The sequence below is a fragment of the Pipistrellus hanaki genome, assembly GCF_964339955.1.
Source record: "Pipistrellus hanaki genome assembly, chromosome: 3".
Lineage (NCBI taxonomy): Eukaryota > Metazoa > Chordata > Mammalia > Chiroptera > Vespertilionidae > Pipistrellus > Pipistrellus hanaki.
The window spans coordinates 10,482,611-10,610,878 of NC_140505.1; the positions used below are offsets into that span (position 1 = coordinate 10,482,611).

The 128,268-nt window shown below is 42.4% G+C and overlaps 3 protein-coding genes across 4 annotated transcripts; 1 reads left to right on the forward strand and 2 right to left on the reverse strand.

The window, feature by feature from the left end:
- Nucleotides 1-2,260: 2,260 nt before the first annotated feature.
- On the reverse strand, nucleotides 2,261-31,881 carry VPS37A (VPS37A subunit of ESCRT-I). The gene is made up of 12 exons (XM_084879245.1): nucleotides 31,431-31,881; nucleotides 19,517-19,591; nucleotides 17,962-18,076; nucleotides 17,277-17,377; nucleotides 11,448-11,664; nucleotides 9,528-9,598; nucleotides 8,381-8,508; nucleotides 8,243-8,301; nucleotides 8,097-8,165; nucleotides 6,170-6,313; nucleotides 4,725-4,802; nucleotides 2,261-2,850 (listed from the first exon to the last, which is right to left on the reverse strand). Exons 1-11 carry the CDS (start codon nucleotides 31,553-31,555, stop codon nucleotides 4,725-4,727), a joined length of 1,182 nt encoding a protein of 393 aa, XP_084735371.1. The 5' UTR covers nucleotides 31,556-31,881; the 3' UTR covers nucleotides 2,261-2,850.
- Nucleotides 31,882-31,899: 18 nt separating this feature from the next.
- On the forward strand, nucleotides 31,900-48,357 carry CNOT7 (CCR4-NOT transcription complex subunit 7). The gene is made up of 7 exons (XM_084879249.1): nucleotides 31,900-32,100; nucleotides 33,548-33,758; nucleotides 36,030-36,223; nucleotides 39,300-39,461; nucleotides 42,545-42,689; nucleotides 45,031-45,141; nucleotides 46,736-48,357. The coding sequence occupies exons 2-7, from the start codon at nucleotides 33,642-33,644 to the stop codon at nucleotides 46,862-46,864; spliced, it is 858 nt and encodes a 285-aa protein (XP_084735375.1). The 5' UTR covers nucleotides 31,900-32,100; nucleotides 33,548-33,641; the 3' UTR covers nucleotides 46,865-48,357.
- A 5,544-nt stretch (nucleotides 48,358-53,901) lies between these two features.
- On the reverse strand, nucleotides 53,902-109,752 carry ZDHHC2 (zDHHC palmitoyltransferase 2). Of its 2 annotated transcripts, XM_084877779.1 has the most exons (13): nucleotides 109,482-109,752; nucleotides 86,154-86,180; nucleotides 84,671-84,765; nucleotides 77,930-78,050; nucleotides 74,257-74,326; nucleotides 73,438-73,470; nucleotides 71,178-71,298; nucleotides 68,919-69,051; nucleotides 65,672-65,798; nucleotides 65,305-65,397; nucleotides 60,618-60,730; nucleotides 58,409-58,483; nucleotides 53,902-55,988 (listed from the first exon to the last, which is right to left on the reverse strand). In XM_084877779.1, the coding sequence occupies exons 1-12, from the start codon at nucleotides 109,606-109,608 to the stop codon at nucleotides 58,443-58,445; spliced, it is 1,101 nt and encodes a 366-aa protein (XP_084733905.1). In that variant the 5' UTR covers nucleotides 109,609-109,752; the 3' UTR covers nucleotides 53,902-55,988; nucleotides 58,409-58,442. The 2 variants fall into 2 exon arrangements, with proteins under 2 accessions (XP_084733905.1, XP_084733906.1); XM_084877780.1 differs by lacking the exon at nucleotides 60,618-60,730.
- Between the last annotated feature and the right edge of the window lie 18,516 nt (nucleotides 109,753-128,268).

The following is a 128,268-nucleotide window of genomic DNA, read 5'->3' on the forward strand; positions in this document are numbered from 1 at the left end:
TGATGAGATCTCGAGAATCATGAATCAGCTGCCTCCTGCATGCCCCACACTGGGGACCGAGCCTGCAACCCGGGCATGTGCCCTGACTAGGAATCGAACCATGACCTCCTGGTTCATAGACTGACTGACACTCAACCAACCACTGATCCATGCCAGCCGGGCAATATTTCAATGAGGAAAAATCCCAATTAAGAACTAGAGAATTTGGTTATTCCCACCTAACCAATGGTGTAAGTTCTGCCACTTCGGAAACTATGTGGTTAACTTGTTTTAAATTACACTGTTCCACCTCTGACTGCTGGATTAGTTGTGCAAAGCTTGTTTTTACTGAAATGCACATTTGAAGCAGAATCATTCCCCTGACCGTTGAAATGGGACTTTCCTGGGAGACCTAAACTTCTGATCTGAAGAAACAGCTAATAAAAAAAAAAGTTGCCTTGTTGGACAGAGATAAATATAGGAAGAAAATAGTATAGCTATTAAGTTACAAAAAGAGTCACTTAATTCCTACTGCAGTAACAGAAACAAAATTCACAAAGGCATACTCAAATGCAGACTTTTTCCATCCTGGAAGACTTATATAGCCTGTGTCTGTGTTTTAAATGCTGACATGATGGTTAAACTCTTTTGAATAACTGGGTTGTAAGGAGATTATCCAATGCATTAATTTTGGAAGGAGAAACCAAGCTATGTTAACTGGTTTAGAATAAAACTAGAATAGTTTTAAGTTTAAAGAACAAACATATACGACCTAGCTGGTTTGGCTCAGTGGACAGAGTTGGCCTGTGGGCCAAAGGGTCCCGGGTTTGATTCCGGTCAAGGGCACATACCTTGGTTGCAGGCTCCACCCTGGTCAGGGCGTGTGAAGGAGGCAACTAATCAATATTTCTGTCTTTCCCTCTCTCTTCCACTCTTTAAAATATCAATGGAAAATATCCTCAGGTGAGGAATAACAGTAACAAAAGAGAACAAATATATTATGATGAATTACTTATGTGGTTGAAGAGTCTATGTAAAAATTTTTTTGCTTTAGATAAGCACTTAAACCATGTCTTACCTGTTGGCAAAAGACTGGTACCACTATGCCTTTGTTACCAAGACAGTGTGGATCAACCGCCGCAGGGAAAACTGAAGCTCTAGGGGTTGGGACAATAGGAAAGGTTTCTGAATACCTCAAAGACTCCGCCATAATCTCGTTACCTCACTCACCAGTAAATCCACAGTTGTTATACCTTTCTCCTCTGCTCATTTTGAAGATCAATCGGCACACCCTTAGCACAGTGCACGAAAGATAGGCAATTAGTGAAAGGTAATTTCTTTATCCAAAGTCCACGTGAATACTAGCCATAACACAGACCAAATATTAAATATATTTCAAGTCTAAGAACGTAATTTTGTTCTTAAAATTCTATTGCCAAACACATTTCCTGGGTGAACAGAAAAAATGAAGAAAAGACAAACTATACTATATGCTGATGTTTGAAATGATAAGCATACTGGGGATGCATTTTAAACAAAGTATGCATCAGGTTGTTTTGTCATTTAGGTACTATTTACTAAGCCTCGGGTATACAGTTGACAGTTTTCTCATTAGCTTTTACAGCTACCCATTAAATGTGTTCATCCTGTAATATGGAATAGAGGCAAACTGCTGAACATAGTACAAGGAAAATGAAAAATTCAATTAAAGTAACTATAAATTCAACCTCCTAAAATTATTCATTTAATTTATTATTATAGTTTTTCTCTTATGAAAAGCTAACTCATAGTAAACGTCAGAAAATTACACTTTCTAATTAGGTCCAGTTTTACTATTTAACAAAAAATTGTTTTTAACTTTAACATTAGTAATTTAGACAGCCTATTCTTATCCAACCACATCACATACTTCTATTAAAACATTTACATGAGCTGAAACCGGTTTGGCTCAGTGGTAAAGCGTCAGCCTGCAGACTGAAAGGTCCCAAGTTCGATTCCTATCAAGGGAATGTAGTACCTTGGTTGCGGGCACATCCCCAGTAGAAGCTGTGCAGGAGGTAGCTGATCAATGTTTCTCTCTCATCAATGTTTCTAACTCTGTCCCTTTCTCTTCCTCTCTGTGAAAAATCAATAAAACATATTAAAAAAAACTTTGCATGAAAGTTTATGTTGGACCAATTTAAATGAAAGACAATATTCTTCTGTTAGGTGAAATATTTACCTGTATTGCTTCTTAAATGCATCTTTAGTTTTAATAATAAAACAACAATATATAAACAGCTGGTTTATTCTTTTGGTTTATTATACGTATTAAAAGTTACTTTCTTGAGATGGCACATTGGCAGGTTTAATGTTTACTGAAACCTGGAATATTTAAAAGAAATTGTTTTTGAAAGTTTGATTATCCAGAAAAAAAGAGAAAAATAAGTCTTCCTACTGTTGAAAATAGTTATTTTTCATAAAAGGCTGAGAGAGGGAAAAATCGAAACCAACCATTTTTTATAAAGAAATGAGGCATTTCAAATTAGAAATACAAATTTAAAACGAACTAATTTTATAAAATATTGAAACTAGCCAAAATTACATGCATAAGTAATCAATAAGAGAGGAGCAGTGGAACTTAAATATGATAGGATTTATCAATAATAAATAAACATTTTTAGTGCAAATAGCGCAGAAAATTTTCTCCAAGTCAAGATCATAGCTATCATTCTGATGTGTACAAAATCAGTCTGAGTTCTGTATACAATCTATACAGTATATCTGTGAAGTCAGCTGCTGTGATGAAGTGCCAATCTGCAAATCATAAATATAAATGTGCTTAGTTATGTGTCCCATTCCTCTTGCAGCAGTTCATGTATTCAGGAAAATCTAGAAAGAAAAGAAATTTAAAAAAAAACCTAAGAAATTTTCATCCCTTTACATTTTCCTCTCAGTAAGATCCACCTATAAAGATAACTTGACCACGAGGGAAAGGGGGGGGAAAGGATTCTAGCATGTTCATATAAGCAAGCAACTGCTCAGTGCCTGTCTCCTTCTCAAGCTGTGAGAAAGGCAGTAATACGCAACCCTTGCCCTGGCCGGTATGGCTCAGTTGGTTGGGAGTCGTCTAGTGCTGGGGTTGCCAACAGGTGGTCCGTGAGGTCCAAGAGGTTGGCAACCACTGGTCTAGGGCACCAAAAGGCTGCTGGTTCAATTCCTGGTCAGGGCACATGCTGGGGTTGTGGGCTTGGTCCCTGGTATGGAGCCTGCAGGAGGTAGCAGATCAATATTTTGTATCAGCCGAAACCGGTTTGGCTCAATGGATAGAGCGTCAGCTTGAGGACTGAAGGGACCCGGGTTCGATTCCGGTCAAGGGCATGTACCTTGGTTGCGCGCACATCCCCGGTAGGGGGTGTGCAGGAGGCAGCTGATCGATGACTCTCTCTCATTGATGTTTCTAGCTCTCTATCTCTCTCCCCTTCTTCTCTGTACAAAATCAATAAAATATATTTAAAAAAAATATTTTGTATCAATGTTTTTCTCTCTCTCTCTCTCCCCCTCGTCCTGCCTCTCTCTAAAAACCAGCATGGTTTGTAAAATAAGATGTAAAACAATACAATGCTGGCCCTAATCTTAAGCACAACTACCTTGGGAGAAGGGGCAGGTGTCCTAGAGATCAGAAATGCCCATGTTTTCCTCTTTTAGGGGCCCTCCTACACTCCCTTTCTCAAAAGTCCACTCCTTCAGCCCAACTGAGCGGGCAGAGGACACATGACAAACTGCCGAGGCCAGGATGGACACCACCCATCCCAGCCAATCTCTTTCCCAGGGTTTTGCAGTGAAACCCCTGTCAGTGTCCACTGGCTGCCTGAATGCTGATGAAAGGGTGTGAGAAAGAGGAGCTGCTCTGGTTACTGTGGCCTTTAGTCATGTTTTCACTCTCTGGTGACTGAGTTGTAATTTCTTGTACTTAGTTCTACAATGCATCCCAGCATTACCCAAGAAAACAGCTTTTTAATTGTTGGGGTAGGAATTAGTTCTTACAACCAAATCATTCCCTGCCAAGACAGATGGAGAGGAAAAGGAAGGGTGTCCTGAGATCAAGTGAGAGCATGAGCAAAGACAAGGTACAGACAAAAGAACATGACACATGAGATAACATAGGGAAAAGTGGAAAATTAAAATGGATAATCTCATATATGTGGCAGATTACAGAAGGCTTAAAACCAGAGAAAAATTTGGCATGGATACTGTCACTGCTAGGGCCCATTGTAGGTTCTAGCGTAGAGAATTATATCAAGAAATGGTATTTTAGAAAGATGAGTCTGTCAATCCTGTGCAGGAAGGAGAAACCCTGGCTCAGGGGTTGGCCAGAATGTTATTGGAGAAATCCTCGGGTGAGAGGGAAAGGAGACAGACTAGAAGTTCATATGAAAGGAAGCAATGACAAAGGATACTAATGAGGATTTGGTACACTCCCACACCAGCTGAGAGAAAGGAACCAATCATAGCTTACGATGCATCAGTAGTTATCAGATGCCATTTAAGCAGACATCACAGTGAGAAAACATCCAAAAGATTTTTATTGGCTATATGCGTATGTACATAGTATTATGCTTAATATATAATGCAAAACATTCTATATGTTAAATAGCGTAAGAGCTATAATGGTGGTGATATGCTGACAGCTGGCTCAACAGGCAGTGGTAAGACAGAATAGTCAGGCATTAGGCTTGAGACACAAGCTCTGGAATGCAACTTACCTATGAAGCATGAAACTGGCTGTGCATCGCTATCACCTGCTGAAGTTTCTCTTCCTTGGCTCTTCTACAGTGGCAAACCTACAAGATAAATTATTTAAAATACCAGTCACGTCCCCAACCATGTGCCTACTACTTCCTACATTATGACAGAATTCTATGTAGGATTCTTTTAACCTGTTGACATTTACATTTGGATACTTAAGGCAGTTCAGAATTTAAGAATTAAAAATTAATTTTCTTTGGCAGATAACCTTTACCCATAAACTTCCAGAATGTAAAACAACTGATGCTTTCTGTCAGTTCTGATTATATAATATCAATATCTGTTTGTTAAATATGAAAATCCTACTATTGTTAACCAGGAAAGTTAACAAACACACACTTCCAGGTGCAGTTATATAGTACCAACAAAGAACAAATGAAAAAAAATCAATGCCTCACAAATGCTACAGCCATAGTTGTTAATGTCCCTGAATTTCAATTTTCTCTCATGAAAAATGTTCTTATGTAGCACATGTTATACAAAGTTTAGTAACAAAAGGTTATTTTTAAAATGTGGTGTTTCAGAGCAATTAGGTAAATATATAGGACTTTATCAAAGGGCAAGATACTGCTAAGCAGACTTTGATTTTTCTTTAAATACTAGAGGCACAGTCTGCACGAAATCGTGCGCAAGTAGCTCGCTACCGCTTGCCTCAGCTGGCCGGCCTGCCCGCCGCCACGAGAGCTCCCCGCCCCTGCAAGCAGCTCTGTCCCCGCCCGCCCGCCCCGAGAGCCACGGAGGTGGCCTTATATGATAAAGATAATGGAAATGCTAGTAATCATCGAACAAAAGTTATTCCAGAATGTTCTTAATAACGTTTAAAAAATTAATCTATAGTGCACTCTCTTAGAATAACTGTGAAACAAATTATTACAGGAGAATATTACAACTATTAAGCACATACTTAAAGCTAATTTACTAGCTTTACTTCAGAATCACACAACACTATCAGTTCTAAAAGAGACTATTACTTGATTTACCTGTTGTGTACTCACAAGCAGGTTTAAAGTGACAGAAAAGAATGCTATCATTCTCAAAGAGGCACTTTAGTTTTCTTTTTCTTTTTCTTTTTTTTAAAATATATTTTATTGATTTTTCACAGAGAGGATGAGAGGGATAGAGTTAGAAACATCAATGAGAGAGAATCATCGATCAGCTGCCTCTTGCACACCCCCTACTGAGGATGTGCCCCTAACCAAGGTACATGCCTTGACCGGAATCGAACCCAGGACCTTTCAGTCTGTAGGCCAACGCTCTATCCACTGAGCCAAACCGGTCCCGGCCACTTTAGTTTTCTTTCATGGCACTCAAAACCCCAGCTCAGCAATGTGCTAACATTTTTTTACTCACGAATACTTTGATATTACACTGCCACTTATCCTAACTGAAAAGTATTACATACTGTTCTCTTTTCCATGAAGCTACTGAGAAAATCATCGATTTCAGTCTTTCCCTCCAAGAAATCTTCAGCAATATTATCAGACTCTTCCTCAGCTTCGTGTGCAGCGACTTTTAATCTGGCCTGCAGGGCACTCGCACTACAGCTCTGAAAAAAAAAAAAAAAAAAAAAAAAAAAAAAATCAAGTATTATGTTAGTTCATAATAACCAGGAAAACTCCTTAGAAAGAAAACAAGGCAGGGGGAGGGAGAAGCAATCCGTTATATGCCTTACACAAGCGCTTTTTAAGGAACTCTGCTACCACCCAGGCCCTCAATTTGGATACCTAACACAAGAGAGACCAATCCATTGGCTGCAAACTCTTTAATAAAAGAAACTGGGCAAATCATTGTCCTCTCTCAAAGTGGCAGCAATCAATCATTGTGGTAGGCACCCTCTAAGATGATCCCCAATGAACTCCAACTCCTGATTTCCCTGCCCTTGTGTAATCCTCTTTCCCATGGATGTGGGCTGGACCTGGGGACTCACTTCTAAGGAAACATGACAAAAGAGATGGGATTAAATGTAACAAAGAGGTGAAAGACTTGTATCCTGAAAATTACAAAACACTATTGAAAAAAACTGAATATGACATAAAAAAGTGGAAAGACATTCCATATCCATGGATGGGAAGACTTGATTACTGTCAAGAAGACAATGCTACCCAAAATGATCTAGTTTTAATGCAATCCTTATCAAAATTTCCATGTGGTTTTTTTTTTGGTTTTTTTGCAGAAATAGAAAAAGTTCTGCTAAAATTCATGTAATTTCAGAAAACCTCAAATAGCTAAAATCAATCTTGAAAATGAACAAAGTTGGAGGATTCATACTTCCTGATTTCAAAACTTACTACAAAGCTATAGTAATCAAAACGGTGTTATACTGATGAGAGACATATAGATCAATATGCAATAGCAAGCCCAGAAATACACCTTCACATATATGGCCAAGTAATTTCTAAAGGTGTGCCAAGACCATTCAATGGAGAAAGAATAGTCTTTAACTACTGATGCTAAGTAAACTGGAAATCCACATGCAGAATCAATGAACCCTTACCGTACTTCATATAAAATTAACTCAAAATGGAACTAAATGAAGGAACTAAAGCTAGTTAGTAATAATACCTCAGAGGACTGGGGGAACAATGGGCAATACTGGTATATGACAATAGCTTAGTGCAATGTAAAACACATAATGATTGCTCAATGTTAGCTATTTCTTTTACTCTAAAGAATGACCATTTCTGAAATCCATTATACATTTATATTCTCCTTTACCATCTTTTTTGTTGTTGTTGTTGTTTTATTTCTATTTTATGTTTTATTACATTGGCTTTACTTTCCCAGAACTCCCGGTTTTAAAACACCAGAATACTGTTATGATGTTATTACTGACATGAGATATAAAGATTATGAACTCTATTTGCTTTTACTTTTAGAGATTTTTCTGAAAAGAAATGAGTTTATTTTTATAAAATGCTTTTCATTTTTCATATAACCAGATTTCTAGCATAAAATTTATTTGTGGTGAATACTTTATACTTTTATATATTTTTGTATTAGATCACTTTTCATTTAAGGTATCTATACAGAAGTTTAAAAGTGACTCTATAGTTAAAGTTTATTGCAAGAGTTAAACTGGCTTTATAATAACTTTCCCAGAACAGTTATTTATGGATATTTTAATATTTTTCTGTTTTGGAGCCAAATATGCTCTTGCATGAGCACAAATGACTTATAATGACACATAACTGAAGGCTGTTCATCAGTGTATAAAGTCCTTATAAAGTCAGACACCTAATAAATACTTTCTGATAAAATGAAAGTAAGCACGTGGCTGACACACATTAAGATAAAAACTTACAAAAAAAAAAAGTGCTAAACAATCTTACCTCACTAAGTTCATGCTGTCTTTGCATCTTCTTTTCAAAAGTAGATTTCATTTGTGTAAGTAATTCATACTAGAAGAGAAAATAAAAATGCTGTTTTCTTGTACTTGTAAATTACATTAATTTCTTCACAATGAGCACTAACTCACCTTTTCTAAAACAGTTTGCCTTTTGGCTTCCAAGCTGGGCTCCAAAAGCAGATTTTTTCCTGTAAGATAAAATTCTGGTTTATTTCTAGGTAAAGTCACATTTTTCTCAGGAAATGTAACAAGTAAAGGAAGACATACTTGCTAGTTCCTCAATACTTTTCACTAAGTTGTCCTTGTCAGTAATAATTTGTTTTAGTTGAGGCAAAGTAAGAAACTGTTCTAGTAATATCTCCTCTTGTTCATTCATATCTGTAAGTTGTGACACACTAGAAACAGAAAAAGACAATGTGTTAATGACTATCAATAATCTAGTTTTTCTCCATTATGATAAATATTCACGACTTTTCACTGCTATCTAACTGGCAGGGTTCTAAGTAATTTTGAATGCATACACACAGCAAATTGTAACCTTCAAAACAAATAAAACACCAACCACATGGACAAGAAAGTAGTCTAAATGTAGTGTCAAATCACTGTAGGACTATATAAAGAGTAGGCTGTGTGAACAGTCATAACAACCTTCCAATTTTACCCTCAGTGCCTTATTTAGCTAACCAATATGTGGCTATCACAATAAAAAACACATATATGTATGTGTATGTGAGTAGGAGTAGAAGATTTAGCCAAAATAAAAACTCAATATCCAAAGGGTGAAAAAGGCAACTGGATAGGGATGGCACCTAAACCTTTCCCAATGTATCTATTACTTTTGACCAGTGATCCATATAAAAGCGATGCATGATTAAAAATCTAAATTAAATATTAAAGAAAAAGTCTCTTAAAAATTCAAAGCAAACTCTTTTTCTAAGTTATATAATCATCCAGAAAAACATTATTTGAAGAGAAAAAATAGTATTTGGCTGTCGTCTCTGCTATGGTATATCCTGAAGAAAAAAAAGTATAACACACCTCACAAAAATCTTATCCTACATTCAGCATTCATATTAATAATACTGGTATTATTTTAACATTCAGTCAGTATTTATTAAACATATAAATGAAATAATTTTCACATGAACATAAATCACATAAGAGAAAAGACATTATTACCCTGGTAACTATCATTCCCAGCATCTAGAAAAATCCCTGGTACATAGTCATTCAATAAACACAACCTACCAAAACATAACTGATTTATAAAATTTAGCAATTAAGACAACCACAATTTAGAAACAGTGAGGATTTCAATACTTTTATTTAATATGGATATGACAATGATGATCTGCTTTGTATTTACTAATAAAACAGACAACAAACATCAATGTTATTCTCCAAGTCTTCTTACCTTAGTTCGGAGAGTTCTGGAAATTCATCAGGGACATCTGGCATCCTGTAACCAAGACCATTCTGGCTTATCTAAAGAGAGTTTGAAATGGTATTATATTTCAGCCATCTTTTCAACTGTTCTCATTATCACATCTTCGTCTTTGCACTTTCCACTGTCCGTACTCTCTCCACTTTCTTTCCTGTATTCTTTTCAGTTACTCTTTTTGTTTGTTTTTTTGTGGGGGCGAGGGGTGGTCAGGTGAGTACCTTCTTAGCTCTCTTTCATGTGCAAAGTACAGGCTGTAAAATAAATCTCTTAAGTATATCTGTGACAATATGGAGAATTTCATTGAAATGTATGAATAAAGCTACCTTAAATGAAAGGAATTAAGTAAGGGAGGACATTAATAAGCTGAGAAAAGTCTGAATAGTTACATAACTAAGTTCGGTGAGACAGTAGGCAGATAAAGAACAGAGTATGCATCATTTGAATATCGATGACTTTAAAGTTGAAGACTCACGAAAAGTTGTAACTTTGTTTTACCGCTAATTGTGGTTTGTTCATAATATTCATTAATACAATGATGTAAGATTTTGGAAAACAGGAACCAGTTTGGCTTAGTGGACAGAGCGTCGGCCTGCGGACTGAAAGGTCCTGGGTTCCATTCCGGTCAAGGACATGTACCTTGGTTGTGGGCACATCCTCAGTAGGGTGTGTGCAAGAGGCAGCTGATCAATGATTCTCTCTCATCAATGTTTCTAACTCTGTCCCTCTCTCTTCCTCTCTGTAAAAAATCAATAAAATGTATATTTAAAAAAAAAAGATTTTAGAAAACAAAGTCCACTTGGGTCTATATTCTAAATTATTACAAACATTATAACTAGTAAAGCTGGATATAATGTTTTATAACATTTGAGTATTACTATAGGAGATATTCACTAAGGGTTTAAAATGAAGGTTTTAAATCCCTTGATATGTTTTATAAACAAATATTAGTCTCTTATCTCAGTAAACTCCCACATGGCAACAGTTACTAGCTTACTTAAGGAACAGAATTTTCAAACCAGTTGGACACTTGAAGCCCTGAGTATGCTATGGCAGACCCTCCACAATCTGTTCTTCCTCCATGGTCATCTCTGTGCCTTTGCCCAAGTCCTATAGGACAGCCAGGGAGATCTTTTACAGGCAGCTTCACAACTACACATCTGGTAAATGCCTCCATGCCTCTTCAGAGAAAGCTTTATATAACCACTTGTCATCCAGGCACATTCATTACCGTGTATCAAATCTGGCCTCAGGCATAAATTCATTCGCTCATTCATCTGCCTCATTTTAACCGAGCACCTGATATCTGTATTGGGGCTTAAGGCACTTAAGAATAAAGTTATGAAAATATAGATTCACATTTTCCTTCTAAGTTCTATCTTGGTCCCTAGCAGCACTGACCATTCCCTCAATTGTGTCTTCAACATAACTTCAGACTATGTCTTCTACTCTACTGAAAGTTCCTTATTGACAACTGTTTGATTATATGTTGGTGACCTCTATTAATTTGTTAACTAAGTTGAAAATATGATTTAATCTTTTTTCTTTTACACCTTAGTGATTGGCACAAGGAGACATAATTAATTAATTTTTTAAATCTTTTAAAAAATATATATTTTATTGATTTTTTTTTTTACAGAGAGGAAGGGAGAGAGATAGAGAGCTAGAAACATCGATGAGAGAGAAACATCGACCAGCTGCCTCTTGCACACCCCATACCGGGGATGTGCCCGCAACCAATGTACATGCCCTCGACCGGATTCAAAAACCGGGACCTTTCAGTCCGCAGACCAACGCTCTACCACTGAGCCAAACCGGCTTCAGCATAATTAATTTATTTAATGTTCATTAATGTTACAAGGGTACAAAATATCACTAATTGAAGATACCAACCTGCACTGAAGTGTCTGCTGTGGGAACAGGTAATGGCAGATTGGAAAGGACGCCAAAGGAAGGAGCAGCAGGTTTGGCTGTTGTGTAACTTGTCGTTGATGAAGTGTCAGCCACAGATAAACTGACAGTCCTGCTAGCTTCTTGTGGGGGAAATGAAGGAAGAAAGGGAAAGCCCTGAGAAGCATAGGAAGGCATCCCACCCGGGTTACTGTACAGGCTAAAGAGAAAGAGAAACACATGATTAGAAGTTAGGGGTGACTGTAAAATTATTCCTCAATTTTCAGGTAACAACTGTCATATGTTACAAATGGAATCCATTTATGGCAGATGACACTTGTTATTTAACTGAATTAAATAGTATATAATTTGATAAAATATAAACACCCAAAATTTTGGTTTCAATGAAGAAGAAAAATGTTTTAAAAGCCATTCAAGTTCAAATTCTCAACAGAAGCGAATAGACAGGCCATATTTGAATTTTAAGCATTCCACTGGCATCAGCCAACATCTTCATAGAGAGAATCTTATATAATAGAAGGGTAATATGCAAATTGTCCCTATCGACCAGGAACAACTGGTCACTATGACACACACTGACCACCAGGAGGTCAGACGCTCAACACAGGAGCTGCCCCTGGTGGTCAGTGCGCTTCCACAGGGGGAGTGCTGCTCAGCCAGAAGCCAGCTTATGGCTAGCCAGCGCAGTGATGGTGGAGGGAGCCTCTCCCACCTCCACGGTAGGAGATGTCTGACTAATGGCTTAGGCCTGTTCCTCACCAGACATCCCCGAGGGCTTCTGGGCTGCCAGAGGGATGTCTGGCTGCCAGCTTAGGCCATACCCATGGGGAGCAGGCCTAAACCGTCAGTTGGACATCCCGAGGGGTCCCAGACTGTGAGAGGGCGCAGGCTGGGCTGTAAGACCCCCACCCCCACCCCCACCAAGTACACAAATTTTCTTGCACCAGGCCTCTAGTGGTAAATAACATTTAATTCAGAAAATTTATTCAAGTGAGGTTGCTTAGTAACTTTCACTGTATTATAATAGAACAAATATGGTTTAAAGTCAAGACTGATTTTCTAGGGAGGTGAGGGAATGTTCTAGGGGGTGGGAGTGGCCAGGGAAAAGACAATGGGGTTGGGGAAAGAAGACACATGTAATACTTTAAACAATACAGAATTTAAAAAAAAAAAAAAAGACGGATTTTCTAGAAAATTTTAAATAAAAATTAAATGTATAGATGAGTTGCTAAAAATTTTAATATATAAGAGAGGATGAGATAAATCTTGCCATAAGCCACACCCTTGGCAGGATGACCCATAATTGGGGAAAAACTCAAAACCCCAAGTTTCTCCCTAAGGAGCAAAGAGTTTGAGCTCTGCAACTTTAAAAACCAGCCCTATGCAGATGAGCCCTCTAGGCATCTAGCTTTGAAAACCAATGGGACTGGCATCCACCAGCTCCCCAAAGCTAAGCAAACTGAGAAACAGTTCCTGAAGGGCTTACATCTGGTGCACTGGCTTTTTTGTCTGCTGTTCAGGAAATGCCATTGATCACCTGGCTCGGAGGCCAGGGAGCTGGAGTTCCTGGGTGCAATAGGATTGTAATAGTTACAGAGACTACCCCTGGGGCACTGCACAGACAGCAGAAACACCCCCTCACCCAGCCTTCCTATGAAAGTGGCCTATTTGTATGGTAGCAATCATACTTGGGTCAAAACTGCTGTTTGGATTTTAACCTTGCTATCTGACTTTCGATTACTTGCTTAAACAATAGGGTAGTTACAGGAGATTGATTCCCACTAACTCAGTAGCTTTAGGTGTAGAAACTGTAGAAAACCTTTAGAGATAACCTTTAGAGATTAACCGCTGAGTTCTGCTTCTGTTTTATCGGCAAGATAGGGCCACATTCTAATGTTCCCAGCCTTTAGAATTTAGGACAAAGGAAAATTCCGGTAGTTTGAACCTTTAAAAAGGATTGCCTACCCCTGGAATGGTGTGGTCCTGTGGACTCCACCTGTGTGTGGTGCTCTCACGGACATCCTGGCCAGTTTTTTTCAATAAATCCTTGCCTGCTTTTTTAATCAATCATCAGCCTCCAGTGGTCTTATTTTGAACCCAGGGTTCGACCTCACATTTGCTTGTGCAGGAGCTTCGGCAAGAGGGGCAGGTTTCAGGATTGGCTAACAAAGGTGCTGGAACATAGGTGGTAACGCCATCTTGCACTTGCCCTTTGCCTCTCCTCAGCTTGTTGGTATCTCCCAGAAAGGAGATTATACACTTACCTAAGCCAGACTTTTGAGACTCTCTCCAACAGGACACTTCTAAACTGCCTGGATGTTGTGGCCAGTGGGACTTAAGCTTGTGTCCCATAGGACAATACATATTTGCATACTTTAAAAGCTACTGCCACCCAGAGCCTGGGAAGCAGGCAGGAACTGGCACACTTTGAACTACTGATAGCTCTTAAAGATATAACAGACTGCTTGAATAATCACAAAGGTTTGAGAGGCATTCAAAAGACAGGGCAAGAGGTTCATCTCCTAGTCCAATCCTCAAGACTGGGGGAGGTGACTGTTTTATCTCCTGATAGAAACCAACACAGAGTCAAGCAAGTACATGTTCCAAACAAAAGAGCAAAATAAAACCTCAATAATGGAGATAAGTAATATACCTGATAAACAGTTCAAAGTAATGGTTAAGAAGTTGCTCAGAAGAATGGTGGAACACAGGGAGAACTTTAACAAAGAACTAGGAAATACAAGAAAGTACCAAATGGAAGTCATAGAGCTGAAGAATATGATAACTGAAGTGGAAAGTAAACCGGAGGGGTCCAACAACAGGCTGGCTGAAGCAGAAGAAATGATCAGAACTCAAAAGACTGAACAGCTGAACTAAGCCAGTGGTTGCCAAACTCATTCGTCAACAGAGCCAAATATCAATAGTACATCAATTGGCATTTCTTTTGAGAGCCAAGTTTTTTAAACTTAAATTTCTTCTAATGCTACTTGGTCAAAATAGACTCGCTCAGGATGTGGCATTTTGTGGAAGAGCCACACTCAAGGAGCCAAAGAGCCATATGTGGCTTGCGAGCTGCAGTTTGCCGACCATGGAACTAAGTCAATATGAGAAGGAAAAAAAAGCATGAAAAAAAAAAAAAAGCTGTGAATGAAAATGGGGCTCTGGAATAAATTTAACAAGTTCAATGACTAAAAGTAATCACAAGGGTAACCTGATCATAAATTTCTAACTGGGCAAGAAGTAGTAAGTGTTGGTGGAGAAATGGGAATCCTGTGCAGCAACTTTGTATTACCAAAGTATGGAGGTTCCTAAAAAAAAATTAAAAATAGAACTACTAAATTTGTAAGTCATAAGAAAAAATTACAAATTCCATGATATGAAAACACACACACACACACACACACACACAAAAACAAACAAACCTCTACAGAACAAAGTCCATTATAAGAAAAGACAAATAACACATTGGGGGAAATTTTTAAACTCATCATAGACACAGGGATAATTGATCTAATATATAAAGAGTTCCTACAACTGAAATAGCAGAATGGAGAATAGGACAGTTGGTGGGGGGGAGAGGGTGAGGCATATTGTGTGTTGGAGTGATGGTCAATTTGCATATTACTTCTTTATTATATAGGATACGTTATTTAGAAACAATATGACAATATTTGTACTATTCTTGAATGAATCTTAATAATTCTGAACCACTTTGCTTTATTTTTGACCCCTATGATAGATACAACCTATAAAATAATCTAGGAGATGCATCAAACTTGCATTTTAATAATGTGCACTTTAGCATATAGCAGGGGGGGGGGGGGGAGGGGGGGAGGGGGGGAGGAGAGGTTAGAGGGGGTCAATGAGGGATAAAGAGGACTATTGTAATACTTTCAACAATAAAGAATTAATTTAAAATAGAGTATACCAGCTCATATAAAAAAATAATAATGTGCACTTTATCACAGAACTTACATAAAAGGAGAACAAATAAACTTATTGGCTTCTATTTTCATATAAGGTGAATGATGAGTTAACATTTAGCCCTATCCTAACAGAAAACAGGAAATACTGTTTTTAGATAAAGACTATCAGTGAGGCTCATGACTCCAGAACATAGACAAGAGGCAAAGATTAGAGTTGGGGCTGATGTACATAATGAACCTGATAACATAGCTATGCAGATGTTCAGGCACAAGATGTCACTGCCACTTAGCTTGTGAATAAAATAATGTTCTTTAAAATTAAACAGAAGGACTGGGCAATAAATACAATAACTATTCTGAAAAGCAAAAAAAGCAACAAGAAGTTGCACTATCATGCAGTTTCAGAATATCAAAGATATAAAAAATGTTATAAAAATCAGAAATCAAAATGGCATTAGACATCTTAGTATTAATAGCCTATATTTAGACAATAGAGGAATGTTTGCAAAGTGGAAATCACTTTAACTTAGAATTTGAACTGCAACAATTATTACGTGTAAGTGTATATTAAAGACATTTGCAGATTTTAAAAAATGTCTCAAGACTTATCTTTTAAGCATCCACGCCATAATTTACAAAAATGTTCACAGCATTACTTTGGCACAACCAGGCCACTCCACTCTCAAGAAGAAAAGGCGATTTTTCTCCCCTTGCATTTTGTCAAGTTTTTGCAATTACCTCAACAAATCAAACTGAGCAGAAGTGAAGGATTTCAGCAACTAAGTCATAATGGCTTTCTCACAGCCCTCTCTCTCAGGAGGTTCACGCTGGAACACTAGCCATTGTGTTGTGAGGGAGCCAGCACACATAAAGGTAACATTCAGGAATACCAGCTGACTCCCCCAGGTAAGGACTTTGAGGAGAGCCTCCTTACGATGAACAGAGCAGGGAAGAGCTCACTCCGATGAACCCTTTCTGAGTGGAATACTACAAATGTGTTCATTGTTTTAAACCGTAATTTTGTGGCTAATATGCTATTAAGTCTTAATAACCAGAAAATATTTAGCGCCTGGAAGTGGAAGCTGCTATGACCAAAACATGAGAGTGGCTTTGGGACCATCCAGAGTTTGTGAAAGCGAGATATACCCTCAGGAGAGTGTCAAAGGCCGCAGGGCCTCAAGAAGACTGTGAGTGGGAATACTAAAAAGATCTAAGAAACAAAGCCAATGAAAAATTGGAAGTAATTAACTCCAGAAAAAAAGTAAGAAAGTTATAACACAAAAATGTACTTAGGCGACAGGAAATGTGTAGTCAAAGTAATGAAAACACCAAAAATTTATTTAAATAAAATTTATGATATAATTTCACTGAGAGAATGAGAGAAGATTTGTGAAAGATAACTAAAATCCTCATTAATCATAATGGGAACTTAATAGGTAATATATAAAATGATGGGATAAAAATATAGCAGTATATATGTATTATTGACTAAGATGAAGGTAGACCTGGCTGGGCAGCTCAGTGGGTTAGAGCAGTATACCAAGGTTGCAGGCTCTATCTCCAGACAAGACACATACAAGAAACAACAATGAATGCATAAGCACATGAACAACAAATTGATGTTTCTCTATCTTTACACCCCCTTTTCCGCCCCCCTTCCTCTCTCTCTCAAATCAATCAATAATTTTTTTTAAAAAGATGAAAGTAAATATTAGAGAAGCAGCTAAAAGAAGAAAACAGTTGTCTCTGAACAGTATGAATCTATTTTTGTGAAGATGGGGATGTAAAAATAAAGTTCTTTTTAGCATCATCTGAATTTTTTAAGCTATATTTTGATTACTTTGATTAAAACAAATATACAAACATTTGTTACAAATATACTTACTATGGAAATGCTGCTGAAGTAGGAGCTAAAACTGGAGGATTCTTCCAAAACTCATCCAATAGACTCTGAATAATTTTTCCAAGATCTGAGTGCATTGTAAACTGAAAATAACAATAATACAGAATGATTAAAATCACTTTCAGAAAAAGAATATAAGTTTTCATTAGGATAACTTCACTTTTAACTTAAATATTAAAACCTATTTTTACAAGACAAGAATTAAATGGTAAGCAAAGGACATTGTGTCAAATAAAGGTGTCAGCAATCCACAATTTACAATATTTTTTAATAGAATCAATACTATAAATCAAACAAAGGTCTATTTAATCAATGATGCACCTAAAATATTTCCATATTTCACTATTTATAAAGATTGGAAGGGTCAAAGGTAAATACTGAGAGTACATTATTCACGTTAATCAATGTTATACATAGCTTGAGAACTTTAAGGCATATCTGAATTTCATTTCTATTAAAAACTATGGAATAATTACTGTGAACCTCAGCAGGTCCTTGCCACTGAAAAACAGCCTTTGAATCGGTACTATCATAGACAGTGGAAAAGATTTTTGAAAGTTACTGATTCCAAAATGAGATTTCAAGTGCATTTTAGATTTCGAAAGTGTTTAGTAAAAAAGTAATACACCTGTTTTATTACTCTGAAATAAATATACCATAAACATACATTGTTTACTAATGGAGAGGTAACATATATTCCTTGTTTATCCATTAAATGATGTCGTATTGGTGGATAAACACTGATCACTGGTTTTTCCTGAGGAAATTGTGGAGGAAGCAATCTGGTAAAGGTAGAACAGATGAAAAACAAAGACAACAAATGTTACATTCCATAGTAATAATCCTAAAACAAAGTTAGTTTAAAACAAATTACATTTTCATACTTTCATTTGGATTCATTAGTTAGTAATAAATTCTCTTTTATGGTTGTTGAGATGATTGAAAATATACAAAAAGATACAATTTGAAAATAAAATTAAGTAATTCCATACAGCAAGCACGTCAAACTTGGCTACATGAGGCCCACAATGAATATTTTTGTGGCCCAGCCAATGTAACAGTACGTAAGAAACATTTTAATAAAAATTTCGTAACTTAATTTTTACAATATCTTGTTATATATAATTATTAATAACGAACTACAACGTTCGCTAATGACTGATTTCTTTAACCTATTACAAATTTAAGATTAGGGAATGAAATCTTTAAAAATGGGATTTTACTGGATATGAGACTGTTTTCCAAATTTCCTCTAAAACTCAAAAGAATGTGTTCTTTCAAATTGCTTCTCCATTTCCCTGGTGGCTCAGAAAACTCTTTGTTGGCAGCAATGTCAAAAAGAAAACTAGGTCTTTGTTGGCTTCTTCTACTTGGTTGTACATAGGACACTTGGAGAGAAGTAAAACTACTCAATTTATATAGTTGAAGATGTAAAACTAGTTTGGTAAAAAGGCAAGTGGCCTTGGGAGCCTGACTAATCTGGGTTTGTATCCCGACTATGCTCTAATTTGCCCCAATTTGCTACTGTGAGGACTCAAAAGACCACTGTACATCACGACAACACAGCATAATGCTTGAATTCACTCCTTCAGCTAGGATACAGTGACGCCTCCTGTGGGCAGGCACTACGCTGGGCAATGAGGACATGGAGATGAATAAGGCCTGGCTCCTGTCTTCAAGGTAGGTACCTTCTTAACCCACCCACACACTGCCTCCAGAAGCCAGCCACCTAATGCAATCTGAGGGAAGAACGTCATTTGTCCAACTTTCCTCTTTATAAGACAATAACCTCATGTTTATATAATTAACTTTTTTTCCTTAAAAAATAAACAGATCAAATCAGTCTTGAACTTTCAACTTCTTTAGGATATAAAGGTGAATATATCTGTAATGGTTTTCCACACATGATCTCTCTGATTGCTTGTTATTATCATTCTCCTCTTTCAACCTACTTCCAGCTAAGACTTTAGTGCAAATCAATGAAACTGAATACAGTATTCATGATTTTTGTGTCTTTTTATTGTATTTCCTCTTTTATAATTTTCTTACGGCAATATACATTAAGTAATTTCTTTACAAAATATTTATTCACAAAATTGTGCAACTTTGATAAATTATAGTTACTGGAAAGGGAATATTTAAAATAAGTTCACTTTAAACAATTTACTTCTAATAATAAATAGTCATATTACAGAGAAACATAGGATACAATTTCTACTCACATATTAATGTTAATTGTCAGGTTGTTTACGCTGAATGGCAACCTGTATTCCACATCTTTCTGTATTTCAGCTATACTGTAGGAGAAAATTTGAGAAAAAAATTGTACCTAAAGTTATAAAACCATTAATATTAAAGACAAATGTTAAATGTTTTTAGAGCCTACTAAAATTAGTTTTAGTTTTAATCACAGAATCTAGATGGCCACTATAACTTGTAGCTTAAAGGGAAAGTGATCATAGAAAAGGCTTATCAAAAAAGAGGCAATAATATTCTGAAATATTCAAGTGTGTGAGAGTATGTGTGGGTGGGGGGTAGACGTTGAGGTAAAGAGGAAAGAATAACTTATAATAATGCTAGATTGACTTACTATCACTTTATCTGTTAGTAAAAGCGATTGTGAGCATTCTTGTTAATACAGATCGGCAAGACATCTATCTGGGTTCTAACGACAACTGTGCCACTAACCAGCTGTATTTAAACCTCACTGCTGGCTGTTTTCAAAAACAAACAAATACGCCCCCCTCTTCCTAAGAGAAGCCTAATTTTATTCTGAAATAGCAATGTTCTAGTCTTTCTTACAGCTGGTTGTTGCTATAGACTTAAGTGCTAGCAATAAGATACAGAAAAATTGAAACTGGGGGGTAGAGTTTCCAGGAAAGCATTTTATAGGGAATAAAAAACCTGGCATGAGCGTTTATGCCCTTTCTCCCTGGACCCGAGAGCTGGACTTCAATCAGAATTGGACTATGAGTGGCGGAGAATGGAAGGTTAGGCAGAGCTCAGCAGGTAGAAAGAAGTAGTGCGGGTTCTTGCTGACTACAGAAATGCTGCACAATTTCTTTTTATGTGAGAGAAAAAACAAACTTTTCTTTTGTGTCACTATTTTGGGAGTCTTTATTCCTAGCAGCTGAACATAATTCCCAACTATTCTAAGTCCCTTATATTTTAACATTCTACATTCAGAATTCTTTTTTATTGTTAGTTTGCAGGCATACACTATTACAATTTTAATTTGCCAACCAAATTTTGGGGGGCTCATGTGGAATTCTAACTAACATTCATATTTCCAAAGAGAAAAAAATATTAAGTTGTATTAGTAAGTTATGATTGAGAGAAAATTTAATATTTAAATATACTAACTTCTTAAAGCATGAATACCTTTGAAAGAGGTTTGGCCTTTGCATAATTTTGTTTTGGTTACTTTAATAGCTTTAGAAAACCTTGTATTTTTCTCATTTTTTGGTACTACATTTTTTGGTCTTTTGACTTAAAAATTTTATGAATGTTTCTCTTTGGGGAACAGGTTTGAACTAGGATACTGACAGCCTCCTCAGTTGTATGAACACCATGTAATCAATAAAGTTTTATTAATTTTTTTATTTCTCTACATTATCTTGGGACCCATGTCACTGCTTCGAGGGAATACTGGTCACAAAGGCATCCACCAGTTCAAAGCCAAGGAGAGCATCTTATTGACTGAGAGCATGACCTCTTCAGTTAGGCTTCTTGGACACAAATTCTCTGCCATTAACTTGTGTGGTCTTGGGCAAGTTACTTAACCTGTCTAAGCCTTATCTCTCAAATGGGAAATGGGAATATTACAAGCATCAATCTACCTAAAAGAGTTGTTAGCTTAAGTGAAGTAATGCATGGAAACCCTCCACATAATACATAAAAATTAGCTATTATTAAATAGGCATTTAGAATTCGCATCGAAGTTGAAATCTGCCTAAATTTGTAGTATTAAAATTTTAACTGTTTTTAGGCATTGTATTTGGTCAGAATGTCCAATTCACTGTCACCACAATTAATGACGGCATAATATTCTAGTATATTGTTTAACCTATTCTCTTTTTTTTAGATATTTAAATTGTTTTCAGTTTTCACTACTGTGAACCATGCTCTGATAAACGTTCTTAAAACCACAACTTTATGCTGACAGGCATACCACTCAGATGTAAATAAAAATGATATTTTAAAGCAATACTATAATCACACCACAAGAGAAAATTTAAACAATGCCCCATTAATTTATTTCCTAGATTTTCCGAGACAAGTGAAGTAGTGTGGTTTTACCTCAGTGGCTCTGAATCTGGGACTAAAGAAAACTGAAACAACAGATAACTGCTAGAATGTCTGACTAACTGGAATCTTCATTTTTTTAATAGTCCCTAAAGCTGTAAACAAATGTATCCTGAAATGCAAGAGGCACTCACTAATTATGGTTAAAAGATTCCTTTTGTAGAACATTCATTTACCTCCTACTTTATATTTTCTGTAAACTTGGATTTAATAGGCAAAACTTGGTTCAACTGCAACAGCTATCATTTTTGCAGCATCGTGCAAGAAAATACAAATAGAGAGGAATATAGCTGGTGTGGGCTCGGAAGGGACACAGGGGACTCAGGAGATAGATAGTCCAGTAACTGAAGAGATCAAGGTACTGATCCCATTCATTTCCCAAGGGTGACTCAAGGACTATTTATATGTGAATAAAGGCAGGATTCACATGTAAATAAAGATATAGAATAGACACCTTCCCCATCTTATCTAAATCTCCAGGAAATATCAAAACAGACTTTAAAAGCAAATCTATAGCATTGCTACAAGGCAAGTAGTGCCATAAGCAGAAAAGCAGCTTGGGAGAGTCCCTGAAAGATTAAAAAAAGTGGGATTAAATTTAAGGAAAAAGGAAAAGATAGTAAATACAGAACCTAGTGACAATCCAAAGCATAACACCAATGCAAAGTGGAGCAGTGTGCGGGTCCTCCCAGCTCAAGTCAATGCAAACCAGGCGTGTGGCGGGCAGAGCAGGAGCACCTTTCAGGGTAAGGAAAGGGAGGCCTGTGACAGCACTGAATGCAAAGCACCCTCTCCCCAGGATTGTGCAGCACAGTGAGAGAGCCTCTGAGAGGCAGTGCCTCAGGAAGCCTCCCTCTGACAACTCAGCTGGTCCCACACTGGAGTAAGTCCTTTTCACTCACCACCAGAGGCAGCTATGGTAAACAGTAAGCATCCTCAAACAAGTCAACAAGGAACCCCAAATACAGAAACAGACACATCTGAAAGGTTTCAACAAAACCAGACCATGCAAGGCATGCACCAAGCTCAGCAAGCCCAAAACACAGAAACTTAAAGGAAACAGAAGCAATTGAGCAAAGACTACAAATTAAAACAAAATAAATAGCACTTGCTTATACTTATGCATGCGCACACACACAAACGACATAAAATTGACCCTTCTCCTGGAGAATACTAATGCACTTAGGCCTATGAAAGGCTTTGAGAAATTCTAAAGTGCTTGATTTTGTTTTCTAATATATTTAACACGAACTTATTTCTCAATACCTTTTGAACAGTGCTCTGTAGAACCACAAGCTACTAATGACAGGTGTGTAAAGAGCTACAGGGACACAGAAAAAAACATCTAACCAAACGGGGGGTTGGGAGGGAGTTTGTGGTGAGACAGCATAGGGACCTGGCCACAGATATGAAAAATAATTGGCTGGCTGCAATCCCCTCCACTTCCTAGTCAAAAGTACAGAAGCAACTTTCTCAACTGCCTGTTTAAACTACTAACCCCAAGGTGTGACCGCGAAACAGCCATCTGAGGGTGGCAAAATGAGCAATTAGCCAGCTTGCCCCCACAGCCCAGGAGCCAACAGTTACTAAGCAGAGCAGCTGGGAAAGGAAGAATCTATTGATACAATGGAAAACTCTTCAAGCCCGCCTTTTTTTAAAAAAGCCCACCTTTCGGTGCAAGCTTATGTCCCAGCTTAGGAGAGCAGCCACGCAGGGCCAGCTGCCCCTGAGCCAGTTCAGAGGACCTGCCTTTCCTCGGCGCTGCTTCTCTTGTGCTCGGCATACGCTTAGTAAAACCGGGGGATTTCTCTGGGCTTCCTCTCAATTACTCTCTCGGGGAACTAAGAAGCGCAACATTGGTGGCAGCGAGGTCTTCTAGGAAAACAAATCACATCTGAGCTACACACAGAAGTTCATTCGAGCTAACAGGAAAGGGAACGCGGGGGAATGAAGTGGGCATTCCAGGCAGAGAATTTCCTAAGGAAAGCTTCCGAAAGGAGCACCCGTCTCTAAAAGGAGCACCCGTCTCTAAAAGGAGCACCCGTCTCTAAAAGGAGCACCCGTCTCTAAAAGGAGCACCCGTCTCTAAAAGGCTCCCTATCTTTAGCCACTAAAGAAACTTCACAGCCCCTTTGTTGACACCTTTCCCTCCGTTACATAACCATTTTCTATGAAAAGCAGACATCAAGCTAAGGAGGCTGTACTTAGGGGTCTACCAGTTAATAATTCGGACTTTTTTCAACGGATGGAGTTACACATATGTTGATATATATGCAATTTAATATGTATGCTAAATTGTTAACAAGCTTCAAAACTTCCTAAGTTAAATTTGCTGAAGGTGTTAACATCATAGATATTTTTACACTTAAAAATGTTGAATTTCGTGCCAAAAAAAAAAAAAAAAAAAAAAAGAGCATTTGCGGGAAGTTATAATTCATTATTTATTTTAAAGAAAAGTGCTCCTGAATACTTCGGGAAGATTATGGGAAACGTGCTCCATCTCACTATACTCGCGAACGCTGCTTTAAACGCTTCAAAAGTGACGATTTCGATGTGAAAGACAAAGAACGTCCAGGTCAACCGAAAAAGTTTGGAGACCAACAGCTAGAAGCATTATTGGATGAAGATGCGTGTCAAACTTAAAAACAACTTGCAGAAAGATTATTCACTGCTCAGCAAACCATTTCTGATTGCTTACTAGTACAAGCAATGGGAAAGATTTTAAAGGAAGGGAAATGGGTGCCACATCAACTGAATGAAAGACAAATGGAAAACCGGAAAGTTGTCAGTAAAATGTAGCTTCAACAGCACAAAAGTCTTTTTTGCATTGATTTGTGACTGGTGATAAAAAGTGGATTTATTCTGAAACTCCCAAAGGCACAAAATCATGGGTTGACCCAGGTCAACCAACAGTATCTACTACAAGGCCAAATCGCTTCAGAAAGAAGACAATGCTCTGCGTTTGGTGGGCTCAGGAAGGTGTGGTGTGTTTTGAGCTTCTAAAACCATGTGAAACCATTAATACTGATCACTACCAACAACAAATAATCAATGTGAACCACGCTTTGATCATGAAATGACCAGAATGGGCCAGAAAACATGGCAAAGTAATTTTGCTTCATGATAACGCACCATCACACAGTTCAAAAGCCAGTTAAAGACACGTTAAAAGATCTTGCCTGGGAAGTATGAACCCACCCGCTGTATTCACCAGACCGTGCTTCTTCAGATTACAATTTGTTCCATCAATGGCACACACTTCAAAACACACGAAGAGGTGAAAAATTGGGTCTCTGACTGGTTTGCCTCAAAACAAGAAAAGTTCTATTGGGACGGTATCTATGATGGACATTATTTAGAATAAAGCACTTGTGATGTTTCTCTTGAAATTATTGTATTTTCTTTGATTACAAAATCCGCTATCATTAACTAGTACACCTAGTACTGAAAGGAATAACACAGCCATGCTTGAATTTTAGAAAGATGACACTGGCAGCCACGTGGAAGAAACAAATTAAGGGAAGGCAATTGGAGGCAGAGTGGGGATTTAGAACCCAGCAGTAGCACGGAAGGAAGACAGAGCGGAACCAGGATGACCAGGGTTTGGCTCAGGAGAGCAGGGAGTAGAGACAGCTTAGGAGTTCCTGGGTAGGAGGGGAGAGGTAGATGTGGCTGGATTTAATAATGAAGAGAGAAATGACTGCCTGGTACTGACTGATACTACTAACGGGAAATTAACTCGAGATAGCACCTGAGCTGTTAAGATTCTACTAGAGGCCTGGGGAACAAAATTGTGTGGCCTAGCATGTGATCAGGGCCATTTCACCACCACCTTCCCTGGTTCCCCATCCGCAATCAGAGCCTGCTGGCCAGGGAAAGGAACCAAGAAGTGATCAGTGCACCTTATAGTGACTGGTCAAGTGGTCATTCTGCCGTTATGGTTGATGGCTGGGCTTTTATTATATAGTATTTAGAAAACTTTTTTTAAATGACAACCTACTATATTATATCATATACTTCACAATTATAACTTTCAATCACTGGTTATAAACAGACTATAAGATCTAATGTATCAAATTAAAATTCACTTAATTATGGGACTGTTTGATATACCTAATTTTTAAAGTGTACTATGAGCTCAACACCCAGTTACAGAGTCAAAATGTTGACATTTTGTAGATTCTCTAGCTTCAATAGGCTAATGCATAGCAGATTTTTGGATTTTTTTTTTATTGCAACATTGGATGCCCAGTGTACAAAATTCAGCACAGGTAGGGTCCCTAGGCTTGGCCAGCAATCAGGGCTGATCAGGGCCTTCTGGCTGCTGGCCGGGGCCTTCCTTCCCTGGCTGCCAGCTGGGGTCTTCCTTTGTTCCGTGCCAACCCTGGGTGGTCAGCAAACATCATAGCAAGAGATCAAACTTCTGGTTGAACTCCCACGGGGACAATTTATGCATCAGCCTTTTATATATACAGATTATTTTCTTCCATAAAAAAGCTTTAATCTCAAATACCTATAATTATTAAATAATGCACATGAGTGAAGGCAGCTGCTTTTAGTACAATAGGGAGGGACTGCAAACTGGTAAAATGGACAAGAGGCAGACCAGTAAAGGAACAGCTACTCTTCAGCTCAAAGCTAATATTGCTATGTGGAGACAGTTGCCCAATCTTCACAGATCTTCCTATGTTAACAGACCAGTTGGAAGGGGCAAGGACCATATAGGAAATCTCTGTACCTGCTGCTCAGTTTTGTGGTGAACCTAAAATTGCTTATATATATATATATATTTTTTAAATATATTTTATTGATTTTGAACAGAGAGGAAGGGAGAGAGATAGAGAATTAGAAACATGGATGAGAGAGAGTCATCGATCAGCTGCCTCTTGCACACCCCCTACTGGCGATATGCCCGCAACCAAGGTACATGCCCTTGACCGGAATCGAACCCGGGACCCTTCAGTCCCCAAGCCGACGCTCTATCCATTGAGCCAAACCGGTCTTGGCAAATTGCTTATATTAATAAAGTCTATTTTTTTTATTGGAAATTTGAAAAATTTAATGAAAAAAAATTTCAAATTATAAATGTTGGCAATGGTACTCAGGGGCTGGCAACAATAGGAAATTTCAAATAGCTTAAGAATATGAAGATTGGTTCTAGTATTTTTTAAATAAAAATAACTGCCATTTATAAAATACCTACTGTGTGCCAAAGAATATTCTAGTTTCTTTACATGTTCTAGAATATTCTAGTTTCTTTACTATATCTAAAACCTTTCAACATACATGCATTGCTTTTGTGTGGAAACTCTCTGGAAGGGACTTACTTTCTGAATGGGAAGTCAGTAGTCCTGCCAGAGGTAGACGAGCTTTAGGTAGGCTGGCGAGGGATTCATAAACAGTAAGCTAGGGCTAAGAGGCAATAAGCACGTAGGTTAAGAGCAATAATAGCTCCAGGCACACTAATTACATGCAGTGGAAAAGGGGAAGCAATTTTTTATATGCTTACTGTGAGCCAGAGACAACAATGAATGATTATAAATATTAAATATCAACAATCCTGCACAAAAGGAATCACAATTCCTAATTTTACAGATGGAAGCTCAGAGAAATTGAGTAACTTGCAAATAGGTCTTATTATTAGTATATAGTATATAGTTATCCTAACAATATGTTAGAGCCAGAATTGGAATCCATGACTGTTTGATTACAAAGCTTTCATTCACCTAAAGTCAAGCTGCTTTTACTAAGGTCAGTAATTTCTGCTTTCTTCATTTATGTTGCTCAAATTCATTTTGTCTTTTATCTCTAACATAATGCTCACATCAGTAACCCTAGGAAACTGCAGACTTCCCAGTAGGCAGTAAGAATTCGGTAGTTAGTCGGTCCTCTCACTCCCGTAGCCCTAGGACTATTAAGGTTATGTGAACACCCAAGGTTGCACTGCCAGCTAATGACACGTCAGGATCTCCTGACTTCTGGTACAGAGCTTCTTTCATTAAGGTTATTAGTCATCCCAGAGTAAAAGAGATAGCAATTCTGATAAACATAATTCCCAAATTGGATTTTCTCACTGAAGACAAAAATAACACCAGAATTACCGTCTACTTTATTAAAATGATGCAGAAATCCTTTACTTTAGACAGCTGATCTCCCTAAGCAAAAAGTTATGAAGGATTACTATTTTATAACTTTGAATTTACATAGTTAATTGCAGATAATCGTTACCATTTACAACACTGTTGTGCTTTCAGAACTAAGGAAATAAAGCAAGCTGACTTAAATATTGAGAGAGAGAAACCAGATTAATTAGGATGGTAACTGCTAAGACCATCAGTTTTCAATATTGTCTGATTGCAGGGACAATGCACGGAAATACTTCACAGCTTCACTTCTGAGGACTCTCTCAATTTTGGGATTAGTGGGCATCACCTGGGACATTTCAACTACAACTAATTGAAAATCCAGGCTGAAGGTGGATTAAACAGTAAGGGGTTATTAATCTTATGCAGCAAGAGGTCCAGAGGCAGGAAGTTTCCCCCAATGGTTAGTCCGGCATCACAGCATTATCACGGATATTCCAGCTTTCATTCTGGAGTCAGCCTGTATTCCTTCCCTGACCCCAGCAGTTCCACATGTCCGTGTAGCGCAACAATATCCGAAACATTTCCTTCAGACATCTTTATAATTGAGAAAATGTTTGGAACAGCTCCCCCCCTGACTTCTCCAACTCCAACTGACCAAGAGCAGGCTCTGAGTCCTGCTCTCACGGGAACTAGCAGGAGGAACTGAGGCTTAGTTACTAAGCCATGGTCATTGGCGTAAACCATCATTAAGCACTTGCAGGGGTTGAAAAAGCACAGCTTCCAATAAGTAGGTGGCTCTGCAGATAACCAGATAACAACAGGTGTTCTTCCTAGAACTTGGATTTGGGTGGCAAACAAAACAGTGTGGTTTAGAGCAAACTTCTTTAGGAAGTAGAACAAATTACAGAATGAGTCCAATTCCTATCCAGAAAGTCCAGAATTATGGCGATACCTGTTATTCAGAAGGTGGAATATGTCACTTGAGCCTAGTCAACATGACTTTGTTTCCATTTTCATGGCAGACAAATATATTATAATGCTCTGGTTAAACACTCTTTTGTTGTTACCTATGAGTTTCCCATTTGCCCTGCCTTGTAAGACTTAGATGAGGAAATACACATAAAATTCACCTAGCCTTTAGGCAAGGCATGAGGAAGATAAGGAAGAAATTTCTCAAGGTTAACAAAAAAAAAAAAAAAAAAAAGGAGTCTACATTCATAGAGAAAGGGAATAAACAACACGATCTTTTCTAAAATGAAATGTTTGAATTATGAGTTAAAAGAACATTAAGAATTGGAAATTAAATGAGAGAACTGAGGGGCAGGGGTGCAGGGGAGACAGGAATCTGGAGGGAAGAAAAAATAAATCATGTACTTTCACTGTCAGGAAGAGCTGTTGACCTTATATTTGGAGAAGGGACAGATATGAAAAATGAGGGAGGTGGGCAGCACAAACAGGATATTGATATTCACATTTTAGGAAGTTTTATGTCGTTCATTAAAATATCATTCAAATCATTTCAACTTTTGTACAGTGCACCTTCAGAATAACCAATCAGTGTCCTTCTGCCCAAAAATCTAAGTATAAGTTGTAGTATACTGAAACCATTTTTTACTAGTTACTTTAAAATGTATGTCATGAGTTAAAAAGGCATATTTAACAAAAATAGGTGGATATCATTTTTTCTGGAATCATACCATTCCTGGAATGTACTTAATTGTCTCCTAATTATCCAAGTTTAGTTTATAAATGTGTAATATTTCAACAATAACAACAAAACCTTCAAGTATTTTTATTAAAAAAAAACTTACAGAAATAAAGAGTACTTAAAGTTAAATTTTTATAACATTACAAAATATGTGGATAATGTCACATGACCAATTATACATCCATTATCTCTGGTTCATAAAATAAAATGGATCCTTTCTGCATTTGTTCAGAGCATTTACAGATCCTCTTAAACCAACTTCAGAACTCCAGATTAATAATTGCTGCTTTAGAATCTCACCTTATTTGGGAAGCCAAAAAAAATAAACACATTTCAGATCAATCACTTCCCATATTTTACCAGCCTTAGCAGCAAAGGACTTTGGAATATTTGAAAAATTCAACTCCAACCTCAAAGAATATAATTTTGTCAGCAATGAGAATCCTTAACAGAATATACTAAAGGCTTAAAGCAATTAATTCCAAAGGTATGGTTCTATAAAAGTATTTTAGCCATAGTAGTACTAGTTTAGTACATAGTCATCCAAGTGACAGTTTCTGAGGAGACAAACTTTTGTTTGTTTCAATCTTAAAAATGAGTCATTTTCATAAGCATATCTTGTAAGAGTTGCTCTTACAGGTTAGTACACAACTCTATTTAGAAAAAGACTCTGTGAACTTAATTTTAAAAAAAAAAAAAAAACACACAAAACCACCACTAGACCAAAGAGCATGCTACTCTTTCCAGTTAAAAACCACAAATGTTTACCTTTTTAAAGTTCTGAACAAGCAGAACAATTGAGACAAAAGAACCAAGAAATAGCTGAAGTTCAATCAGCAATAGGCCTCATTTTAGCCAAATTGAGTGAAATTTTTAAGAATCTATCTAATTTAAAATTATTCTACACCATAACTTACTTGCTTGGGGAAAGTTAGTAGTTACAAATAAAATTGCCTCTACTCGTTTGTTCAACAGGACTTATCAATTTTATTCTCTTAAAACCCATATCTTTACAATGGGTGAAAAGTTTATTTTAAAAAGGTTAGGGCTGAACGACGTTAACGTCTTTGCATCAAAATACATGCCGTGACACTATTAAGTAAATATGCTTGCCTAATTCACACCATAATATAAAGAGGAGGTGGTACTAAGTTTTGAAAACCATTAGAGGCCACCGATATTTGCAATACAAAACGAGGGGCAAACCAGGTGACAGTAAAAACAGCTGAAACCACTGGAACTGCATAAACAGTTCTAATCTGACCCGGCTGAAAATGAAAAACTCCTAGGAAGACAACACAACAATCATGGTGAATAGGACCACGCCTGTGTGTGGGAACAAGAGTAACCGTGAGACCGGTACAGAGACTGGTCGCTGTCAGACAGGAGAAGGCAGCTGGAACTGGGTGAATCTTAAATTAGAGACTTAAGAGGATTGAGTGTGTCACTCCCAGAGGAGAACTCCGATAAAAACTTCAGGCTTCCCTTCCCTTCCCTCTGAGGTTGCAACAGATCCTCTATACCTCCCCCCCCCCCCCCCCCCACTATTTGTGAAATCTTGGAAATGACGCTTCACAAAGCTTTTGGGCCAAATAAAAAATATTTTAACACTTTATCAGGTGGCCAGAGGGAAAGGGCAGAGCGGGGGATATTGGAAACAGCCTATGAGCCAGATTACCGTCAGCAGCCATGTGTCAGGGGGGATGAGCAAGTCAGAATTAGAAGAGCTGAGTGGTGGTGGGGCAAAGGGGGGTGGAGGTTGGGGGGGGGGGAGGGAAAGGGGGTGGAAGTTGGGGGGGGGGAGGGGGGGTGGAGGTTGGGGGTCGGGGAGGGTCCGGAGGAAACATCCTGATCTGGGATCCGAGAGGCCAGAGCCAGCGTGCACACCGCCGGGGCGAAGGGAGGTGTATCAACAAGAGGCAGCAGGCGCGGGGTCGGCCTGGGGACCCCGAGATTGGGATCCGTCCCAGCCCGCCCGCCCGCCCGCCCGCCCGCCCTTCTCCTCGGGTCCGGGTCCGAGACGGAGCGCCCAGTCACCTGGAGTGGGAGCTCCGCAGGGACTCGATCAGCCGCTGCTTCTGCTGCTGGAGGCTGGTGAGGCCGCCGGGGGACCCCGCCGCGGAGGAGGCGGCGCTCTTGGTCAGCGGGAAGAGCCAGCTCATCCTCCCCGGGTCCCCGGGCCCGAGGGAGGCCCTGGTCGCTCCGGTCTGCCTCTCCCAGCGGCTCAGGCCGGCGGTGCTTCAACCACGGAGGAGCAGGAGGACAGACGGACGGACGGACGCCCGGGACCCGAGCGCCCCCTCTAGGCCGGCCCGCCGGGGGGTCCCCGCGTCCTTGGGGGCATGCTCTGCCCGCGGGTCCCGGACGGAAGGAACTCCCCGGGACCCGCCCCCCTACCTCCGAGGCCCGGCGCCAAACCAGCCCCACAGCCCTCCTCGCCGCCCAGCCTTCACTGCCCCCACTTCCGCCCTGCGTGCCCCGCCCCCTCTGCGTGTCGCGTCATCAGCCGGCGCCGGCGCCAGGACGTACGCGACGCAACGCGACGCGACGGCGCAGCTCGGGGCGGCGCAGCTCCGGCTCCCCTTCCCCCCTCGCTGGGCGAGAGGCGTCTATGGGGCATCCGCCGCCGCCGCCGCTGCCGCCACCGCCGCCGGGTGCTGTCTCTATGGCGAGGAGGAGGAGGAGAAGCGCGAGCTCAGCGACACAAGTAGATCTGGCGGCTTTGCAGCCGGCGGCGGGGGGGAAGCGGAAAGGGGGTGGGGACGGTGGGCCCCGCGGGGGACGGTGCGCGATGGCGCCCGCTGGAGCGGGGCTGGCGGGGGACGGAGGAGCGGGGTGGCGGGCCGAGCGAGGAGAGCACCGGAGGCCGGGGGTTTGGCCGCGGGCTGGCGCCGAGTGATGACGCAGAGGCTTTGTGCCTGGGGCTCCGCGGCGGGGGGATGGAAATTGGGGGGTGGCGGGCGGTGGCGGGCGGTGGCGGGCGGTGGCCTCGATCCCCCCCAGCTCAATCTGGCTCCAGTGAAAGGTTATCTGCACCTCCGCCCCGGGCGGCCGCTCTGCCAGGGGAGAGTTATCTGTGGCCGGGATGCTCGTGCACGGCCCTCGCCCTTCTTGGGGAGCCTCCTGCAGCTCCGAGATGCTGCCCAGGGAATGGGGTCTGTGGCTCCCCTTCGCCTCCGGAGCCGCCGTGGAGGGCCGTGGGGAAAAGCGCTGTGAGAGCTGCAGGGTCTCCCCGCAGCGTGTGTGGCAGAGCGGGCAGGCTTAGCAAGCACGGATCCCCCTAGATCACAGGGGTCGGCAAACTCATTAGTCCACAGAGCCAACTATCAGCATTACAACGATGGGAATTTCTTTGGAGAGCCACATTTTTTAAACTTAAACTTCTTCTAACGCCACTTCTTCAACAGACTCGCCCAGGGCCCTGGTATTTTGGTGCCGCATGTGGCTCCAGAGCCGCAGGCCGACCTCGACCTAGGTCTTTGGTTTTCTGTTCTTAAAGCACTCGGTTACACTTGTGACTGCACAGTTTGGGTGGGGGGATGGCTCATAATTCCTTTGAAAAGTCTTTGCTATGATTTTTTTTTTTCAAACTGTGAAAAATAAAGGCGCCTTTTCCTGTTCAAGAACCAAAATGTGGTCTGTTATCATGTACCATGAAACCAGTGTATACAGCCCAGAAACATGAAGTGTGTTTGGTAACCAGGGGGAAATGCTATGATTTTTAGGAAATTAGAAAGAAACAATTTGAAATGCCTTTCTTTTTTCCCACCTGCAGTTATGGGCTTTCAGACAAAGCACTGTCTGTTACTTATTGTTCAGAAACAACTTTTATTATTAAAGTAGATTTAATTTTGTCCCCTCCAATCTGGCTGGAATACATGCCAATCAAGAAGATTTTGTAATCAAATCCGATTTTGAATGTTCTGTTAACTACGGTAGGAATAAAAGCAGACATTACTGCTGCCCTAGTGACATGTGATCTTCTCACATGTGTATCAGTATTTCAGTTTTCATTTTTGTCTGAAAGTGATTATCAATTTTTATTCAGTGAGTTGAATTCAGAGCAGTCTTTAATTAGTGGGAAATGCACATGAAACACTATTTGTATATAAAAACCGATGTTAGAACCAGGAAACCTGTGTTTATTTTGACAGGTACACAAATAAAGGATAAAGTATTTTATGAAACAGATCTTCAATCAAGTATAACATTTTGATGCTTGGCAGCTAGATTCCTTGTGCCCTCACTATGCCAGCAGCAACGGTAGATCATAGCCAAAGAATTTGTGAAGTTTGGGCTTGCAACCTGGATGAGGAGTTGAAGAAAATTCGTCAAGTTATTAGAAAATACAATTATGTTGCTATGGTATGCCTGTGATTAAATATCCTTAAAATGCTTTTTATAAAAGGGGAAGAGGAATTTTAAAAGTCTTGAATTCAACCCTTTGGGTTGATATTTTTTTTAAGGGACTAATTTAATTATGCAAAGAAAATTAATGAGACAGGTTGGGTTTATTTCTTATAGGAGTGAGGGAAAATGCATACCATTGGAGGAAACTTGTGGTCAGGCAGTTATAGGTAGAGATTAAAGAAGCAAGGCTTGGTGGGAAGCTGGGGTAACTTAATAAATAAACTTTTTCTTTTAATTTTAGAGAACGGAAAGGAGAGGGAACGAGAGTGAGGATTTGTTATTCCATTTATTTATGTATTCATTTGTTGTTTGTATGGAGTCTGGTGAGATCAAACCTGCAATCTTAGTGTGTAGGGTCAGTATTAACCCACTGAGCCACCCAGCCAGGGCAGCGTGTTTTAACTGGAGTGAAAGAAGACTAAGTCACAGGCTATAAAGAAGCAGCAGTCAGTCAGTCACCGAGATAGAAGGGTGTTCGGTCATTTTCGTGGTTGGACAGCGTTTGCGTTTTAATCCATGTTTAGTCACGATGACAGTGGCCTTGTCTGATGTTGAAGTGTGAAATGGTGTATTTCTACAGAAGAACATTAGCTACAAGTGCCAAGTCAGCCCCTAGCAATACTAAGACCTAACAGATCAGCTCCCATAAGCTAGGGAACTCCTGATTGCGGTGGGTGCCTCTCCTTTTTCCGCGTCCCTCACCGAAAGGGAGAAGGTCAGGTTCCTGAGTGGAGGAGCTGGGGACTAAGAAATAAAAGAAAGAAAGAGACAAGAGGCAGAAGTAGATCCAAAAGCTGGGTGCCGGGTGGAGGCTGTCACTCTGATGGAGGGACAGTCACACCCACCACAGACCACACAGCGCATTTATTGATTTCCAGAGGAGGTTTAAGGTCAAAGGAGTTTTGGGTCCTATTCATTGCCTTATTCCCGGGATTTAGCAAGTCAAGGTCCTATTCGTTCTTCATTCCAAGCACACGGATAAAGATAAGAAATCGGTACTGATAACAGTCTCTTACCTTTTGGGAGGCTGTTTCCTGATGGCCATGCCAGTCACCTGGGACTCAGCTGACAAAAGGTCATCCATGTGCATTCCCAAGGGCCCTCTACACCTGATGTCTTTCTCAAACAAACAAAAAAGATCTCTCAGTGAAACATTGTTGATCTGCAGTTTTTGTTGTTTGGTTTTTAATTTTTAAAAAAAGTTATCAGTGGAGTTCCATGAACATAATGCTATTACTAAGCATCTCATCTGTACATCTGTTATAGCTACTCTACTGTTTTCTAGATAATTAGCTTTGTGAAGCAAGGGGTTAGTATCTTAATATTCTTTAGTTCTTCTAACATCTAGCATAACACAATGCTTCCCATAAAGTGGTTTTTGAGTAGGACAGATTTAGTAGAGAAGTTTTAATTTCTTTACTGTTTATAGTGACTTGGTATTTAGATTTTGTTGTTAGCTTCCTAATTTGAATTTTAATACTAAACTGATGTGTCATTTTCTCAGTATTTTTAATACAAATAAATATACTTCTATGGGGAGGGAAAAGTTGATTGGTTAAAATATGAATATTTGAATGTACATAAATAATGTTCTATTTAATAAAGGTGTACATCCGCACAGAATTAAATTTTCTTATTCAATAGAAATTGTTATCAGTCACTTATTTTTCAGATGATAAGTAGTGACAACATTAGAAACCTGATAACATTCTACAGGAGTGTGAATGGCATCCAGTTTTTGATGACGTGCTTTCTCTGGAGTATAAAGAGAATACTGTTTTAGCTCAAGAAATTAGAAGGGTTTGATGTTTATATAATCCTTGTCTGAAAAAGTGATTGGAAAGTATGCATTTTCCATTCTTTTTGACCAGTTCCGTATTGGTTTTAACAGAATAACAGTTTCACATACCTCTTGAGAAACATCAACTTATGATTTTTTCCCCTCTTCCTTGGGAATAGAGTACTTAGTTGCATTTATCATACTATATTAAGTAATTTTTTTTACTGATATAATATTTAAGTAAGGAAAATTCATTAAGGTTGTAGAGTTTCATTTTATGGTTCCAAAAAAATAATGCTCTTTTCTGTTAAAAGGTACTTTGTAATGGAATGTGAGTGTATAGAATATCATCTATAACAGGATTCTTTAATTTGTACCAAAAATGGCTTGCTTATTCTGTGGACTGTGGTTTTTAGTAAATAATGAATTTTAAAACTGTTTTACAGGACACCGAGTTTCCAGGTGTGGTTGCAAGACCTATTGGAGAATTCAGGAGCAATGCTGACTATCAGTACCAACTATTACGGTGTAATGTAGACTTGTTAAAGATAATTCAGCTAGGACTGACATTTATGAATGAGCAAGGAGAATACCCTCCAGGAACTTCAACTTGGCAGTTTAATTTTAAATTTAATTTGACGTAAGTGGGAAATAAATAAATATTTTTTTTAGTTTAAACTTTGAAGTTGATTTTCCCTCAAGTATAGTGAATGAAATTCTAACTGAATATGACATAGTTATCCTGGAAATACTTAAAACCTAAAATTTCATAGGTTAGATTGCTATTATGTATTATAGGTCCACATGAATAAAGAAGAGTCTTCGATTCATGTACTTTGAATTTAGGAATGTTATATGAAAAGTATTACTGCCACTTTTTTTTGAAATTTGGAAAATTTTGAGTATTGGAAATAATTCATAAATAATAGTTTCACTTTCAAACTTGTGTACAGTTTGAAATACACCTTTGTTGTAATAGTTTTGCTTCTTAAGAGGTTTTTATTACAGTCATACTTCAGTTTATGAGTAGATTATATGTCAAAGCTGGTAAGATATTTCTTGGAAACTTGTGTGCTTGATGTTATATAAATGATTATATTCCCAGGTCAGGCCACTAAATCTCTTACACTGACACTAGAGGCCTGACGCACGAAATTTGTGCAAGAGGAGGCCTTCCTTTCCCTGGTGCTGGCACCCGGGACCCGGGCCTCCCTCCCAGCCCTGGCTTGGTCTGGTCTAATTAGCATATTACGCTTTTATTATTATAGATAGATACGGGAGAAGTAGTAGTGTCCTGTAACCTGGTGCTTCTTTCGGAAACACTTCAGAATCTGGCAGGTTGTCTTCCGGAGTCTGAATCCTAACTCAAGCCCAGGGTGGAAACCCAGTTTCCTTACTTGTAATTCTTATCTTTTTTTTTTTTTTTTTTTTTTTTAATATATTTTTATTGATTTTTTACAGAGAGGAAGGGAGAGAGATAGAGAGCTAGAAAGCTAGAAACTTCGTCGATGAGAGAGAAACATCGACGAGCTGCCTCTTGCACACCCCCTACCGGGGATGTGCCCGCAACCAATGTACATGCCTTTGACCGGAATTGAACCTGGGATCTTTCAGTCCGCAGACCGACCCTCTATCCACTGAGCCAAACCGGTTTTGGCTCTTGTCTATCTTGATAGCTTATAGGAGTAATCTTGATAGCTTAGACTCTAAGCCTTAGAAATGTAGATTATTTGGGCCAAAGGCAGATTGTTAATAAACTTACTATAAGTTAGAGAAATGTTTTAATACATTCAAAGTATGTTACAATACAGGATTGCAGTGTCCTGTTTGACAGCCTGTACTTGTGTAATGTAATGTAACATCTGATTTGAAAAATAGTAAAAGAAAGTGGTAGTGCCAGTGTATGAACCTCCCATTCTCTGTAGAATAATTCAGTATAGGAGATTTAAGGAAAAGCAGCGTTGACTATTTTAAAGGATAGTGTTAGTGTTTCAGTAACATGGCTTATACTTTCATTGTGTTTAGCATGACGCCGTTTTTGGATTTTAAAATGTACTCTTCAGAACCTTGTAAAAGGTAAAAAAAAAAAAAAAATACTTGTCTCTATTCAAATTGATAACCTTTCATAAATACTGTAGTTCTGAAACACAGAAAATGGCTTTTTAGCCTTTTCCCAAAAGACTGCTTTTTAAAATTATTTACATTTCATTTGTTCTATGTTACTTTTTTCCTAAACTGGTCATTATTAGGACACTAGAGGCCTAATGCACGAAAATCGTACACTTGGGCAGGGGTCCCTCAGCCCGGCCTGTGCCCTCTCGCAGTCTGGGAGCCCTCGGCAGATATCTGACTGATGGCGTAGGCCCACTCCCTGCCGAAGCCAGCAGTTGGACGTCCTTAGCGCTGCCATGGAGGCAGGAGACTCACCAGCTGAGTCTAGCTTCTGGCTGAGCGGTGCTCCCCCTATGGGAGCACACTGACCACCAGGGGGCAGCTCCTGCATTGAGTGTCTGCCCCCTGATGGTCAGTGTACATCATAGCGACTGGTTCCATTGTTCAGTTGATTTGCATATTAGCCTCTTATTATATAGGATTCTATAAGATTAACTTATATTAGTTTTAACTAAGATACTGTTGTTTATTCAGATATCCTTTCTGAGGAGTTTTCCAGGGGAAAATTTGACAGTGATGGTTGTGGTTTTCCCATTTTTAAATATTTCAATGGCTAGTTTTATGTTTTAGAGACATTTGGAAGTAGATTGATTTCCAGAGACTAGATCATAAGAATACATTTCAGCTCTAAGTGTGATTTTTCTTTTGGTATAGTTAGTTTTGTTAAATTGTTTAATAGGATTGTCTTTGCTAAATGATGGAAAGTGATATTTTTACAATTTAAAATGTAAACAGAAAAGTCTAATGGGGCAATGCACAAAATGCTTTTCATTCTCAGAAACATACCTTCATTTTTTTCACTTACTTACTTTAATATTTTAATACCTGTGTGTACTTAAAATGAGATGGCTTTCTTTTTGGCTTAAGTAGTCTTGAATGATTGGTTTATATTAAGATTTCCTGGCTTGATTTTTGAAAGGCAATCTTGTAGGATTAAGATTATTAGAAGAAGAAATGATTGCTGTTATACCCAAGTCCTTCATCTTAATCAGTTTACTGCTCATTGGGGCCGTTTGCAAGGCTGATTATTTGTGAGAGGAGGCCTCTCCTTTGTTTTAAATACGAATGTCGTTTAACGCAGCCACGTCAGACGTGTTCATGTGTTCCCCTCTCTGGTGCTGCCGAGAGCAGGTAGATGGGCACAGGGCCTCACCCTGTGGCCACAGCGGAATCTGGCAGTGTTAGAGCGGTTGCTGGGTGAAAGAACATGTCTGTTAGTTTGTGGTGCTAGTCCCCAGTGAATAGAAGACGCCTTTTTCAAACCCAGATTTATTTAACTTTCGAAAGGCTAGATCATAGTAAAGATTAAAATCTCACCATTGGACTGTTTTGAATGATGATTTAATGTGTACACAGTTTTCTGAATTCATGACTGTTAACGTTTAAACTGTAATTTCTTTCCACATATGTGAAATGTTGGGACAAGTGAACCCAAGCCAGCCCTCTTTCTTGTTTGTGGCACTGCAGGTGTAGGTCTGAGCTGAGAAAAGGGGTTTGTTTGAAGGGTGGCGCTTTTGAACGTTGTGTTTCTTCTTCTCCTGCAGGGAGGACATGTATGCCCAGGACTCCATAGAGCTGCTCACAACATCCGGTATCCAGTTTAAGAAGCACGAGGAGGAAGGAATTGAGACCCAGTACTTTGCAGAACTCCTTATGACATCGGGAGTGGTCCTCTGTGAAGGGGTCAAATGGTTATCATTTCATAGGTAAAGAGATTGCATTGCAAATGGCATGCGTGTTTTTGCCACAACACTCACACTGCAACAGTTTTGGGTGAAGTGCTTAAATTAAAAAAACAAAAACAGACACAACAAAAAACAACAAAGGAGAAGAGATAAACAGAATAAGAAAATGGCATATGTGTTACCATTTCCTAGCTGCTTCATATTTGGCTTGGTCCATGTTTCACAGGCCTCGGTCTATAAAGAATTAGTTGCCACATTGCAGTCTCCTAACTCTTAAGAGACTAATCTTGGTGTCCGTAAAGATTTTACAACATGGGATACATTGCACCCATGAGAGTTAGCACTCCGTAGGGAAAAGGGTACAGGCTAGAAAAATAGACCTTAGTTTAAGTCCAACAATGCCATTTGGAATCTGTTACCTAGCATTATTTAACATTACCTAGCCTGAGTGCAAAAATTCATTCATTAGAAATGCTTATTATCTACCATAAGTCTTGTACTGTGATAAAATTCTAGGAGTTAAGATACAAACAAAACAGACTGAACTCCTTGTTCTCATAGAGTTTACATTTTGGTGGGAATAGGCACACAGTTTTTCTAAATAATGGAATTTATATGAATTTATATGTTTTTTTTAGATGGTAACAAGTGCTTTGCAGGCAAAAAAGCAAATGCTAGGGGTTGGTGTGGTAGAATTTAATTTTATTTAAATAAAGTGGTCAGATGGCATCATTTAGAGGAACTATCTTGCAGAATTATTTTAAAGTATTGTATTATGCAGGTGTTAATGTTCTTATACTCAATCACTTCATACATTAAAAAAAAAAAAAAAAGACTATTTACATGCTTTACCATTTCCAGCTCCGGCCTGGGGAATACTTACAATAAAAGACTGTTCATGTTTAAACTTTGGCATAGCACTAAGCAGTAATTTTTGAGTTGGAGATACTGAACATACTAATTCTTGCCTGTTATCTTTCTACTCTCCTCCACTTGTTACCTCAGGAAATAAGACTTCAGTCTCTGTTAATTTGAGAAATGTTTTTGAATTCTTTTTTTTACAAAATTTCCTGGTCAGAAGGAAACAAAAGATTGGGAAAGAATTTTTCTGTGCTTGTACTACATATATCCTGGTCTTTCGTTCAAAAGATACTCTGAGCAAATACTTTGACTTGACACTAGGGTATTAAGATGAACAAAAAAGATTCATGTTGTTTTAGAGGTTAGTCTAGGTTAGACTCATATATTTGAATACTTGTCAAGGTATGTTAAGATTTTTATTCTACAAAATGTTATTAAGTTTTTTTTATATTATCTATTTTTAGAAGATAAAGATTAATTTATAAATCCTAAACTCTAATCTTACCTTTACTAGTACTCTGTTTCCCCAAAAATAAGACAGTATCTTATATTAATTTTTGCTCCCAAAGATGCGCTAGGTCTTATTTTCAGGGGATGTCTTATTTTTCCATGAAGAAGAATACGGTACACATTTATTGTTAAATAAAAATAACGGAAATTTAATATCTGTATACGGTACGGTAGTACGGTAGTTGTCAACACAAACCAGACAAACTGTGAATCCTACAGTATCAAGGATTTACTCATTTATTCAATGACAGTCATGTCATCATCTTCTGGAACATCATCATAACAATCCAATTCCTGAATTTCCTGGTGAATTTCTTGTAACTCCATTTCTTTCAGAATCAGTGGACCAAATCTCTCATGTTTAGCAATACCATTCTGAGACAAAGCCTAGGGGGGCCTTATTTTTGGGGGGATGCCTTATATTTCACTCAGAAGGAAACCTGTAAGTAGGTCTTATTTTCGGAGGATGTTTTATTTTCGGGGAAACACGGTAGTAAGCAAAGGCTGTGCTGATTTATAGTTTAGGTAGACACCAGAGTACCTCTTTGCCAACTATCAGAAATTTAAAGGTTTCTGCTGTTTGTTATTTATACCTTGATATTTCTATGTGGTCTTCAGTGGTAAAGCTTTCTTTGCCTTTATACACACACACACACACACACAGCACAGGTGGACGTTTATTGACAGACAAGCACAGACTGCCCTGAGGGGAGGGGGAAGATTCCCCTCTGCCTTTGTCAGATTAGAAGTAAAATTCTAAGTAGTAAATATAAATTTTGTTTTGTACCCTCTCCAAATGATATGTAAATAACATCTCATCAGTTGTCGAATTTCGTACTGAAAAGATGGCTTTTAAATGCAATTCCTGCCCTTTAAACTAATGAGAAACAGTACGTGCATTTTGAAGGAGAGTACAGGAAAACAGCTGTGTAACATCTGTGGGAGCTGGGCTCCAGGGAAGGCATCTGAGAGGTCCTGGAAGGAAAGGTACACAGGGAGAGGGTGTGGTGGCTGGGAGCATAGGGAGTTGTAAACTGGGAAAAGCCAAACAGTAGGCACAGGAGCTGTTGATTGGAGAGGATGGGTTTGTATTTTGTTCTGTAGCTGGTCTCGGCCTTTGCTGCTTCACTTCCATGTGCAGCATTCCCTTGAGTATCTCTTGGGGAGCCATCAGGAGATGGTAACAAATAATTTTGAGGGAAGAGAGCACTTCATAAAATCAGTTAAAAGAAGTGAATGTACTTTGGTAGGGAATTACCTCTTGGATTTTTGAAGTACGTGACTCTTTATAAAAAAGATAGGGAGATTTGCATTATTTTTGCCTTGTGAATGCCAGTACTCTTGCTGCCTGTTTGGCCAACTTTCCATTCATCTTTATTTCTTCATTTCCATAGTCATTTAAATTTTTTAGACATACACTGTGGGCAGTTTGACATTCTCCTTGAAGAGTTCTCTATTCAAGGATCAGCAAAATAGCAGTTTAGTGACTACAAGCTTGGGATGGTAGTAGAGATCTGCATATTGGTATCTGGAGGATGAAGTACCAAGGTCTGTAAGATGACAACATTTTCCCATTCAAACTGTGAACGTGTTATTTTCTGGTTTTGTGCACTCTTTTTTGTCGATTCCTTTTTTGTCTAGAGTGTGACTCATTTAAAGTTTATTATCAAGAAAGGTTTTTCATCTCCATGGTATTAAGGTCCTTCTTCTGTATTCTTTTAACCCTTTTGTAGTGGTTATGACTTTGGCTACTTAATCAAAATCCTGACCAATTCTAACTTGCCTGAAGAAGAACTTGACTTCTTTGAGATCCTTCGGTTGTTTTTTCCTGTTATTTATGATGTGAAGTACCTCATGAAGAGCTGCAAAAATCTCAAAGTAAGGCTTCCAATGGCTTTACCTGTAATCAGCACCTAATTCCCACCAGTGACTGACATGATAGGTTCCCAGACTGGGATGTTGATTCAGACCATGTTTCATAGTTTTATATTAAGTGCAGTTGTATTATCTGGTCATTTGGTTCTTTTTTTTCTTGCATAAGTGCTCTAGGAAATCCTTTTTCAAAGCTTTAATATATATTGGCAGAATAAGTTTTCAGTAAAATTAAAACCAAGTTTCAGATGCTTGTCATTGCTTGCCACATTGAAAATAAACCAGCACAGAAACTGTGAGGCCCTCTCGCACAAAAGTACAGTTCTCACTCTCCAAACATGCACATAATGGACCCACGCGCGATAGGGTCCATTATGTGCATGGCCCACCCAAGGGGCCAGCAGCGTGCAGATGTAGGCAGTGGGGGACAGGAGTTTCTCCTTCAGTTGGGTTTGGCTAGAGATGATTCTGTTGGGTCTGGTCACTAGGTCATGTTCCAGGGATTAAGTTACAAAGCTGAAAGGGTTTTGTTTGCTTTTCCTGCCCCAAAGATTGGCGACTTGTTAGTAGTCAGTGCTGTAGTAAATAAATTTCCTGTCCGGGCAGTACCTTATATCCTGACACTGCTTAACGTGTAGTTGTTACTTTTGAACATTAATTTTTTGAGAAGGAACACTGCTTTAAGGAAGAGCGTTCCTTTAGTTTGAGAATGCATCTGTGAATGCGCAGCCTCCCTAAGGAACACGGTATTTTCTGTTACAGTGAATAAGCTATCAATAAATAAAACCACAAACATGTAGGTAAAGCGGTTCCTTCAGAGAGCCTATATCAGGTTTGATCGAATTTTCTCACCAACTTTTTAGAAGTGCAATTATGTTATACTTTTAGAAAATAGAAAAAAACTATAAGAGCATTACTTTCATGCAGAAAGAAATATTTTAGGAATTAAATAGGAAAATTTGCTTTGAAAGATGAACCAAAATCATAAGAGAAAGAGTCTTTTGGCCAGAGTCAGCTTGCCTCATCATCGGATTTGCCAGATAACCGGGGACGTTTTTAAGGAAGGTTATATCACGTTTGTAACACCTAAGAGCAGCAGATTTCTGTGCAATTTGAAGAGACTTCCAACTGCAATTTAAGTGAACTTGCAGTAGTATATCCTTGTACTCTAGAAACTCAGTCCATACCGGAAAGTATTACATGCTGAGAATCCACGGCCGGAATGTTTTAATGTGGCCTTGGAATGCTCTTTAAAATTGATATTTGTACAGTGACCGTTTCTGGAAACAGAACCAAGTTATTGCTCATGATGTATACATTATTTGAAAATTTCTAAGTATAGCAGATATTCTGAAAATAACCTGAGTGACCTGGTATGTTAAAATTCAGGTTCATGACCACAGTGCTTTCTGACCTCTATATAGTCCACTCCCTGAATGACCTACTCTGCTCCTCTCTAAGCAGCTGCTAATGTTACCTAATCCTTGTGCTAATTTTAGCTCAGAAGCAGCTGCTGTCCAAAGCTCTGTTTCAGGCTATGATAAACAGAAGGTTGGTTTGCTAGCAGGAGCCTTAACCAGTTAGAGAGGAATTTCTTTGTGTTTGTCTTGTTTTTCCTGATCATGCTTTTTTTACTTTCTCTCCTCCAAGTGTACTCCATTATTATTCTGTCCTCCCTTGCTACCATCCCTTCTTCACTTCCTCTTTCTTTTATTCATTCTCTTTCTCTGACTTTCTTTCACTCTCCTCATCTTTCTTTTCTAATCCTAGCATTATTAACATAGGCAGGTTTTTAACAAACCCTTCTAAAAGTTGTATTATAAGAACATACTTTCTTTTTAATCAGCAAAACCATAGTTAAGATTTAAGATTTTATTAGTTATAATAGCTTTGTTTTGTACAAATTATTTAGATGAAATGGTTTAGAAATAGATTACTGAAAGGCTTAAGAAAATTAGAAAGTAGCTACCTACTGTCAGTTTATAATAACTGATCAATGGGTGGACTGACTGTGCATACACTGGATAATGTTACCCTTGATACCTGTTACCTTGTATATGATCTGCTTCCCCCATATCTTTAGAAAAGCTATTTATCTGTTACATGCCTTAAAGCATGCGATAGAGATAAATTTTCCCAATTAAGATCTAATTTTCTATTAAATTATAAACTTTGCCCACATTCAACAGATATTTAGTATTTCACATGCTCTGGTCTTTTCCAGTCTTTATAAGGTCATCTCTACATTCTGAAGTTTTTTATATTTTGGTCATTGTCTAAGTTACATAATTGGTGAATTCAGGCATTGCATTGTTTCTCTTGACAGGCATTTTTTTCTGTCTTCTAGGGTGGTTTACAGGAAGTTGCGGAACAGTTAGAGCTGGAACGGATAGGACCACAACATCAGGCAGGGTCTGATTCATTGCTCACAGGAATGGCCTTTTTCAAAATGAGAGAAGTATGATGACATACGTGCCTTTTTCTCAATTGGTTGCTAGGTTGAGAACATTAAAAATCACATGGCAAAGTTTTGGGGCAATAAGTACTTATTAAATAAAAATAAAATTAGAGGTACCATATAAGTCATTTCTACCACACTTGAATGAAAGAATTTTGAAATAAGTCACCTTGAAATGTAGTTCACAGGAGGAAATGAAAAAATAATTTATTTGGAGACTAAAAAATTTACCTTAGAAAGTATGTAGGACCAACTATATTATTTTTTAGATGAGAAATCTGAGGCCAAAGGCTAGTACCTTTTATCCAAGGTCGTGTAGATTACTAGTTGAGAACTCTAGAGTTTTTGCTATAAACCACACCGTGTTGCTTCTGCCAAGTCCGGAGACTCGCATATCTTTCCTCTGGCATTGTCTTAATCTTAGGCATTAAATTGCTGGTAAAAATAATACTTGCTTATTCCATTCATTACTTTGAGGATTAATAGAGTAGGACTTGTGCTTTTTAGAAGATTGATTCTTACCAGAGGTGTTTGAATTCCAGAGGGTTAAATAAAATCTGAAGTAGGAGTTGAATCAAAAATCATATTGAGCAGAACCTCCTTAAATAGTAAAAGGCAGCGATAAAGAACATAAGTTGAGTGTGAAAGAATGAAATGGAATTAACCTGAGTCTATCCTTAGGTTAAGTGATACGTATAGGTATGCCTCACTGTAGGTACTAAAAGGCAAAGAAAAATTTATTTGTGCAAAAAAAAAAAATAATAAAATGGACTTTTTTGCTTATAAAAAAATCATTTTTGCAAAAAATTTACTATAAAATTCTTTTTTAGTATATCCTCTAAGACATTAAAGAATTGACTAAGTGGTCTTTCGGCAATTCAAAACTTTTTATAGAAATATATTAACAATAGGAAAAAAAGGGAAATATATTAACAATAGGAAACATAATATCTGAAGTAAATACTTCGTTTTGTATGTCATTCCAGTGATGCACTAGAGAATTAAAGCAACCGTTAGGATTTTCATCTTTGCATTTTAAAAATAGTTTAATGGTTGAATTAATGGTGGGTTCTCTACTACTAATTTGTTACCTTTATTTTTCTTGGCTTCTCCAAGTATAGTAACCGAATGTGAATGTTAAAGATTTTACTGTCCAGGATGTGTTTAAGCTTCGTTTTTGGTCAACTTGGCCTTGACCCAGGCTCAAGGCTACTTATGTAAGCTCCCCCCACCCCTCCATTGGCTGTTTTTTTCATTCCTTCTTATTGTTGAGCGCCCTTCAGTTAATGGGGTAAAAAAAAAGGTCTGCCATTTTTCCATGATTGCAGATTCTTCTAAAAATGGTCTAAATGTTGAAAGGAAAGACATACATTTATACGTTTATTTTTGTGGTCTTTTCTTCTGTTTCTTTTGAGCTCTGAACTTGAGGACCTCGGTTTTATCCATTGGTCTATGTTTGTGGCCTCGAAGGAGCACATAGGAAAGCGCTGCATTGTAGTTAGGGAACAGCTACTGACTTTGTGAACTGTACATTACCAGTGCTACCTTTTGGTTAAAATTATCTTTTTTTTTTCTCTCCAAAATTCCCTTTTAGATGTTCTTTGAAGATCATATTGATGATGCCAAATATTGTGGTCATTTGTATGGCCTTGGTTCTGGTTCATCCTATGTACAGAATGGCACAGGGAATGCATATGAAGAGGAAGCCAACAAGCAGTCATGACATGAAATAGTCCTTTTATTTTTTATTTTATTTGAACTACACATGCTTGTATATAGGTTTTATCTCTGGTTGAATCCCTTGAAAAATAGACTACTTTTTTTTTTTTTTCTTTCATCGCCCATATTATTTTTGTCTTTTAGTACTTAATATGACCATTCCTGTCTCAGAGCTTGAATAGAAAAGCATTCAGGTTAAATTTGGCCTTAACTTAATATACTTGCCAGCAGGCGTGTGTGACAGAGAGTGGAAAAGCTGCATCATATAAACTTGACCGATCTGAGCTTGGTTTGTTTCCCCTTTCCTAAATTAACTAGCACTGACTGTAATTTATTTCGTGTCTCATGTCTCCCTTCCATTCTGCAGGAGTTTTAGCTATTTGAGATTGTGGACCATCAATTTTGCACTTTAGAGAGTGATTCTGACTCAGATCCTCTGTTTTATCAGAAAATACGGTTTTTCTTACTCTTAGCTAGAAAAAATGACCATCTGCCAACTTTATAAAGTATTTACTTTTCACTCGTGGAATATTGCACATGTACTATGCAAATGGTTGATTCAGCAAGACTACAAAAGAAAAGACAAAAACTACTGAGGAGCTTAATAACTGCTGTTTCAGTACTGGTGTTTAATCTTCCAGCACATCTAGTGTCTGTCTGTTTCTGATTGGCGTGTGTGTAGGCCACTCTGAAGAACCTTTCAAACCGCTTTACACCCTCCAGGAAAAACCCCTTGCTTGTGATTGGACATTTTGTTGTCTGCCAGGAAACTGGGCTCCAAGATGCTGACGCTGCAATTGTTTTATGATGGCACAATTCCCTTGATCTGCTTTTTATTCCATCACTGTTCACCTTATTTTAATTTTTTTAATTTTATAGCCATACTTTCGAGCTCTTGATTTGTTGATCCCAAAAATCAAATTCAAGTCCAAAGATAATAAATCTTTAGGTATATTTTGTACCAGATTAAATTAGACAAAAAAATAAATAAATAAATTATGCTTTCATAGTTGTTAAAAGAATGGAGAGATTTGGTGCACGACAAAACACAAAAACACATATATGTTAGCTATGTGTGTATGTGTGTATATACACATAGCTAATATGTCGCTAATAAAATGACCTGAGGAGTGTAATGTTTGTTTATTTTTTGTGTGTATATCTTTGCAATCTATTTTATATATATTGACAAAAAAGACTGTGAAATATTTAGCCATGCAGAATATGTGACTAGACAGGAGCATGTGTAGGAAGACATTTTGGTAATCATTAACTCAGAATGATGGACTACAAGTAATGTGTGTTATCTACACTTCAATCAGTAATAGCAAATCTCCAGATGTTAGCCACATTGGTTTGTTTCCTTGTACATTTATTCATGATACTGCAGTGCTGTCACTGGGTGGTCCTTTTTAAACAAAACATTATTTGCAAACAGAGGGTATTATTTGTTTTTAAAGCTTTTGTAAATAAAGGCTTCAGAAATGTTTTCTTATATATGTTGATGACTGATCTTTTTGTTTTGAAAATATTTGGGGTTTTTTTTGTTTTGTTTTTTAATTTGGGCAACTGAACAGAACTCCATTAACTATAGCCAGTTATTTAAAAGTCAATCTGGGCCTTCTGCATTTCAACAGTGGTGGCTAATTCTTTATTAATGCTTCAACTAGATTTTAAGAATTGATTCCTATCTCTCTAAAGATGCATTTATTCTGAAAGATTTATAAAGTAAATGCACTTGGCATAACTTACTGTGGCTTCTTTTTAAAGCTGGTCCAATATAGTTGGTATCTAGTTGGTTTCTTTTTATCTTCACCCCCTCAAAACAAAGAAAAGGAATTATTAAGATTGCCTTTTGAATAGCCGCATAGTTGCTGAACTTCATAGTTTGTATCAGTATTGGTTTCTATCTCTAAGAAGTAGTATTTTGTAATCTTTAAGGAGAACATTATGACTTTTACTAAATGTAGCTTTTGCACAAAAGATACTTTGCTGATAACATTTTGAGTGTTCCTGATCCCTTTTGGGCTTACCACGCTCTGTGAAATCTAGATGAAGGGTTAGCAAACTATGGCCTGCAGGCCCAAACCAGCCTGCTGCTTGTTTTTGTAGGCCAGTGAGATGAGAATGGTTTTTACAATTTTTAAATGGTTGGGGAGAAACTATTTTCTGATGTGAAAATTATATGAAAACTAAATTTTAGTGCCCATAAATTTGGTTGGGATGTAGCCACACTCCTTTATGCACTGCAGTGGGGAAGCTTAGTATAGAAACAGCCCATAGCATTCTTTTCACTTTGCATTTCTGCTTGGAGTGTACCACAATATTATTTATATACAATCATTTGGAGTGTACCACAATATTTTTTATTCTTCTGTTACACCCACTGTGTCAAAATATGGAAAGTGCACTTTGAACGGTGTGCTTTTAAGGCACCTTGAAGTATGCATTATCTTATTAAATGATATGGTAAAATACTGTTTATATCATGCAACAATAACTGTCCCAAGAAATACAACATCATGACCAGCCTAAAGCTCCTCGTCTTATTCCCAATTCATGGGAAAGCAACAGAATTAGAAACTTGACAACGCATCACAGCATAATTTCTTAAAAAATGAAGAGGTGCTGCAACCGAAGTCAGTTTGCAAGTGGCTCATGTGTAAGCCAAGCAAGGCCATTTACTGGTGGTGAGTTCCATCACCTCTGATGCAGTAGCCCATAGAGTGTGTCTCTAGGAAATGGAATGATGAGCCTTTTGATGAGAACAGTTGCTTGAAGAGTGAGGACATTGCATAAAAAATTATAGTTAATGGGCCCAGCCTATGTGCTCCAGTAGTTGAGCACCAACCTAAGAACCTGGAGATCATGGTTTGATTCCTGATTAGGGCATATGCCTTGGTTATGGGCTTGATTCCCCAGTAGGGGGCATGCAGGAGGCATCCAATCAATGATTCTCCCTCTTTTTAAGTCGATAAAATATATTTTTAAAATAAAATAATTATGAAGCAAGACAAATGATTTTGAGTGTTTTTCTTTGTTAAAGAGTCAATACTGCCCAGCTGTTGGGAAACCAATACAGAGTTTGAAGTGACTGAAGAATTAGTTTCTAGTAATAGTACTTGTTAATTGCAGGTATAAGTATGTTCAAAGAAGTTGAGAAGCTAGTAAGTCAGTACAACGTGAAGTGGAATCTAAGATGTGATACAACTGATGGTGGTAAAAACCTGCATGGGCCAGGACAAAGTTTAGTTGGTCACGTTTAAAAACCTGTGAAAATGTACTGAGCTGCTCTGGTTTGGCAGGAGCTCCTTCCACTTGTGTCTTACACCTTAATTTGTTTCCTTCTAAACTAGAACTGGCATTGTTCATTATTAGCTTTATTACCGCAGAGATCAAACAAAGTACATAGTCAAGCTTTAGCTGCATGTATGTAGACAGGCTTCCCTTCGTTGGTTCTTTCTAACTGTTCTGGGCTCAGCCACTTCTACTTCCTGCCTATATGTGGTTTTTAAAGAACTTTAAAATATATTCCATGTTACACTAAGAATAGTTAATGTAATTAAGGTTGCTTTTTTTAATCCTCACCCAAAGATATGTTTATTATTTTGAGGGAGAGGAAGAGGGAGAGAAACATCAATGTGAGAGAAAAACATAGATCAGTTGCCTCTCAAATACCCGCAACCAGGGACTGAAATCACAACCTGGGGATATGCCCTGACCGGGAATTGATCTTGAGACCTTTCCGTGTACAAGACGACGCTCCAACCAACAGCCACACCAGCCAGGGCAAGGTTGCCTTTTTAAATATTCAACTTTCATACAAACGTTTAACTCATTTAAGATACTTTTAATACCAGGCGTTAAAAGGCTCTACATGATGATAGAAAGGGACATGAAGCCTAAACTTTGTCAGCAGCCTTACTTTCCTAGCCCAATACAAAACTGAACTGAGTCAAATTCAGCATCAACACAATTCTACTTTGGCACATGTTTCTCTTTGTAATTAAGCACCCTTGACGGCTATTAAGGATTGATAAATTTACTTGAGCTCCTTACACTGCTAAACCTTCCCTGGAAGATGCAACCTAAACCATGAAATAGTCTCATTCTTTGAGCAATGAGCTCCTTTATGTAGCATGTCAGAGTTTAAAGTCACTTATCAGAAGGCCCTCTGTGGTTTGAGTAGTACTCAATTCAATTCAGCAGGTGAATAATCTTAGCCATCTCTCCCCGCCCCCAACTGTAACAATATGGAAATACTGAGTACTGGCTATGAATAAGAACAAAGATCATCATGCTGAGTGAAATAAGCCAGTCAATGAAAGAGAAACACCACATGACCTCATTTATGGATAATAAAGAACATTATAAACTGATGAACCAAAAGAGATATAGAGACAGTAAAGCAACAAGCAGACTGTCAAATTACAGCGGGGAGGGTAGGGAGATCTGAGGAAGATAAGAGATCAACCGAAGGACTTGTATACATGCAAAACTCTGGGGAGGGAGGGTATGTATTGAGGGGGAGGGCAATGGTATATGTACACAGATAATTAATTAAAAAAAATTTTTTAAAAGAGGGTAAATGGGGATGGAAGGAGACTTGGGGTGATAAACACGAAATATGATATATGGATAATATATTGTAGAATTGTATAGCTACCTATATTTTATTTACCAATCTCATCCCAATAAATTCTATTTTTAAAAAAATAAAGTTTATGTGAAGAAAAAAAAACAAAAACAAAGATCACTGGGCATGGTCACCAGCTATTTCTGTCTGTTTTTGCTGGCACTTTCCTGCAGGGGGAAAGGGCTGCAAGTGGAATCAAGTCTATTGGTATTGCCCAGATTGTATTTGAACTTTTCGTTGGTATAACAACTAAAGCGTGTCAGAGATTGGGCTCTCAGCCTAGATTCCAGCATTGTGGTAGAGCATCCTCTTGACTCACATCCTCTTGTTTGAGGATAAAAAAACAACACATTTATTTCAGAGCCTCTGCATGTTCATAATTGTGATCCACAAAGTTCGTTTGAAACAAGCCTGCTGGAATTCATCCCCAGGGATGGCCACTGGCTACCTTTCTGTACAGGAATGAATAAGCCCATCCTGGCAGAGGAAAGGGACCATTATAAAGTGTAACACAACTTCCTGGTTCTGAAACCAGGTAAGATCCTTTAGTAAAAAATTAATATATATATATATATATATATATATATATATATATATATATATATATATATATATATATATATATATATATATAATGGAAATCTATTGGGACCAGATTGCTTAAGTTTTAAAATATAAAAAAACAAACTGTTAGCATGTGCTTAATGCTTTTAATAAGTAACATGATCAAATTGCTAAAATGTCGATGAAAATTAGAATCTGAATTTTTACCAAGACCTTTAAAAAAAATCCTAGCGGTATGTCTGTAAAGAGTAACAAGCAGTTAGGGTGTATGTGGTCTGCTTCCACAGGGAAGAGGAAATGGGTTCTAAATTGGTCCCGGGGGTGTGAAAGCAGGATAGATGTTTTCTGCGGGAGGATCCTACCTGGAGACACGTTCTCTGTGCAAATCCACTGTCCAAACATGTCACTGCGGACAAAACGTTAGCAGATTGAAATCTGTTGTCAAGAGTAGCTGGGATAGTCACACCGAATACCTTCTTTATGGTTTCCAGGCAAGTGGATTTGCTACACTTACCATTTATGTGGTTTGTGTATTGGGTTTAAAAAAATCATAACGGTATTAGAACTATCACTTTTGTAAGTAAGCTAGAGGCCCAGTGCATGAGGAGGCACCCTGCAGGCCACTGTAGGAGTCAGGCCTGACTGGTGGCCCAGTGCATGAGGAGGCACCCTGCAGGCCACTGTAGGAGTCAGGCCTGACTGGTGCCGTGGGCAACCCAGACCTGCGCCTGACTTCCACCACCCCCACCCCCCCCCCCCGGCCACACACACACACACACACACACACACACACACACACCTGTGTCCACTCTGGGGCTGTCCGAGCCAGCACGGCAGCTCAGCCCCCCACCAGCCCCCGTGTCCACTCTGGGCCACCAGAGCTGCCGCACCGCCTCAGGCAGGCCTCTGTCTCTGTCCCCACTCTGGGCCTCACCTGCACAGACAACCTCCTCCTGTCCGGTCGCGACATGTCATGGCGTCCTGGACTAATTTGCATATTACCTCTTTTTATATATAGATGGATATAGATATTTGATAATAAGATGTGCATACTAAAGACATAGTATAACTTCAGAATCAGTTCAGCCGGTTTACATGTATTTCAAAATTTGCTAGTTTATAATGGAGTAAGTTTTCTTCATGAGTTCTTCTGAGCATGATTACTAGCTTACGTTTTTATGAACATGGTTTATAAATCCTTTGTGTTTGATTTTCTTAACGACGACAGTTTTTTCAGACATATGCCGCATTTCCAATACTTGTCTGTTGATTACGGTGTACTTGAATTTTATAGTTTGTTCCAATTGTCCTCTGAATCACTGAACTACTAATGAGTAATCATCTCATCTTGTCATCCATTTCTCCTCAAAAACCTGTGCTACGACCAGGTTACAGACATGAATTTTGCCTGTAGTAAGTAGCGAACTCTGGTAGACTATTGGAAGCCGTGTGTCTGTCTGTGAAGCAATTCAGATGGTCGTGCAGAGCAACTTCACATACACAGCTAGCAAAGGCGATCAACCAGACTTTATTACTGGATAACAGCAGGGAATTCGTGGATAAGCACTGCTTTGAATGTCTCACCAATGTACTCAGATGCAATTTTTCTTTAACTTGTCTTTGAAAACCCAAGCCTCCTTTCACTGAACAATGGCAAAGAGTTAACCAATAGGGATAGCTCATAAGTATGCTTTATTCACTCAAGTAAAACTTATACTGCACATCTAATAAGATATGCCATCTTTAAAAAGTATAACCCCCTAGAACTGTAACCCCAACCCCACTAAACAAAACAAAAAACCATTAAAGATTACTTACTATATGAAAGAAAAAGGGAACCATTGAAACTTAATGAAAATTTTTTATTTTTAAAAGTGTTTTCAAATCCGAATCTAATGTGTATTGGCTTTATGTATTTCAATAATTACACGAAAGGCCTAAATGGGGAAGTGAACAGTACTCTAGCAAGGTAAAGAATAAAAATCTCCCTCTTCCCCCCCTGGCTTCTAGTTTGACAAGAGGGAACATCTAACAATCCTATTCCGATAAAAACAGCAATAGTACTGTGCTTTGAAAAATATCTGGTTGCATATCATTCTTAATATGTCACATAATGCTGTTGCCCCTAAGACTTCAAACAGTAGCTATAGGTTCCAACCTGGCACTTCAGGTAATGAAAAATGACCAAAAAATGCTTTAAGTTAAAAGTAAAAATATATCTTATGAAATTTCTTGAAGCAGATTGTCAGATTAAAATATTTAGCTTTAAAAAGATCTGGGGGAAAACACACACACAAAAACAAATTGCCATCCTATTGTTCAAATAATTGCACTCAAATGACCTAGAAAATGGACTGGACTGATTCTTCCATTAACTCATTTTAAACTCTGTATTTTTAGCAAGGTTGAGTAATTACAAGGATCTATTATTACTCCATTATCTTCTGGCCTTCTAACCTATTTTGTGTCAAATTTTTGTCTAACTCAGAATTTGAGAAGTTTAATACCATTTTTCTCTTTGATTAAATACCAGTTCCTTAGCTGTGTAGTTTTTAAAAGGTAATTTGCTTTAAATTCTGAAAATCAATACCAAAAAAATGTACACAGCTTATTCTAATCACTAACATTTACAAAACTTACATTTCAACAAAAAAAGAGTAAATAAAATTTTTTAAAAAAAATAGTGCATACAAGGCACAAGAGCTTCTTAGTATATTTACTGAAGCCGAACATTTTGGCATCAACAAACACACCACTTGAGTTTATCTGAAACTCAATTTCCAAACAGCACACCATTTACTTATGTTTAACTAAATTTCCAAAAGTGTATAATTTTTTATTTGCATCATTTAATCTTAATAGATGATGAATTATATAAACTATCATACCTTTGATGAGAACACAGAAATAATATCGATATAAATGGAGGATTAATCGATTGGCCCATCTGGAATTCTTAACAGAAATTAGATATTTTTGCTATGTTCAACAAAAATAAAATAAAAATAAAAAACTTAAAAAAATGTTAAGCCCTGGCCAGTGTGGCTCAGTTGGTTGAGTGTCATCCCATGCACCAAAATGTTGCTGGATCCATGCCTGGGTTGTGGGCTTGATTTCCAGTAGGGAGCGTGGAGGCGGCCAATGGATGTTTCTTGTATCAATGTTTCTCTCCCGCTTCCTCTCTAAAATCCTCTCTCTCTAAAATCAATAAAAACATTAAAAAAAATTTTTTTAAGCCAAACTGGCTAAGGAGTATCATAAAAAAATAAACCGATTTTCATAATTGTTATAGATTTCCCCCAATTTAAGAAGATAAGAGATGAAAACATATTACAGATGTAATAGAAATGTATTCTTCTCTAGTGAGTTGCTTATCAGTGAGTTCGAGCATCAATGATCATATTTTCTAGCAGGGATCTTCAACTGTAGGTCATTTGGAACTTTGTAATGAATTCACTCCATCTGGTGAAGTTGGGTTGACATCAGAAGGAATAAACAAAGGAGTCTGATTGGCCACCTCCATGTTTTCGTAGGTAACAGGTTTTATGAATAAACTTATCATTATAATGTGACTAGGACTCTTCTCAACTTCAGTTTCTTCATCTTAATTTTCTGGATGACCACTGTGTTTTAATTGTGCTACCGAATTATTTGGGCGAAAACTGGCCCATGAGTTTACTCCAAGTTTTTATGATCGAAGGTATTTTTGCCCTTGATCCATAAGACACAATTATTTTTAGTATTTCACAGAAATTTGTGTTAAGATGAGACAATCTGTATCCTGGTTTGGATAAGGTGATGTTTTAAGCAACAGCTTGGAGAGAACGAATCAATGCATCTTCTGCACATCCAGCCACAGGGACATGGAAGGACTGGTCAACGGCGCCCTCCTGTGGGGAGCCTCTTCATCCATCTGCACCACTGATACCTAGAAATGAAAGAGAAAACATGAAACTACTGTGTGAACTATTTTATTTATTTATTTATTTTTATTTTTTTAAATATATTTTTTATTGATTTTATACAGAGAGGAAGGGAGAGAGATAGAGAGTTAGAAACATCGATGAGAGAGAGTCATCAATCAGCTGCCTCTTGCACACCCCCTACTGGGGATATGCCCGCAACCAAGGTACATGCCCTTGACCGGAATCGAACCCGGGACCCTTCAGCCCCCAAGCCGACGCTCTATCCATTGAGCCAAACCGGTCCCTGTGTGAACTATTTTAAAAACAATAAAAAACAACAACTCATCACTCAAACTCATTGTTGTAATAACATCCCTTGTTCAAAATTAAATGTTTTCTACAATATACTAGAAGACTCAGTCGATGTGTTCTTGAATATATATAGCCCTCGACATCAATGCCTTCAAACTATAATGCGCATACCCAAGGCCAGAGGATCTTGTTAGAATGCAGAAGATGCAGATTCTGACTCAGTAGGACTAGAGTGAGATCCAGCATTGAGCGTTTCTATTAAGCTCTCAGGTGAGGGCAATGGTACTGGTTTGGGACCCAATTTGAGAGGCTTCTTCTGCATTTGTCTGAGAAGTGACAGATGAGTTAGAAGAGGGACTTAAGGAAATACGTCTGAAATTTCATGTGCATAGAAGCACAGCAATTTTTGTTTATAATTTATAAGAGGGAAGGCTGAATAGCCTAAACTAAGTCTCTACTTTAGCACTACTATTGGTCTAGCTACATTATAATTATCTGGGACAGATGCTGATCCTATCTAATAAAAGAGTAATAAGCAACTTAACCATCACTCTGCCACGCCCACCAGGCACGCCCACCAGCCAATCAGAACAAGTATGCAAATAAACCCAACCAAGATGGCTACCAGAAGGGAGGCTTGGGTTTCCCCAGCAATGGAGGAAGCCAAGCTTTCCACACACTCTGGCAGGCCCACGCCTCCACTCAAGGATACAAAGTTTTAATTATAGAAGGTAAACAGATCCAAACATAAATGGCAGCAGCCATGGATCCAGCAGGGGGCTTGGCTCCACTCCAGGCTACAAAGTTTCAATTGTAGAAGGTAAATAAATTCCAAGTACCAGGGAAACATTTTACTGTCACTGGTTATATCAACAGAATGAAAGGTATGACATCAGAAAATGACTTTTCTATTGTCAAAGCAGATGATTTATGCTGTCCTCTGGTTATTAAGACCATTATGTCTTGTATTCAAATGTAATAAAATCAAGTTTTTGTGAGACTTGTTATTTTAACAACGTTATTTTACCACGTATTTACAAAATCCTTATTTAGAACCTACTACATATCTGGTCTTTGGCAAAGTGTCTTTGCCCTTTAACCTTATAAGAAGATTAAATTTTCACTCCTCTCCCCATCCTTGTGATTAATCTGATTCACTCTACTATAATATATAATCATCCAGGACCAAACAGTCAACCGGCAAATGGCCAGATCAGTGTTTTGCCGTGACTAGAGAGCTACTCATTAAAACAAAACAAAACAAATTTTAGAAGATTTTAAAAAACAGACTTTGAGGGTTCAAATGGGTTAAAAAAAAAAAAAAATGCAGAAACTAAAAAAGCACACTCAGACAACCATGAAGTGTTTTGACATGAATGATTTGTTTTAGCTGCAACTGCCTTACTTTCTCATAGACTTTAGGAGTCTAGATTGAAGCTTATATATAGTTGTTTTGATAACCTCGATGTATTTATATTTGTTATAATGGTAGATACAGCTGTTTGTTTTGTCTACATGTTTATGGCTTTGCTCCAAAGGGGGTCTTTACTATATCTTTCTATTGACTGCAGGCTTATATGTAATGTATTAAAGAAACTGACTTTGAAGTATAGGTTTTCAGAAATTATGGTATAATGAAAGTGATTTGGAATGCCTATATTTTAAGAATGACACATGCTGAGGGGTGGGTCCTATTGTGACCAAAATGAGGATAATAGGTTTTTGATTCTCTTGTACTTTGACTCAGGTAATCAAGGACATGACCACTATATATCCCAAAGGAGAGAAACTTTTTGTGTTTAAATTGTACAATCCTATGAAACGATAAGAGAATTGACATGTAAAACATCAATATTTTAGGATCAATTCTTGCCATTGAATATATTACTGTAAAAATGAGCTTGTTCATCAACTTATTTTATTCTTATCAAGTTAACCTAAGTACTAGCTACTATTGAAGTAAGGCCCATGTCCAGAAGTCTCCAACGTGATTAATGCAATCCCAAGGGTCAGCTGAGACATCTTTTAATTTGGATCACTCAAAAATAAGTAATGTTTATGGAAACAATTTGCCCTTTGGGAACTAGAAAAGTGTCAAAAATATAAAACACAAAGGGAAAGCTTCACTTACTTTCATAAAATAGGAATTCGTTTTGTTTGAAGAGTTAAGTCTCATTCTCCATGGTCAATGCAGGATTGCTCATCCCTTGAAGAAAGAACTTGAATTAGCATTTTTTGATTGCTTTTGAACTAATAGGCAGAGACTTGTTATATACATGGTCTGGGTGTTTATAAATAAAACGGTAATATAAACACACACATGAGTAACAGTGTAGGCCACAACCACTGTCACACAAAAAGGGGGAGAAGTACTTTACTAGTAAACATAGGGATATATACCTGAGGAAAACGGTACATTGAACCTGGCACTTCTCATTACCACAAATCATTGTTTCCTAATTATCCTTGACCTACCTCATTCTAATCAAACTAATCTTTGAGCTCTTTCTCACCTCATCTTTCTCTTTTACAACATCTTTTTAACTTTAGTTTCTCATTCACCTATCAAAGTAAAAGAAATATTAATCCAAGAAGCCAAATACTTAACAGCATATGAATAACCGAGAAGTCATTTCTATGTTAATGTAGAACTATAAGATGACACATGAATCCTTTCTGAAAGAAAGAACTCTTTGTCTCTTCATTCCCCCAAAAAACGACCTGCAACTATACATCATTTCTTAGCCTCAAAGGAAACTGATGGATTTGAAAGGCAAATAGGTGTCATCAATTTTTGTCCTTCCCATATATCAGAAAATGGAATGGCAGGTTTGAAGGTGAAGAGAAAACAAATTATGAATTCTCAAATGACGGGAATCTTCGGAGGGAATATACAGGATGGGGCAAAAATAGCTTTATAGTTGTAAATATACAAAACACAGAATTTATTCTTGGATCATTATGTTTAATTATTATATTATTTATTTTCCATTTGAGTAACTAAACCTACTTTTGCACGACCCTTTAAAAAGAACAAGACTTTTGGTCAGGGCACATACAAGAATCAACTAATAAATAAGTGAGACAAAAAAAAAAAGAACAGAACTTTTTAAAGGCAATATTTTGGGAGAATATGACTGATTATCCTAAATAATAATAGGCTAATATGCAAATAAACTGAACAGCAGAACAGAACAACCTGGTTGCTATGATGAGCACTGACCACCAGGGGGAAGATAGTTGACCGGTTGACCAGTCGCTATGATGTGCACTGACCACCAGGGGGCTGACACTCTGACTAGTTAGTTAGCTTGCTGCTGGGGTCTGGCCAATCAGGACTGAGCCAGATGGGCCGGACATGACCTGGAGCCCTCCTTTGGTCTTTCCTTGGCTGGCCAACCTCCTGCCATCCTGCACCGGTGTGGTCCCTCAGTCTGGCCTGCGCCCTCTCGCAATCTGGGACCCTTCAGGGGATGTTGAAGAACCTGTTTCGCCCTGATACCAGTCAATGCAGGACCTGCCCCCTGGTGGTCAGTGCCCAAATTGATTTGAAATCAAGTCTGTCTGGCTTCAGAACCTTGCCGTCCTTTGCCAATAAAGAAGTAATCAAAAGGTTAAAATCAATAGCAAGAGTAAGAGAACTATGAAGAAATTACATTTAGCTAAAGTTATGGTAATTATGCAATCACTCTGACATTTTGAAATTGGCTAGAAACCTTAGGGTAAAAGAACTGCATAATTTGCAGTCCTTCACAGCAGATATTTTTCAATCTTTTGTCTGAGCTGATGACATTTTTCCATTTTAAAAATTGTACTTTGAATTTATTTCGATTGTTTAGTATGCAGGAATAAAGACTTGGCTCTTTAAGCTGGAAAACAAATACAATGTTGATCTACCTTTCACACAAAGATTTTCTAGAGCTAGCAGACATTCAAGAACTTCCCAAATAGAAGTTCCTGAAAATAACTCTAAATTTACACTGAAAGTCAGACTGTGAGGCAAGAAAGACCCTAGAGGAAATATAATGAAAATCTGTTCACTACTTTAACCTTTTAAAAATAAAATATAGCCGAAACTGGTTTGGTTCAGCAGTAGAGCGTCAGTCTGCGGACTGAAAGGTCCCAGGTTCGATTCCGGTCAAGGACATGTACGTTGGTTGCGGGCACATCCCCGGTAAGGGGTGTGTAAGAGGCAGCTGGTCGATGTTTCTCTCTCATCAACATTTCTAGCTCTCTCTCTCTCTCTCTCTCCCTTCCTCTCTGTAAGAAAAATCAATAAAATATATATATATAAAAATAAAATAAGATATATCCAAAGAGCCAAACAGGCACACCCTTACCAGCTTTGTCTTTGCCCGCGTTTGTGCTGCTCTCTGTCCAAGACTGAGAATCGGTAAGGAGGTGGCTCTGGGAGTCTCTCAATGGCTTTGCAGGAAACTGATGGTTTTCAGGACTGAAGAAGAAGAATCATCACCACAATCATTAACTCTGACAATGTTGAGGTGTTTCTCAGAGTGTGGAGCTCCAACCACTGTGGAGCGAGGTCACTCTACGAGTTACCCAAGAGAACTGGAGGAACGCAGGAACAATTATTGAATGCGTTACTATAAAATCTCACCCTGGCTCACAATGGGAAAAAGTGTTCCCTCTTCCATTCTCTTTTTATTCTGATTGCAATAAGGTGACTACCTTTAACCCTGGCAAATCTCCACTTTCAATACAAAAACTTGGTCTCAGCTTCAGACTTGAGCGGGTAAGGGAATCTAGTTAGCCGTTAACAGTATTTTACTTTCAATTTTCCGTTGTTATATTTTACTAATACTTATGACGAATGATACTGGTTTGTCATTTATGACAGTGGTATGAAGTCTGGTTTAAAAATAAATCTCAGTGTAAATTTAAATAAACGTATTAAAGAAAAATGTTATTTTTAAGTGGTATGTGGATATGGGAAAACATCTATGAAGGCGATGGTAGAAAGATAAGTTTGAGGAAAAATTGGTCCAGTGTTTCGAAAGTGGCCCGACTGGTCTGGAACAAAGAAGTCTCTGTCCTCTGTAAGACTGAAACAACAACGTGAGCATCATCTTGCAGGAGGTGTTGAAAACATCCGACCTTATCAGGTCTTTCAAGCCTGGTGTTTAACTGGGGAAAACGAAAGAGTCTTAAAAAAGAGCTTAAGTTTTAAAATTAAAGTATACATGCCACATATTGACATATTGGATGGCATGAAAAAATATATCTATAAATTAAAATAACATGAGTTCGATAGAACAAATATTGGCATAGAAACTATTATTTTAGAACATCCTGAAATACTAATTATAATACTGTTCAAAAGAAAAAAATGCTTAAAGTTCCTCCAAGAATAATTTCACATATTTCAGTTGTCTTTAACTATTATTTTTTAAAGGATATGCTTTTGGACCTTAGCAATGACCTCAGATCTAAAATTTAAGAATATTTCAATTTTGTGCAGCTTTAACCTACCCTTACTAAAAATTTAAAGGTAAATCCTTTTAAAAAACTATGTCTCCCATTCCTTTTACTCTAATTCTTTTGATTCCTCAGGAAAGAGGCCATATACCAGGTAGAGGAGACTTAAGTCCTGGTTTAGGGACTCTGTGGAGATTGATTGCTGGCCTGGATCCACTCATTTAATGATATTCATTATCTATTACATCAAAAGTCTTTGATCTCATGGAAATTTCATTGCAACTGAGGAAGAAGAATAATAAAGAAATAAACATAAAATAAGTCAGGTGACAATACGAGCTATGACGACTAGTGTACAGGGACGTGTCAGAGCAGGTTACTGTTTTACGAAGGCTTTTTAAGGATGGCCTCTATTGTGAAGTTACATCTGAGTGGAAAGTGAATGAGGAGAAGGCACAGACCATTCAGGATTCTGGAGGAAGAACATTCAGGAAGAGGAATGAACAAGTACAAAGGCACTCAATAAGGGGCATGCTTGGTGTATCTGAGGAACAGCCAAGATCTGTGTCCAAGGATCGTTACTGAGTAACAGCAGGGCTGACATCAGAGAGGTGCTGTGGCCAGATTAGAATGAGGGAAGGACACTCATTAGGCTTTATTCTGAGTATGATGGGAAATCAATGGAGGTTTGTGAGCCTGAGAGCGACAAAATCTGTTGTAGGTTTCAAAAGGATCAGGCTGACTTCCTACGGAATAGACTGGAGTAGGGGGAAAATGGAATCAGGAAGGTCAGTTAGGAAGAAATTGAAACAATTCATGTGAGGAATGACACAGAAATATTTTGAGGGGGAATCTGACAGGCTTTGCAAATGGAATAAAGGAAAACTAAAGAAAGGAGTGAGAGTGAGTCCAGTGTTTCTGGCCAGAGTCCCTGGGAGGACAGAAATCACAAATACTGATTCACGTACGGAAGAATGAGGAAGTCGGGTTTCTGTGGGCGTGAGGGTATGGATGGCTGGAATCAGGAGTCCTGCTTTACACCTGTTCAGCTGACCGTGACTTTTAGACACTGAAGTGGGAGTGCTGAGTAGACAGCCAGATAAAAAGCTCTGGAGCACAGCGATCCCAACAATAACCATAGACATTTTATATGGGCTGATCAGGGGGAATTATAAAATTCTGCAGCTGTCAAAATCCAATCTCGACATTTAAAGGTGACAGAGGAGAAGCCTGACCTTTTCACGGTCACCTTGTGAGGTAACAGTGCCAGAACTGGCTTTCTCTCAATCCCCTTGGAACAGGTAGTGGGAGAGTTACGATCTCTAAAATCCAGAGAGTCTTAAACTACAAAAATCACTTCATAAAGATAAAAAACATTGAAAACCACTGTTAAATTTTATGAAAGCTATGACAACATAACAAGTAACTTACTAAAACTAAAACTAGATTTTTTCTGCACTAAAGTAAAGAAAACCACTAACATTTAGCTCCTGAGGAATTTTCAAGCCAAAGCTCTCAGAGCATGACCCAAAATACTACGGTGCCTTTGAATGTCCCTGTGAAGCACATTGAAAACCCTCACTGACGGAGAGTCTGATCTATACATAGCTCCCTCTAGGGATGGGGTGGTAAAGACGTTTCACCTTCTGACAATCTATGTATATAAAAGGCTAAGAGATTGACTTTATGTATGCCCGACCGCCCAACCGGCTGGTATATATGATGCACACGGGTCATCTATATATATAAAAGCCTAAGCGACTGAACAGTGGGCCGCTTTGATGCGCACTGACCACCAGGGGGCAGACGCTGAAGGCAGGCGCTGCCCCCTGGTGGTCAGTGTGCTCCCACAGTGGGAGTGACACTCAGCTGACAGCCGTCAGACACCGGGCTCACGGCTGGAAGTGCAGCTGTGGCGGCGTGGGCCTCTCTCGCCTCTGTAGCAGTGCTACCAACGGGTGGTGGTGGCAGGCACAGTGGGGTCAGGATGAGCGAGAGCGGTGCCCGGGCTTGGGCTCAGGCTCCTGCCTGGCTGCCTGCTGCTTCTCACACTGCTACATCCCCTGAGGGGTCCCAGATTGCAAGAGGGTGCAGGCCAGGCTGAGGGACCTCACCAGCGCACAAATCCATGCACCACACCTCTAGTTAAAAATAATTTGGAATGGCCGCCAGGATCACTGCTTTGAGACGCATTCAGAGGTCAAGCCAGGCTGCAGAGGATAAATACTGTTGGAAATAAGCAATCTGTACTAGCCCCGGCAGGCTTGGCTCAGTGGATAGAGAATCAGCCTGCAGACTGAAGGGTCCCTGGTTCAATTCCAGCTAAGGGCACATGCCTGGGTTGTGGGCTCAATCCCTATAGAGGCATGCAGGAGGCAGCCAATCAGTGATTCTCTCTCATCACTGATGTTTCTTTCTCTCTCTCCTTCTCCCTTCCTCTCTGAAATCATTAAATAATTAAAAAAAAAAAAAAAAGTCCGCTCTAGACAGGGGGAGCACAAGTATAGGTGCTGGGCACACTGCATTCTGGCAGCTAAGAAACTCTCTAAATTTTAACTAACAATGCTTTTCTGGTTATGTTTTCGCTACTGGATTTCATTAAAAATCAGAAGTACGTCATATTCAAATAACTCTGTCTTAACGATATAAAAATTAGTTGTGAAAACTTATTCCTATACGTAATAGCATTTTAAATGTTTTAGTAGTTTTTGCCTTTTGCCAGTTAGCAGCCAAGTCAGAATCAAATTTCAGATTTTCCTTAGATTCTTGTTAGACTTGAACCAAAACAGACTTAAAACACTGGCAAAAGTCTCCCGACTTTTAATACATTCCCAAGAGCCCTCCCCTTCTCTCTCCGCAGAAATGGCTCAGATAATGCCCAGGGGTCTGTAAGGAGCAGCAGCAATAGGGTGCACATTGCTGACAAAACTGCCTAGCCGGTGGCTGGGGTTCCATCCGTTCTCCAAAGGCCTGACTCAGGGAAGTTTCCGGATCTCTTTGTAAGTTCCCTGGAGGATCAGAGGAAAGTCTACCTGGACCCGCTCACCTGACGGCCAGGCAAGTTAATCTGGACTGACTTTTTTTTAAGTACAATTTTTTTTAAGTAGATTTTTTTTTATTGATTTCAGAGAGGAAGGAAGAGGGAGAGAGAGATAGAAACATCAATGATGAGAGAGAATCATTGATTAGCTGTCTCCTGCACACTCCCCACTGGGGATCGAGCCCACAATTTAGGCAGGTGCTCTTGACCAGAATCAAACCTGGGATCCTTTACGTCGACGTTCAATCCACTGAGCCAAACCGGCGAGGGCTTAAGTACAACATCTTTTAAAAAAAATCATAATTGCTTCAGTCAACTAAAATGTTTAGAGAATTAACAACCTGCTTACCCACCACCTAGATGAATAACCGAATTTTTCAAGTATAACGAAAGCTCCTGATTTTTTCCTCCCTCCTTCATTCCAAATAGAAACCACTGGAGTGAATTCTCTTGTATTCTTAAAACTTTTCAAGAAACATGTAACCAAAGGATATATGAGGATATAGCACGTGTTACTGGAAAGTCGAATAGGAAAAACAGTAGGCGATTACTTTTTCGATGCTGGATTCAGTCCTGCAGGAGTGGACGGCTGTTCAGGATCTTGGTTCACAAGGCATGTTGGGAAGGAGCAGCCATCACCTAGACTGCAATGAAAACAAAAACTTACAACGGAGCCAACGGAGTGAGACTGTCTGCGGGCAGAACACAGTTACGTTACGGGCCAAACGTGTGTGTCAGGCACTGATATCAATTACAGTGTGTACAGGGAGAGGAGGAGCTAATTTATTTCCACACTGGTACAACAGTGGATCATAAAATAATGCGTTAAAAAACAGGAGGTCCGGTGCAGAATAACAGAGTCCCTTTGCTGGATTGCTTTCACGAGTTTAATACCTGAAACATTTCGCAACGAAATACCTTGAAAACACGGGTAGCAACCAGTACTTCTTCTCATCACCAAAAACTTGTCGCATATTTTTACTGAAACCCAAGCTGAAGCCGTTCTTATCTGTTCCGTGTCGAAATACAGGACTTCTAAAAGCCTCTAAAAGAGATAGCAGAGCAATCACATGAGTAATGAACATAAACCTGGTCTCCCGTACCTTTAGAAGCGACTGAATTAAATGAAGGCACCCAAAAATCAATGGCTAACCCCCGAGGCCTTATGTGCCTACCAGCAGCTCAGCAATGAAGATGGCCCATACTGTTTTAAACTAATCCAATGACTACATTTACTTTAATTTCTAAGTAACCTTTTAACTACTATAGAGGCACATATGCAGTGCAGAAAATTAGAAAATAAAAAAATACAAGTAATTTATATCTTCTCATTCTTTTTTAGATACATGGGTGGATGGACATAGGTATAGACAAATCTACATAGGTTTTAACTAAAATGAGATTATACATACATACTATAGCCTGCATTTTATCGTCGGTATGTTCCATTTTACAATCTCATTGAATCCTACTTTTTTCCCCAGCTAACCCCAAATATACTTGAAGCTGGTTTTGTCCAAACCAAGAATTACATTTATATCATATTTCTAGTCTCTTTATTAATTACACGTAGCGCCTTTTCCAGACTCCTGAACCCTTCTAGCTGCTGGATATCACCCCGGCATATACCCAAGAGTGGAATTACTGGGTCACATGATAATTCTATATTTAACATTTTGAGGAATTGCCAAACTGTTTTCACATTGACTGCACTTTTATATTCCCACCAGCAATACGTGAACGTTCCAAATTCGCCACCTCTTCACCAAAGCTTGTGGGTTATTTTTAATCTCCATCCCAAGTGAATATGAAGTAGAATCGCACTGTGGTTTTGATTTTGATGTTCCTAATAACTAATGATACGGAGCATGTTTTTAGGTGTTTGTTGGCCATTTGTATATTTTCTTTTGAGAAATGCCTTTTTAAATGTCTATTGAAATCTTCTGCAAATGTTTAAACGGGGCTGTTTGTCTTGTTGTTGCTGAGTTGTAATATTTACATATTCTGGATACTCGGCCCTTGGACATATGATTTACAAATATTACTCTCAAAGATACTCTTCATTCCCCCACTGAATGGTCTTGGAACCCTTGAGAAAAATCAATTGGCCAAAGATGTGTAAGTTCAGCTCCAGACTCTCAGTTCAATTTCATTGGTCAAGATCGCTGTCCTTATACCAGTACCACCATGTTTTGATCACTGTAGATTTGCAGCAAGTTCTGAAAACAGTAAGAACTTTTTATTTTTTGGTGGCTGTTGTCTTCGCTATGTGGGGCCCTTAATGCTTTCTATATATAAGATGTCATCTGTGAAAAAGAATCGCTTTATCTTTCTTTCCAATTTGGACGTCGTTATTTCCTTTTCTCGGCTGATTTCTCTCCCTAGAATTCCCAGGAGAGTTAAAAGCAGCAGAGAGAGGGCACCCTCGTTTTGTTCCTGATCTTAAAGGAAAGGTTCTTCTTTCTCGTCGCTGAGTGTGATCAGTGTGAGGCTCTCAGAAAGCCCTTTATCAGATCACAGAAGTTCCCTCCTATTCTTGGTGTGCTAAGTGCTTTTATCATGAAAGGTATTATATTTTGTCGAACACTTTTTTTGTGTCAGTTGAGATAATCATGTGGCTTTCCCCCCTCTATTAATGTGATAGGTGATTTTTGCATAGTGAACGCCCTTTGTATTCCTGGGATAAATCTTACTTGATTGTGGCCTATGGTCTTTTTAATATGCTGCTGGATTTGGTTGCTTGTATTTTACTGAGGATTTTTGCATTTGTGTTCGTAAGGGATATTGACGTTTCCTTGCGATGTCTTTCTCTGGCTTTGGAATTAGTGCAATGCTAATCTTAAAGAGTAAGTAGAAAACGTTTCCTTCTAATTTTTTTTGGCAGAGTTTGAGAAGAATTGGTGTTAATTCTTCTTGAATGTCTGGTAGGATTTACCAGAGAAGCCCTTGATTACTGATTCAATTTCCTAACTTGCTATTGGTCTATTCAGATTTTTTATTTCTTCTTGAGTCAGTTATGTGTTTCTAGAAATTGTACATTTCATCTAGGTTCATCTGATTTTTTAAAAAAATATATTTTATTGATATTTTACAGAGAGGAGGAAGGGAGAGAAAGAGAGAGTTAGAAACGTCGATGAGAGAGAAACATCGACCAGCTGCCTCTTACACACCCCCTACCAGGGATGTGCCCACAACCAATGTACATGCCCTTGACTGGAATCGAACCTGGGACCTTTCAGTCCGCAGACCGACGCTCTACCACTGAGCCAAAACAGTTTTGGCTAGGTTCATCTAATTTTTTGATGTACAAATGTTCATGGTTTCTCTTATAGCCTTTTTGATTTCTATACAGTTGGTGGTCCCCACTTTAATTTCTGATTTTCATAATTTGAGTTTTCTCTTTTTTTATATCTAGTGAAAGGCCTGTCTAATTTTTTATTTTCAAAGAACCAACTATTGATTTCATTGATCTCATTGATATTCTACCTTTAAATTCTCCATTTTCATTATCTCCTCTCTAATCTTTACTATTTCCTAACTTTTGGTGGCTTTGGGTTAACTGCTTTTATTTTTATAGTTCCTTAAAGTGGGAAGTTATTGATTTGAGATATTTCTTCTTTCTTAATGTAAGCATTTATAGTTACGTATTTGTTTTCTTTTAAGCACTGTTTTCACAGCATCCACCACTGTCAGGCTTTTGTACATACTGTTTTCTCTGCCTGAGATGTTCTAGCTCTTTCCATGACTGATTTTTTAGGTTAAATATGTATTATTTTGGTGAGCTCTTCCCTGATCAGTCATCTAAACAGGCACCCTTCTCCCACCCTCAGCCCTTGATATATACTTCAAGATCTTATTTGTTTCCTTTAAGGCACTTTGCCTGTGTGATTACTTTTATGTCTAGTTATTTTTATATGCCACTCATTAGGCTGTTCGGCCCTTGCTCACACTGCCTTTACACAATGCTTGACCTATGACCAACAGTAAAACAATTACATGAAGTGAGTGAATCTGTGTGTGTCTAAGTCAATTCCCACAAAACAAAGTGGGGAACAGGAATAATTTTTACCCTTTCAGGACAGGTAGGCAATTACGCATATGGCAACTTTGGATGAGTATCTACTTATATATTTAAGTTCTCTTAACTATAAAATTGCATACTCACCTAATGTAGACTTATTTTTGCTGACAAGCCAACAATGATAGCCAAACAGAGAAGACAAGCTGACAGAAAACATAGCTGCAGCAAAGAATAAAAACATAATATGGAACTTGGCTTGAGTATCTGGTAGACCATTCTATAAAGAAAGGAAGAAAATGAAATGTTTTGTCAAAGGGATAAGCATTCCCCTACTTTTACAAGTAAGAATTTTTTTTTTTTTTTGCTAAAAATATTTCCTAAATTTAGATATGGAGAAAGATACATGGTTTTATGTTAAAACTCTGAGAAAAAACATATAGCACCAGATTAATGTTAACTGGAATCTGAATATATATGGAAAATATATTCAAACTTGTATTTATTTTGTTGGATGTTGACTGAATCATAGAAAAAGGGTGGTAATCTGAGTGTAACTTATAACAGAAGCAAGGTCTAAGGAATGATAAAATTTACTTTTGAATTTACTACTTGAATACGTTTTATAACATACTACAGAGTTATAAATGATTACATAATTTTATTAAAGTGCCAAAAATGAAGGTTAATTGGCACAGTTAGCTACTATATTCACCGATATTTTACTTTACTACAAATAGCAGCATCTACTACAAGAACACCTACAACCACACATCCACAGTAATGCTTCAGGCTATTTATTGTCAATAAGAGCATCCCAGCAAAGAGGAACAGGAGAGCATAACCCCTGTGTAAAACAGACCTCACACTGCCCCTGTGGCAAAGGAAGCCATCGCAAAGCAGAACCAGCGCCATTCTCACTGTGTGTCTTGCCCAAAGAGACCCGGACTCCATCTAGAACGGTAGGTTTGGGGCTACGGACACTCAGCGACGCACCAGAACTGCTGGGAGGCGTCTCCTTCTGACAGAAGGAAACGCTGTCTCCACACCCGGCAGTGTCTCACCAACAGCTTCTGAGGGCAGTCCTCACAGTGAAAACGCGGGCTACGCCTTTACAAATACATTTGTGGTTGGAACTAAAGCCATTCACAGGGTCGAGAAGAGTGGGGTGACATTCTCTCGGACATTCACTAGGGACCATTCTTCCAGCTGCACCCTGAAGGTGTACTTGAATGCTGGGAGCCTGTCCACACACCTGTGAATTCCTAGTGCTTAGCGATAGGAGTGGCGCTTAGTAGGTGCTCAATAAATTTTGGCATTGAATGTGACTAAAGACCCATCCCACATAAATGCTCTAGCAATTAGAAAAATCTTAACCTAATAAAGAATAATTTTATGAAAATAATAAAGCAATGCTGGCAGGAGATAAAATTTTTTTTAAACATTGTTTGGTATTCACGAGGAGTATCTTTGGATATTTAAAATACTCAATTTTAAATGCTTGCATTTAAAGTAAATAGTGCAGAAAACAAATGAATTAACTAAAGCCTAATCGAGCAATACCTAGTAAAAATTCGGGGCATTATAGATTAATAGTTTAAAAAATAATCTTTTTACACATAAAGAAAACACTTCTATTTATAAATACTAAAAAAAAAAAAAAATCTTCTTAGACAGTCAATTCTTGTTATTTCAGTGGTTGTGTTCTGTAAGGCTGCCGTGAGCCCTGACTTCTCCCAGGAAAACGCAGGGAAGGCCCTGTGGCCTCCGGCACAGTTTTGTCACCACATCCATTCATAACCCCGTTTGCTGTGCATCAGCCACAGCATCAACAACTTTTTAACATTTGTGTTCATTCACTGACACAGAGCTCACCCCAACCTCACTATCACTCAGGCCTGAAGGCTGCTTACCCACCAAACAGACTTTCCCCCAAAGCACCTCACACGAGTGCTCAGAACACCAACAGCACTTCAGCACTGTTCTTGAAGAGCATTTTAAACACAGAAACAACCAACACAAAGCACAACAATGCAAAAAAAAAAAAATTAAAAAGAATGGCATTCAGGAGAGTGAAAAGCACACCGTTGACACATGGGAGTTGAAACAAGAAGGCAGTCTCCTTGTTTTCTCTCCTTGCTTGGAATGGACACGGGGCCACGCAAAGTTCTGGCCACTCTGTGCGTGTCTGCAAATGGCCACAGAACTCTGCGAGTTCTGATTTTTGGGCAACAGAGAAACTTCAGCCAGGTGTGAATTCACAAACACGGAATCTGCAAATAATGAGGACTGATTCTAAACGGGTTCAAGTCTATAAAATCAGTATCTGAAATAACTCCTTAATGAAATACGGTGGTATGTATTTTTATATACAAAAAAAAAAAAATCAAAAAGGTAATCACTTACTGTCCAAAATTTGATAAAATACTGTAAATCCGTAGCAGCAATAAAAAGGCAGTACAGCAGAGAATACGCCAAGAAAAGGAGGAAAAATTTGTAATTTGAAAATCCAACACAATTGTTCACCCTGTGGATAAAAACAAAAAACATTTCCGATGAGTTTGACATTCTCAGCACGGGTATACATATGCCTAACCTTAGCACGGCGGTGAGCTTTTAATCATTCAAAATGTATTGGCAAATCTAAAGTGTAATTCGTGAGATTTCTTTACACATACAAACATTAAAAATATCCGTTTCGCTAAAAAGGGATTCTGTGCTTAAATTTTTCAAATTTGATATGCAATATGACTTGACTCAATCAAGAACCATGTCACTATGTACACAAAAGGAACTGTTTGACATTGAAACTGGGACTCAAAAGAACTGTTGGCCCAGAAAGGAACTCACTACAGACTGATTCATTTGCCTCTCAGCATATCCATTATTGCTTGTCTCATTTTCAGTTCTTATAAGTGTATTTCTAGTATCACATGATCTTACACATCTAGGGGAAATATTGAACAACATAAGCTGATGAACAAAAACAGACCCTGAGACAGGGAAGCATTGATAAGACTGTCAGACTCAGAGGGAAGGCAGGGGAGGGTGGGGGTAAGGGGGACAGATCAACCAAAGGACTTGTGTGCATGCCTGTAAGCCTAACCAGTAGTCACGGACAACAGGGGGGTGGGAACATATGTGGGGAGGGGTTTAGGATGGGAATGGGGGGATGAGGACAAATATGTGATAACTTAATCAATAAAGAAATTAATAAAAATTAAAAAAAAAGAACCATGTCACTAACTATGTAGTTAACCTTTGAACAAATGGGTTGGAACTGCCCGGGTCCATTTAGGCACAGGCTGTTCTGCAAAAAATACACAGTTGACACTCTGTACCGCCAGTTTATTTGAAACAAGAAGGGCAAAAATTCAAAAAAAGCTTGTGTTCATAACCAGTCCCTCACTGAGAGTGGCCTTAGGAAGCATGAATGCCCTGGTACTTCTGGACTGCCAGCCTTGTGAGGTGGCACCCAACCCACCCTGGTGGGACAGAGCCCTCAGGCAGAGAAGCAGACTGAGGTGTCTCAGTGGGGAGCCGTCAGCAGCGTGGGAACTGCCCCGCAGGTGCAGCGGGCTCAGGTGGGCAGTGGGGACCCGGTGGGCACTGACAGCACGTGCTTTGGAAGGTCAGCAGAGGAACGCACGGAGGACTCAGGCTGCTCACACTAGAAGGACTGGGGGAACTACTAGCTGAGAACGGGAACAGAATGAATGAAATGGGAGAAAGAGTGAGGGAAGCAATAGAATGAATATAATGAAAACTGATACCAAATGGAGGTTATTGACTGAAGTCCTTTTTGGGAAGAACCTCATTCTCACAGGAGTAAAGGAGCTTTAGAACCTGTTACAGGAGAAAGTGTGCACAGACAGTAGCAAAGGCAGCCCGGGAGGGCTACAGAAGACAGAAAACCGGACACCCCCTGCTGTTCCTGCAACAGAGACCATCATTCTCTGTAGGTCTGTGCTTCAGCCTACAACCAGCAGCATTCCCTGAAGAAGACGAGGCTCAGGGGATATCAGGCTTACTGTCCAAGCCAAACCTGGCTGGCCCCCTCAGTGTGACTGGCAAAAGAGCGTGCACACCGGGACGGTAAGTTATAGGGAAGGCAGAAAATACCTTCGTTAGAGAACAAGGGCTTTCCAATACTCTAAGACACCCCTTTCCTGACTTAGAAATGTTTCTTAAAATAGTAACAAATTCTAAGTGGAAACCCTTATTTCAACAGCATGTTATTCTACTTGCTATTCTACTCTGTAACGCCAAGTTTTATGTAAAATAAACTGTTAAAGCTTTAGATTAATGATTAGAAATTTCCAGGGAGGTATTGTTGTTTATATGTGCATTTTGGTGTATTTCCTGGGGAGTATTTTAGAATTTCTATGTTTATGCAAGCACATACAAAGAAAACCATTTGTTCTGAGCAAATATGAGACATTAACTTTTAAATTGTTAAAACGCTGGTTTTAAAATTATTCATGGAAATCCTCCTGAATAAGGACTCTTGAACTAATTAAACAAATATTATCAGAAATTAAATCTGAAAGTACCTCCTAGATCAGCTAAGGCAAAATTCATTTCTAAAAAGATGTAAATAGATAAGTGATTGTATTTATTAAGTTAGAAGGGACAGAAACCGGTTTAAGCATAGAGGCAGACTTACCATGGGCAATGATGGTCCATCTTCAAAATACACCTAAAAAAAACATACACACAAAACTCAACACCCGTGAAAACATAGTCCCACTAAATCATTAAAATATATATTTGTTATTTCAAAAAGTTATAGCAAGTAAAGTATTGAAAAATTATTTACTTCTCTAAAAATGGAATAATAGGAGGGGGCAGGGGCGGGGTGGAGATGGGTAAAGGGTGGGAAGTGGGGTACGTCTGTAATAAGAGCCAATAACAAATAAAATAAGTAAATAAAAAGAGAATAGCGCAAGTCCCCATCTAAGAAAGAGACGCTAGCTAATTCCAGTTATGATGCAATAATAGGACTTTCAACTAAGGCTATAACATGCTTTAAGGTTTAAAACCAATGCAATGTGTTCATATACAACTATCTTACGCTAAAGGAGGTGCAGAATGCCGGCAGATCTACAGGAAGTCTGGGTAAAACTTGTCCTTTCATTTCGATCCTTGGGCCACGTAGTTGTACTGCCCTGGTGGCTACACTCAGTATGTAATAACACCCGACTGTCGCAAAGTCCACTGGGAAAGGGTCACAGAAGAAATACTGACCAAGTCAAACCAGCCAGGTCTGAGCTGGTAAAAGTCACGCACGACATGCACGTCAGTGTGAGTCGGGGGAAGGGGATGACTGGTTCTGGCCCTAAACCACATTCATTACTGACACAAGTGATCGTGCCAAGTCCGCTCCTAAGGCAAGGTGTGGGGACAGGAGCACGGAGGGAAGGAGATGGTCTGGAGAACAGTGGGACAGAAACACGCTCCGGAAGAGAAAGGAAGGCTTCCTTACTTGTCGCAGACGGAGCAGTGGTGGCAGCGGTCTGGCTTGATGAGTTGGCATCTGTCACAGTACCGGATTGCTGGGAACAGAGAGTCCACTTAGCCTTCCCCTGAACGGTGCCCTGAGCACGCGACTGAATGGCTCTCATTTAAATGATCCCAATTCACATTCTAAACAACACCCCAAATGTAAACTGGGTAAAGCTGAGATAGTCGGCTCCGCTGAAATACAAACTTGGAAAAGACATGCCCCCAGGCTTGGTTCTCCGGAGGTTTCCGGAGGACGGGCATCTTGAGGGGAAATGTTTCTAGGGCAGCGGTCGCCAACTGGTGGTCCGCCGACCACTGCTGGTCCCTGAGGTCCTAAAGGCTGGCGACCACTGTTCTAGGGCATCCTCAAGTGTCAGTGGTTATCTATCTATCTATCTATCTATCTATCTATCTATCTACCTACCTACCTACCTTTCTATCTACCTACCTATCTACCTACCTACCTACCTACCTTGTATGTTCCTCTCCATCTGAGTAAACAGAATGTCTCTCTCCATAAAACCAATGATCTTCTGTACCCGCCAGGATAACCAAGAAAGGATACAACCACATTTTACGCAAAACTAATTTTAGAAATTTGTGAATAAACTCTCTCGATCGCTCTCGCCCCTTCTGTGTTGAGCGAGGTACAAGCTTAGAAGTGAGAACTAGCAGAAGCACTCCCGATGAGAACGTCAGTCCTTGTAAGGGAAGACCCGGGCCTTCCTTCTCCAATGCCCGCAGCTAAGGCAGCCGTGAGTGATGGATTCGGAGAGGCTGTTTCAGTCCGCAGGCTCTCGCTGATGCAGGCGGCTACCGACGCTGCAGGAAAGCAGCTATTACGTGGGCAGTCCAGTAGAATCAGTAAGGCCACGCTTACAAATGTAAAAAAAATGTGGACAAAATACTCGCAATAAATAATGACCAAGGTTGTGTCAAGCTAATGCTATGATCTCTGAAAAAGACAGTTGCTAGGAACTGAGAATGAGACGTGCTTCTCGTAGACCACGGGGCCTACATGGAGTTGTTTTCCGTGTGGAAACGAGTCCTTCATCACCCCGCACTGCTTCTTCTTTCGGGAACCGCAGGGATCAACGCCTGGCCTTGCTGCTCAGCCCCCGAGGGAAGACACCCACGGGTCCCTCGCCGTGACCCTCCGAGGTCTCCCTGGCTCCTGTTCTTATTGGGGCGTGAGATCTTTCTCAATGTGAGCGATCAACAGAGTTTATTCACAAATTTCTAAAATTAGTTTTGCATAACATTTCTGAAACGTGGGTGTATCCTCTCTTGGTTGTCCTGGCGGGTCTGAGAGTGAGAGGCGGTGGTGTCCAGAGGAATCGTATAATGGGAGCTCCATGTGTGCTTTTAAACTCCCGGGGAGCTAAGAAGAAAGTCCTGTCTGCTGGGTTTTCCCACACCAGCTCTCGGGAACCTGTGAAGTATGTCACCCTCACAGTTGCACTGTCAGTGCCTGTGAATGGGCAGCACAGTCTGAAGCCACACCCCCCATGTGATGTCTGGAGGACACCGCCAGGTCCTCTCTGGCCAGTGATTGTCTGCACTTTACAGTTCACACCAAAGTGGGCAGTAACTCACCGAGACCAAAACAACGTAGTAATAAGTGTTTTGTCTGGAGTCTTTTATAAAAAGAGAAATTAATGAGAAAGAAAAAAAAACAAACCTACAAAGACTCTGTATACCACCTTATGTCCAACTGAAATCATGCCAGAGTAATTTAAAATGAAAGATCTGATTATCTTTTTAAAAACTCCTTACAGCCAAGGGGGAATTTTTATGTTAACTGTCTTGCTTGAATTTTTAAGGAATGTATTCATATATTACTTATATAATTGAAAACTTGGTGGGTAAATGTTGAAAAGGCAACATTACTAACTTCTGTGTATGATGATAAATGAGTTACATCCCCTCTAATTGTCACCTTTGTTGTAAAAAACGAGTATAATGTTCTTTTGTAGGAAAAGATCGGGGACAAGGAGAGAGCTAAACAAAAAAAGTAAATAGTCCTCATTAATCAAAATAAGTAATAAAGTAAAAAAAAGTCTGAAGAGCCCTGTGAGGATGCAGAAGACGGTGGGTCAGAAGGACGCACAGGACAAACAGAAGTGCAGGGAGCAGACTTTCCAACACCCTGCCTCAAGGACTCGCACACCCTCAGCCACGTCTCCGGGGCTGAGTGTGTTCTGTGTACAGCCGTCAGCCTCACCCAGGCACAGCTGGCATTTCTCTCTCTCAGGTTTGGAGGAAGTCCTGTGGCTTTAGAATGGATGGTAAAATCCTAAATGATATTACCACTCCTTTTCTTCAATGCTCTATAAAGTAAAAGTGTGCGAATGTCAGCTGAGCCTTCACGTGGCTTTAGTCCACAGACTTTCTCCCAGAGTGGAGGAGGAAGTTAACGCACAAGACAAGGGTCCCTGGGGTGTGGCTGAGGGTGGGTAAGGAAGGCCCTCTCACATTCCTGCCCTGGAGCTCCGGTGGCTGCTCACTGCTGAATCACGCCTACCTCTCCGTTCTCCATATTCTAGAAGGGGATCAATCACACCAGCATTGCTGTCTGACTATTACACTAAGTGGCCACATTATTATGATCTCTGGACGCATAATAATCTGGCCACTCAGTGTATAGCCTATATAATAAAAGGCTAATATGTAAACTGTCTCCTCGTCCAAGAGTTTGACCAGCAGGCAGGCCGGCCAACTGCCTATGTCCCCTCCCCCTGGCCAAGCTGGCCAGACCCCACCCATGCACGAATTCATGCACCGGGCCTCTAATATATATATACACACATTGAGTGGTCAGATTATTATGCATTCAGAGATCATAGTAATCTGGCCACTCAGTGTATACTCTGTGCAATTTAATGGGGTCAATGCCTATAGTCAGTTCATAGTGATTCTAGCAGGCATCCAGAATTTCTGCACTGAAATATAAAGATTATATCAGAGAATCCAGATTCTGTTCCAGGCTGTCACAAATATGGGGCACTGTGAGTTCATCTCAGGAGACAGGCATACCGCACTGCGAGGACAGGAGGTGATGGGCTCAATGTCCTATAAACCACACAGGGAGGTGACTTATAAGCCCAGCGTGTAGCTGCTATTAGTGGTGGAAATTAATATTTGTCCTGATACGACCTACACTTCAGCCCTTTCTCTTCATTCAGTGTGTCAATGGCACAGCAGGCAAACACTGCACCGGAAATGAGGAGATAGGTTTCTATACCTGGTACCATCGCTGTCAGCAACTAGCTTTGGAAACTTGTGCAGCAATTAATTTATAGGGGCTTAACCTCCCTCCGTGTTTGCTCAGGTTTACACATGAACTTATACAGAAATATATCTGTGTCTTGGAGGGACAGAACCAGTGACATAATATTACATCACAGAGTTACCTCTGGCTCGCTGAGAAACAAGGAAAACGAACAGGAAACAATGTCTGCGATGGAAGTTAGACTCAGTTATGATTTTAAAGTGAGCCAGAAACAAACACAAACACACAACAGTAACGGGGTATTTCACACTCTCTTAGTACGCTATAGCCATCCATGACCTGGCCCAATGCTTCCCAATGAGTGTCTGACAGTTCCAAGGACACACACACGCTCTCCCCCGGTCCCCACAAGCTCCTGCACCTCCAGACATGGTCCTGGTGTAGATGGGGAGGTCCTTGGCTGCTCGCCGGAGAATCTCCTGATGGGCTTCTCCCCGCGGCTCTCTCTCCAGCAATTCTTTCTCTGCGTAAGAGAGGTGGAACTGCGGAGCAGATTGAAACGTTCATTAGTGTTTTCAAAGAAATGATAACATCTACTGATCTACTAGCCCAGAAGAAGGCATTTATAGAATGTTAATGGTACACAGTCTACAAATTCAGGAAGGTAATAGAGTCTGAGATCTGGGCTAGTCTGTTAACCTTGCAGGTGATTAGTTTATGCATATAGAAGGTAAAATAATAATAATAATAATAATACCCACTTCCTCAGAGATTTGTGAATCTCAAGAGGAACAGAATATGTAAAAGTGCTTTATAAACCATAGAGTTCTATCCAAATATTAGTTATATTAATGGATAAATGGCAAAAGAAACAAATTTGGCTCAACAGATGACTTTTTCAATTGAATATCATTAGGAACAAAAATAGGAACAAATCTATCATGCATGTTTTCTCATCTGAGTTCTAAATTAGGAATAATTAGTACACGAATTCTAATACTCAAGACAGACTAATTGTTAATTTTACTTCTTGTACTGCCAATTTGGCCCAACCAATTAAAAAATAATTAGCTGAGAAAAATAAGTATTTCTTTGGGCTCCAATATGATAATTAAAAACAAAACAAAACAAAACGGTTTTAAAAGTCTGTTTGAACTCCTCTGAAGGTGTGTTTGAACATCCTAACTTTCTGGGAACATAAGGTGCTCCTGGCTCACTTGAATATTTCCTGTCCTGGTTCTAGGACCAGTTATTTCCCAGGGAACCCTCCCTCCTTCCAGTGAAGAATGGTATTAGAAACCAAGATCAGGGCTCAAATACAGTTTTCACATCAAAGGAAAGTATCTATACTAAGAGTGATATGCTAATTAGACTGGAGACCTTCTGGACGTCCTTCCGGACAAAGCCACGGCGGTGGGGCCAAGGCAGAGGCAGTTAGGAGTGATCAGGCTGGCTGGGGGGACAGTTTGGGTTAGGGGAGATCAGGCAGACAGGCAGGTGAGCGGTTAGGAGCCAGCGGTCCCAGATTGAGAGAGGGATGTCCAACTGCCGGTTTAGGGTCCCAGATTGCAGAGGGTGCAGGCCAGGCTGAGAGACACTCTCTGCCCCCCATGCACGAATTTCGTGCACTGGGCCTCTAGTAATTTTAAAAGGACATACCAATTAAGGAAAAAAAAAAAAAAAGGCTCTAAAAACAAACAAACAGCCCAACCAGCATGGCTCAGTAGTTGAGCCTCAACCTATGACCCAGGAGGTCATGGTTCGATTCCCAGTCAGGGCACATCCCCGGGTTGTGGGCTCAATCCCCAGAAGGCAGCCAATCAATTATCCTCTCTCATCATTGCTGCTTCTGTCTCTCTCTCCCTCTCCCTTCCTCTCTGAAATCAATAAATATATTTAAAAATAAATAAATTAATTAAATAAGAATAAACAAAACTCTCAAGTGTATTTTCTTTCTGCTAGTTGTTTCTCACTTAGAGGGAAAAAAAAAACACATATAATTTCACAAGTACCTAAAATTTAGTGCAAATTTCAACAGAACTTTTTTGCCAATTAAGTCGGCAACAGTTTTCTTAATAACAACATGTAACACCAAGGGTCTGATAAAACTGGAAGCACTTTATATAAATGTCTACAATCCTTTTAGGAAACAGTTTGGCAAGTGACTTAAATTTCCTCGATCTAGCCGAAACCGGTTTGGCTCAGTGGTAGAGCCTCGGTCTGCGAACTGAAGGGTCCCAGGTTCGATTCTGGTCAAGGGCATGTACCTGAGTTGCGGGCACATCCCCAGTAGAGGGTGTGCAGGAGGCAGCTGGTCAATGTTTCTCTCTCATCGACGTTTCTAGCTCTCTATATCTCTCCCCTCCTCTCTGTAAAAAATCAATAAAATATATTTAAAAAAAAAATTTCCTCGATCTAGTGATTCCACCTGAGAATTTATATTAAGGAAATGATTAAAAATGGTAATGGTCTATGTGCGAACATGTTAACAACATTATTTACAATATGAAAAGTTGGGATGTGACTGAGTAAATTGTAATGTTTCAGTGAGACTATTAGGCCGTAGTTAAAAATGAAAATAAGCCAACGATGGGCTATGGTGTGAAAAAAAATTAACTGGAAAGAAATTAAGACCGTAAACTGAATTAGTGGAATGGGATGTCTTTTCCTTTTATTTTCTAAATGTAAATTAGTATGGTTATATCACTTGTATACTGGGAAAACATATTACAATGTTCAGAGCCTATTGGTAAATCTCTATAATGGTAATAAATAATGTCTATCTCACACAGTTTTATGAAACAAATAAGGTAAATATATGTTTTGTGGAAAAATCTTCCAACAAATTCTGGTATAGCTGTAACTTCACGGTTGTCAATCCAGTCGATACTATTATTTCTTCTGCACTTTGTATCATTCCATTTTTCCCACGGTATTTATTCACTATTTCAAACCTTCTCTTACAAACCTTAGTCAACCCCTCTCTCGCATCATTCTTGCCAATAACCTCCCACATAATTTGAAGGAGAAATCAGAAGTCATTTCAACTTCCTGCCAAAGCTAGAAACAGGAGCTCACATCGGCACACATTCCTTCTCTCCTCTCAACGACTTGATATTTATTGAGCCCCTTTTATGGCTGAGACACTACTTTCCTACCGGCGATGGATCAGTGAACAGAACAGATACAGTGCATGCCTCTTAGAGCGTATACCCTAGGGGTGTTATAAAAACGAATGTGGAACGTGTTACAGGATGATATGCTATGGAGTAAAATAGAGCAAGGTCCAGCTGATAGGGGGTAGTAGGGCTTTGCTATTTTACACAGAGGGGTCATGGAAAACCTCAAAGTTGAGGCACCCCTTGGACAGGGACACCGGGAGGGTCACCCAAGAGAAGGGTGCTCTGGGTCAAGGAGAAGCAGCAGGTGTCACGGCTCCTGAAGGAGGAACACGCTCAGCAGCTTGATGGATCAGCAGGAGGCCAAGGAGGCTCAGTGGCATTCAAGAAGAGTGGTCATTGTACGCATACATGCACAGCCCATGGAAGCAGTCAGGGGGCGGGGAGGGCCTGGGGTGGAGGAAACAGTTAGCTGAAGGGGATTGTTGGGGGGAAAGGGGACATATGTAACACTTTCAACAATAAAGATGTAAAAGTAGCAGAAACCGGTTTGGCTCAGTAGATAGAGCGTCGGTCTGTGGACTGAAAGGTCCCAGGTTCGATTCCGGTCAAGGGCATGTACGTTGGTTGCAGGCACATCCCCAGTGAGGGGTGTGCAAGAGGCAGCTGGTCGATGTTTCTCTCTCGTGGACATTTCTAGCTATCTCTTTCCCTTCCTCCTCTCAATATCAATAAAATATATTTTTTTAAAAGATGTAAAAATAATAATTAAAAAACAACAACAACAACCCACAGAAGAGTGGGTCAGTTATGCAGCGTGGGGCCCGGCCTGGGGCAGCCTCCGAGGCCACAGGAGGAAACGAGGTCTGTCCTCTGAGTGGGCTCAGATGTCCTAGGAAAGTCCTGGAAGAAGAACACGATAGGATCTGCCTTGTTTTTGAAAGAATGACTGGCTACTGCGTTGAAAATAGACAGAAGCAGGCAAGTACGAAAGCAAGGAAACCTGTTGACTGGATGCTGTAACCCACAAGTCGGGGAGGCCCATGGAAGCCGGAGGAAGCAGTGAGGGGACACAGCGCATGCCCAGAGCACGAGGGCCTGACTGGAGGTGGGTCTGAGAGAGGAGTCACCAAGGATGAGTCCAGGTTTGTGTGAACAGCTGGATGGTCGGAGCTGCCATTGCTGAGACAGGAAACGAGCAATCGGAGGAGGTTAGGGGAGTGGTGAGAGGGAGGGGGGAATGCAAAGTCTGTCTTCAAAATTAGATGCCAAATAGGTAGCTATATACCAGCCTGGAGTTAGAAGAGGACCGGACTAATGATATTAACTTGAAAGCGATAGCAATGCACAAGACGATATAATATACTAGTAAAGCCATAATGTGGACAAATAAGAGAGAGACCAGAGGCTGAGTTATACAATGCCATGCTAGAGGCTCAGGAGATGAGGAGGAACCAGAGAAGGTGACCAAGGAGGAGGTGCCAGTACAAATAAAAGCAGAATTATTGGGATGAGAGAGGAACTAAGAATAAACTAGAAAGAAAAGAATGTACACCGGCAGCTACGTGAGATGAAGAACTAATAGTGTATAAACTGCGAAGTCAGAGTTCAGACCAGAGTCCCTGTTGTCCGACTGAGGTGACGGGCCTTCCCCATAGGCGGAGGCCTGAGAAGGTACGAGCAGGAGAGGGGAAGTGCTCCCTGTGCTTTTGGGATGAGTCCCCCAGCCTCAGGATGGAGCATGGCTGTCCGCTGGGCTCTGGGGAGGGAATGTCGGCCCGGCTGACAACAGTGACATCATACAGGAGAGGACGGCAACCAGTGACATCATACAGGAGAGGACAGCAACCAGTGACATCATACAGGAGGGGACGGCAACCAGTGACATCATACAGGAGGGGACGGCAACCAGTGACATCATACAGGAGAGGACGGCAACGTCTCCGACGGAGAGAGGAGGGGAGACCCTGAATGAAGGCACTGATCCAAAAAGGAAGAAGGGGCGTCACCAAAACATCTATATGGGGAGGTGGAACCCCCAGCAGACTTCGGATGCCCCAGAGGGGCGAGGAGGCCCGAGGACGGGGCACACTGCCAAGCTTCTGGTTGAAGGACGGGGTGGATGTCAGCAGGGGCATTAACCAGCGTGAGGAACGGTGAGTCACCGTCCGGGGAAGGAGAGGGTGGGGAACTCAGAGTTTGACGTGCGATGTCTCAGGTGTCAGGGGAATGACCGAGAAGCTATGTTTGGCAGGAGGTTGTGTGTGAATTCTCGGGAGAGGTCAGAAGTAAAAACACATTTGGGAATCTTCAACCCAGGTCAGAGGTAAGGGTATGATCACCAGTACAGTGGATGAGGCCACCTGCAGTGGACGCCACAATTTCCCTCCAAACCTACAGTGAAGGCCCGGATGGGGGTAAGAGAGACAGCAGAGAAGAGGGAAGCCGGGGAGGAGGGGAGAAGTAGACAGTAGGAGGAAAAAGGGCTATCTCTAACAAACACATTCCAGCCCAAGCAGACCAGTAATTCTCTGCAAGTACTGTGTTTTGTTTTCAGTATCCTTTCCCAGGACAAATAGCATGTTTACTGGCTTTTTTTTTTTTTTTTTTTTAACAATAGCTGCTTTTCAAACAGGTTATTTCAGGAAACAATCTGTAGTGATGCCCAGACTTTACCTTTTTTAAAACCTTTTTTGTTAATCCTCACCCAAAGTTACGTTTCCATTGACTTTTAGGGAGAGTGGGAGAGAGAGGGAAAGACAGAGAGAAACATCGATGTGAGAGAAACACATCGATTGGTTGCCTCCTGCACGAGTCCTGACCAAGGCCTGGCCCAGGAGGAGCCGGCAACCAAGGTGCGTGCCCTTGGCCGGAACTGAACCCAGGACCCTTTGGTCTTCAGGCCGACGCTCTACCCACTGAGCCAAATTGGCTTGGCTAGGGCCTTTTCCTTTTTTTTTTTTAATTTAGCCTACTAAAACACTTTTATTACTGGGAAAAAAAAAGTTTATTTCTACTCAACAAACGTACTGGACTAAGGGCCAAATATATAAACATGATTAAGACACAGCCCTTTACTCTAAGAATATCTAACTAACCAAGATTAAAGAAACAAATAGCCAGATGATCTTTTCAAAATGCGTATCTGATCATGTCACTTTACTTAGAAGCTGTGGATGAAACTGACCCCTGATGTCCACTCTTCCCTTCTTCTAACCTGGCTAACACGGCCATCAAGAATAACGACTACACTCCTAGCCTCCTGCACAGATTATGGCCATAGGACTGAGTTCTAAATGTAAGTAGAAATGGCATCAGCAACTTCCAAAAAGAGTCCTTACAGAGAAGGACATCTCCTTCTGCTTCTCTTTCCCACGTTTCCTGGCCTGCTCCTGGAATACAGACACGATGGCTGGAACCACGCAGCCACATTAGGCCAAGAGGTGACCTTGGGATTGGAGGCTGCCATGTCAGAGCAACAAAACAGAAGCAGCCTGCAGACCTGGCAGCTGTGGCCCGGCTATCGACGTTGAATATAGAGACTAGTTAAATAATTACTTTGTTGTTTGGTGGCTATCAGCCAACTAACTCATCATTAATAGGATATTTTTATCTTTAAAATATATTTTATTGATTTTTTTACATGCCCTTGATCTGAATTGAACCTGGGACCCTTCAGTCCACAAGCCGATGCTCTATCCACTGAACCAAACCAGTTAGGGGTAGGATATTTTTAATAGAAGCATGTCTACTTTCTGTTCCACCTATCTATCTATGTATTTATCTATCCATCTATCCTGATATCTAACTCTAAAAGTAGAACACATGACAGATTGTACATTGGAAATATAATACTCATCCGGTGCAAAACTAATATTTACCAAGTGAAAACTCAAGTATTTACTAATAAGACATTAGTATTAAAAATTTTGTAACACTCAATAAGTTTGCAACATTAATAAAAAAGACATAAAATTAGCTCTTCAGACACCAGAATTATTGATTTCCAACTTTAGGATGACTTTACTAATAGTTTTACTTACTTCTTTTGAAGGGTTCATTGGTAATGTAAAGATAGTTTTCCAATATGACCAGACAAACATTGCGAACAGGAGATGATAAGCAATCAGGCACACAACTAAAGGGAGAGAAAACATCATTTCCACTGTAACATGCGAGCCGGTGTTCGAAACAACCTGCTTATTCTAAAACGCCTAAACGCCCGATGGCAGTACGTTCATTTTATTTTGAATTTTCATTACTAATTTTTGTTATTGTAAATAAGTTTGCTTATAGCATACCGGAATAGGCACAGCTCCATGGATTAATTTTTATACCTAAAGCCAAGGGTTTTTAAAAATCCCCAATGATGCATAATCAGCTCTGTGACCATGATCAGCGCCCTCCCATCGGGAGGTCGGCCCATCTGTTGGCAGAAATGGCTCACAGCAGCGTTTCCTAGACCGTGGAAGGGAGCGGTCCGCCTGCAGCTGGCTCTGAGGCAGAAGCACAGCCTTAAGCAGCTGCCCAAACGCCCAGGCTCTGAGGACTCTGCCTCCTGGACAAAGCATGGCAAAAGCCGCTCCAGTCACACCTGGCGGCCCCGCTGTGTCAGTGACAGCACGTCTAAGCTGGAGCCGTCCGGATGGAGAGAGAAGCCTTCCATTGGAAGCTCAAGTGTCTTATTTACCACCGGGACACCCGTTAGGAAAAGCCCTCTGACCCTTGTCTCCGGTAATACACACACAGGAAAACACCCTCTGTGTGGTGTTTCATTCTTGACGTGCTATGCAAGTAGAAAATATTGGGTTTTGTACACAGTGATAACGATCACTTCTGGGATATACATAAAGGCTGTCCGCCCAAAATGCATACACAGTTTGTTTTGTTTATTTTTTTTAATTTAGTAAATCTTCATTGTCCAGATTATTACAATTGTTCCTCAAAATGTATGCACACTTTAACAGTGGATGGCTCAATTTTGAAAAGGAAATGCATTTTAATAAATACTGCCTTTATATTGATTCAAAGTGTGTGATATACATTTTGGGGACGCCCTACAGATAACAATTCTGTAAGATAACAGTTGAATAAAATGTGCTGATTTAAAACATAGCCTATTTGGTATTTTAAATTTCTTTTAAAAGAATGATGATGCTCATAGAATCATTAAAAAGTTAAGTGATCCATTAAGGCATACATCAGTGTGGCATAATGAGAGCCAACGATATTTTCCATGGATTATGCGAGAGACGGGAACGGGGTAAGACAGGAAATGGCTGGTATTCCCGGATCTGGAAGCCACGAGCAGCTGGCACAGGGACAGGCATTGTGGGCAGAGTTCCCGCCCTGCGGTGGCAGGATTCAGCCTGGGGACCATGAGAACGGAGAGCTTGAACCCTGTCTTAGCTCCACCTCCTTACAGAATAGTTATTTATCCCAACCAAAGCTAAGTGAATTCAATTTGCTTTTTTTCAAATGACTTTTAAAACTGTACATCTGAAACAAAAACAGAACATATTTTACCTTGTTCTCCAATGTTCTCCATGGACACTGTGGAGAGAGAGGGGGAAGGGGGGAGGGGAAACAGGTTACATGAAGCATCTGGCAAGCACAGCCTGACAGACACGGGTTAATAATACCTGGACTCCCCCTGCAAACCCACGTTCTTGAAATACTTGTCCAGCTTTATCCAGGGGCTTGGGGAGCAGTGTGGGCCAGGGTGGGGGAGGGAGTCAGGGTGGCCTCTATCTGCATGTCAGCCGGGGGGCTCCCAGGCAACACAGAGGCTGGCAGGCCTGCCCCCGGGGTCTTGCTCCCACAGGAATGATCAGTCTCTCATCTCCCTCCCCACTACAGGGTTCGGACAGAGGCATCTCTCTCCAGGCCCTGCCATTCCCAGAGGCGACGTGTTGTTGGTGATAAACTGGCATTCACCTAGTGAGCGCTCCAAAACGAAGGGGGAAATGTTATGACCGCGCCACGCCTGCCTTTTCCAGTTCCTGTCCGTACACATTCTTGTCCCAATGACTCCTGCGCCCTGCACAGAATGAGGCCCCGGCAACCTGCCAGGCAAACTGCCATCCCTCAGGCGCTGCTGGCAGGCAGATCAGCACGGGGACCGCAGAGCTTGAACAAGCGGGGACGGGGGCCTGAATTTTGTAACCCAGACAGCTCCTCGGCGTCAGAATTGTCCACTTGCTGTTTCTCATCTGCTCGGCTCCTTTTGTGCTAACGTCTCTGGACGTTCTCCTCTGCCTCAGCTATAGCAGAAGATTTGACTTGTCTGTGGATTTCTGCTACCATTTGGCTTTTGAAAGGGGGGCAGTACCCCAGGCCTTAGTTCTAGAATATATCATTTTATTGTCTTGAGAAGCACCAGAATCAGAGGGTAACGTTGTAAAAGATTTTTAAGATTACCTGACCAAACAATAAAATTAAAGTTAAAAAGAAAACACCCTATCTAATAACAAGGGAATATGCTAATTGACCCTTGCGCTGTTGGAACGATGGAGGTGCCCACAGCCAATAAGGAGGGAATATGCTAATTGACTGCCTTATCCTCAAATACGGCGGTGCCCAGACCCCTCAGCCCCAGCCCCCGAGGGCCGGCCCGAGGCCCAGACAATCCTTGGCTGGCGGCTGCCCAGTCACCCAGGGTCACCCGAGGCTCAGGTAACCAGGGCCGGCCGAGGCTTGCGCTGCCGGCAGTGGCAGCAGCAGAGGTGTGATGGGGACCTCACCTTCCCCTGGTCGTCGGATCACCTCCCGCCCCTGAGGGCTCCCGGACTGTGAAAGGGGGCAGGCCGGGCTGAGGGACTTCCCCTCCAGTGCATGAATTTTCATACACCAGGCCTCTAGTATTTCATAAGCAAAAAAAAAAAAAAAAGGGGTTTTCTGTCAAACCAAACTCCTTTCCAAGAGGCCTACCGGACCGTCGTCCGGCTAGGCGTTTCCAGAGCAGCCCATCCCAGGATTGGATTGCTCTAAGAATGATGATGGGACTGTTGTGCCCTGAAGCACCTTGTGGCTTCTGTCTATGGCTTCTGTGCTTCCCACCTGTATCGATAAGCGGAAGATCTGAAGGACAGACCTCCCCATACTTAAGGCTATGTCCGTCCCCCGTAAAAATGTTCTCGTTTAGAGGCACAGCCGGCAGAGCTCTCAGCAGCACTGATGTGGCTCCTTCCTAGGCTCTCCGTTTCCTTTAGCATTTCTGAGCCCCAGAATGGGACTGGCCCACACAGGTGAACTCTGACTTACACTCCGCAGGTTTGCTGATACATCAGAGGCTGGAGGGTGAGAGAGTGCACTTCCTCAGAGGACCCCTACAGCGGCTGCGCTGAGGGAACTGGGGGGAGGGGTCCTGGGAGGGCCCTCAGCGGGCCGTCTGCTCTCTCAGACCCTGCCCTTCCCTCCCTTTATGCATTTCTCTCTAGGCACTGACTTCCGGGTTTCCAAAGTGCTCCAAAACTGACTGCCGCTCTTCCTCGCATCAAAATTTCCAATCCATTAGTGGAGCTCACAGAAGGAATTGGAAAAGCAATTTGACTCCATTTGCACAATTATGTTTGAATGGCCCTTAACGACCATGCCAGAGGTGGTGGTGTTTCAAAGAAAATGTATTTGCTAACCCGTGATTCTTAACTGTCAACACTGAAAGAAGTAAAGCAAAATGAAATTTAAAATGGAAAAAGTACAGTTAGTATGAACGGATTGTCTTTTTGACCTGGACTACTACTTTATTGGCTGATATGCATTCAAAGATATTATTTTAAATGCTATTTCTTCATTACACAGCTTGTTTTTCTCTATATGTACTTAAAAAATCCATAGGGCATCTATTTTTTGTTTGTTTGTTTTCAGTTAAACAAGTTGTATGCATGGATATGGAGGCATGCTTATCCTATCTAAAATAAGGAGGGAATATGCTAATTGACCATCCTGCCTTCACAAAGATGGCAGCGCCCACAGCCAATAAGGAGGGAATATGCTAACTGACTTCCACGCCCTCAAAGATGGCGGCGCCCACAGCCACAAGATAACGGCGCTCAGTCCCCTCAGCCCCACCGGGGGCACGACATGGCTGGGCCCATCCCCAAGCAGGTCCAGCTGCTCTGCATGCCTGCCTCCGGAGTCTCCCAGTCCCCTCAGCCCCCAGCTGCCCAAGGCTGGCCTGAGGTGCAGGAAAGCCTCAGATGTTGGTTGCCCAGCTGCACAGGTTGGGCCCGAGGCGCAAACAAGCCTCGGATGGCAGCTGCCCAGCCACCCAGGGTCGCCCGAGGCTCAGGTAACCAGGGCTGGCTGAGGCTTGCGCTACCGGCAGTGGCAGCAGCAGAGGTGTGATGGGGGCATTGCCTTCCTCTGATCGCTGCGTCGCCTCCTGTCCCTGAGGACTCCCAGACTGTGAGAGGGGGCAGGCTGGACTGAGGGAACCCCCCGCCTCCTCTCCCCCCCCCCCCCCCCCCCCCCCCCCCGCCAACTCCAGTGCATGAATTTTCATGCACCTGGCCTCCAGGGGTAAATAATTCTGTAAAATGTAGAAGTTCAAAAGGGCTGTGCCAACTATACTCCACGATGATTCTGCACCTGTCCAGTTTATTATAAACATCAAATAAATCTTTAACTTCTGTGAGTGTCTTAAGTAAAAATAAAAATCGCTGCTTTAATACTGGTTTCCCTGATTACTGGTGAAGGTTAGCATTATTTAAAAAATATAGTGATTGGGTTTTTTTTCCTATCTCTTTTGAGTGAATTACCACTTTCCCATTTGTTTATGTCTCTTTTACTTATAGAAAGCCTTTGATATACTCTGGACAGCAATCCCATGTCTGTTATATATGTTGCAAGTAACGTTGTGTATAACTACTTTCAAATGATTTAATATATACTAGCAAAATCTATGGCTTATCATTGATTAAATAACAGTTATCAACATTTTCAAATTGACCTGTTTCAGTAATAGATAGGGGTCTCCCCCGTGGTGAGCCTGAGGATATGAATACTCTCTCAAACATGTACACCCAAGCAGGAGGTCAATGATTCGACTCGTAATTTTCGGTGTGGCACAATGGTCAATTTCAACATTTCCTTCCTCATTGGAAAAACACATCGAATATACAAAGTGATCGTCAAATACAAATATTTTTGTTTTTAAATGCCTGTTTTAAGAAAAGGTCGCATTTATTCTTGGGGACAAGAGCAGCACAGTATTCCCTGAAATAGTTCCTATTCGTACATCTGATGATCATCTAAATACACTTAACAGTAACACTGGGGTCACTGTGTTAATTTTCACTTCAAAAATTTGTCTAATTTTATCTTGGATTGGCCTAATTTCTTTCTGGTCCATGGCCTACAATGATCACATTTTTATCAATTAAATTTACTGGGGTGACATTGGTCAATATGAACATACTAGAGGCCCAATGCACAAAATCTGTGCAAGGGGCTTGGCCCTCGCAGCCCCGGCTTTGTCCGGAAGGATGTCCAGTCTAATTAGCATATTACACTTTTATTATTATAGGTAGGTTTCAGGTGTAGGTTTTTATGTTACAAGATCTGTATATTGCACCATGTGCCCACCACCCAAAGTCAAATATCCTGTCACCAAATATTAGGACCCCCTTTCCCATGATCACATTTTAAAATTTAAAGATTTCTGGCCGGGACTGGTTTGGCTCAGTGGATAGAGCGTCGGCCTGCGGACTGAAAGGTCCTGGGTTCGATTCCGGGCAGGGGCATGTACCTTGGTTGCGGGCACATCTCCAGTAGGGGGTGTGCAAGAGGCAGCTGATCGATGATTCTCTCTCATCGATGTTTCTGGCTATCTATCCCTCTCTCTTCCTCTCTGTGAAAAATCAATAAAATATATATTTAAAAAATAAAAAAAATAAAAAAAATAAAGATTTCTACCTCTCCAATATGCTTCCAGAACTTTAAATCATCCCTGACTAGCTACAGGGTAGCTAGAAAGCAAGGACTCTGACTTGTTAAGATTCTAAGGAATTGCACCAATTTCTTGGCACCGATTGTGTATATCTACACTAATAAAAGAGAAAGATGCAAATTGACTGTACCTCCATGATGCCCACCAGTCACTCAGGAGTATGTAAATTAACCAAACAAAATGACAGGTTAATTTGCATACGCAGGCATGGAGTGAAGACTTCTTGATCCAACTTGGCTTGAACAAAAAAAAAATCCAAAATTCTTCAGATACTAAAATACGCCTTCATAGTAGATTTTAAAAAAGCACTTTCCCCCTTAAATCAGCCAAGAACAGTTACATAATTGTTGCTAGAACAATTTGGTAGAACAATGTATAGTGCTGTGATCTTTTTATTTCTTTTCTTAATCAGAATTTCCTTTACCTTGCCTTCAGATTGAAGCTCCCTCTTTTGGAGGAGGGAATAACGCACCCATATTGCATCCACACAGCAACTCCTCTGTGTAAAACCACTACGCTATTCCCGAATTCAGCCTGACACAGCTACATCTCAGCTCCATGTGGGTAACGAAGAACACCAACAACAAAGATGTGGTTCTAATGTAGGAATCTTAAGGATATTTACAGCCAAGGTCTATATATGTTTTTCCTGCTTATGTTTAACTCCATTTTTTGAAAAACATTTCCTGATCAAACTATACTTACACCGTTGACAGTAAAATGATGAGATTCTGTCCCTGTGCTCAAAAGCTTATGAGAATTCATTTTCGTTAGAAGTTAAAACTGGGGAAAAAACCAACCAGGATATAGTTATTAAACACTTTCAATTAAGGGATTAAGAAGTACAAATTTGGTCGTTGCAAAACAGTCGTGGGAATATACACTACTGCCTTGGGAATATAGTCAGTGACATTATAGTCACTCTGTATGGTGCCAGGCGGGTACTGGAAATCTCAGAGGGAACACTTTGTAAACACAGGATTACCTAACCTCTGTGCTATCTACCTGAAACCAATACAAAATAATATTGGATGCAAACTGTATATGTAACCGAAAAACACATTTAAAAAAAATTTCCAATTAATCACAGAAGCAGCTCAGGTTCAGAAGATTACGGTAAAAATAAGAGTAACAGCACAAATATGCTTAACCTTCTCATGTCCTAACAAAATCTCTCCTTGGACCTTCACAGGAAAACTCCCTGTAACAGTCACTCCAATTCACTGTCTCGACCCCTCCCTCCCTGCTGCTTCCTCCCCAACTTCAATGGGTCCTTCGCCCAAACCTCACACTACCACCAGCCTCGCACCGCACCCTCTCACTCAGCCTCCCCTGACAGAGGAGCTAAGAGCTAAGCTCTTGTAGACGCCACGTCACTGAGCCAGGGAGGCCTTTGACGAACTGGCCACGGGAACCCCTTGCAGCACAATCCTTTGTCCTTCCAGCTACTTTCCTAGAAGCTCTAGTTCCTTTTCCCTGGATGCCGATCACAACGTGGGCAGCGGGAGGGCATCCTAGAAATCATCCCAGTGGTGATGCTGCTGCCAGACCATTTTAATGGCAGACCTAAGGAAAACAGATTGTTCACACTGATGTTTCCAGTTGAATTCTAACCATATCCTTTCATTGCTAACACATATTTTTTAAAATATATATTTTATTGATTTTTTACAGAGAGGAAGAGAGAGGGATAGAGAGAAACATCGACGAGAGAGAATCATCGATTAGCTGCCTCTTGCACACCCCCCACTGGGGATGTGCCCGCAACCAAGGTACATGCCCTTGACCGGAATTGAATCCGGGACCTTTCAGTCTGCAGGCCGAGGCTCTATGCACTGAGCCAAACCGGTTTCGGCACACATATTTTTTGAATTTATTTCCTTTACAACAGATCTACTTACATTTTACATATATATATATATATATATATATATATATATATATATATATTTTTTTTTTTTTTTTTTTTTAAATTGATTTCAGAGAGGCAGGGAGAGGGAGGGAGAGAGAGAGAGAAACATCAATGATGAGAGAGAATCATTGACCAGTTGCCTCCTGCATGCCCCCAATGGAGATTGAAGCTGCAACCTGGGCCGGTGCCCCAACCAGGAATCAAATCTTGACCTCCTGGTTCATAGGTCTATGCTCAACCACTGAGCCATGCTGGCTGGGGCCTACTTACATTTTTAAATATTGCTCACACTGTGTTTTCCTGTGATCCTCGCACGCCACTGTAACTTTACTGCCAGATGCAGTCCTGCCTTCCTATCCGCATCTCTCAGCTCTCTCCACGGCTGCGGCATCTCCGGGCCTGCTTGCTCCGTAAGCATGCGAACACCGTCTCCCCCCTTCCCTCTGCATCCAGCTGGGCGGCAGGAGACCTGGACCCCAGCCCAGTCTTCCCACCCAGCACCTGTGACCTTGGTCATGACCCTCAGCTGACCTGTGCTTCAATTCTATTCCTTAAACAAAAATCTGCACTTTATCTGAAAGGTTCCTCTGGCTCTAAAAGTATCGTCAGTTCTACTGTGATGTATTAATTAAAACAAAACAAAACTGACTTTTAGAAACCTTGGACAAAAGTCATTCTATGAATACAATCATCGGTGGGTTTGAGGAAACTGTTCTGTCCAGGACAGAGAAACAGCTTCAGAGTAGAAACAAAGAGTGAAGAGAAGGCTTTGTAGGTGCAAAGGGGGCTGAATGCCGAAGCTGACAGGCTCAGCGGAGGCCCACCTGGTGGGCCAGACAGACCCAGAGACCTGTGCCCACCACACAGGACGGTCTGAAATGAGAACTTCCCAACGACAGCGGCCCACCCAGGCAGTCACGTCCGAGGCCAGAGGTCGGCAAACTCATCAGTCCACAGAGCCAAATATCAACAGGACAGCGATTGACATTTCTTTGGAGAGCCACATTTTTTAAACTTAAAACTTCTTCTAACGCCACTTCTTCAACATAGACTCATCCAGGCCGTGGAAGAGCCACACTCAAGGGGCCAAAGAGAAGCATGTGGCTCGCGAGCTGCCGTTTGCCGACCACCGTCCTAGGCTAGCATCTTCCTTCACAAAAGCCAACCTACCGTCACGGTCCTTTTGTATCTACCAGAGCGAACCTTTGGGATGTCAGAGCAGCTCCCTTTTTCCAGACCCCACGGGGCGCAACCTCCCACCAAAGCACTAACCCAGAGCCCCTCCTGGTTACCTTGTTCCCCTCATATCACGTCCATGTTAACCATTCACTGCCCTGTGCCCACCTGAATGGAACACACAGAGGGTCCGGGCTGCCTGTCAGTACTTGAGCCAATGAAGCAGAGGCAGGGCTGGATCATATCTGAGGGTTTATTCCAATAATGCCGGCAGCACGGGAGCGCGGCAGGTCATCCATGAAAATTGGATGACCTGCCAGCTGCTTGTATTGGGGAGAAGGACACAGATGCCACGGGAAAGGAGGAATTGCAGGCCTGGGGGAGTAGGAAAGATCTAATGGCTACAGGTTACATGCGATGCGGGCTGGGGGGCGGCCCCGGACCTGATTGTGTTAGCAGCAAGGTTGTGAATCTGCATTCCGTTGCTAGCTCTGTGTCCCGGGGCGTACAACGCCCAGCCAGATTAGAATGTCTTTCTCTAATCACGGCTAACAGAGCATGATTCATATTTCCTGTATCTGCTAAAGCTAGTTCCCACTGCTGTACTTCTGCCCCTAACACACGGATGTAAAAGTATGTGTCTGTCTGTTTTACTTTTGATCCAATCTATCACCAATGGATTTCACGTAACCCCTCACACCTTCCCCTTTGATTCCGATGTGTAAAGCAAGTGGTAAAACTGCCCTTTCTGGAGTATTTTCTCAACCATGGAGACTTTGCTTCCTGGCATTTGTCGTCAAATAAACTCATTAAATTCTCTATAGGTCTGATGTTGTTGTTTTTGTTTTTGGTGTTTTTAAAAATATATATATTTTATTGTTTTTTTACAGAGAGGAAGGGAGAAGGATAGAGAGAAACATCCACGAGAGAGAAACATGGATCAGCTGCTCTTGCACACCCCCAACTGGGGATGTGCCTGCAACCAAGGTACATGCCCTTGACCGGAATCGGATGTGGGACCCTTCAGTCCGCAGGCCAATGCTCTATCCACTGAGCCAAACCTGTTAGGGCGGTTTGGATGTTTTTTGTTTTTTGTTTTTTTTAATGTTGACAGCTTTTATAGTGCAGAGGTTGGACCCTAAAGACATAATTTCCAATTTGGGGTAGGGGGTCTCCCCCCAGTTACCATAAAAGCCAGATCTCACATGCCTAAGGGTCCTGAGCACACCCCCGTGCCAGGCAGCCTACATGTCTCACGGGATTCCCACGCGTGCTTAAAAACTCGTTCTGCAGTAAGAAAGCTGGATCTCTTGTAAGATGTAATCCGTGTTCTCTGGCTGAACACCCTCCCACGGCTTCGCGTGGCCTTGCCAAGCGCACTCTCCTACTGAATGAGGCCAGGAGGTTGGAGGTGACCTGCCTCCGCATCACATCTCCGAGATCACGTCTGATAGCTTGTCCTCTGCCCACTGAGCTGCACACAGGCCGACCTTGTTTCTAGAACATTCTGTGCCTCAGTGCGTTTCCCCTGGCTGGAGAAGGAAGTGCCCCGTGCATGGTTAGCTCTCGGCCGTGCTACGGTTTCCTAAGGCTTCCGGAGAGAGAAGTGTCAGGTTGATGGGGAAATAATTGCTGGGAGACCTGCTGAGTGTGAGTAAGCAGAAAATGCAGGTGAGTTGCAATGTGGACAGATTGACATCGTGAGAAAACACTAACCCAGGGAATTTTTTTTTTTTTTTTTTTTTTACAGAAAGGAAGAGAAAGGGATAAAGAGTTAGAAACATCAATGAGAGAGAATCATTGGTCAGCTGCCTCTTGCACACCCCCTACTGGGGATGTGCCCGCAACCAATGTACATGCCCTTGACCGGAATCGAACCTGGGACCTTTCAGTCCGCAGATCGGTGCTCTATCCACTGAGCCAAACTGGTTTCGGCTAACCCAGGGAATTTTTAAACTGATTTTCTTTTCCTGCTCCCCCCAGAGCTCCCTCTCTCCGCCCCCATGTGCGCACACCCACCAGGGCTGGGCCGGGCGGAGAGGGCCTGAGACGCACCAGAACCTCAATCAAGGAGGAGAGGTTGTGCGATTCGGGGAGGAGCAGGGGGTCTGATGCCCTCCCCCTCCCTGCCTCCGCTCCAGAACGTGAATCTAGCGAACTATGCTGACCTGAACTCCGTGCTAGAAAGGACCAGACCACCGTGAGAAAGGGTGGACGGACGAGTGCAGACCTTCTCCTGAGGAATTGCCGCAAAGTAACAATATCCAAGGCAGAGATGGACTGCAGTCAGGTCAGGCCACACAAGCCAGGGCACACTCAGGACGTCTCCACCGGAGGGGGTTATACCGTAAATCAGAAGACGCCTGCATCAGTAAGCCAAATGAACTTGGAGTCTTTTATCATCACGCTAGCGTTAGTGGGCTCAGAGTAGAGCGTCTCTGTCAAATTTTGGGCCGCAAATAGAGGAAGTCTTTCCAATTTATACGTGTTTCAGTCCTTTGTCTTCCAAATTTGGAATGAGACTTCCGGACCTTCCGAGAAAGAGGTCCCGTGTGCTGGGAAGGGGCCGTGAGACCACATCTCAAGGCCTAGCCTGGTGCCGGCACTGGCAACGCCGTCCGGGACGTTGTTTATGGCCTCCCTGGAATGGGAGCTTTATTTCCCCCTATTATTTAAGCAAGCAGACGTTTACAGAAGCCAGAATAGCCGGGTTAAAATTGTAAGCAGCAGTTTTTACCCAAGATGGGAGGTTACTATGCTTCAAGGGGAGGGTCCAAAAGGTTTGTTAGGATAATGCTGAGTGGTGCAGTTATGTAAGGCAACCCGACCTCGGGCTGGTCCCTGCTCTCAGAGTCTTCACCTCAGAGCTTATCAACCGCAAGGCTGTGTGGCCCTCTCTGCCCCATAGGGCGGGCGGGGCTCCACCAAGCCCCTGCCAGACCTGGGTCTCTTCATCTCCAAGTCCCTTCGTTCCCGATTCCTGATGCCCTTGGGCCTGAGGGGCAAAGACTATGCTAGTCCTTGGGGACACCGCTCCCTCAGCAAACCTCTCTCTCCACCCGGTTCCCGCTGGGCGCTGGTCTGTGGATGGGAAGGGGCACGTGGGGACGTTAGATTCTGAACACACTTCCCTCGTTAATCAGAACCAAACTGTTAGAACTGGTTGGGTCTTCATGAGGATCCTGCCCAATGTACCTCACATCTTCCTTATAAGTGTACGTAGTACACATTTCTGTATTGCTAGCAAGCAAAAGCCCACTGTACCGCAGTAATTTCAGTATGTATCAGATCAGATGGAAACAGTTTTCGTTGTGTGTTTTTTACGCGTCCTTAGACCAATCTCTTACTAGCTGGCATACTCAGGATTATCACAGAGGATGACACCCAGAGTTGTTCTGTTCACCACTGAACATTAGCTGTCTGATTTATTACTCCCCCCTCTCCCCCCCCCAAAAAAAGCACACACGCATGCTTCTCATTTACTTCTCTCAGGAAACGGACTTCCTTCCAACGCCACCTCCCAGGGTTAGCAGCTGTGTGCCGAGTCCTCTCTGGCCAGAGCGATAGAACAGAGCGCCCGTCACACGTTACAAACATTAAACCAGTATTTCTAGGTGTGTGCACATTATCTGACAATTACACCGTGCCCCAGGAGCTGCAGAAAGCTGTCGTTCCAGCCTCTGTGCTGATGACGCTCACCGGCAGGTGCTAAGTGGCCCTCTTGAAGGGATGAGCGAAAAGACTGAAAACAACGTCGGCACCAGCGACAGCTCCCGCGGGACGGCACCGGGCGGCACGTCTATTAGCTCAGCAAGGGGATGCAGAGCCATTCCTGGCTCGCCTTCCGCCTGGGGTCGCCAGGAAGCACTACTTCCTCTTACAGCCTCCGGTCGGACAGGCATGGGTACCTTCTCGGGCGCACAGTCTGTCTGTGACCTCCGCCTGGAGCACAGCCCGCCTCCTCCCTCTACCGTGCAGCCAGGCCGCCCCTGCCCCGTGTGCCTCCCCCTCCGGCAGCAAGCGGGCCGGCTGACAGCACTGGATGTACATTCCGCTGCAGCTGCAGCAAAGCTGATAGCATCACACACTGGGGGCCTGGAGATGGCAGATCGGCCCCGCCCAGCTGTAAGACACAGTGTTCGGTGAGGATGCAGCGCTGTGCAAACATCACCTCCTTAGGGGCCGGACGCATCCATTCACGTCTGTGGGAAGTGCCAAGACACCGTGTCCGGAACTGAACCAGACCCATCAGGAAGCCCGGGGCTGCATCTCGCCCTCTGCTCCCGGTGGGGCCACATCTCCCGTCTCCTGTCTGGCTCTCTCCCCCAATTACATGACCTTTGCTTTCTTTTCCTAAAACCATTTCACTTACCCTTCGTCTACCAGCAATGTGAATACCTTGTGATTCATTCCCAAACCGTGTGGGGTCCCCGTGCTGTGAACAGGGACCTGGTTCAGGGTTAATTCCACAGACCAGGGATCCCTCCCCCATTCTCCACCCGCTGCTTCCCCCGTGTGTGTGTGCACCAGGTACCCCTGCTGACATATTGCTCTTCAAATGGACAAGGTCTCACATGTCAGCATTAGTGCTCCAGTGACTCAAAACTGTGGCTGAGTTTTAGACTGTGTACAGTAGGCTTTTAATTGGCTATTTGTTGTTGTTGTTAATCCTCACCTGAGAATATTTGTCCATTGATTTTTAGAGAGTGGAAGGGAGAGGGAGAGACAGAGAGAAACACTGATGTGAGAGAGACACATCCATTGGTTGCCTCCTGCATGCACCCCAAGCAGAGCCAAGGAGCCTGCAACCCAGGTATGTGCCCTTGACCGGAATCCAACCTGGGACCCTTCAGTCTGTGGGCCAGCACTCCATCTGCTGAGCCAAACTGGCTAGGCCTTTGATTGGTGATGTGATAATAGGGCAAAACTTTTACATATTCTAAATTATTCTTTTAAACATTCAAATGGCTTCTTTAATTTTGTCCCCTAAACCCTTACTTCCGATGATTGCATTTCAAGGTCCTGGAAGAGAAAAAAGGCCCGATTGTTTGGGGTGTGTGTCACACACGGGCAGGGCTGCCAGAACCATGTGCCCGGAGGGAGGGTGGCTTAAATATGGAAATGTATCTGCTCGCCGTCCTGGAGGCTGGAAACCTCGGTGAGGATGTTAGCGGGTTGCTTTCTCTTCAGACCCCTCTTCCTGGCTGGTGGATGACCAAACAGCTCCCCCTTCTCTTCGCTTTGTCCTCCATCTCTGTGTCTGTATCACCCTGTATGAGGTTAGGGTTCGTCCTAAGGACTAATTTTACCTTAATCACCTTTCTAAAGCCTCCTTCCCCAATACAGCCACATTCTGGGGTGCCGAGGATTAGGGCTTCAACATTAGAATGGGGGTGGGGGTGGGGGGAAAGAGGCACACAATTCAGCCTGCAATAATTTGAAACTATAAAAGCATCACAAACTTGTTGATCGCATCTGAGTGATCACAAAATATAAAGCTAAAACAGGTAATTCTTCCAAAGATTCATGTGCTCTGATGACCTAAGTGTCTACTTACATTTCTTAATTGTTCTCCCGGCCCCTAAGGAGAATGTAAACTCCCAGCGTAGTTAATGAATATTTCTTAACGAGTGAATCAGTGAAGAGTATTCAATATATTACAGGTGGCCGAAATACATTTCTTGGGTTTTGTAATATCTTATGAAATGCAAGTTTGGGGGGGCTGATAATGAACCACTACCCTCTACCTGCGCCGCCCCCCCCCCCCCCCCCCGCAGGGACACACTGCTCTCAGTTCTGTGCATCTTAGTTTTCAGTGTGGCCTAGTCCTGGAATCAGCTGCCTGTCATGTAAAATGTCCTATAAATAAACCCTCAATTAAGTCAGACTGGTGTCTGGTCTCCATCCTTCCCCATAGACTGGCCTCCGGATGGACGTGCCCGGACCATCGCCGGTCTCATTGAGCAGATAACCCCTTCTGGCCGCTCTTCCCAAAACGCAGCCGTGCAGCTCCCTCCCGGGAATGAGCTTGGTCAGAGTCAGCCCCTGCAAGTTCCGTTCGACTCTCAGGTGGAGGCTCCTAACGAAGTCCTTTACTTGCTCATAAATGGTGTCAGGTGCCTCTCCTGAGGCTCAACCTCAGCTGTTTGGAAGGGAGGTGAGGGTGGGGGTAGGGGTGGAGGTGGGGGTGGGGGGTGTCCCACTGAGTCACACATGCATTACAGAGCCTGCATTTCACGTCACACTCTCTCACATCCCTACACATCCGCTGAAGCGTCATGCTGCAGATCCGCCTACCTCTTTAGGTTGACTCTTGAGCCCCAAAAGGATCAGGGACACAATCCTGTCTGTTTTAAGTCACCTCATTCTAAACATATCCTTCAAAGATGGTGAAAACCCTTTTTAAAAAAACATTATGCAATTAACACAGAAACCAAAAACAGACAATTTTATCTATTCAATATATATAAGAAAATAGATTAGCATGACAAAACATTCCAACTTGCCAAATTTCACTGAATTATAATCAAATAAAATCTATGAAGTCCTTGGAAATGATTGAATTGATTTTTAGAAGGACACACACACACATATATAACAACCAGTCACTATGATGTGCACTGACCACCAGGGGGCAGACGCTCAACACAGGAGCTGCCCCCTGGTGGTCAGTGCACTCCCACAGGCACCAGATGCAGGGCTCACAGCTGGGGAGCGCGGCTGCAGTGGTTCCTGCACCGGGCCTCTAGTTGTATTATAAGATGATCATGAAGATAAACTACATAAAACTACTCTACTCTTTGTCTTGTCTTTTAAGTATATTTATTGATTTTGGAGAGGAAGGAAGAGAAAGAGAGCGCTATAATAGAAACATCAATGACGAGAATCTTTGACCAGCTGCTTCCGGCACCCCCTCTCCTGGGGATCGAGCCTGCAGCCCAGGCATGTGCCCTGACCGGGAATCGAACCCTGACATCCTGGTTCATAGGTTGGTGCTCAGCCAAGGAGTCACACCAGCTATGCTATGGCACTCTTTGGATATTTGCTTTGTAGGACTTCACGAGAAAGGTGTTTGATTACTGCTTGGCATTTGTTTTGTGATGATCGCCTGGACTTCTGCAATGCTAGTGAAATAGCACCACGAGGTCCAGTTAATGCACACGGAGCAGGAGTGCTTCATTTACACGCCACACGGGAGAAATTCCGGGAGACCGCGGAGAAAACCTGGCAAAGAACGAAAACCCAGCCACCTTTATACAAGCACGTGTCCCTCATCTGCGTCTCCACAGGGCGATCAGCAACGTCTCCACAGTGACCTTCCGACAAGGATGCCTCTCAGAGGGGAGCGACGTGCCAAGGCAGGGAATGCAGCATCGTTCTGCTCAGGAGCGCCTCCCCCATAAACATGGACTGTCATCACGTCTCGGCCTTTTCGCTGAGACCAAGTCTACACGGGGATTCAGTAACCGTTCAGGAACCAATATTTATGACTGAATTTAAAAGGCATCGTCAGATGGACAGTCAACGTGACAGCATCCTTAAAGGAGACGCTGCGGGCAGTCCTAGCGGGTGGCCTCACTGCGCCATATGCTCCCTAAGAAACCAGGTCATCCACCTCCTCCTGCGGCCGCCCTGTCCCCTCCTGCCCGTGCCACTCGGCGTGGGACTGAGCTGACAACTAAGATATTACAATAAAACCATCCGTAAAGGAATTAGCAAAGAATATTTCAACAATTTCCCAATGGACTGTTAAGAAAATTAATTCAACTACTGGTATGTTATACTTTTGGTGTCAATTCTCTGTGAGGCACCTAAATGCTTCCATAAAAATCACAGGATTCCACACAATATTAAAGCTGTCTTTCCAGCCCTAGCCGGTTCGATTCCCATCAAGGGCGCGGGCACGTATCAGGTTGCAGGCTGCTCCGTGGCACATGTACGAGGCAACCAATGGATGTGTCTCTCACATGGATGTTTCTCTCTGTCTTTCCCTCTCTCTTCCACTCTCCCTAAAAAATCAATGGAAAAATACCCTTGGGATTAACAAAAACCAAAACAAAACAACAAAAATCATCTTCCCAAATGCTCTTTGGAAAACTGGCTTCCCCCCAGAGAGCATCAAGGCTCTGTGCCGTGTGCCAATCCCTCATTCTGCAGCCACCAGACAGCGCGGGCGGGTCCCAGGGGCCCACGGCTTCACCGCTTCCTGGAGAAGAGAGGCTGAGAGGCGTGATGTAACCCCGAAGCACATGAAATCATCAGCGTACATTACGAAATGTGAAGTCCTGGTTTCATGTTTTCCGAGAAGAAAAACCACAAATTTTCTAACCCGATGAAAAACAAAAACAAATGAAACAAACAAGCAAATATCCGTGAGGATCTCTCGTTGAGAACTCATCCATCCTCATCTCTGGAACATATTGCGCACTCTCTCTCTCTCTCTCTCTCTCTCTCTTTTTCCCTTCCTGGCACTTCTTTGTACCACGGAAACCAGAGAGATCAGATACCTGCTCCTGCGGAGCCCTGCGGCCTGGGCCGTGGGCACAGCCTGGCGGGGTCAGCCGGGACCCCTGGAAGCATCTGTAAGAGCCACAGAGAGCTGGGGTGGCCTCAGCCCCGGCCACCATCCATCCAAGTCCAAGGGCCCCGCCTCCGGAACAATGTAGGCTCTACTTCACCCACCCTCTCTTGGCTTCTGCTCATTTTCTTTTAAAAGAAGTATTTTTATTGATTTCAGAGAGGAAGGGAGAGAGAGAGAAACATCCATGATGAGAGAGAATCATTGATCAGCTGCCTCCTGCACGCCCCACACTGGGGATGGAGCCCACAACCCTGGCATGTGCCCTGATTAGGTATCAAACCCTGACCTCCTGGTTCACAGGTCAATGCTCAACCACTGAACCGCACTGGCCGGGCTACTTTCCAAGCTAATTCTCCAGTCTTCTCGGGGCTCCACTGAGCTGTTCTCAGGTAAGAAACAAGGAGCCCAAACAGCCACCCTGTGGACAGCAGGGGCAAAAACTGTGGGTCACATCCTTCCTGAGAGACTGATCCGCGGTGAGATTAAGAGCACAATGAGGAAGCCGGGACCTCGGACGCTCACCATCGATCTGTGGATCTGCTGTATTGACTGCTGCTCGCTTGTGTACGCTGGTCCAGCCACCGACCTCCAGGCCTCTAAGGGTGGGGTGTTCTGTTTTCTACTTCTGCTCTCCTGCTCTGAATGGTAATACCCTCTCCTCCTGCCCGAGCCAGACAGAAGGTTCCAGGGGTTTGGTTTTGTTTTGTTTTGCATTTTTTTTAATATATATATTTTATTGATTTTTCACAGAGAGGAATTGAGAGGGATAGAGAGTTAGAAACATCGATGAGAGAGAGTCATCGATCAGCTGCCTCTTGCACACCCCCTACTGGGGATGTGCCCGCAACCAAGGTACAAGCCCTTGACCGGAATCGAACCTGGGACCTTGCAGTCCGCAGGCGACGCTCTTTCCAATGAGCTAAACCGGTTTCGGCAGGGGTTTTGTGTTTGATTTGGTGTGTGTGTGTGTGTGTGTGTGTGTGTGTGTACTCTCTCCCGAGAGGCAATTTGTTTTCTTAGCTATTAGGAAAAGATCTCAATTCAGTTCCCTCTAAACATCTCTGTGGGTGAAAGGGCCTGGCACAGGGTTCAGTAAAAGCCTCTGCACCTGCCCCACTACCGCCCTCGGAGGCTAACCTTTCTCTCACTCTGTGGAACCACACCTCCCCGGAGAGGACCGATGACCGTGATTTAAGACAGTGTTTCCCAACCTTCTCTCATGATGAGAATCACCTGGTGGAGTTGTTAAAACACAGATTCCTGAATCCCAACTAAGAAGTGCTAAACTAGAATTTTTGGGAACATATAGGTAAAACTGTATACTTAACTAGTGCTCTAAGACAGATGTTATATACAGAGCACTAAGTTAGGTATGCAATTTTACCTATATGTTCTCAAAAATTCTAGTTTAGCACTTCTTAGTTGGGATTCAGGAATCTGTGTTTTAACAACTCCACCAGGTGATTCTCATCATGAGAGAAGGTTGGGAAACACTGATTTAAGAAACCACCCCCAGCGTCTGTTCAAACACCAGAAACACCTGCGCGAGGATGCCATGTAGGGGCGCGGCTGACAATCTCCGCAAACATCTTTACAGCGAACCTTGGCTTCAATTGAGTTTTGCCTGCTGTATCCTATGCCCTCACCTCTGAACCTTAGACAACTGCTTGCTTTCATATTAAAAGTGGATTGAATAATCATCTAAAATCAAATGACGAAAAAAAATCGAAGAGATTAATTAATTCAACACGTAGTAAGCACCTCAACGTGCTGAGCACGATAACTGTTTGACGTGTTATCTCTGATAGGATTTAATAGCAAATAATAATGCTGCATTATCCAACATATCAAAGGGAAACATTTTTCTGACACTACATGGAATCCAGATGGCATTAGCCAGTCTTCTCTCCCTTTCCCAGTGACCACGTAGATTAAAGTCAAATGGCAGCACTTAAGTGATATTAACCAATGTCACCCCAGTAAATTTAATAAAAAAAATAAAGTTAAAAAAGAATATGAAGCATATATTTTATACATTTGAACTTTAGACTTCAAGATATACCCACAGAACTTTAAATCTTCAAACTATTAGATATCCAGAAAAGTCACAGAAGTAATATTCTTTGCATCATTATAGTCAACAAAAAATGTCTTATAGTGTTTTATACATTAAATGTTTTACCTGCATCAGTTTCCTATGGATGTGCCCTCCATCCACCTTATTTAAGACCATTTTAATAATTATAGATAGTAATTTGTGTTCCCATGATCACCTGTCTGTGTTTTCTTTAAAAAGGTTTGATATTCTGTATAATTTGGTAAAGGATAGTTTGCCAATACCAAGAATACACTGGTTTCCCTTGTGGCTCAAATTCATCTGTCTAGAACAGTGGTTCTCAGCCTTTCTGATGCCACTACCCTTTAATACAGCTCCTCATGTCGTGGTGACCCCCAACCATAAAATGATTTTCGTTGCTACTTCATAACGGTAACTTTGCTACTGTTAATGAATCGTAATGTAAATATCTGTGTTTTCCGATGGTCTTAGGCTCTACAGCAGTGGTTCTCAATCTATGGGTCTGACCAACCTCTAGCAGGATCGCCTAAAACCATCGGAAAACACAGATATTTACATTACGATTCATTAACAGTAGCAAAACGACAGTTATGAAGTAGCAAACGAAAATAATGTTATGGTTGAGGGTCACCACAACATGAGCTGTATTAAAGGGTCGAGGCATTAGAAAGGCTGAGAACCGCTGATCTATAATAATAAAAGTGTAATATGCTAATTAGACCAGATGTCCTTCCAGATGAGGCTGGGTTTCGAGGGAAGTCCGGGTCCCGGGTGCCAGAGGGAAGCCGGTGCCGGCAGGGGTGGGGTGGGTGGGGGGGGTGGGGGGGGATGGGCGGGGGAGGGGGGGGGAAAGACCTACTCTTGCATGAATTTCGTGCACCGGGCCTCTAGTTTAATGATAAAAGGCAACTTCGAGGCACCTTCAGTCTCCATCCTTGAGCTTGCTATGGCCTTGTAGATCTTAGCTTAACAGTACCCAAGAATGAGGTTTTATATATTTTATATTTAAGGATATTTGCTTGTTTCAAAGAAGAAAACCATGATTGTGTATCTCCCAAATTGACCCCCAGGTATGCAGACTAGTTCTTAAACATCTTCAGGAATCACTTCGGAATACAGGAATTCGCTGCAGTCACTGGAGAGATGTGTAAGACTGCACGCTGTGAGTAAGAGCCTAAGAGCCCAGTATTCTAACGAGCTGACCTCTAACACACTCTAGGGTCAGCAACCGATTGCCCAGGGGCCAAGTCTGGCCTGCCAAGAATTTGTGTAATTAAACTTTTACTGGAACACACCCACACCTCTTTGCTCAAGTACAGTCTGAGGCTGCTTTTCTGCTACAGCAGCAGAGCTGAGCCGGTGCCGCTTACCGAGGGGGCTACCTTCTGAGAAAATGCAATGTTAGGCCGCTCTGTTCTTGTGCAAACATCAGAAAGCAGACCTGCGGGACCTAGAAGGTCTAGCCTACTACACACCTCGGCTAGACGGCCTAGCCTACTGCTCCCGGCTACAGGCCTGTGCAGAGCGCATTACTGTACAAAACAACATGAGATTAATTCCAGCACAAGAGAAAATGACGCATGGCTAAACAAGGGTGTATGAGTGCAGGTCACTGGTACTATTCTTGAAACTTCTCTATCACTTTGAAAGTACAACAAACTAAAAAAAGATTAGAAACAGAGTTCAAACAAGTTTCAATGTTAGCCTTTAAAACAGAAGCTTCAGGTACCTTCCACAGGCAAAGGCAACGCAATGTCTCCCAGGATGGATCTGCGAGACATCCCAACCCCGTGTAGGATGCCCGCTGACCCAAGCCGCCTGAGCCGCACCCCACCGGGACTCCCTCCAACGCTGCAGCCTCAAGTACCAGCTTACAAACTTCACCCTTTGAATTCATCTTACTTTATGGAAAGCGAGCTCACTAATAATTAAAGGGATCAGAGGACTTGAAGACAAAAGAAGCTGGGGCTGGGAGAGGAGGAGGAGGAGGGAGAGGGAAGGAAGGAGGGGGAGAAATAACAGGAATAAAGGAGCCTGGTTAATCAGCAAACTAGACAAACACCAGCACTAGAAAGGAAACTTACCCGACACACTGATCCTCCTACAGTACATGCACCCCCCGTACAGTTTTCACATACACACATTTCCAGGAGAGAGAGGAGCTTATTTTTATAACATGCAGACATTATGCTAACGGAGAAGGTGCCCAGAGGGCCACATACATCCGCTGTTAAATATAGAAACTAACTGTAATGAGAATCATTATCTCCGGTTTCCAAGGAAACCAGGACACGCACTGCTCCCGAGCTGCAGGTCCCTCGGTGAAGGGCACACAGTCACTTAGACTCAGGGTCATCCCCAGCCAGGAGCAGATGTGGGAGGAGGAGCAGGCAAACAGCCCGGATTGTTCTGTTCTGTTATCTCGTCCAGTTCCCGGCCCCGACGCCCCCTCTCCGGGCCCAACCAGGGCCGAAGGATGTTTAATAGGTGAAATAGGGAAGACTTGATTAGGAATAGCCATGTCCAGGAGAGAGAGAATCCACAAAGGGCCGGGCAGCCCGAATGCGATTAACGCTGGGGTGGGTGGGTTTGGGGTTGGGGGAGAGGGCAGGGAAGGCTGGCATTCCTGCTTGCTCTGCTGGGGAAGAGGAGAGGAGGCTGGCTGTGTGTCTGTCACTCACACGGAGTGCCATCTTCCCTGTGCCAGCAGAGGCACGGCACAACCAAGGTCACTTCCCCCTCGACCAGCGCTCGCTCCCCAGCTGCCACCGTCTCTGGAATCCAATTCCTGTCCCACGTGTCCTGCCTTCCGGACTCGGGGACCGAGACCTCTCATACGACGACTCACTATTTGTCTCTATCGCGACGAAAACAGGAAGAACTACTTTCTGACAGCCTCAGAGATGCTGCCTCTGAATCATTTATTGGTTCGGCCAAACCCACTTATCGATTGCTTTCAACGCGACGGGCATGGTGCCGGGCCAGGCAGGCGGAGGAAGAGCGGTCCCCGGGCATCCACAGCCAGCCGTGCCGCTTAGGCAGCTGGAAAAGACGCATGCTCACACAGTGCTGTGGATGTCAGGGATGCTTCGGGTTTATCTTAACCCCAAAGAGCGTATTCAGGGTGGGGGGCAAAAGTAGGTTTACAGTTCTCGGTATGAAAGAAGACACGCAGGTTGTTATGAAAACAGCGACACGGGCGTAAACTCTGTTCCGCATGCTCACCACCTGAACCTCCTTTTGCCCACCCCGTCTATAAAAACAGACCGTGCAGCCCAGCTGGCCCCTGAGCGCGGCCCTGGGAGCCAGGAGGTGATGGATGATCTGATTCCTGGTCAGGCCCAGGGCTGGGTTTCAGGCTCCATCTCCAGGAGGGGGCGTGCGGGAGGCAGCCGATCACTGATTCTCTCTCATGATCTCTCTCACCGTTGATGCTTCTCTCTCTCTCTCTCCCTCTCCCTTCCTCTCTGAACTCAGTCACAATATATATACATTTTTACGTATCATCCAGATATCAATAGCAATTTTCCGCTTAGTTCCACCCCATCCCCTGCCCACTCCTTGCAGTTAAGACCTCCAAGTGGCACCTCTGCCAAGCGCAGGGCGGGCTGTGCGGGAAGGAAAGCCCTCCCCCAGGCCAGCACACCCCTCTTCCTCCTGATGCACCGCAGACAGCGTCCCAGGCTAAGCCTCTTAGCTTAATGGGCTGACACGGGAGAGCAAGCCGCCTGTTTGGATCATCAACGCCTCCTGCTACTTCCCTCTCTCGCAGTCCCATCCATTGAAAACAGCTGCCTTTAAGAGGGCGAAGGGATGTGATGCCACAGGGGTTCCAACTGTTACGTAACACATACAGTATGTCTCGAGAAGGCAAGCTGTTCGAACACCCACGGTTACCACAGAGCTCAGACAGGCTGCTGAAAACTTCCTCCCGGCACACTGTGGGTGCCGGATCCACAGTCAGAGGCAAAGGGGGGCCTCCCGATTTCCGCACAGCCGGGCCTCTGTGAAAACACGGGCCCGCTTTTGGGTACCGCTCAGTGCACAGAGGAGCAGTGCCGCCTCTCAAAGCTCCATGGAACTGGAAGTCGGTCCCAATTCTCTTAAAAGTCACCTCGGTCACTGCGTCTCGTATATTATTACTCTGACATGACTCCCATTTCTCACGAGGGGAAAGGCTTTGAGACGAGATGGTTCCTCTAGACAAGTCTGAATGCTGACACTTGGAAAAAGGCTTCTGCTGACAAGGAGGTCCTCTGCCCTGGCCCCACCGAAGGCCAGTCCCTGCTCCCCGGGACAAAAGCACCCCGTTGTCTCAGGCGGGACGCCCAAGGCAAGCAGCACTCACAAGTCAACAACCCGAATCAGCTTCCCCAAAGCCGCGGACCCAGGGGGCCGCCTGCCACATCCAGGGACCCGCCTGCCCCCTCACTGGCACAGTCCACTCACTCATTGGAAACCCTCCGCGTTGGAAGCGCCTTACCCCGCAGCTCAGGAGCCTGACCCCCGGGCTGGAGGCCCTGGGCTTTCGGGATGGGTGCCCACCCCTGTCCCCCTGCCTCTGGAGCATCCTCAGGGCGCATCTGTCTCAGACAACACTTTCTAGCGGCGCCCCTCCCCCCTGCCTCCTTGCAACCAGAGTGCCCACCTGCGAATCCCCGGCCCCCCGGGCGCTGTCAGGGCATTTGAGGAAGTGGATTGAGGGCGCCCCGCAAGGGGCCGCGGTGACCCCGAGGCCGAGGCCCAGCCGCCCGCCCCGCTCCGGGCAGCCGCGGCTCCGATCCCTCGGATCCCGGGCCCAGGCGGAGCCCGCAGCCTCCGGCGCTGCACCCCGGCCTCCCGGGACGAGGCTGCCGGCGGCGGCCCCCGGCACCGTCCGCCCGGGTCCCCGGTTCGGTCCCGCCCGGGGGGGAGGAGGTGTGGCCGCGGCTGCAGCGGGCAGCGGAAGGCGCAGGGGTTCCGGCGGCGGGTGCAGGGGGTGCAGGGGACACCGTCCCCCGGGAGTTGGGGGGGAAGCAGGCTGCCCCGGGCTGGCTTTGGGGACCCCGGGGACCCCGGGGCGGGGCGCGGCGGGCGTGCAGCGAGGCTGCGGGTGCCGGTCCGGGGCCGGGACGGGGGCCGCGGGGAGCGGGCCGGCGGCCGGGCGGCGGGGCGCTCACCGATGCACAGCTGCACGGCGTAGGCGTAGTAGGACCAGCCGAGCAGGAGGCCGATGAACACCACGGGGATCCAGTACAGCACCCGCCGGCAGCGCCGCCGGACGCGGCCCGGGCCCGAGGGCGCCATCTTCCAGCCGCATCCACCTGCCCGGCGCTGCGGCCGCCCGCCGGCCTGGCTCCCCGGCGCCGCGGGCCCGGGGGCGGCGGGAGGCTGCGCTGCGGCCACTGCCGCCGCCGTGGCGCTAGCTGCCCATCCCGCAGCCCGGCCGGCGCCGCGGGTCCCGGTGCGAGGGCCGAGCGGAGGGCGGAGGGCGGAGGGCGAGCCCGGCGGAGGGCGGAGGAGGCGGCGGGAGCCCGCGCCCCGCCCCGGGCCCGCCTCCGGCCACGCCCCTCTCACTGACGCCCCGCCTATAGCCACGCCCCAACCCAGATCCCGCCCTCCGCCTCCCAGGACCCCCCCCGGACCGCCCATGGCCACGCCCCTACCACAGACGCCCCGCCATGGCCACGCCCCTTCTACAGACGCCCCGCCATGGCCACGCCCCCAAACCAGCCCCAGCCACGCTTCCCTGGCCCGCTCCTGACCACGCCCCGCCTACCAGGCCACGCCCACGCCCCCGACCACACCCCCTCCGCGCTGCGCCCCGGGCGGCCCTGTGCGCTCCGGAGCCCCCGTGGCCCTGCGCCTCCGCGGGGACCTGGGACCCTGAACCCGCAGGCGCCCCGCGGGGGTCGGGCTGGAGGCGGGCGGCGTCCGCAGCTCGGGCCGCCGGGGAGCCGAGTGGAGACCCCGGGCCGGTGGGGCGCAGAGTCGCCCGCCCCGTGCATGCGCCCCAGGAACGCCTCTGGGCGCGGAGGCCGGGGCCCCCCCTGGGACACTGTCCCCCACGGTGGCTCCCCGAGGGCGGGCCGGGCAGCGGGCGGTGCTCCCTCCGCCAGCCTGCGGGCTCCGGGCGGGAGCGCCCCACGCCCCGGCGTGTGGGGGCCGGGCAGACGCCCCGGGGTGGGCGAGGGCTGAGGGTTGAGAACCCTCCGGAGTTAGAACAGGTCACTCTGAGCACCGGAGCTCCCCGTGAAGAGAAGCGGGGTGGAGGAGCAGCCTCCCGGGCCCCTTCCCCGCCCGTCCCGGGCCCCGCTCAGGGGAGCTGGCTGCAGCACCCCCTCCCGGCCTGCCTGGGAGGGACCCCGAAGTAAGTCCAAAGTCAAGGGCTTATGGTGGTGAAATGGGAAAAACGCGCATGCTTCTGAGATTTCCTTTTTATCTTACTGTGAACAACTCGGTCAATGGAGTGGATCTGAATTAAATGCACAATCGCTCTGCACAATTTTTAAAAAAATATATATTTTATTGATTTTTTTTTTTTTTACAGAGAGGAAGGGACAGGGATAGAGAGTTAGAAACATCAATGAGAGAGAATCATCGATCAGCTGCCTCCTGCACACCCCCTACTTAGGATGTGCCCGCAATCAAGGTACATGCCCTTGACCGGAATCAAACCAGAGACCTTTCAGTTCACAGGCCGACACTCTATCAACTGAGCCAAACCGGTTTCGGCAATGCACACAATTTTAATTAACCCCAGTGGGTGTATGTCTACTGACACCACAGAGCCGCCTGATTGAATGAACTTCATCTGCAGAATGAAAAGATAAAGCAGGAGTCATAAAAAGCACCGGTTTGCATGAATTTAGTCAAAGAAATCTAAGCTCTGATGAGTGTGTGATTGTCTTTCTAGGACTGGATTAAACAGCAAGCTAATCTTCTCTCCTATATTAGACGCAAATCCCAAATCTCTGCGCCCATCTAGTCACCCAGGCACAGGAAATGTCAGTCACCTCTCCGTGGGACTGGAGATCATTGAAATGAAACAGCTTTCGGTCCGGGAGCCGCTTTGTTTTCTTGCAGCGCCATTTACCCTCTGCTGGTTACACCCCGCAGGGCAGATGAGCGTAACACATAACGTCCCAGAAAATCTTAACTTTCCCATGGATGTTAGCCTATGTTCCCAGCCAGGAAAAACTGAAAGCAGGAGATCAGAGTCCTGGCAGGCCCGAATGCCCTGGGAGAGATGAGCGGATCCGTGACCGAGGTCCCTGCAGACTGGTACGGAAGGAGAAGGAGGGGACCCCATTCCCAGAGGGTGAGACGGTGCAAACTGTGCCTCTTTCTCCTGCAGAGGCTACGGCTCCCTTGAGGTCAGAAATGCAGGAACATTCTATTCAGTTTTCACATTTTTTTTTTTATATTTGGAAGAATATGCCGGTGTAACATCTGTGGAGGAGGCTACATTTTTATTCAGTATCTAAAATGTGACTTAGCCAAAACCAATTTGGCTCAGTGAATAGAGCGTCAGCCTGCGGACTGAAAGGTCCCGGGTTCAATTCCAGTTAAGGGCATGTACCTTGGTTGTGGGCACGTCCCCAGTGGGGGGTGTGCAAGAGGCAGCTGATAGATGATTCTCTCTCATCGATGTTTCTAGCTCTCTATCCCTCTCCCTTCCTCTCTGTAAAAAAAAAATCAATGAAATATATTTAAAAACATAGATAAAATGTGACTTAATTTTCATACTCATCCTGTATAATAAAAGGCTAATATGCAAATCGACTAAATGGCAGAAGGGCCAGTTGCGATGATGCGCACTGACCACCAGGGGGCAGACGCTCAATACAGGAGCTGCCCGCTGGTGGTCAGTGCGCTCCCACAGCGGGAGTGCCGCTCAGCCAGAAGCCAGGCTCACTGCTGGCGAGCGCAGCAGTGGTGACAGGAGCCTCTCCCGCCTGCGGCAGTGCTAAGGATGTCTGCCAGCGATGGGACATCCCTCCAGGGCTCCTGGACTGTGAGAGGGTGCAGGCTGGGCTGAGGAACACCCCCCACACACAAGTGCACGTATCTCGTGCACCGGGCCTCTAATTCTAAACGTGTGTGGAATAATTGCAGCCTATCCTTGGGCATGGTAAGAGCGCTCTCATTGCTGAGTTCTCCAAGAGTGCCACGCTCATCTTTTAAAAAAGGTTGAGCTCAGGCAGAATTGTCTCGGAAGCCGCGTGAGGCCAGGATTCCTCTCTGCACAGTCACTCCTCAGGCAGGAGCCTGCGTGCACACGTCCTCTCTCTCAAGAGCAGGCTTTGGGGAGAGTGGAACAGTGACTTCAGCTTTTAGGAATTGGGGGTCAGAGTCAATGAAGAAGAAACGTCGCTAGAGACTTAGGTTTTAGAGAGACGTACAGAAGGTTAACTCGCTGAACTTAGATATTCAGTTAGTTACCACGCGTTGTGACTTTCATGCTATCATTTTGATAAAACTGCTACAGCCGTTTTTGGAACAAGAGTCAGCCAGCACCAAGGAGAGAGAGGGCAACACAAAGAAGAGGGAGGGGATGGCCAGGCAGGGGGGGGGGGAGTATCGGAGAAGAGGAGAACGGCCCCCTCCCCTGGCCCACCCCGTCCCTAAGGACCGAAATTCCATCCTTCAGGCCCCTCCCTGGATGCTCCGCCCACTCAGGGATTTGTGGGAGACATGAACCCCTGAAAATGAAAAGGCCCTTATGATCGGTCCCTGCTCCCAGGGAGGAAACTTGACCTTGTTCTCCCTCTTAGCCAAGGTCTGACTTTGAACCAGCCCCCCAAACCTCAAACTTCAGCCCCCAAACCTCAAACCCGTCTTGCTGTCTCAGTTAATGCTCCACAGGTCCCTCCTGCCCCCAGATCCAGGTTACGTTTTCCACTCACTCCCTTCCACAGTCTGAATCAGAAATAGCCTGGCAGCCAGGCCCACGAACGCAGCCTCCGGCGGGAGGATAGGCTTCCATTCTATTCCGGCCGCCTACACCCACCCACCAGAACCGTTATTCCATCTCTTGTTTGAGAGTGACACTTCCTTCTGAACGTGTTCTCGGAGGGACACGTCGCACCTTGGAAGCACAAGGTCACTTGCATTCCTCTCAGGTACGTGGTACATGGTTCTGACTTCACTCTCAGGGTATGGCGTGCGACCCGTGGTTCGGCAAACTCATTTCGTCCACAGAGCCAAATAGCAACAGGACAACGGCCGACACTTCTTTGGAGAGTCACATTTTGTAACCTTAAACTTCTTCTAACGCCACTTCTTCAACACAGACTCGCCCAGGCCATGGTATTTTGTGGAAGAGCCACACCCAAGGGGCCAAAGAGCCGCCTGTGGCTCGCGAGCCGCAGTTTGCCGACCACGGGTGTGTGACAGATGCCGCCTTCCGCGTTTCACCAGGCGTGGAGGGAGCGAAGCTGAGGTCTGGACCTGCTCTTTTGCTCATAGCTCCCCCATTCATACTGGAGCAGATTGGTGAGAATACGGAGAGATCCCCTTCCATTGTTTTCTTAAACAAAACCCACCACTCTTTTTTGGGGGGGGGAGGGGGGGGGGAGCAGAAATCCGTTGGAAGTCAGCAGTCCGCATCCATGATCCCAGAGGTAATTGCGCTTTTACAATACTGGCCAACACAGTCTCTGTGGGACAATAAGAATATGCCCAGCCAAAACCGGTTTGGCTCAGTGGATAGAGCATCGGCCTGCGGACTGAAGGATCCCAGGTTCGATTCCGGTCAAGGGCATGTACCTTGGTTGTGGGCACGTCCCCAGTAGGGGATGTGCAGGAGGCAGCAGATCGATGATTCTCTCTCATTGATGTTTCTAACTCTCTGACCCTCTCTCTTCCTCTCTGTAAAAATAAAATAAAATAAAATAATATATATATATATATATATATATATATATATATATATATATATATATATATATATATATATATATATATATATATATATAGAAAGGGGCCTGGGTTAGGGAACGTGGGGATGGCCCAGGGCTGTGATACCTTGTGCCTCCCAGAGATTCACAGTTTGCAATGAACCGAGGGCGGAATGCAATACCATGCAAGATCATTTCAAAACTCTAAGGCTGTATGGTTCATTGGCTCAAAACATTGGAACAATTGCTAGAATGGGAAAAACCAGCTCTGGCAAAAAAAAACCTTGCTTTCCGAGCACTCTGGATTTTCTCTGTTGCAGTAGTAACGCTTGCCGCCACTAGATGGCAGGCGCACGCCAAGCAGGCCCTCCCGCCTGCGGTGTTTCCAGAGACTTCAATAGCATCCACCATTAGCTCACCAAGCCAATTAATTATAAATTAGGAATTATAACTTCGTGACAAATGACGTGTAATTACGCCTAATTATAATTGCATTATAATTGTACAATTCTATGTTATAATTCAGGAGCTAGTGATTAATCACTAAAAGCCATATTCAGAAAATGGAAAAGGATTAAGAGAACATTTTTTTTTTTTTCCTGTATGGCAAATCACTCTGATTCTGCTTCCCCTTCTTTACAGCTTGCACGGCAGTTACTCTCTTTAGAAATAAAGTTGGGACTTGGTACTTCAATGAATGCTACTCCGAGTCCTTCCCCTGTGCCCACACGGGGAGAAGGCAGTGCCTATAGAACCCCAAAGGTTCTATCGTGTCTATAGAACCACCACTGGCAGGATCTTTGAGGGGTGACACAATGGCACGAGTTCGGCCAGACTATGAGAGGTGGCCGTTGTGGACCTGAGAGGTCAGTGGCCGGCCACCAGAGAGTGGCCGAGGGCAGCAGAATCCTGCAGGGTGATGGCGAGTGTCCAGTGTTGTCAAGGCCAGCGCTGGCATCCTAGGCAGACTGTTCTAGATGCAGTGTCTTGGCCATGTGTCAGATTTATTCCTGTCAGCTCAGGCTTGACTCTCCAGACTTCCTACTGAATCTGTGGGGGTTTATATACTTGAGAAAACCTTTTTGTCGCGTTGTGTACGTCAACTAGATTGGTTATGTTTGCAGCCAAGCACGTGGACTGGAACATAGTTTTAATTTCACTTTGCATCCCATTTTAAAAAATATATTTTATTGATTTTTTTTTTTTTTACAGAGCAGAAGGGAGAGGGATAGAAAGTTAGAAACATTGATGAGAGAGAAACATTGACCAGCTGCCTCCTGCACACTCCCTACTGGGGATGTGCCCGCAACCAAGGCACCTGCCCTTGACCGGAATCAAACCTAGGACCCTTGAGTCCGCAGACCAATGCTCTATCTACTCACTGAGCCAAATTGGCCAGGGCTGTATCCCTTTTTTTTTTTTTTTTTTTTAAACAAAATGTTTTTATTGCTTTTCAGAGAGAGGAAGGAAGAGGGATAGAGAGACAGAAACATCGATGAGAGAGCAAAACATCCATCAGCTGCCTCCTGCATGCCTCCTACTGAGGATCAAGCCCATAACCTGAACATGTGGCCTGATCAGGAATTGAACCAGGGACCTCTTGGCTCACGGGTTGATGCTCAACCACTGAGACACACCAGCTGGGCTGTATCCCATTTCTTAAAGAATCAGTGTCAGCTCCTGGGGCCAGGCCTATGAGAAACAGGATGCGGGAATTGGTGACAGAAGGAGCCATGTTGTCTAGACCTGCATGTGCAATAAGTAGCTGTTAGCCACAGGAGGCTATTCACATTTAATTAAAATTAATTAATTAATTAATTAATTAAAATTTAATTTAAAAAATTCAGTTCCTTAATCTCAGTAGCCAAGTACTCACAGCTACGTGTGGCTCATGGCAACCGTGTCAGATGGTGAGGATCTAAAACATTTTCATCATCACCGGACGTTGTACAGGATAGAACTGGCTGGACATTTTATCCTACGTGAGCAGGCTTTCTGTTTACAAATGGCAGAAACAAAAGGTCCCCTCTCTAATTATCGGTCTGCTGTTTTGCAGAGGCGAAAAGCGAGAGGCATAGGGGGGTGAAGAAACGTTAGGATTTACGGCGTCCGGAGCTCTCCTCCTTTGAAGGCAAGCGTCCAAAGAGGAAGGAGCCAGTTGGTGAAAGCGGAGGGATAAGAGGGAGCATTACAGATTCTTCAGCCTGAGGTTTGTGTGCAAATGATTCATTTCAAAGGATACGCAGGGAGAAACTTAGCGCCTTCTGTATCCAAATTCCTACACGTAAAGCCAATTCTTGGATTCGGCTGTTCAGCCAACAGTACTTGCAGGTCTAGCCTTATTCCTGGAAAACTCTGGCCTTGAAACACGGAACCATCTGCCTTCATCCAGTGGCCACAAGAACCCTTCCTGTCCTGTTGTTTGATCAGATAATCACTGCGGCACCCGCACCATAACTGGTTACATCCAGCTCTGTCTCTCTCAAGCTGTAGGCTAGACTGGTCATGCCGGATTTTCTGTATCACGTCTGTGTGTGTGTGTGTGTGTGTGTGTGTGTGGTGGGATGGGGGGTGGAATTAATGTGTCCTGCCCAGTGGTCTCTACACATCCACAATGGCTGTGGTTCCAAACATACTCTTCTGGGGGTAAAAAAAAAACACAAAACCCACATTTAATGGTTCATATTGATAAGTATTTCCAGGTGTTGTCAGAGACTTTCAAATGTGACTTACAGCTCCATTTCACAGTGCAGTTTAGATTGTAAATGGGGGAAAAGCCTAACCAGGGTTTCCCTAGGTCTTGAAGAAGACCAGGCAAGATGAAAAATAAATATTTAATGCTGACATTTAACCAAAAAAAGGCACGCTGGCTTCAGATTTGTAGCAGGAAGCATCCTGTTCACCAGGGGTTCTCCCAGCAGCGAGAATGAATCCGGTGTAAATTATATCTTATTCCTCAGAGTCCGGCTCTGTAATTACTTTCCGGTGATGCATGCACACCCCCGATGATGGTGGATCTCTTTTTGATTTGCTGCTGCTGCTTGATAGCACCTTTCTCCACTTGCTCATTTCCCGGGCTCCTCGGCAATGAGCGAGCTGTGAGAAACGGGGGGCTGGCGGTGGGATACAGATCACCCTTACATCTGGACCCTGAGACAACAGGAGTTTTTGTTTTGCAAACGCTCAGTAGAGTGGTGGAGGGTTCAGAGTCCACACGATCAGAAGCACCATTAGCTTCGAGGCAAACACCGTTAGACCAAGGCCGTGGTCGGCAAACTGAGGCTCCCGAGCCACAGGCGGCTCTTTGGCCCCTTGAGGGTGGCTCTTCCACAAAGTACCACGGCCTGGGCGAGTCTGTGTTGAAGAAGTGGCATTAGAAGAAGTTTCAGTTTAAAAAAATGTGGCTCTCCAAAGAAATGTCAATTGTTGTCCTGTTGATATTTGGCTCTGTGGACTCATGCGTTTGCCGACCACTGGACTAAAAAATGGTACAGAAGCCTCCACCTTCAACAGTGGGATGTAGGACTATTTGCCCATAATGTTCCCAACTATTTTGTCCATAATGTTCATGCATGTGTAAAAAAAAGAGTACATTTACGTCAAACTGTAGAATGAAACATTCTCATTGGGAAGAATGCTGCTTTTATCTCCAGCGTTCTCATATTGACGAGAAGGTGACGTTTTCTCACGGTTGCATTTCGAGGCCACGGGCATGTTTCGGGAGTGATGCTGAGAAATATAACTGAAGTGCCAGCTTGGTTTCCTCTGGGGGTTGTAACTGGAAAAAACCTGGGAGTGAATTCCAGTTCTTTCACTTACTAGTACAGTACCTTGATCTGCAGCCAAGTTACTCAAAGTCTCTGGCATTTCTTGGGGCATTTCTTGTTTCCTCGACAAATAAGTGGGGAAAGACCTATGAAGGTCTTTTAATAAACCCATCCATTTGACAAGTGTGGATGACTTGCGTGTTTGAGGTGTTATGATAGGTGATGGTTGTTACATGGTGAGAGAAAAACACAGATTAAAAAAACAAGGAGCATGCCTAAGTGAGGTTCACCACGGAGCTGGGGAAAGGTCCTCTGTGACTCGAATGGGGGTAACTATATGAGGCTCATTGATGTGGGTGTCACCAAAAATGCCTTGCTGGTTTGCAGGCTGTTTTTCCTTGCATAAAACAAGGTGTGAGATACGTACATCCAGATGCGAGAATCGGTTTGAATTGCCATGATCTGAAATGAAGCCAGTGTGTGTGTGTGTGTGTGTGTGTGTGTGTGTGTGTGTGTGAGTCTCAAAGTGACGATGTCCATAGCTAGTGTGATACCTGGACACCTTTACATGAACAATTTGAAGGTGAGATGGACTAGCATGTTCTGCAAACATTGCTGATGTTGAGTTAGAGTGTAAAGGTAAGAATTGCATGCATGATCTTCGGACTCTTCTCACCAAAACAGAGCATTTCCTGGCATTTTAAACAACCCCCCCTAGCTGGAGACTTCCATTTGTCCTTCCAAATCCTCTCTCTACCCTGTTATTCAAGGCTCCCTTTTTAAGATCTATAGCAAAGGGCTCCCTTGCCCTCCGGATTCCGGTTGATTCAATGAATTGGGGGGAGGTGGGGGGAGGGGGAGGGCAGAGGGCCAGAGGATAACTTGGGCATGTTTGTTTCCGCTCCCAGCCTAACCACTGACCACAGCTTCTGTGAGCCCCAGCTACTCTCTCCCTTCACCTCTGCAAGCCTGGGGCTGGGCGGGACCTGATTCCCTAGGGGTGCCTGCTGGTTTCCTCTAAATACCGCTTTTGCATGTGTCATCTCTTCCCTCCCCCTTCCATCACTCATTTAACTCCTAAAAGCCCATCTGTAAGCCTGAATACAGTCTATTTTTTGCTACCGAAGAAAAAAAATACACAAGTTCCTACTCAATCCTTATTTTGAATTCAGTATTATCTTTATCTTCTTTTTAAATATATATATATATTTTATTGCTTTCAGAGAGGAAGGGAGAGAAAGATAGAAACATCAATGGTGAGAGAGAATCATTGAGGACTGTTGAGGATATTAATGAGGTCATGTATACACAGACAGTCCCCGACTTATGATGGTTCAACTTAACAATGTTCCACTTTACAATGGTGTGGGAGTAATACACATTCAGTAGAAACTGTATTTCAGATTTTGAATATTGACCTTCTCCTGGGCTATCTGGATGCAGTAGGACATCAGATTTTGAATATTGATCTTCTCCTTCTCCTGGGCTATCAGGATGCAGTAGGACATCAGATTTTGAATATTGACCTTCTCCTGGCCTATCAGGATGCAGTAGGACATCAGATTTTGAATATTGACCTTCTCCTGGGCTATCAGGATGCAGTAGGATACACTCGTGATGCTGGGCCAGTGGCAGTGAGCCCAGCTGCAAGTCAGCTATGAGATTACCCGGGTTAAAGACTGGTACTCTTCTGTGCACTGTATTGCCACCATTTCATCAAACACTAGAGGCCCAATGCACAACATTCATACAACGGGCTTGGCTCCCCACCGCTGTGGCAGCCGAGGTCCTCTGCCTCGGCCCCCGCCGCCATGGCTTCATCCGGAAGGTCGTCCGGAAGAACATCTGGCCTAATTAACATGTAAGCTTTTATGATTATACACTGTGTTTGGAGCACACTGACAGTAGTCTAGGCTGAGCCACGATATCTGGTAGGTTAGGTGTACTATACGCATTTCAACTTACAGTATTTTCGATTTACAGTGGATTATTGGTTTTTTGTGATCACATCATAACCTGAGGAGCGTCTTTAAAATGTTTGGCCTGGTGCCTGCATATACAGAAAAGCTATGCATATACAATATAGGTATTACTATGTATATAGTACTAAGTATTTTATATATGAATATATGCTAATGAATCAGCACTTACTAACACAGAAGGCAAATTCATCTCCTAGAGGCTGAAGTATTTTAGCTGTTGAGGCAGGTATAATATTTTACTGGAAAGCTCTCGAGTATGGGATTCATTGTATGTATTAGTTTTCATATTAGACGGCAGAGGCCTACTAAAGGAAACGTGTTAAGGATAAAGTAAAAGTCAGGCAAAGACTGCCTCCTCTTCAGGCTTGATAAGTCTTACTTTGTTCATTCATTCATTCATTCATTCATTCATGTTCATTCACTAGATCCTAGGCACTATGTCAGTCACAGGATCGAGCCATATTTTCAACAATGATAAGACTTTATTCCCACTTCTTAAAGGAAAATATTACACTTATAAAAAAGGTGCTGTGTGGGAATATGAGTGACTAGGGATCTGAAGCTAAATTAAAATATATGTGTTTTCCAGGATGACTGGATTTTATTTCAAATTAGCTTTTAGCAATAGAGCACTTTTCTGCTATAAAAGGAATATATTTTAGTGTTTGACTTAATGTGTGTTTTTTAGAACTAGGAGTGGGAGAATGCAAATTACGTGAATATATAATTTGGAGTCCTTGAAATACCAGCAGAAGGAGCTGACAGAAAGGCAGAATTTTTATTTTTTGCTGTGGGCATTCCTCTTTTCTGTTTTTAAAAACAAGGAAAACCAGTAGACAGAAATAGTTCTAGGTCAATGGACTATATGTACATTTCACATGCACAGCATAAAATATTTAATAAAGTAGACGAAGATGGTGACAACAATTAAAATAGCAAGTATGTATAGGTTAGGGTTATAGTACTTGGCAATACTTACCAAAAAAAATTTTTTTAAGTATTTTTATTTCACTTTAATAATAAGTACCACTTTATATTTTTTAATAGTCCCTGAATTTAACTTTGTACTAATCTTTAACGTCAAGTTGATGAACATGATTACAAATAAACTGATTCTAGATAGGGATATTATGTTAGGGATAATAATAAATTGCATTTATTGTTTGCTCAATTCAGTGCTTTACAGGCAATTTCCCATTTAATTCTCATAACAACCCTAAGGCTCAGCTGCCATCATTATCTCATCCTACACGTGAAAACACTCAGGCATGGAAAATGTAAGCGGTGAGGGGTGGAGGTGGGGGGTTGGTAGGTGGGTGGGAAGAGATTAAGCAAAGAACTTGTATGCATATATGAATCACCCATAAACACAGACAATAGTGTGGAGAAGGCCTGGAGTGGGGAATGGGGCGGGCCAGAAGGGGTCAATGAAGGAAAAGGGGGTACATCTGTGTAACTTCCAACAATAAAGATAAATATATACAGAAAATGGAAGAACCTTGCTTAACTACATGGTAAGGAGCGACAGAGCCAGGGTTTGAACTCAGGAAGTCGGACTTGAGAGCCCTCGCCGTTCTGAATGGATGGACGCAATGCTGGAATGTCTCCCTTGTTTTTTGCATATTTTCCCCATGGATCCCTTCTTTGAAATCGTCTGTCCTCCTGGAGACTGCTTCCTGTCCTTGCCCATTTTCTCGGTTCTATCCGAGGGTCATTAACTTTGTAACTATGCAAGCCTACACCGCTCTGAATGACACAATGACTCACTCATTAAGTGGAAAGGGAGAAGCCAAATTGATTTTTAAAAATACCATCAGAAATCTAATTGGGAGAAAATTCATGAATCACCTTAATGAGAAATTGTATCGGGATCTCAGGAGCAGAGAACCGGAGCCAATGGCTTTTTCCAAAGGGCTCACCAACCACCCGGTCATCCAGAATGGACAAGGTGCTCCCAGCCCATCCTCAGGCAGCAGCAGCCACTCAAGCCCGGGGGCTGAGAAGCCGCTCCGAAAGGACTGGTCCTCACCAATCTGTCTGAAGGTGATGATGTGTCTGTTACTGCAATGCAGGTGACCAGGATTCTTTCCAGCACTGGGACAAATTAAAAACAAAGCTGACACATTACTTAGTATTGCTGGTTCTTGCATTTTTTTTTTCCTTTGCGATGGTCATTTATCAGTTCCTTCCCTGATTTGGCCCCAAAGTAGGCTCTCTGTTATTGCGGTCACTCGCCTGTAGCCCTCAGCTGAGCCCTAACGGTTGAGGGTGCGTTTTCGGTCCTCTTTGTTCTGTGTGTCCTTTCAGTCTCCTTTTTACCTAAATGGCTTCTGCCTGATGTAAAATTTTAAAAAATGGTATGACATCTTGCTATTATTTCTTATAAATTTACATTCTGCCGAAACCGGTTTGGCTCAGTGGATAGAGCGTCGGCCTGCGGACTGAGAGGTCCCAGGTTCGATTCCAGTCAAGGGCATGTACCTTGGTTGCAGGTACATCCCCAGTTGGAGGTGTGCAAGAGGCAGCTGATCGATGATTCTCTCTCATTGATGTTTCTAACTCTCTATCCCTCTCTCTTCCTCTCTGTAAAAAAAAAATCAATAAAAAAATATTTTTTAAAAAAATTACATTCTGCAGGAGTCATAAGGTTAACTTCATACTTTTAAGTGAACCCATGTGGAATTTGGTTGATGACATCATATTGATGAAACTTAGAAGATCAATTCAGATAGTTCATCACAAGTGCTCCCTAGACACCCAATTGTGCTGGAGCCGAACGCCATGTTTGTTGCAAGCAGTATACTTGTCGTCTTACTCTCATTTTCTCTTAGTGTTCTAATAGAAAAAACCACTTTCTCCACTGGAATTTTGAGAACACCCATGCCCATTTCCAAACAGAGTAAGTTATGACTCTTTTCCTCACCTGTCTCTTTACCATCCTACTCCCCACCAAACCCACTGACACCTGGGCACACGCGGCCCGAACTTCCACATCCCCGGGAAGGACTGGCTCCATCATATTCGGAACTTAGGGCGAAAGGAAAATGCAGGACTCTTTGTTAAAAAAAAAAACCCAAACAAAACCAAAACAGGAAAAAGTGTTAAAACATTAAACTATAAAGCTTTTCCCTTACTTCCGTGGTCTCTCTCATTCGCAACTTGATGTTTTTTTTTTTTTTATTTGCTACTTAATGTCATTTTAAGTAAACGAACATTTAAATGACTAGCCTGACTTTCCCATGCGTCATTACACAGTGCGGGGCCAGGTGTAAATGCAACGTCAGAGCACGTCACTGCCAGGTGGGACCCCGGCGCCACTTCCTGTGTAAGGCGGGCCACAGCCTCTGAGGCTTCGGGCTGCTCCTCAGACTCTGTGGTGAGTGTGGACCCCAAGCCATGCCTCCAGTGCACATGCATGTGCTCAGGCCTGGCAGCTGCCGAGTTCCCTCTGGCGCCCCCTGCTGGACGGATGAGCCATGCTCCAGCTGGGGGAAGGCCCGGGAGTGTCCGGTCACATACCTCTGCTTCCCACAGGCCTGAGACCCCAACCCACAGTGGGAGTGGCAGCCTCTGCGTTAGAAAGCCCTCGTACTTGGCTTAGGAGTGGGTGAGAGGCGCCCCCTCCCGGTGGTGGCCGCGGGCTGGCTGCCCGCTGACGCAGGGTGCACTGCCGGCCTCCGGCAGGGTGGCCTCTGTGCTGTGCCTCAAGATGCTGTGGGATGCCGGTACCCTTCCCCTTCCCCTCCTCATCCACACCTTCACCCGGGACCCTTCCACACCTCCACCCGGGACCCTTCCCCTCCTCCACCCGGGACCCTTCCATACCTCCACCCGGGACCCTTCCACACCTCCACCCGGGACCCTTCCCCTCCTCCACCCGGGACCCTTCCATACCTCCACCCGGGACCCTTCCCCTCCTCCACCCGGGACCCTTCCCCTCCTCCACCCGGGACCCTTCCCCTCCTCCACCCGGGACCCTTCCATATCTCCACCCGGGACCCTGGAGGGGGGTTGGAGGGTAGAGGCATGGGTAGGGAGGGTGGGGGTAGGGAGGGTGAGAATTAGGCTCCCTCCTCTCTGGTTCTGGCTCTTTATTATATAGGATAATAGAATAAACTGTTTCACTTACAACTGCAAACCTACTTTGCCACACCCTTTACGCACATACCCTGTTTCCCCGAAAATAAGACAGTGTCTTATATTAATTTTTTGCTCCGAAAGATGCGCTAGGTCTTATTTTCAGGGGATGTCTTATTTTTCCATGAAGAAGAATACGGTACACATTTATTGTTAAATGAAAATAAAGGAAATTTATTACCTGTATATGGTACGGTAGTACGGGAGTTGTCAACACAAACCAGACAAACTGTGAATCCTACAGTATCAAGGATTTACTCATTTATTCAATGACAATCATGTCATCATCTTCTGGAACATCATCATAACAATCCAATTCCTGAATTTCCTGGTGAATTTCTTGTGACTCCATTTCTTTCAGAATCAGTGGACCAAATCCCTCCTGTTTAGCAATAGCATTCTGAGACAGAGCCTGGGGGGGGCCTTATTTTTTCGGGATGCCTTATATTTCACTCAGAAGGAAACCTGTACGTAGGTCTTATTTTCGGAGGATGTCTTATTTTCGGGAAAACACGGTACTATCAGTCTAGTACTCTGGCCCCAGACAATCCTGCCCCTCCCGGGGCCTGCAAGCTCTCAGTCCTCCCTGCGACCCCATTGCTCTCTGAGAGCCTCACCATGTCCCTGGGTATTTGCAGCAAGTCCAATTCCGGTTCCAAGCCACTTAGTCTTCATTCCTGGCAATCTGAGTATTGGAAAATTTAAAATTTATTTTTACAGTTTTTCAGAAGGGAGAAATGCTTGGAAACTGGAAACACTTCAGTGTATGTTGTATTTGGTGAGGGGATTGTCATCTAACTTCTCTTTTGGAGAAGTTACATGAACCTCCGAGCTTATAAAACCTGAAGTATCAGGGAGCAAAAACATGCATTAATTTTATAATCAGAAAATGAAAAAAGCTTAAAAAATACACCTGTTCTTGAGTTACTAATGTATATACCTATGTGGTAATCAATCACTATGAGAAACTGAACTATTAGAATAACCTAGTCAGCATCTTAATGTTATTTTTATTTCTCAACTACAAGTACTATCCTAGCTAAAGGACACTTTCCATGGGCTGAATCTCTGTAAATTTTAGAAAAACATAGTTAAGTTGACAAACAAAGGCTAACATTTGGTCATGCTTTAATAGGCTGAACATCAAGCAAATCCTATTTCTGTATTTGTTCATTTTGCAATAAGTCTGACATCATCTTCTCCTCTTTCTTAAATTTGCTTACTTAGCTGAGCACAATGCAGTTTTGATGTGCAATCTGATTTCAAAAGAATCTTTGAGACAGCTAATCTGTACACTCGCTGTAATTAAATATTACAGCACAAATGGTATATAAGATACTCACCTTATTGAGAACCTCTTAATACCAAAGAGCAATGACATTAAATAGTATAGATTTTCATACTGGTTTGTGTAGATTTTTCAGCTTGAACTTTTAACTCTTATAGCACCTAGAGTTTGCAACGAGTAAAGCATTATATACCACAGCCTGAGAATATCTTTATTAATTGCCTTTCATGTTGTCCTAAATGCTCATTTTACCTCAGTTTAAAATCTGCTAGTAGATTAGTCGGCTAACCTTCAAGCTACCTGCTTCAACCCTGAAAATATGCAATAGGGAATGCCATATTGAATTAGACTGATGAATCGGGTCAGTTCTTTGTCTCTTATGGTAAATGTCAGAGTATGGCTATTGTCTTTAACTTTTTAAATCAAGTAACTTATTTCCACTGATGCTCCTCCATCGGTTCATCCTTTTCCCATCCCAGCCATCCAAGCTCACCATGTGGTAGTTCCATCCCTACCATCCAGCTCACACCATGTGGTAGTTCCCACCCCTACATCCAAGCTCACACCATGTGATAGTCCCATCCCTATACCCAAGTTCACACCATGTGGTAGTTCCATCCTTACCATCCAGCTCACACCACGTGGTAGTTCCCACCCCTGCATCCAAGCTCACCATGTGGTAGCTTCATCTCTACCATCCAGCTCACACCATGTGGTAGCTTCATCCCTACCATCCAGCTCACACCATGTGACAGTGCCATAAATTCATGATCACCATTATACTTTCATTTTTTCTTAAAACTGTATCTGCTTCAAGAAGTAACCTAGCTCTAGATTTGGTGACTAAATCTCCCCACACATGACCCTCATGATTTAGTACCACCTTTTCCAGACTGAGATCCTAAGTTTTAAAAATGTGCTTTTCTTGAAAAAGTAAACTAAGGCATGGTAAAAACACTTAAACCAGTGCAATAACCACTTGTTGGATACATGACCGTATAGCCCCCTTCATTCCTACGGTCCCATCTCCAAAAGGCCTCTGTACCAAGTAGCAGCCAGGGCTTGAGTGACCAGGCAGCAGGAATCTGACCAAAGAGAAAAGACCTATCAGTACTACCAGTCACGGTCCCTTAGAGGAAAGGGACCAGTCAGAAAGCAACCAGGGAAACCCATTGGCCAAAAGTTCATTCCATGCACACAGAGCTTCCAAGTTGTTCTGCATTAGGACTAGATAACAACCATGTGAGATGGGCTACTAAGACAGAGAGCTCCAGGAGGCATTTCTAAAAGAATAATAAAAATTGTTACAATGTGTTAACAATATGTGTTTAGTCATGGAGGTGAGTCTGTGACGAATTAGTAATAGGTAAATGAGAACTTCATAAAAATTAAGCAGAGTGAAAAGGAGAAAATTATTAACTCTAGGGAAGGTAAGATGTTTAAAGAAAGAAATACAGTAATTGATGTTATACTAATTGATTTATAAATTTATGCTCTAAATATACTGGAGGATTTTATACTAATAAAATAAGTCTTTATTAGATAGGGAAAAGGGGAGAGAGAGGGGGGGAGAGAGAGAGAGAAAGAAGGGGAGAGAGGCAGTGAGAGGGGGGGTGAGAGGGTAAATGAGAACTACACAAAAATTAAGCAGAGTCTGTGATGAATTAGTAATAGGTAAATGAGAACTACACAAAAATTAAGCAGAGTGAAAAGGAGAAAATTATTAACTCTAGGGAAAATAAGATGTTTAAAGAAAGAAATACAGTAATTGATGTTTGTGTAATAGAGCCAAATTATCATCTCCATTGTAGGAAGTCAACAGTAACGTATCAAAAATAAATTCAATCAAGAAATATCAGTATAAGCATGTTATCTTGAAATATGAAGGCAGATACCAAAAGAAACTGCTAAAAGATTCGGAAGCAATTGCCTCTGAGGAGCAGAAACGAGGCAAGAGGCACGCTGTGTTTTACGTAAACGGTTTGGGGCTACTTTCCTTTGAACAAGCTGCACACACAACTTTGATAATGATATCTTAAAATAGAATTCTTTGCAAGGAAAGTGTGTTTTGAACACAGACAGAAGCATACTGTACCCTCTTCTATAGCTTGATGTGTTCTCATAAAAATATCTTGTAGAATCATCTCATATCAGCATGATGAATGCACCTCATTCTTTCTCATAGTTGCATACTATTTCATTTAATAGGTGTACTTATGACATGCAAATCTATAAATATATGTATTGGGATATTACTATCCCAGAAGTAAAGTTTTAGATAAAAACTTTGAGATATTTCTGTTTCCCTCTGAACATTATAGCTTTGTCAGCACTTGCCTCGCACACTTACCAACACTGTATACTATAGAACCACTCTGTCTTTTCAATCTGGCAAATGAAAGGATGTATTGTGATTATTGCTTTATTGCATTTTTAAACATTTATTTTTCTAAAAAATGTCTACTCAATCCCAATTAAAAAAAAATCTGTATTTATTCAGATCCTTTTTCTATCCTCGTCTTGTCTCTTTTCTTGTGTTCATAAACACGTGCCCTTCTCTTCCTTTACAAGACTGACACAACTTATCTTTTCCAGAAAACTTTTATAATAATGTTTGCACTTTCTCTGAGCACTGCATACTAATATGCATAAAGTCACAATTATAGATATATTCCTCAGTTTAAGATGTGTCAAAAAACTGATTGTGATATAAAGAGAATTATAAAGATATACCAAGTAAAGAGAATTATATCTTTGCAGTGAGTTTAATCTTAAAATATTTCACAGAATTTAAGATGTGACTCATTGCAAGACATACTATTATTTTATGACTTACTTATAAAGAAAAGAAAAAGTAACTGTGCTTTCTTATCACTAAAACTAGAGGCCCA

Coding starts and splice junctions, on each gene's coding strand:
- VPS37A (XM_084879245.1), bottom strand. CDS start 31,555: ATGAGCTGGCTCTTCCCGCTGACCAAGAGCGCCGCCTCCTCCGCGGCG. Junction 9,599..11,447: donor CAGCAGACACTTCAGTGCAG/GTTGGTATCTTC, acceptor AACTCTCTTTAG/ATAAGCCAGAATGGTCTTGG. Junction 8,166..8,242: donor GGCAAACTGTTTTAGAAAAG/GTGAGTTAGTGC, acceptor TTTCTCTTCTAG/TATGAATTACTTACACAAAT.
- CNOT7 (XM_084879249.1), top strand. CDS start 33,642: ATGCCAGCAGCAACGGTAGATCATAGCCAAAGAATTTGTGAAGTTTGG. Junction 39,462..42,544: donor AAATGGTTATCATTTCATAG/GTAAAGAGATTG, acceptor ACCCTTTTGTAG/TGGTTATGACTTTGGCTACT. Junction 42,690..45,030: donor AGAGCTGCAAAAATCTCAAA/GTAAGGCTTCCA, acceptor TCTGTCTTCTAG/GGTGGTTTACAGGAAGTTGC.
- ZDHHC2 (XM_084877779.1), bottom strand. CDS start 109,608: ATGGCGCCCTCGGGCCCGGGCCGCGTCCGGCGGCGCTGCCGGCGGGTG. Junction 78,051..84,670: donor CAATGAACCCTTCAAAAGAA/GTAAGTAAAACT, acceptor TCTGCTCCGCAG/TTCCACCTCTCTTACGCAGA. Junction 60,731..65,304: donor CTGAATCCAGCATCGAAAAA/GTAATCGCCTAC, acceptor CTTCTTCTTCAG/TCCTGAAAACCATCAGTTTC.